The sequence below is a fragment of the Panthera leo genome, chromosome D2 (assembly GCF_018350215.1).
Source record: "Panthera leo isolate Ple1 chromosome D2, P.leo_Ple1_pat1.1, whole genome shotgun sequence".
In the NCBI taxonomy this organism is placed as follows: Eukaryota; Metazoa; Chordata; class Mammalia; order Carnivora; family Felidae; genus Panthera; species Panthera leo.
The window spans coordinates 70,516,415-70,627,678 of NC_056689.1; the positions used below are offsets into that span (position 1 = coordinate 70,516,415).

The following is a 111,264-nucleotide window of genomic DNA, read 5'->3' on the forward strand; positions in this document are numbered from 1 at the left end:
TGTTTTTTTTTTTTAATGAATAAATAACATGCTGGTAGCCTGATAAAATAATTCAAGATAAATCACTTTAAATGGCGTCAAAGATAGAAAGTTAAAAGAAAAACCAAAATACCGAAGTTCAAACCCATTTCTTTGCTCAAACCCACTGTTTTCAATCCTGAACACTTCACAGGCTAAAGGGAAGTAGTATGCGAGAAAGGGAGCCACAGTAAGAACTCACTTCAAAATGAAGGCCTAGTAAGCATATACAGATAAGACACACACACAAAATAATTCCCTGTTCAAAGAAACCAAAGCAGTGCTAACTATCAATGTAGCCTTTGATATGTACAATGAATAATGAACATCTAAAATAAATATTCCCCAGATCTCAGGTTTATTCAGGCCATTTTCCTTTTTTGGACACTCCACTCTTCTCTCCGTATATTCACTATAGTAAAAGACTCTCTAAATCCCTAAATCCTTACACCAGGAGCTTTTTGTGAGTTCGTATAAAGATGTGATATATGCACATTTTCATACATTACTTTGTTTCCTTCTAATCCACAAGAGAAACTGAAGATACAATAGAAACTGAAGGAAAAAAAGAAGATAAAGCATTCTCTTCAAAAGTTTTCCATAGTTTCTTGTATTTATGGGGGGGGGGCGGTAAGTAACAATAAGTCAGAACATGATTTATGACAGCTTTCTTCTAAAGTTGCTTCACCATTTAACTTTCCCAAATGGTGGCACAAGTGTTAATATTGGAATGTTTTATTTTTGTATGTAATAAATGTGTATATTCTTAAAAAGTGTGTAAACATAGGACACTCTAGATCTGATCACTGTTTGGCCTCCATTCATATATTTTGTGTCTTGGAAGGAAAAAACAAATATTGTAGTGTATGAATCTCTATCACATAAGCAGCCATAAAAATGTAGTTTTGTTGGCTACTCTAAGCAGTCTAGAGGAATATCAATAGTGTGTCTAGAAACAAAGGGGAAAATAATTCAGATTTGATTGCACTCACCCTCTTCTTTTATTTTGATATATTATTATTGGTAAAAATAACGAGACACATTATGGTAAGACTGACACTTGTTACAGCTATTTTAAAAATGTTTTTGAACTTCTATTTCCATGCTGAAAAGATTTTGTTTTTGGATGACAAGACAACTCGATACACAGAAAAAAATAAGACACTACATTGAATCCTTAGTAAAAATTAAGCATATGATCCTTTTAAACAATGTTGATATAAAAAAAATGTTAAAACATATTAACGGGACATTGCCACCGTAAGCCCAACTTTCAGAGCCATATAACTTCTGAAAGGCTTTTTCATCATCCCAAAGCTTACTTCTCTTAAGGGGAGAGAAAAGGATGCAAAAATCCAAAACAAGAGTGACACTTGTGGCAACATCTGCATGTCAGCCAAGGTGTCCTATCGTAGAGATGACCTGAATGTAATGAAGTGTGAAAAACCACACACAGAAATGATAATAGGTGACAAATTACAAGAGAAGGGAACAAAATTCAATGATGTAGAAGTACCGATACCATGGACTGGCGACACGTAAGTGTGTATTTTAAATAAATATTGTAAAAATCCAACAGGCTACACAAATTTGGCTCTAAATTTCCCTTGGTTACAGAGATGTAATTATTTTGTATTTTAAATAAATATACTGAAACACATCACATTTGGGGACTGTAAGATCACTCTACTGGAATACATAATTCTATCAATGGTCAAGCATGGTGCTCAAATGAAATGGTTAACAGAGCCATACGCTGGATTCTCCGGGGAACTGGTTCTTCATAAAAGCCTTACACATTTATCTTAACACCTGATGTCAGTAAAACTAAAGTATTTCAGCTTCAAAGAATTCATTATTCATCTCTCTGTTCTAATGAATAATCTATTTCACATTTTAAAATACAACTGAAGTCCGCAGAGATTTTCTAAGTGAGCGTGTTATTTAAAATCGGATTTTGTGCAACTGAAGACTAAAAAAACTCAACTATGAACTCAAACAATTTGAATCGGACGAAACGTACCTAGCACAGAGAAGGAAACCTGATGGAGGCATTCAATGGCTGATTATTGCTGGCGACCAAGAGCTGGCTTTCCTATTAGCGTCCATTAAAATGACAAGAAGTTAAGACTCACTGGCATCCCTGTGACACAACCAAATGGGATACTGGCAGGTCAAATATGATCTTTATCACTTTAGTTTTCTTCACGTTGGAGAAACAGCACATGACGGAATGATGAACACGTGTCCTTTCATGCAGAATTTTAAAAGCTGAATCATTTTTGACATTATATATTTTAAAAGGAAGAAATAAGGAGAAGGGGTTTTCAAAAGCCCTTGTAGTAATGTTCAGCACTTTGTATGACCATTAGCAATTTCGGGTGTTCTGATTCAGGGACAGGCTGTCACTATACAAAGACAAATTTCATCAAAGCTTTTGCTCTTACAGTATACACAGCAATGCATTCATATTGTAAAAGGATACTTTTTTATACAGATGAAGCAAAACAATTTTTTACTGACACACAAAGCAGGGAAAAGTTTCCAACAATAATGGGCAGTGGCACCTGCTCCTTATGTGGCTTTTGTCTGTTTAGTGAATGAGAGCTTTGCGTTAGGGTTTCTTCGTTCTCTGTTCGAGTTCATGCTGATGTTTAATAAGACGCTCAATTTCTGTTCCAAGTGTTTGTAGATTTTCCTTCACCAGTTAGAAAAAGGGGGAAAGAAAACAGAATTATTAGGTAGCGTAAGTATAAAGATTTAGTTTGTACTGTTTTTGCTTAAATTTTGAAACCAAAAGGGTGAGGATGAGTCTTAAATGCTCGGTGACACTGGCCAGGAGCACAGTGGTTTTCAGTAAAGGAGTCCTGTACATTTCAGAATCTGTCTTTTTACTGAAGCGACAGTAAATTTTGGTACACAAAATTATTACTAGATTTAAAATATTCTGTTTTAGGGACACCTGGGTGGTTCAGTCAGTTGAGCGTCTGAGTGATTTTGGCTCAGGTCATGATCCCAGGGTCATGGGACTGAGCCCCACATCAGGTTCTGTGCTGAACGTAGAGCCTGCCTAAGATTCTCTCTCTCTCCCTCTGTCCCCTGCTTGTGCACTCTCTAAAACTGAAAAATGATAATAATTAATTAAATAAAAACATTCTTTAAAATCCATTACTGACTATGGAGGCCCAAACACAGCACAAACAGAACAGTCAGGTCAGGTAATAGCTGCAAAAAGTAGAGCTAGAATGTACATTAGAAAAGACACACCTCAATCTTAAAGCCTCGGTGATCAATCATAACTGACTATAATAGAGGTCAGAGGCGGCCCACTGCAAAATAAACAACTGTCTGTCCAATAGTGACGCTGATGTTTTGCTCTTTCTTTTTCATTAAGAAAAATACAGAAATTTGATCTCTGGGTCAAATGGCTACCTTGCATTACAGAACCGGTCATTTACACGCCAGCTCACGCAATGAAAGAGGCCCCATTATGCCATGCTTGCTGGTTGGTAAGTAAATGAAAAATATAAATACCTTCAATGTAATGTTTTTTAGTAATGTATCCTCTAAAACAGCCTGTAATTTTCTGTTGATCTCCAAAGAGAGTTCCAATGTTAATCCACTATCAGCTGGATGGGATGTATATAAAGATGCCATAATGCCTCCCCGTCTACTTAAATGGACTTTGTTAAAATCAGATGCCTCTGAAGAAAGTGTGCCTGATTCTTCCCGTAAAATGTAACTCTGAATTATTCTGTAAAATAAAATGACACTGTCAGTTATATACTTGCAGAATTAAAAACATTAGAATTTACAGGAGTTGGCTAATCATAAGCATAAAGATGATTAGCATAAAACAAATATCTATTAGGTTAAAAAGAAATATACTAGAAAATAAGGGAACTTTTCTCATTCAGTAGTTTCTTAATCCCATTTTTGTTCAACATGGTATTTATATTAACGATATACAAACACTGCTTTTCAATTTCTTTATTACTTTAATTAAAATACTTTTGAGTAATTTTTTTATTGCTCCATTCTTAGTTAGCATTTTCTATTTTCCTGTTATTAAGCTCAGAACTTTATCCTTTTTCTTTTTTTAAGTCATGGGCAAAATTTTCTCTAAGACTAAAATTATTTCAAAATTAAAATGAAAAAGGCATGGGTACAGACTTTTTATATATATAAAACCTCTTACTTAAAAGAATATGACATTTGTAAGAGGACTCTGGCACAGCACAGGCTCTGGAGTCAGTCAGAGCTGGGCCCAGACCTCCAGCTTTTGGTCACTTACTAGATGAGTGGTGACTCTGGAACATTTAGTAATTTGACCTGAGCACCACCAGTTAACGTATAGGTCACTCAGTTGTAAGAAATCAATGAAATTTCGTTAAGTCACAGGCACAAAATCTTGTACTTGGCAGGTGCCCAATAAATTACCCACTATATCCTACCTGACAGGAACAATAACCCACAACCCCATATTATCTCTTAGAGCCACAGTAATGAAAATTGAAAGTGAAGTAGAATATTCTTTTTAAATGCAAAGTTATTTTAGTATCTTAAAAAAAATCAACATCTCAGGCATCTGGGTGGCTAGGTAGGTTAAGCGTCCGACTCTCGGTTTCGGCTCAGGTCGTGATCTCACGGTTTTGTGGGTTCAAGCCCCGTGTCAGGCTCTGTATTGACAGTGCAGAGCCTGCTTGGGATTCTTTCTCGCTCTTCCTCTCTCTCTGCCCCTAGCCTGCTCACGTTGTCTCTGTCTCTCTCAAAATAAATAAACTTAAAAAAATTTTTAAAGAAAAATCAACATCCACTGAACTCTCTGTATCACCTTAACGACCTGTTTTTTCTTTTTTTTGTTTTACAGAAAAACTAGGTTTTTCTGTATTCCCAAAACCTAGAACATAGTTAAGTGATCAATATAAGACTGGGAAATTAACAAATATTTTTTGAAAGATGGGCTCTTGTTATAATTAGTTCTGAAAACAGTAACTTTACCATACAAATAACGGTATTTCAAACACAGACTGTGTTATCATAATAATACATACTTTGTTTTTTTCCTAATTTCTTCTACCAATTGTTTGATATGATCCTCCATAAATTCTATCTTTTCATTTTTCCGAGCATGTGCTTTCTGTAGCCTTACTATCCTCTCAATCAACATGGCCTTATCTACTTCTGGAAAGTTATCCACAGCTACTGATGACCCAGTATTTTCTGGAGATCGATCTTCTGCACTGCTTCGAGCATTGAGGGACCCTGAAGACAAAAAAAAATCAGTTTAGATGCTGTGCTTAGTCTAAAGTCATCTCTAATAGCACATATTATTTCCTCTAGTATTATTTTCAAATATTCACTCTAACACAGCCGGGCACAGAACACAAGTCCTACCTGGCCTGAGCTCTCGCTATTGAATACCTGGATGTCAGAAGTACCAAAGGGCCTATTATGTCTCTCAGCAACAGGATGAGGAAGTGGCAAGAGAGAAACAAGAAACTCAGAAAAAGTCACAATAACAAGCCTGAAGTGAAACGAGGAGCCAAAGGCAGACACAGAGAGAGAAGACAGAATATACCAGTGGGTTCAGCTCGGAAGCCAGTCTCCTTAGGTACAAATCCCACTCCTCCGCTTTGTAGCTCTGTGACTTTGGCCACGTCATTTAACTCTCTGTGCCTTGGTCATTTCATCTTAAAATGGGAATAATGTTATTATTTACTTCATAGGATTATCTTTATTTAAATGAGCTAATGTATGTGAAAGTGTTTGGAACAGTGCATATAATAAGCACTAAGTGTTAGCTATTATTTTTACCAACATCAGTTGAGAAAAATTTCTGATCCTTTTTATACCACAAACATGAGCCTTTTCAACTCCATTTTGTAGACTGAAGACAAGGAATAGATCTTATTCGAGGCTGCACACTAATAAGTGACAGACTGGGTTCTAAATACCTATGTGTAATTTCAAACCCATGTTCTTTCTACTACATGATTTTCCCATTACCGGAACAGCTGATTCTCCCTGTAAGGTACAACTCCTGAGAGGGAGTGTAGTGTAATGGCACGAAAGGACTCTAGAGGCTGAGAGTTCTGTCGCTATGAATTCGGAGCAAGTCATGGAACCATTCGGAATCTTAGTTTCCTCATCTCTAAAATGTGAATTATAACACTTACCTCACACGACTATTCTGCAGAGTCAATAATATGTTTGAAGTGCTTAGCACGGTTCCTGGCATTCCAAAATGACAAATATACTGATTTTTTTTTTTTTTTTTTTGCTAATCATCATTTCCACAATGGTATCAATCATAATTTTTGGCATATTTATCATGAGAAAAGCTAAAAAATTTTAAAATACACATATATAGAAGCACTTGGGTGGCTCAGTCCGTTAAGCATCTGACTTCGGCTCAGGTCATGATCTCACAATTTGCGAGTTCAAGCCCTGCGTCAGGCTCTGTGCTGACAGCTCGGAGCCTGGAGTCTGCTTCAGATTCTGTGTCTCCCTCTCTCTCTCTCTCTGCTCCTCCCCCACTCATACTCTGTCTCTCTTTCTTAAAAATAAATAAACGTTAAAAATTTTTTAAAAAATAAAATACACATATATAAAAAATCTGGTAATGATCATTTCATTAGTTTTCAGGTGTTAAAATATAAAAGGAAAAAAAGAGAGAGGGAGACGGAGAGGGAGAGGGAGAGGGAGAGGGAGAGGGAGAGGGAGAGGGAGAGGGAGAGGGAGAGGGAGAGGGTGAGGGAGAGGGAGAGGGAGAGGGTGAGGGAGAGGGAGAGGGGGAGGGAGAGGGAGAAGGAGGGAGAAGGAGGGAGAGGGAGGGGAGGGGAGGAGAGAGAGAGAGAGACAGACAGAATTATACCCAATCTCTCTATATGGATGGATACAAATCTAAATTGAAAAATGAGGAAATTGTTACACAGAATAAAGAAGCAGCAGGTAAAAAAAAAAAAAAATAAAGAAGCAGCAGGTAGGGAGACAGACAATCTAGAATCCCGTGGCAAACTTGAAACCCTGGACGGTGATGAGAATGTAAATATTTAACTGGAAATGCTACAACTTTTTATAACTCAAAATGAGAGAAAAAAAAAAAAAGCATATCAATACCTTTTAACACACCAAAGAAGCTACTTCTTTTTACAGTCAGTCACTAGGTAACATCTGAAGCCTGAGATTTTTACCTGATGAACTAGAACGACTCCCCATGCTGCTGACTTCTTTATCATAGTTTCCATTCTCAATCTGATCTAATTTTCTCCGTGCTATAGGAAAAAGAAATGGATTGCTTGTGACAATTCTCAGGACCATTTGCCCCCACTATCTCTGATCTTAATTGCTAAAATCACTTAGGCAAAAATGGCTTAAACATCAAGAGAAATTTCTTGAATACATACTTCAGACAGGAGAGCTATAGTAGTCATTCATATAAAATGATATGTAGAAATGTACAGGTCAAATACAAAATATATAGAGACAACACTATGATGATATCATTTAGGTACAGTGACCTAACTTTCAGAATCCTGACGAATTTAGATGATCTCTGTGATGCCAAAGATTTCCCTTCAATTTTATCTATAAAAACAAACTGAATCCTTAAGGCAAATACCTGAATATATTCATATTAAGTAAATGCTAAAACTCTTTTATCTTATTACTATATTTTACCATATTTTACCATATTTTACCACAAAGTAGTGAGGAATAGTAGAGATTAGGAATTCAGAATACATATCTTATTCATCTTTTATCCAAGCATATAGCATACACTCCAAATAACTGCATGAATTTTTAGATGAAAAGAAATCTGGGTTCTAGTCCTAGTTGTTGTGTTCGGGTAATTCATAACGTATCTGGGTCTCAGTCTCCTCTAAGATGAAGGGTTAGGGTTCAATGATCTCTAAGAGGTCTATGAGGGGAGGTACAGGTACCTAGATGCTAAACAAAACAACTCATAGCATGTATAGGGAGAGAATATGAGAATTTCCATTTATACTTGTATTTCGTCTGCTCTTTTAAAATTTACATTTGTAATGTAGAATAATACATGTTTAAAATTTATAAATAAGTATACATAAACTGGAGAACAAATGCTTAACTACTTTTTACTGATAGGAGCATGTGGTCAAAAAAGTTTAGACACTATTTCCCTAAGGTACATTCCCAACTGTCACATTTTGGGATTCTGCGAATAAGTGCCCTTTACATAGAGGATGTTATAGACTATTTGTGGAACTATAAGAGGTTTAGTGATTTGGTTTATGAACATTAATACATTAAAAAGAACACAGAGTTCTAATCAAAGTGGTAGAACCTGATCAAAGTAGATTTTTTTCTATAAATCCTTAATGACTAAAAGAAACAATATTAAGGTCTAAGTGGGTGAGAAATTGGTACCTTGCTGGAGTTGTTTGATAAGATCCTTGACACTGGAGGCATGCTTACGTCTCTGAGTGACTAATTCATCTTTTAGTTCTTCGACCTGGGTGCTCAGTGCTTTAACTTCTGTTTGTCTACAGGTGAGTTCCGCTTGCAGGGTCTGGACCTCCTCTCTCCGCAGTTCCTCCTCTTTCAACAATCTACTTTCCTAAATATTAAAAAGGATAAAACAAAACACACCAGTTTTAATACCTGTTTCCGTTATTGCTCACAATTCAAAATCCTGAAAATACAAGGTCCCTGATGGTAAATGATGGTAGATTCTTCCAGAATCGCTTCTTACCAGGCTCTGTTTCCTGAGCTCTCCAAATTCCTCATAGAGGAATGCAGGGGCATATTAACACATTTGCCATTTCATACATGCAAAAGAGCATATGCCCGATGTTCTCTGTATTTTGGACTAAAATCTCAAATTATTTTTATGAGTAACTTGAAGATACTTTCATAACACAGAAATATTAAACCATTTTTAAACTATAAACATATAGAAATTTGAAATAACTTTAAAAAACATACAGTAATTCCAGTTAGGAATGACAAAAACCATGGTTTTCTTTTTTTTTTTTTTTTTTTTTTTTTTTAATGTTTATTTATTTTTTGAGAGAGAGAGTCAGAGCGTGAACAGGGGAGGGCCAGAGACAGGGAGACACAGAACTGAAAGCAGGCTCCAGGCTCCGAGCTGTCAGCACAGAGCCCGACGCGGGGCTCGAACTCACAAACCATGAGAACGTGACCTGAGCCGAAGTCGGCCACCCAACCGACTGAGCCACCCAGGCGCCCCCAAAAAACCATGGTTTTCTTATTTTCAAAAGTGAAATACTTTTTCATAAGCATTTTAGGGAGACATTTTATTATAAATTAGGAAGGAAAAAGGACACTTTGAACAAGTTGGAAAGAAAAACTGTTACTTTGCACAGCATTTGAAATTGCCAGAAAGTCAATGCCAATACAAAAAAAGAGTTTAACTCAACTACCAGTGGGTTTATGCTAGTAGGAAAATTTAATTTGTGCTTCTTGCTATGTTGCTTTAAAAGTTAAACGTAGGGGACACCTGGGTGGCTCAGTCGGTTAAGTGTCCGACTTCGGCTCAGGTCGTTATCTCACGGTTCATGGGTTTGTGCCCCGTGTCAGGCTCTGTGCTGACAGCTCGGAGCCTGGAGCCTGCTTCCGATTCTGTGTCTCCCTCTCTCTCTGCCTCTCGCCTGCTCACACACTCTCTCTCTCTCAAAAATAAATAATAAACATAAAAAATTTAAAATAAATAAATAAATCAATAAATAAATAAAAGTTAAATGTAAATTTATACTTACCAAATTAGTATTTGTCTGTTTCATTTGTTCACATTGGCTTTGTAACTGACTTTCACTACAGGAAAGCTTATCCAATTGTGACTGCAAAGAATTGGACTCAGACTGGAGCTGTGCATTCTTACTAGTGAGCTTTTCTGTAAACAGCAGGAGCTCAGATTCTCTTTTCCTACTGCCTTCGATGTCTTTTTGTAGGTCATTAATCAAAGAATTGAGACTTTCCACTTCTTCCTTCAAATTTTCAATTTCTTGTTTACCTCTAAAAAACAAAGTTTATGTTTAGGGAAAAAAAAACTATTAAAATACGTTAAGTTAATGGTTTGGGAGTTTTCATCAAATAAAATGTTTTATGAAGGTACTTTTACGCATTCATCCAAGTTATTTGGATTTTTATGACTACCTGATATGTGCTAGGAACTAAGAGCTGGGAGTGTAAGTGAGCAAGACCGACACGGGCTTGCTTTCAAAGGGCTTTCATTCAAGTAAGGAAACTGTATGTGTGATAAAACATTTTTGATGAAAGCGCAGAGTGGGTTGCCTCACCTCGTATAAGTGATGTTTAAACGAATACTTAAAGTAAAGGTTAGCAAACTTTTCCTGCAAAAAGTCCAGACAGTAAACAATTTAAGCTTCTAGGGCACATGGCCCTGTGGCGACTGTTGTTCCCTGGTACCGTGGTGTGAAAGCAGCCTCGGACAGCCCATAACGGAATGAGAGCAGCTGTGTTCCAAAACAAAAAACTTATTTACAAAAAAAGGTAGCGGGCTGGATTTGGCTCTCGGGCCACAGTTTGCTAATTCCCGACCTAAAGAAAAAGTAGGAGTGACCCAGACATCAAAATACGTTCTTGGGTGAAATGAGCCATACACAGAGAAAGACAGATACCATGTTTTCACTCTTATGTGGATCCTGAGAAACTTAACAGAAGACCAAGGGGGAGGGGAAGGGAAAAAAAAAAAAAGAGGGAGGGAGCCAAACCATAAGAGACTCTTAAAAACTGAGAACTGAGGGTTGACCGGGGGGGGGGGGGGGGGGGGGGGGGGGGGGAGGGGAAAGTAGGCGATGGGCATTGAGGAGGGCACCTGTTGGGATGAGCACTGGGTGTTGTATGGAAACCAATTTGACAATACATTTCATATTAAAATATATATATATATGTTTTTGGTAGAAGAAACAGTATGTGCTAAATCTGGAGAGGGAACGACGGAATGACTTGTTTGTTGCTTCAACACTGATGGGGACAGCGACAGCATTATATCCCCAGCATTGAACACGGGAGACACTCAACATTTGTAAGCAATTGTGCTGAAAAAAGAGAAGGCACAGAGGGAGAAGCAAGGTGGCTACTGATCTTCCAAGCCATGCTAAGGCATCTGAGCTCACAGGGCAGTTTGAGCCAATGGGAAATCACTGAAAGCTTGTGAGATTTCCATTTTAAAAAGATTATGCTGGCCACAGTGTAGGAAATGGATTCAAAGGGAAACAAAACAAAAACAAACAAACAAAAAACCCCACCAAACTAAAAAAAGACAGTTTAGAAGTTGGGGCAGTTTTCCAGATGAAAGGACAATGATAGCAGTGGTGGGAACGAAAAAATACACGACTTGAAGGATACTCACTAACACTCTGTTTCTGGTTAGATGTGTGAGGGGAAGGAGACAAGAGCCAAGGAGGACCCCCAGGTTCCTGGGCTGGAAAGTCACGTGGGTGCTACACGCATCATTCACGTCAGGAACAGGAGAGGAGTGTATTTGTGGACAGGATAGATGAATCAGTTTGGGACACATGAAAGTTCGAGGCGTCTGTGATACTTGTGTGTCTGGAGCTGAACAAAAAGGGCTGAAGACAGTACCTGAAGGTCCTGCAGTACGGTATGGGAATGGTAAGGCTCACTCGGGGGTATGATAAAATAACAACAAAAGAGTTTTATGACAAAGAGAAGGCTGCCGAGGAAAGGAGAAAACGAGTGGCCACAAAGTGGGGAGGAACACCAGGAAAGCAGATATGAAATGAAGCCGAAGAACAGAGCATGTCAAGAAAGATAAGGGGCTTACTGGTCTTAATACTGAAAATTCAGGGCTCCTAAGTGGCTTAGTCAGTTAACTGTCAACTCTTGACTCCAGCTGGTCCCGATCTCGCAGTTCATGAAATCAAGCCCCGTGTTGGGCTCTGTGCTAGATGTGAAGCCTTGTTGAGATTCGCTTTCTCCCTCTCTGTACCTCCAGCACTCATACTCTCCTTCTCTCTCAAAATAAGTAAGTAAAATTTTAAAAATACTGAAAATTCAAGCAAGGCTTAGTCTGAGAAGCGTGTGCTAGATTTAAGGAGGCATTAGCAGTTTTTAATGGGAGGTTGGGGTAGAATCTAGAAGGACGTAGAGAGAAAAAGAACAAAGGAAGCAAGGGCGTGGAGGGTGCGTATAGATGATTCTACGAAGATGCTCAGTTGTGAACGACAGGAAAAGGGTAGGGGAGTCATAGGAATTTTAATGTTTTTAATATATAATATTTAAGTGCAGAAAGACAAAAAATTTAGAGAGGGGTAAGAAATAAAGGATAAGAGAAGCAGAAGAGCATGGGATCCACAGAAGTTGAGAGAAAAGCTCAATTCAGAGGGGAACAGGAACACTTCTTCCATAACAACAAAAGGAAAAGAAAGAAAGGTTGCAAAGGCTGGTGAGTTCACAGGACAGATAAGAACTTGTTAGCTCCCATTTCTTTTGTGAGGAAAATAAGAGGTAATTGCCCGCTAAGCGTAAATATCAAGGGAAGGGAGACCAGAAGTGTGAACAAAGCAGGAATAGATGCTTCCAGGTCAGGGAGAGGCTATGACTAGGGACATCATTATCATTTCCAGTTGAGGTTACTAACTAACCATGGATTTATCACAGCATCAACCCTGATGATGGTGAGAATTTTTAGCAACACTCAGCAGCAGATATGGGTAAGGTATGAAAAAGAAGGTATTTGGATTCAAGTTGAATCCACGCTCTGCCAGGTCATGTCACGAGTAGAGTCTAGCTAAAAGGTTTTACAAGAGGTCAAGGAATAAGGTCAGCTCCTGACTCTGCACTACACACACACAAAGATACAGGTATACGTATGTATCTACCTTTGAGAAGAAAAAGTAAGTAACATAACTTGAAAGTTAAAGAATGGATAAAGAAACTAAAAACCATTCTGTCTTATAAATTGCTATTTCCAATATTGAGGGTATATACACTTTGATTTTTAGAAGCCATAATAGGAACTTCAAAGATAATCCAAAAAAGTTCAAACAAAGACAGGAATTTAAAAGTTTTTCACTAGTCGAATTGTAAAATCATTCTTGTTTAATGCAGTAATGGCATTTAAGAACACAATCTTGAGACAGAAGAGCCTATTGATTAGCATAAAGAAAAGTTGTGAAGTTTATACCTTTGATGCTGCTCCTGTATCTGATCCGCAATTTTCACTCTGTCCAATAAATTCTGAATTTCAGCTTTCTGGCGATTAATAATTTCCTTATATTTTGATAACTCATCTTCTGTTCTTAATCGTTCATCTTCTAGACATTTCACCTATCAAAAATCATAACCAAGTTAGCGTACAAACAATATTTTCTTGTTCCTTAATTACTTCAAATAGTGATTACATATTAATAATCCAAGCTAAATTCTGGAGTGGAACTAATTAATGTGAAGAAAATACAATGGGATGTTGACAGTCCTAGGACTCAGTCTCAGATTTCTTATGATTTAGTCTCGGGAGTTTTAGCCTGTCACATTGTTTTTGCTGAATCTCCATTTCCTCACCTGAAAACCATATACCTTCCCTACTTACCTCAAAAAACTGGCATGGAGAACAAATGGAATGCACACGAAAGGCACTTTGAAAACTATTAAGTGATGGCAAATTCCAGGTTGTTACTTAAAAGCCTATTTCTAAATAAATAAATGGTATTCAATGATATTTCACATCCATATCAAAAGGGATACTATTCTTCCAAGAAGGACTATACGAGATTGTTAGAAATTAACACTGTACAAGACTATATGGGAGAAATATAAAGTCTATTATTTTTTGTCACTCACAGTTCTAAAGTCCAACTTTCTTTCCAATTAATTCGCTGACAAGACTGCCTTACATTAGAGGCCCGAGGAGAAGTTACAGAAACAGCAAATGTGCTGTAAAACAGCAATGTGTGGCAAATAGTTCAAAGGGACTAAAGTAGAAGACATTTTCATTTCAATAAGAGACTCACCTTCGTTGCTAGGAAATCGACATTCTACTCCTCTGAGTTCTTTCATTTTGAAACATTTCTATATAAATATCCTTTCTCCAACACTTGGAAAATCAGAATGAGTCCCAAATTAAAGATATTGAGCTTTCCTCTGAAATGACTAACGATTTAATTACCTTTGTTCTCAGTGTTCGTAGTTCATCCATGCCCTCCTTAAATGTCCTCTTTAGATCTTCCAGTTCTTTTATTTTGGCATGATGCATCTTTTAAAAAGTTTAAAAGAAACCACAAATCATTATGTACCAGACAAGATCTAAAAGTTACTGCGTGTTCCTTCGAAAAGGCCTTATTATTCTCTTATTACACTTACTATAACATTATTTATTATTTCTCTCCCTCTGTATTTATTACACAATCCACGGTATGAAAAGAACAAAGCCACTCACCTCTAGCTGGTCGGATTTTTCTTGCATCTGTTTTTCAAGTTCTCCTTTTGTGACTCTAAGCTTGGCATCCAGCTCATTTGATTTAATTTCTTCTGACTCCTAATGGAAAAGAAATGAAAAAAGTATGACTTAACTTTTAAAGTTTTATACTTTGGAACGTGACAGCTTTTGCCATTGTTTACTGATTGTGAAATGCATACCTTACATACTAAAAAGGACTGCACTGAAAGGTTTTTAAGATGTCAATTCTGCACGAACAAGAATAGCACTTAAGATACGTAACATAACACAGAGTAGGTTTTATGTTATACGTTTCCTGTACTCTTCATTCTTCTGACATTTTCTAATGTTTTTATTTGGTTAAAACTTCCCTAATAAGATCTCTATTTAAGCTGCAAGTACTTTAACACAGGAAATAGTCTGCAATTTATTTAACTGTCCTACCAAATCCATTCCACACTACAAACACTGGAGATACAAAACGAGTACTGATATTTGGTGCAATTTTGTTACTAATCTATTTGAAAAGTTAAGCATACCTGATACGTTTTTATCATATCCTGACAATTTTTCCTTATCTGATCTGCTTCTTCCTTTGCTTGAGTTAACTTTGTTGTTGTTTCTTTGAGTTTATCTTTGGTTTCCTGCATTGACAAAAGACAGTGTGAGACAAGAAAAAAATACATAGTGGTCTTTGCCTTGGTCTTTGACACAAAACTCCTAAAACCCTTGTAGTATCCTAAGTGATAAGAACACTAGGAGCATTTCTTGTTGCAATATTGTTTGTGTGTGTGTGTTTTTGGGCGTGGAGCCCAACGCAGGGCTTGAACTCACAACCCTGAAAGTAAGACCTGAGCTGAGATCAAGAGTCGGACATTTAACTGACTGAGCCACCCAGGCAACCCACTGCAATATTGCTCTTGGCCTCTGCTCCTGACATAGAGCTCTTGAAACCCCTGTAACTTCCTGAGTGACAGGAGTGTCTTTTGTTCTAATGAGACAACTCTAGGTGGGCTCCTGGATGAGAGCTGGTCACCAAAAAGACCATGTCATGATTAGAAGCCAGGAATTTTTAGCCCCCAAAGAAAGCCTGAAGATGGAGCTGACGATCCATCATGTCTACTTAACAAAGCCTCCATAAAATCCCAAAGTGTGGGGTTCAGAGAGCTTCCATGCTGGCAAGTACGACCACGCTGAGAGGGGGACGCCCGCCAACTCCATGGGGATGGAAGCTCCTGCGCCTGGGACCCTTCCAGACCCCACCCTACACAGCTCTTCATCGGGTTGTTCATCCGTGTCCTTTATCATACCCTTTATAATGCGGTAAACGTGTGTTTCTCTGAGTTCTTTAAGGAAAATTTCCAACCCAAGGAGGGGGTGGCTGCAACTTCTGATCCATAGCTGGTTGGTCATAAGCACGGGTGATAACATCTGAAGTATGTATGTGGCAGGGGGTGGGTGGGCATTCTTGTAAGACCGAACCCTTAACCTGTGGGATCCGATGCTCTACCTCCAGGGAGATGTGTCAGAGTCGAGTGAAACTGCAGGACACCTAGGTGGTATTCACAGAGAATTACTTGCAGGGAGGGAAAACCTCCACCCATCTGGTGGACCAGAAGTGTCAGAGGTCAAGTGTCTTGTGTAAAAGTAAAGGAGACTCACAGGGAAGAAAGACACAGTAGGGAGAACTGGGTTCTTCCCTACACTGGGGAAGGAAAACATTGTCCCTCACAGACAGCGACAAGGTTGAGCACAGTAACGTGATGAACGGTAAGAACAATGATCAGAGTAGAGAAAGTTCTTGTCTTGGCACTGCCACTGAGGGGTCACATATTTTCTAGAAATAACACTTTATGCTTTTGACAACAAATAAAGCGGCCTATGCAGTTAACTGATAGCCATAAAATAAAGTTAAATTTGACAGAGTTTTAAGTAAATCGCTACAAGTAACTAACATGATAAGCCAAGACGAACACAGCGTTAAACAGCTCTTTGCACACACACAAAAGACAGTTGTTTCACAGCCATGGTATCTATTCGAAACTGTCTTACACATCCATGCTGTGATTTGGTTTCTGTTCCTAACCACTCTCCTGAAATAGCAATTCTGAAGGTTTGGACGGACTACCCTTACCAAATCCAACTACTTTCTCTCATTTTTAATTCTTGACTTACCTGCTCCAGTTCTGACCCCTTCTGACTCTTTGGATAGCCTTCCTCTGTTTCTACTACAAGACAATATACTGTTTTTTCCCTCTTTGCTGTTGCCTTCTCTGTATCCTCAACTGGCTTCCTGCTTCCTGTGGCAATTTTTCAGATACAGCCCTGCTCTGCAGCTCATTTTCCAAAGTTCTCCTTCAGAGCACCCATCCAGTCCCATGGTCTGGGCTATCCTGTGGATTTGAGACGAGGGTTTAGGTATGACCTCCTGGTAGCTGCTAGTCAGAAGGGGGTAGATGCTGCTATTCTGCCTTCCCATAGACAGAATCCGGGGCATCATAGGGTATAACAATGTATACGCCGTACTGTAGCTTTCGTGTTCCCCCCTTTGAGTACACAGCTTCTGGACAACCCCCGGCTTAGTACTTGCCACATGTTTATTGTTCAAGTATATTTGCTAAATCAACAAGGAATCACTAATATAAACTTTCTGCTGTAGGTAGGCCGGTCTTGCTAAATATCAAATACTCATCTCCCATTTTTCCTTTTTTCTTGTTGTTCCTCCACTTTGAACGTCTTTGTCTTCGTCTTTTGAACCATCTAAATTGCACCTATCTTCACACACCGCTTCTCTCATGTCATTTTTTATTATAATCTCTCATACAATTAAGTACTTAGCTAGACACTTCCAGTTGCTGGTCTTCTAGTAAAAACTTGGTTTGGATTAAAACTCAGCATCACTTCGGGGCGCCTGGGTGGCTCAGTCGGTTAAGCGTCCGACTTCGGCTCAGGTCATGATCTCACGGTCCGTGAGTTCGAGCCCCGCATCGGGCTCTGTGCTGACCGCTCAGAGCCTGGAGCCTGCTTCGGATTCTGTGTCTCCCTCTCTCTCTGACCCTCCCCCGTTCATGCTCTGTCTCTCTCTGTCTCAAAAATAAATAAACATTAAAAAAAAATTAAAAAAAAAAACTCAGTATCACTTCTAAAATACAAATTATTTGGAGAATTTTTCAAACCTTGTTTTTTTTTTTTGATATCAGAGTATTAGCTTGAAGAGGGGAGGGGAGAGAAAAATCGTTCATATATTTTTTCCCACTTTCATATCAATAACTGAAATAGCTAGGCACACAGTAGGTACTCCACTCAAAAACCAGCAATTGAGAGATTCCTTAATGCTAAATCATTATTAAATAATCGAACAAAATAAGTTTGGTTAAGATATTATGTGTTCACTGCCATGTAAGGCACTGTTCTAAGATTTGGGGAAATATTACTGGAAGACAGTTAAAATATCTACTCTCATAAAGCTGGTATTCTAGTGATGATCATAAATAATACATAAAATACATAAGTAAAACGTTATATTAGATAGTGACAAGTGCTAGGGAGTAAAAATAAAGGGCACAAGCAAGTCTGAAGGGAGGTATGAATGTTGAGAGAGCCAGGGAAAGTGACACTGAGAGGTGACAGATGGGTAAAGACCTGAAAGAAGTGAGCACGAAGAGTCGCTAAAGGACTGGATATGGTGACTGAGAATTCAAGGACAATCCTCAGGTTTTGGGCCTGGGCAACTACAAGACTGAACTGCCATCTACTGAGAAGGGAAGCAATGGAGGGCGGGCACATTATCCACTGAGTTTTAGACATGTTCAGTTGAAGATGCCTGTGAGTCATCCCAGATGTCAGATGCCAAACAGCCACTGGACTATATGAATCTGGAATTCTGTGTCCAAGTTATAAATCTAGGAGTCACTAACTAGCATAGCTTTTAAAGTTTCATGTTTTTCAAGTCCACCAATCTTGTCTTCTATAGTATCTAATCTTGTTAATTCTGCCCACTGTATTTTTCACCTCAGACGTTACATCCATTTCACCTTTTATGTCTCTACTTTTAACATACTCATGCTTTTATTTACCTTCTTGAATATGTGGACTATATTTTTATAACAGCTGTTTTAACACCCTTACCTACTTCTTTCACCTAGGTCATTTCTGGCTTTGTTTCTACCAATTGATTTTTCTTTACTTCTCATTATAGGCTATATTTTCCTGCTTCTTTGCATGTCTGGTAATTTTTTATTGGATTCCAGACACTGTCAATTTTAAGTTTGTAGATCCTAGAGATTTCTGAATTCAAGTATTTTGGGCTTTCTTCTGGGACACGGTTATTTGAAACAATTTGATTTGAGGTTTTCTTTCAAAGCTTTGTAAGATGGGTCCATAACAGACTTTGAATTTGGGCTAATTAGTCCCCACTGCTAAAGCAACACCCTTCTGAGGACCACTGGATGCCCTGTATGTTAAGAGCGCTCTCTCTTGGTTGGGGGAAACGTGAGCCGCTCTTATGAGCCCTAGGAATTGTCACCCCTACTCCTTTCTGAGTACTCCACCTCTTTCTCATACACATATACTGATTAGTACTGAGCTGAATGAACTGAAGGGAACACAGTGCAAATCTCCAAATCTTTCTCTTCTCTGGTACTCTACCCTGTTTCCCATACTTCAAACTTTGTCTCCTCAATTCATGGAGACTTGCTGGGATCTGTCTGGGTTCTTCTTCTTTGCAGCAACCTGCAAATTCTCCATCTTGCTTGATTCCCTTCTCTCAGGGATCACTGTCCTGTGCTGCCTTTGTTGTCCCAAACCTAAAAACCTTCATTTCATATATTTTCTTTTTTTTTTTTTAAGTTTTTTAAGGTGGGAGGCTAAACTGAACCCTGTTACTCCATAATGCAACCAATTATAGTTATAGAAGAGTTATAGAACTGAACATATACTTCTACCATGTGAGGTAACAGTAAAGCTAATTAAAAGTGAGCACTAGTTTCTAATTAGTGGGCTTTATAAGTTAAACCATACAAGAATGAAGTTATCACTGACAACATGATAACTTTCAGAGAAGAGCACAGATCGTAAGTAGCAGAGTCTTGTTGAGGGAATAAATTATAAAATATACCAACCCTTAGTTGCACATTAGGTCTGCAGGATAGTACAATCTCTTGCATCTGGGGGTTTAGATGTTGTCCTCATATCCAAGAATCCACTCCTCAAGCTTTCTCTGAAGCAAAATTGTCTAGCAAGCACCCAGTACAGTCAAGCTACAGTCTACTGCCACATCTGTTGCTGGCCATATCTAGGCTCCAGTGAGATTATTTTATCCTGGGACTAAGTAGGTAAATAGGTAGCAACCAGGTAGGTGAACAATTATATGAGGTACACTGTGGGGAAAGTCCTTCACTACACTAAAAATAAAAGGCTTTTGTTTTTAGAAGCTAGGCGTTAAAAACACATTTCAATTTAACTTCCAAAGGAGTTTCAGAAAAGGAATAAGTGAAACTATTTCCATTGTCTGATCCAATTGATAATTCTACTGATGAAGGAGCTATCCGATCTAACTAAGACTTAGTTTCTGGTAATACCTCTGGAGGCCTGCTCAGCGGTTAATGATCACAGTGAATCCAGTAACATCCAGAACTTCAATATTAATACCTAGGACTGGGTGGGCAGAAACTAAAATTGGAAAGGGTGCCTGGAGAAAAACTTATGAGAGTTCTGGCTCTTGTTCACATTTTAAAAGGTGGCCTATACTGCCTAGACGGTCATTAAATCTTTGCATCCTTTGATCTAGAGACGCCACCTCACATCTCCTAGGTAAATACGTATAACAGGTAACCAGGATCCCATTCCAGACACTCTCTCAAAGCAATTACTGGGTCCTCCATGGCTTTTACAGCATCCATATTATTTCATACAGTGCTGTGCACAGAGGAAGGCCCAGTTAAACACCTGCTGGTTAATAAATGCCTTAAAAAAAAAACTGGTTAATTTCTAATTTCCACATACTAGGTCAATATGCTTATTTTCGTTTTCTAGCAATCCACACCACGTGACCTCATTATGTCAGCCTTAAACTATTTCTCTAACCTACTTACAAAGTATCTGGTTTCATCTCACCTCAAAGCTGCCATTAAGTATCTATTATTACCAATTTTTTAACACATATGGTCACAGAAGACCAAATGTTAGCCTTTCACTTTTCACACTCCAATGCTAGTATTCTAATAAGTTGCAGCATCCCATCCCTTAGGGCTAGAGATAATGAGGAGAAAAGTGCCACAGATATTAGATATGACCCACTATTATATTCAGATCTTGAAGCAATTTGGATAGTTTGGAAATCATTATCATGATGTAGGATTTGGAATTTTAATTCTTCATTCTGTAACTTAAAGTAAAGGGAAATTTTAAATGATTTACAGCCCTGCCTGTGTGAACTGCAAGGATTTCCGCTCCTAATTCCTTCTGGCAATTCCTTCTCTGCCTGTGTAGCTCGTCAACACTCCTGTGCGGATCAGCATTTAGCTCAGAACTTGAGGACAGCCGCCATTCTCTATTCTGTCACCACTGTCAACACTTCTCCCAACAGTTTTCTCTGATAATATTATATGCAAATATCCAAAGGTTATTAACAGTTCTACTTAGAATTATTTAGTGAGATAACCTATGATTATGGTTTTAAACAATATCATTAATCTTAGTTTTGAAAACTTGGCAATTGTTATAAATGATACTGCTCTTCAGTTTAAATCCTATTTTGAAGTTGTTCTTTTACTTCACATCTATCATCTTCAGATTTTTATTAACTCTTATACCAGTTCAGTTGGTGCTTAAAATCATGGCATCACATACCAGCCTTTAAGATCACTTATCATTATATTAATTTTTTTTAAATGATACTCATTAGGCAGAATACCAATGCAATTATATTCATAATAAACAGATATGGAAACATTCTTAAAATCTTTATTATACTCTTATTAAAATAAAAATTTATATTTATTTATTAAAAAATTTTATTAAATGTTTATTTTTGAGAGAGAGAGCATGCATGTGCGTGCACACACGTCGGGGAGGGGCAGAGAGAGAGAGAGAGAGAGAGACAGAGAGACAGAGAGACAGAGAGAGAGAGAGAGAGAGAAAGAGAGACAGAGAGAGAGAGACAGAGAGAGAGAGACAGAGATAGAGAGTGAGTCACACAGAATCTGAAGCAGGTTCCAGGCTCCCAGCTGTCAGCACAGAGCCCAACACAGGGCTCGAACTCACGAACTATGAGATCATGACCTGAGCCGAAGTCTGACACTTAACCAATTGAGCCACCCAGGTGCCTCTATTTTCTTTTATTTTTGAGAGAGCGAGTGGGAGTGCACAAGGGTGCATATAAGCTGGGGAGGGGAAGGGGACAGAGGGAGAGAGAGAGCATTAAGCAGGCTCCACACTTGGTGGCACACATGGGGCTCAATCCCACAACTCTGGGATTATGACCTGAGTTGAAGTCAAGAGTCAGACGTTCAACCGACTGAGTCACCCAGGCACCACATAAATAAGAATTTATATTTCTTGATTATAAGAATCTTAGCATCACTGATATTCCTTTTAAATTTTCAGAGTTTACTTTTAATTTTTATAAATAACCCACAGACTCCCCTCTTTCCCCTAAATTTCTGACAATGTTTAATATTAAATATAGATATCAAAAAATGCTTGAAGAACAAAATCAATTTTGGATTTATAAACAATGAATGACAAAGTTTAATATTTTTTAAATTTATGATAAAATTTAATAGTGTAATTTAATATGTAAATCATGCAAGGAAATATCTTTTCACAATTACCAAATATTTAGGCCCCACCTACTCCACAGAAGTCACTAAATTAAGCTTTATGCCTCATTAACTATTATTGCATTTGCTCTTAAAACTGGTTTGAATAATTTTTCCATTGCATTACAGTACCTACCTTGTGTGAATCCATTTCTGCTTTTAATTTGTTTTGTGCCCATTTTACTTTTATGACATGAGAGTTGATATCTTCTTTTAATTTGTCAATTTCTCTGGTGAGTCTAGTAGTTTCACTTTCCTAAAACAATATCACTAGGTCATATTTTTCACTTAAACAATCAACCAACTCTTTGTGTATCTTTTATGCCTCATCAAAATAATCAGTGCAATTAACACTGTATTTCAGGGGCTAGCATATTATAACCTACAAGCTGTAAACCTAATTTAAAGTTCAAATGATTAAGAGAGTAGCAAAACCCTACATCAAATTAATAGACGTAAGATGATTAACATTTACATTTTAACCAACTAGATACGTTGCAAGTACAAGCACACCTTCATGATTCTTCTCAACTGGCTGGCATTCAGGCAAAATACAAATTAAATATTTCCAGAATTCCTGAGAACAATGACAACATTTCTGAACTAAAAGTTAATTTATAAAAAAAAAATAACATTCATCAGCAAGAAATGATAATCCACTAGAAATAAGACCATGCCATGAGGCAGCTAGTTAACAGTAAGGACTCTAAAAAGCTCAGTAATTAAATCTTTTGGGGCAAGCATCTAAGAACATGTTTTTCTGCAAGAAAAATATAAATTCTATGATAAATAACTGTTACATTGAGATTCAGTCAAATTGTATACTTCTGGCTGAAAAATTGTTTACATCTTGATCACACTATGTATATATTTTACCAAAATAAAATGTTTTGAAGCAGGACTCTCATTTCTTCAACATATAGATATTAAAAGAGGACTTTAAAAAAATACCTGTCAAGAAAATGTTGTTTAATAAACATGTGTCAATCTCATTTTTTCCCAGCAAAGACTTTTTGCAGACAAGTAATGAGATATTAAAGTTACTAAAACATTCATGTTCTTAGAAGGCAAACTAACAAAACCACTTTATGTTTAATAGTGACTTAACCACATTAAGTTATGATTATTTGATTAAAGAAAAGCAAAAAGAATACATTTCAACTAAGGTACAACAGCACCACGTTATACCTTTGTCTCATACAGCTGGTGCAACCGTCCTTTCTCCTGAGAAAGCTGCTTAATTTTGTTAGTGTTTTTCTCAGATTCTTTATTTGCATCTCTGAGTTTTCTTTCAAGTATCTCTTTTTCCTTTCGAAGGTCTAAAGATTCCTTCTCGCCTCTTACATACTTCATTACCATTGCTTCTTTTTCCTGGCGTGCCTCTTCACATTTTTTGTTGGCCTTTGAAAAAATATCCAGCATTAATAAAACTTTTTTTGCAAAACAAAATCAAAATCAATCAAAATAAGTAATACCTGGGGCACCCGAGTGACTCAGTGGCTTAAGCATCCAACTTTGGCTCTGGTCATGATTTCACAGTTCATGAGCTAGAGCCCCACATCCGACTCTGCCCTGACAACAGATCAGATCCGCTGTCTCCCTTGCTCTCTGCCCATCCCCTCCTCTCTCCCTCCCTCTCAAGAACAATTATTAAAAAAATAATAGGGGTGCCTGGGTGGCTCAGTCAAACATCTGACTTTGGCTCAGGTCATGATCTCATGGTTCGTGATTTCAAGTCCCACGTAGGGCTCTCTGCTGTCAGCACAGAGCCTGCTTCAGATCCTCTGTCCCCCACTCTCTCTGCCCCTCCCCTGCTTATGCTCTGTCTCTCTCAAAATAAATAAACTTTAAAAATAATTTTAAATAACAAAAAAATAATAAAATAAAATTTTTCTACAGTATCACCAATGTATTTTTGGGTTTTTTTGCACAACATTCTCAGGCCTGTGTCATGAAATTTTTAAATGAAAGGAAAAATTCAGAATTACAGAAAAAAGATACAGCCAATAAATTACTATCACTACTGTTTGCCTTTACTCTTTCCTTTTCCTTTTCCTTTGGCTGACATAGTTACTGTTTCCCATTTACTCCTCCAGATCCACTCTTCCACTCTTTCCTATCCCACCCTGTGCTTTGGGAAGATGACTATCATGGACCGTATCAATAAGTTCCCTTGCCCTCATACTTCCAGTTGGATTCAGTCAACGGGAGGCATTAGGCAGATCAGAACTACAGGCAATGAGTGAGATCTGGCTCCTCCAGAGTCACCACAGGTTCGCGGAAGGCCACTGTCTGTGTCAGGTGTCCACACTATACAACTAACCCTTCTGAGCTGCATTACCTGCTCCCTCCCCTTATTCCTTTAGCCCAAAGAGTAACAGTGGCTCCTCTAGCATCTCAAGACCCCGCATTTTCCTTTGGGTCCCCTAAACCTTGTCCATACTTTTTTGTAAAGAGTCCTTTCATTACCTTCTCAAATCGGCAGTTTCTGTTTTCTGCCAGGACCCTGACTATATGGCTGACAATTCCTAAAATCTAAAAATCTTAGCTCCCTCGCTAACTGTAAGCTAATGAATGATCATCTGATTTCTTGTATATGAAAAACTTTTCTAAAGCGTTTCACTTAATAAAAAAATATCTAGGGGCACCGGGGTGGCTCAGTCGGTTAAGCGGCCGACTCCGGCTCAGGTTATGATCTCGCGGTCCGTGAGTTCGAGCCCCACGTCGGGCTCTGTGCTGACAACTCAGAGCCTGGAGCCTGTTTTGGATTCTGTGTCTCCCTCTCTCTGACCCTCCCCCATTCATGCTCTGTGTCTCTCTGTCTGAAAAATAAACGTTAAAAAAAAAAATACCTAATTGGATTGTGATATCTATATACTCTCAAAATTCTGTTAATATAAGCCAGTGCTCCATATCCTGAAGTTTCATGCAATGAAAACTTCTACAGATAGCCCTTCATTTAAGTAAATTTACACTCACAGCTTGCAAATATGATGGAACACATACTTATGTTATAAAAGATGAAACCTTAAACTTTAGGGCTTTTCATTGGCATCTAGTGGTAAATACCAACTGATACTATAACTGAATTGAAGAAGATATAATGTTAAAGAGAATATAGGTAAAGCTACCATGGTCTGATGAAAAGTACATGACAAAGAACGTTTCATGAAGTTCTGCTATAGCTGATAAGCACATCTAGTAGACACTCAGAATACTATACGAATACTTTTCAAAATTGTCCAATTGGCCGCCCCCCCCCCCGAAATAACCTGTTAATTTTCAGGAAAAATTAAGGGAAATATTGGAATAGGAATGTCAGAGATCCCTGAGGATTTCACGACGTAATTGTAGACAAGGATTGAGAAAACTGTGCTGGAACTGGTTAACGGAATTAGCTATATTTTTAGATAATTGAATAACTGTTCTTAGGAAAAGCAATTAATGATAATATCAACTTAAAAAGAAGTCTAGTTTCATAAGTTGATGTTCAGATAATGTATTAGCTTTTGGAAACACAAAGAACAAGTTGTGGCTTCTGTCCCAGAAAAGCTCATTATCTAGGTATGAATAACATATAAACAAAATGTTTACACATTATATAAACAACATATATACATATAACATGAACAAAAGCGCAAATGCCTAGTTGTATAAAATAGCATAACTTTTTTGAGGATATCAAGACATTTTGGAGGATTTAAATTTAGTATGTTGGTTGGACTGGGTGGGGGGAAGTAGTTATGAAACAGATTTAATTAGAGATTACATCTTCAAAGGAAGAAGGGCTTCTCTTATCATGCTAATGAGTTAAGATTTTATCCTACAGGCAATGGGAAGCCAAAGGGTTTATAAATCAAACCTTTTATTAAACGAATTAGTAAGATAACTGGTGGCAGGATGGTAGCTTCGCTGAAATTGAGAGATGGGAAGCAGAAAAACCAGAAAAAAAGACAATTAAAATAAAGTAGAATAGTATGAGGTTCTGGACTATGCGAGGGATGTCCTGTTTCTCGGTCATCCGTGGATCCGCTGCGAAGGAATAACGTGGGGTGCTGAGTGTTCACATTTCTAGGTCTCAACCCAGATGATGGCAGCACCTACTTCCCAGAACTGCTGGAAGTATTAAACAAGATCATACAGTAACTATTGCTTAAGCTTCTGCAAAAAGTCTGTCCATTTAGGGTACAGATAAAGGAAGAGGAGCCAGTAAGTCTTTGGATTTGACCAGTTTAAGATATTTATCACTGACTTGGATAAACACATAGAAAGCAGGAATAAGATATTCAATAGGATTCAATAGCCAGTTAAAATTAAGATAAAATGTAAGATGTTCTGGTCTCAAAATATGGTAGATAAACCATCCCCATCTAAAACACCAAAAATTTAGATGAAATACAACAAATATTCTTTTAATAAACAGTTGAGCTCACAACAAAGTATGAGAAACCCCCAGGGCCCAAGAAGCTAAGAGGAAGCAGGAATCCAGAATGGTATGCTAGGCCTGAACTCTTCATTGCCCTGTGGACATTTCCCAATCCAGGAATGGGGGTATAAAGGGAACATGCTGTAAGTCCTTGAGAATTTATAATATAAGCCTACCCTCCTGGAAGTTTGAGGTTCGTATTCATTCTACCTGCAGTCTGAGAAATGGAGAAACCTCAAGCTGGAAAATTAAACTGGGGAATGTACTGTGTGTGCGTGTGCATAAACAGGTGCACACTCATGCTGGGAATTTACTTCTAAATAAAATTTAACCAGGTTTGGTGACTCTACATGAAGGATAAAACAGTGTTCATTTTACTATTCTTTCATCTTTTCTACAGGCTTAAAAATTTTCAAAAAGTTGACAGGAAAAGGTAGGGGTAAAAAGGAATGAAGCAGATCTATAAATATTTAAATGAAATGAACTCCAAAATCTACACCATAATACCCACTTCGTAGGGTTGTTGTGAAGATTAAATAAGTTGTAAAGTGCTTTGAACGTGGCCTGGCCCATAGCTAAATCTCAATACACTAGCTAATGTTAATAACTTCACCTATAGTTTTCATCATTATAGAGAGAACAATTACATAGTAGTGAATGCAGCATGTTGCCAATTATTTTAAAAAGGGGGGATGGAAGGAAGGAGAATACACACATGCTTGTCTAGGCAATAAACATTTGGGGAAAATACACAGGAAACTGGCATCGATGGTTACCTCTGGGAAGGGGGAAAATGGGAGAAAATGTTTGGAAGAAGCCTCATTTTTTACTGTTTGAATTGTTATTGTATATATCCAACTACTATTTTGTTTTTATTTGAAAATATAATAAACTCTAAAGAATACATTTTTTAAAAAGCTTGGTGGTTCTAATTATCAGTTACATTTGAGTCTACTAAAACCAACAAACTCTTAAGGTCTCATCCTCTATATTTCTCTTCAATTAGTACAAAAAGTTTGAGAGCTGAGAGCATAGATTTTAAATCATCATATTGTAAAGAATCACAGAAATAAAGGTTGAGGATCAACTGTTTGCTAAAGTTCTTCCAGAAAGCTACCTATGATAGTAGCTTTAGGGCAGAAAGAACAGGCTCCATCTCACTGACAGTGTTAGCAGGCAGGTAACACTTTCTGATTCAATTCACCATAAGGACCAATTGTTAGGCATTATGCTAGGTTTTATGAATAGAGAAATGAAGATGACTAAGATCCTATACTTAAGAGTGCAGGCAATAATAACACAAAAACAATACTTAAAATGATCTCTTCTGAAATCCATATATACCAACTCAAAAATATTACCAAAATGAATTAAGTAGGAAACCTCCCAAAAAGATATACAGTAAGATTCCAATCAAGTAGGAGGAATCAGGGGGCGCCTGAGTGGCTTCGTCAGCTAAGCATCCGACTTTGGCTCACATCATGATCTCACAGTTTGTGAGTTCGAGCCCCACGTTGGGCTCTGTGCTGACAGCTCAGAGCCTGGAGCCTGTCTTCAGATTCTGTATCTCCCCCTCTCTCTATCCCTCCCCTGCTCACGCTGTCTCTCTCTCTCAAAAATAAATAAAACATAAAAAAAAAAAAAAAGTAGGAGGAATAAGTATATGAACACATACACATAAGCTTGTGTGACATACCTATGTATGTGATAAGATACATAACCAAAATATTAATAATTACTACAGAACAAGGAGTGGGATATAAAGGGATTGGGGGCAGGAAAAGAGAAGTACAAATGAAGGAGGACTTTCACTTTTTTTTCTATATACTTCCTTAATTTTAAAAATATTTTTGTAGTTAGCATGTATTTATGCATTGCTTTAGCATTTTTTAAAAAGATTAATTACCTATTCTTAAGATACCACTGATACTCAAAACAGTCTAACAAGTTAGTTTACAATAAACAAGAAAGAGTCACCAGAATATCAAGTTAATAATGATATTGATTTGAAAAATACCTGTTCCATTCGATGGGCCATCTCTTTATGTAACTGCTGAACTGCATTTTTAGCTGCAATGTCTTGAGCTACTAGTTTATCTTTGGAAGCTTTAACTTCTTTACTAAGTTCCTCTATTCTTGATTCTAACTGAAAAGAAAATTATTTCCAGTTATTTTCATAGCTATACCAAGTAGGCCACCAACACATTAAATAAATATAAACAATGAAAAGGAACACAGAGGAAGTAATGAATATACTTCAAACACAGAAATCAAAAGTAAATGTTAGCGATAATTCTAAATCTCATTAGAAGTAAGTAAGTATAAAGCTGACACAGATTCTGGTAAGATGTATATAGTAAGCTCCAGAACAATCACTAAGGAAATAAAAAAATATAGTGAAAATATGAAAGAAATTTAAATGTTACATATTTACTTAATGCATAAGAAAGCAGTAAGGGGGGAACGGGAACAAAATAGACATGATACATATAGGAAAAAAAAATGGCAGACAAATCCACTGTCAATAACAACATTAAGTGAGATTGTGTTAAATAATCACATCAAAAGGCAGAGATTATCACACTGGAATAAAAAAACAAGATCCAACAATATGCTATCTATAAGAGGGATTTTAAATTCAAAGATTCAGACTAAAAGAAAAGGATGTAAAAAGATACAGCTTGCAAACAACCATAAGAGGAGTGGCTATACTAAGATGCAAAATAAACTAAAAAAAAAAACAAACATTACCAGAGATAAAGAGGAATATTTCATGATGGTTAAATGGTCAATCTATAATAATTCTAAGTATATATGTACCTAATAACATAGCACCAAAATACATGAACCAAAAACTGACAGAAATGAAGAAGGCAATAGTTGGAAACTTCAATACTTCAATAATGGACAGAAGTACACAGAAGATTCTCAAGGAAATAGGAGACTTGAGCAAAATTATAGAACTGGATCTAACACATCTATACAACATTCCACCCAACCAGAGAAGAATACACATGCTCATCAAGTATGCATGGAACTTTCTCCAGGACTGAACATATGCCAGGTCATAAAACAAACCTCTATAAACGTAAAAGACTGAAATCATATAAAGCATGTTCTTCAACCAGAATGGAATGAAACTAGAGTCAATAACAGCCAAGTAATCTGAGAAAATCACAAATATGTAGAAATTAACACCTCAATAACTAATGGAAGAAATCATAAGGAAAATTAGAAAATACAAGGTGGTGAATGAAAATAAAGACACAACATACCAAAACTTAAGGGTTGTATCTAAAGCAGTCTTTAGAGGGAAGATTATAGCTATAAACACCCCTATTAATAAAAAAGAAAGATCTCAGGGCGCCTGGCTGGTTTAGTCAGTAAAGTGTGCAACTCTTGATCAAGGGGTTGTGTGTCTGAGCCCCACGCTGGGTGTAGAGATTACTTAAAAATAAAATCTTAAAAAAATAAAAGAGGCGCCTGGGTGGATCAGTCTGTTAAGCGTCTAACTCTTGATTTCAGCTCAGGTCATGGTCTCGCAGTTCGTGTGATCAAGCCCTGTATCAGGCTCTCCGCTGACAGCGCACAGCCTGTTTGGGATTCTCAGTCTTCCCCTCTCTCTGCCCCTCCCCTGCGTGCACACATGTTCTCTCTCTCAAAAATAAACGTTAAAATTAAATTAAATTAAATTAAATTAAAATAAAAAAGAAGATCCTAAATAATAATCTAAATTTCTATCTTAAGACACTGGAAAAAGAAAAGGAAACGAAACCTAAATAAAGCCAGCAATAGGAAAGAAATAAATATTAGAATGAAAATTAATGAAATAGAAAATAGAAAAACTGAAAATTCAACAAAATGGTTCTTTGAAAAGATTAACAAAATTGACAAACCTTTAGGGAGACTGACCAAAAAGAAGCTGGTGGGGGGCGGGGGTCTTCTCAAATGGAAATGAAAGAGGGGCACACAGATCTTACAGAAGTAACAGAAATAAAACAGTATGAATGAATACTATGGCCAATTTAACTTAGATGAAATAAATGGACAATTCTTAGAAAGCCACAAACTACCAAAACTGGCTTAAGAAAAAAAAAACAAAATCTGAAGAGACCTATAATAAGTAGAGACTGAATTAGTAAAAAAAAAAAAAAAAAAAAAAAAAAACTGCCCACTAAGAAATATCCAAGCCCAGGAGACTACACAGATAAATTCTACCAAACATTTAAGGAATACCAATTATTCACAAACTCTTCCCCAAAACAGAAGAAACACTTCCATTCTATAAGGAATGAGAAACACTCATTCTATAAGGTCAGTACTACTCTGACACCAAAACCAGAGAAATCACAAGAAAAAGGGCTATAAGACCAGTATCTCTTATCACTGTAGGTACCAAAATCCTCAGTCAATGGAAAATATACTACTAGCAAACCAATTCTGTAATATACAAAAAAAATTATACACTATGGCCCAGAGGGATTTATCCTAGTAATGCAAGGCTGGCATTATACACCCAGATATCAACTAATGTAATGTACCATATCAATAGAACAAAAACACATGATCACTTCAATAAATACACAAAAAGCATTTGATAAAATTCAATACTCGTTCATGACAAAAAAAACACTGAGCAAAATAAAAAACAACAACACAAAACACTAAACAAAGTAGGAATAAAAAGGTACTTCTTCAACCTGATAAAGAGCATCTGTTAAAAACCCACAGCTAGCTTTGTACTTAATGGTGAAAGGCTGAAAGCTTTCTCCCTAAGATCAGGAACAAGAGAAGGATATTCATTCTTGCTACTTCTATTCAATACCATATTAGAAGGTCTAGGCAGGGAGGGCAATTAGGTAAGAAATAAAAGCTACTCAGATTGGAAAGGATTAAGTAAAACTCTCTATTTGCAGATGACATGATCTTATATTCAAAAAATCCTAAGAAATTCACCAAAAAACCTTCTAGAATAATGAACTCGGCAGGTTACAGGACATAATATACAAAAATTAAATGCTTCTATACAGTTGTAATTAACAACCTGAAAATGAAATTAAGGAAATAATTTCATCTACAATAGCATCAGAAAGAATAAATACTCCAGGAACAAATTTAATGAAAGTACAAACTTACACTCCGAAAACTACAAAACACTGTTTAAAGAAATTAAAGATCTAAATAAATGGAAAGACATCCATGTAAGTAGAAGACCTACTATTGTTAAGATGGTAAAACACCCCAAATGAATCTACAGATCCAAGGCAATTTCTATCAGAAGCCCACTTGGCTTCACTGTAGAAATTGACGACATGAGAGTAAAATTCATATGGAAATGTTAAGGAATTAAAAACAGCCAAACAATCTTGAAAAAGAAGAACAGGGGTTCTTGGATGGGTCAGTTGTTAAATGTCCAACTCTTGATATCCATTCAGGTTGTGAACTTGCAGTCGTGGGATTGAGCCCCTGTCCAGCCGTGTGCTGACAGTGTGGAGTCTGCTTGGGATCTCTCTTTCTCTCTCTTTGCCCCTCCCCTGCTGGCACTCTCTCAAAATAAATAAATAAACTTTAAAGAAAGAAAGAAAAAGAACAAAGTTTAAGAACTCACATTTCTCCATTTTAAAATTTACTACAAAATAACAGTAACCAAGGTAGTGTTGGTACTACTGGAACAAAAGACAAAGAGATCAATGAAACAGAATTAAGGGTCGAGAAATAAACCCATATATCAAACAATCTTCAACAAAGATGCCAAAACTATTCAATGGAGGAAGAACAAAGAACAGTCTTTTCAAGGGATGATTCTGAGACGATGGAATAGCCACAAAGAATGAAGCTGAACCCTTACGTGATACTATGCACAAAAACTAACTCAAAATGAAAACCTTTATTAATTTTTTTTTTTACATTTATTTATTTTTGAGAGAGTGAGAGTGCAAGCTGGGGAGGGGCAGAGAGAGAAGGAGACACAGAATCTGAAGCAGGCTCCAGGCTCTGAGCAAGTGTTCAGCACGGAGCCCAATGCGGGGCTTCAACCCACGAACCGCGAGATCATAACTTGAGCTGAAGTCGGACACTTAATCGACTGAGCCACCCAGGTGCCCCAAAATGAATTAAAACTTAAATATAAAAGCCAAATTATAAAACCCTTAAAGGAAAACATAGGGGTAAATCTTCACGATCTTGGATTTGGCAATGGAATCTTGCATATGACACCAAATGCACACGCATACACAAAAAAAGATAAATTGGACATCATCAAATTTGAAAGCTTTTGTGTTTCAAGTATACTATCAAGAAAAGTGAAAAAAAGGGGCACCTGGCTGGTTCAGTCAGAGGAGCATATGACTCTCAATCTCAGAATTGTGAGTTTGGGTCCCACACTGGGTGTAGAGATTACTTAAAAAAATTAAGATCTTAAAAGAAAAAAAAAAAGCGAAAACACAATTCAAAGAATGGGAGAAAATATTTATAAGCCATATATCTGATATAGGTTTATTATTCAGAATATAAAAGAACTATTACAACTTGACAACTAAAAAAAATCTTTCTTAATGGGCAGAGAATTTAAATAGGTATTTCTCCAGAAATATACAAGATGTTCAACTTCCTTGGTCATTAAGGAAATGCAAATCAAAACCACAATGAGATACTGCTTCACACCTATTAGGATGGCTATAATTAAGAAGTCCAGGGGTGCCTGGGTGGCTCAATCAGTTAAGGGTCAGACTTTTGATTTTGTCTTAGGTCATGATCTCATGGTCATGAAATCCAGCCAAGTGTTGGGTTCTGTGCTGACAGCAGGAGCCTGCTTGGGATTCTCTCTCTGCCCCTTCCCTGGCTCATGCTCTTTCTCTCTCTCTCAAAATAAACAAACATTAAATAAACAAAAACAAAACAAAAAGTCCAGTAACAACAAGCATTGGCAAGAATGTGGAGAAAGTGAACTCTCATACACTGCAGGTAGGAATGCAAAATAGTGCAGCCACATTGGAAAACAGTCTGGCAGCTCCTCAAAAACTTAAATATAGAATTATCATATGACCCAACAATTCCACTCCCAAGTATACAGCCAAGGGAAATGAAAGCATATAACTGATCACATAAAAACTTGTACATGAATGTTCATAGCAGCATTATCTTAACATCCAAATAGTAGAAACAACTCAAATATCCATCAGCTGATAAAAGGACAAACAAAATGCTATATATCTATGCAATGGAATATTATTCAGCCATTAAGAGAAATGAAGAACTGATACATGCTACAACTTGGATGAAACCTTGAAAACATGCTGAAAGAAGTCAGACACAAAAGCCACATGTTACATCCCTCCATATATATGAAACTCGCAGAAGAGATAAACACATAGAAAGTAGGTTGTTGTTCCCTAGGGCTCGGGGAAAGAAGGGGTTCAGAGGGAAATAAAGAGTGACTACTAATGGGTATGGGGTTTCTTTGGGAGGTGATAAAATAGTTTACTGTAGTGGTAAAAGATGTACAACTAAAAACCATTAAACTGTACATCTGAAGTGGGTGAATTGTATGGTATGTAAACTATATCTCAAAAAAGCTGTTGAAAAAAATCCCTAAATGTTAGCTTATGGAACACGTGCACTAATTTTCCTTATGACAAAATTACCTAGAGTGACACTGTCCAATAGAATACAAGCCATAGTATAATTTATATTTTCTAGTAGACACATTTTTAAAAAGCAAAAACTGAAATATTAAACTTAATGTATCCAAAGTATTACCACTTTGACACATAATCAACATGGAAAGTTGAGAGATTTTACTTCTTTTTTATACTGAGTCTTCAAAATTAAGTGTCTGTTTTACCTTATAGCATTTCTTAATTTGGACTAGCTATCTTTCAAGTGCTCAGTGGCTATATGTGGCTAATAACAAGTTCATGAAATGAACAACTCTGGTCCTCTCCCATCTATTCAATCTGAAGTTTCTGGTCATAAGCAGTGACCTGCCTACCAACATGTGGCTTCAGCCCTTTATTAAGACTCCCTCGTACTTTAAAATTCTAAGTTTGGTTTACATGTGGTGTAGCTCTAAAGCATATAAAAATAATGATTAAATAAGTAAAATGTACAAATACAATCACTTTGTAATAATGCACTAAGTATACCAAAACATAAGCAAATGAAGCTTGGTTTAATTTTTTATTATTATGAATTGTTTACTATTATTTTCATTATATAGTTTTTGGTGAAGGATGAGACAAAAGGGAAGACTTTTAAGGCTAAAATGCTTCTAATCCTGTCCACGGGGGGGGGGGGGGGGGGGGGGGGGGAGAAAAAAGCAGCTCAGAAAGATAAAGAGCAGCTCAGCTTTGCTACTAGTCTGAATATTCAATTTGCTAATCCATGCATCAGAGATCATTAAAAAAAATTTTTAAAGGAAAGAAAAAGAGGAAAGACAAACTGGAGAAGCTAGCTAGCCAGATAAAATCTGAAGCAGGAGAGCCAATCTTCACAGTATAGTTCACAATAATACTGAGAATGGAATCATCTTAAACTATAAGCTTAAAAATATTCTAATGCCACATACTAACATTAAGGTATATATTACTTCCACCCTTAATTGGTAATAGTCTTTCTTACTACCAAATTGAATCCTTTTTTCCTCTGATCTCCATTATATATAGAATACACTCACATGTCTCGTAAGAATTTAAATTTACATAAGGGAAAAAAAATCAGGCTATAATTTCCACTTCATAAAAAAGAATGCTTTATATACCAATCAATCCTCTGCATTTAAAATACAATTTAGCTTAAAGAACTTCAATTTATACGCAAATTTTCAGGAATGTATTTACTTTATAAATTGAAGTATAGTCTTTAAAGATTTTTGTCTTTTTACCTGTTTAATTGTGTTCATATGCTGCTTCTCTGTTTCTGTTCTTTTTTTTAATTCTTCTCTTAAATTGTCTTTTTCTGAACAAATGTCTAAGATGAGCTCCTGATGCTTCTTATTTTCTTTAATTAACCTAAATATAAAAAGGGTGGTATAAGTAAAGCATAATTAAAACTGGAGATGTGAAATAGAATCTATCTGCAGATTACAGGTACTTATGATAAATACATCAACATTCCTAAGTAATCCTTTCATAATGATACATTACACTTAAAAAAAAAAATTCTCTAGAGGTCAGGCTATTACCTTCTTGCTAGAAATTTGTATATTTCAAATCAAGTGAAAATATAGTCCTATAAAGAAAACCAAATTCTTTTAAGTTTACTTCTTTGGGTACCTCAAATATGCACTTCATCCCTTCAGTATTTGAACTCCTCCAGATCAGTGGTTCATAATTGAGGGCAAAGCCCTTCCAGACATTTGCCTGGAGACATTTTTGGTCACCCCATCAGGGGTGGGGGGTTGCTACTGGATTATTTCGGGTGGAGATCAAGGATGCTGCTAAACATTTTATAATGCAGTACAGCCCCACCACCAACAGAGAATGATCTGTCCCCAGATGTCCACAATACTGAGGGTGAAAAATCTTGCTTTTTATTTTAAGAATATTTCAGTGATATTCTAGTAATAGTTACAGAAGAAGTTGAAATAAAATTAAAAATATATAAAATAGGGGAGCCTGGGTGGCTCAGTCGGTTAAGCGTCCGACTTTGGCTCAGGTCATGATCTGGCAGTGAGTTCCAGCCCCGCGTCAGGCTCTGTGCTGACAGCTCAGAGCCTGGAACCTGCCTCAGATTCCATGTCTCCCTCTCCCTCTCTGCCCCTCCCTCACTCACACTCTGTCTCTCTCTCCTTCAAAAATAAATAAACATTAAAATAATTTTTTTAATAAAAAAATTTTAAAAATAAAATAAAAAATATGTAAAACAAAATACAAAAGTTGAAGCAGAAATTTCATTGAGTCCCCTAGAAAAATATAAACAAAACCTTGCAAACTCAGAACTATAAAATAAGACCTCTAAGGAAGTTAAGAGCTAATATTTTAGATTTTTTCAAAGTTTTTTTTATTTTTTTATTTTTTTTTCAATATATGAAGTATTGTCAAATTGGTTTCCATACAACACCCAGTGCTCATCCCAAAAGGTGCCCTCCTCAATACCCATCACCCACCCTCCCCTCCCTCCCACTCTCAAAGTTTTTTTTAAAGTTTTAAGAGAGAGACCGTGAGCAGGGGAGGGGCAGAGAGAAGGAGAGAATCTCAAGCCCCCATAAGGGGTTCGAACTCACAAATCATGAGACCATGACTCGAGCTGAAATCAGGAGTCATACGTTTAACTGAGCCACTGAGGTGCCCCTAGAATAGCAACAGCTATTACTTAACATTGACTACTCAATTACTAAGTTAATTTTTAAGTGCATTATTTCATTTAATGTTCAGGATTATGAAATTATTAAGTCTGTGAAATTATTATGTCTTATGGAAAAAAACAAAAAAATAAAAACCTGAAGCCTAGCACTTGTTCCAGGTCATATAACTAGTATGTGGTTGAACTGAGATTTGGCTACAGGTCTAATTCCACAGCCCAAGCCTTTCTCCTACTTTGAAGTTTGCTCATTTACTCAACAAATGCTTACTGGGTACCTACTATGTACCTATACTATTTTTTTTTTTTTTAAGTTTATTTATTTACTTTGAGAGAGCAAGCAAGGGGGGCCGGTGGGGGGGGGGAGGGAGAGAGAATCCCAAGCAGGATCCACATTGTCAGCACAGAGCCCTATATGGGGGTTGAATGCACAAACCGTGAGATTGTGACCTGAGCTGAAACCAAGAGTCAGACACTTAACTGAGCCACCCAGGAGCCCCCCCTATACCGTTCTATGTGCTACAAGTATGTCAGCAAACTATCTCCACCCTCATGGTGTTTACATTCGAAGGGAGAAAATGAAAATAAACAACATATAATAAAATGTCAGGAAGTGATCCCGTCCTCTTAAGAAAAGTAAAGGAGGGCATGAGGGTAGAGAGCAACTCGAGCAGCGATTTTAGATAAGGCAGGGTAGGCCTCTCTGAAGAGCACGGGTATACAGTGAGGAAGCAAGTCACACAAATGTTTGGGAAGGAAAAGAATGTAGCATGCAAGTTTATCCAAGCCTTTTTAGCACAGTGGTTTAACTTAGATTATTTATTTGTTTAGGTACACATTCAAGTTGTTGCAGAAAACTACCTGCAACACAAGAATCCTGGCTATAGTTCACAAGTAAACAATTTACCGAGGCAGAAGTGAAGAGCAGCAAACCCTCCAATTGTCACATCCGATGCACAACTGTTCCTAAGAATTCTGGTTGGGACCTTGGACAATATACTGATGTTAGAAAATAGAGACAAGGATGTGTAAACAAAGACATTTGGAAATAGATTGATTCAGGAAAATTTAAACCAAAGGAACTGAAAAGTAATTTTCTTTATAGAATATTAAATGAAGGCGAAAGAAAAAAAAAAATAGTTGTTCTAGAGCTAAGCCGAGTTACAAAGCATTTTCTTTGGAATTTAAAATATCATGTGAGGGGTGCCTGGGTGGCTCAGTTGGTTAAGCGTCCGACTTCGGCTCAGGTCATGATCTCGTGGTTCATGAGTTCAAGACCCGCATCGGGCTGTGTGTGGACAGCTCAGAGCCCAGAGCCTGCTTCAAATTCTGTGTCTCCCTCTCTCTCTCTGCCCCGACCCCACTCACGCTCTGTCCCTCGCTCAAAACTAAATAAATGTTAAAAAAAATAAAATAAAATAATAAAATATTATGTGTATAACAAAAGATGAGCTTAGTTAAAAATAATATCTAGTATTTTTAAATGTCTTAACGTGTACAAACAATTCCATCAGATGTCATCCCCCTCACAGACATGAAAAATGTTTGGTTCAGAAAGGTTGATATGAACCACAAAACAGAGTTTGCAGGTGGAAGGGGGACTCTCCAACAGCAGGCCTCTGACCACAACTGTGCTTAGCCCAGTCTACCACGCGGCCACTATTCAGACAGGATGGGGCAAAAAGAATTTTCTACTGTATTCCTAATATTTTTAGATAAATTTAATACAACTAGTTCATTTCAGATAACCACATTAAAAAAATCTTCTGAAGCCAAAGTAACTAGGCTCAGATTTTAACTCTGGCATCTACTAGCATGTGACCTTGACTTAATCTCTCTGTGCTTCGGGTACCTCATCTGAAAAATGGGAATAATAGTTCATACAACAGAGAACTGTGATTCCATGAGTTAATATATGTAAGTGCCAGGCATATAATCAACAGCGTGTAAGTATTTGCTGTTATTATTATTTAATGTACAACACCTCACAATTTACAAGAGGGGCATTAAAGTGAAGAGTCCAGATCTGAGCAAAGTGGGAAGACACATCAGAGACAATCTCAAAAAAAGGATCTGAAATTGCACTACTAGGCATTGATCCAAGGGATACAGGTGTGCTGTTTTGAAGGGACACATGCACCCCCATGTTTATAACAGCACTATCAACAGCCAAAGTATGGAAAGAGCCCAAATGTCCATCGATGGATGAATGGATAAAGAAGATGTGGTATGTATATACAATGGAGTATTACTTGGCAATCAAAAAGAGTGAAATCTTGCCATTTGCAACTATGTGGATGGAAGTGGAGGGTATAATGCTAAGTGAAATTAGTCAGAGAAAGACAAAAATCGTATGACTTCACTCATATGAGGACTTTAAGAGACAAAACAGATGAACATAAGGGAAGGGAAACAAAAATAATATAAAAACAGGGAGGGGGACAAAACAGAAGAGACTCATAAATATGGAGAACAAACTGAGGGTTACCGGAGGGGTTGTGGGAGGGGGGATGGGCTAAATGGGTAAGGGGTTCTAAGGAATCTACTCCTGCAATCATTGTTGCATGATATGCTAACTAATCTGGATGTAAATTTTTTAAAATAAAAAATAAAATTAAAAAAATAAAAAGGGTCTGAAAGAACAGTACAAAAGGAAAATAAGGAAGTTACCCTAAAAATTAACAATGGTAAAAGCACTGAAGGTCTAAGCACAAAAGCATATAGTTTATTCATAACAGCAGCAGTCCAGTAAGGATATGAGAAGCAGCCATACCCAGGCACCCCAAGGGTAGTATTTTTAAGTTTATTTATTTTGAGAGAGAGAAACAGTACAAAAGGGCCAGAGAGAGAGAGAGAAAGAGAATCCCAAGCAGGCTCCGTGCTGTCAGCACAGAGCCTCACACAGGGCTTAATCTCTCGAACCATGACATCATGACCTGAGCCGAAATCAAGAGTTGAACACTTAACTGACTGGGCCACCCAGGCGCCCCAGTTTTAGGGTAGTATTAAGAAGAAACTTGAGTTTCGGGGTACCTGGGTGGCTCAGTTGGTTAAGTGTCCAACTTCAGCTCAGGTCATGATCTTGCAGTTCGTGAGCTCGAGCCCCACATCAGGCTCTGGGCTGACAGCTCAGAGCCTGGAGCCTGCTTCAAATTCTGTGTCTCCCTCTCTCTTTGCCCCTCCCCTGCTCCCACTCTGTCCCTCTCTGTCTCTCAAAAAATGAATAAACGTTAAAAAAAAAAAAAATTTTTTTTTTTTTTAAGAGAAGACTTGAGTCTCAAGAAGAATTTGTACACTCATGTTCACAGTACTATTATTCACAATAGCCAAAATGTGGAAGCAACCCAAATGTCCACTGACAGACGAATGGATAAGCAAAATATGGTATATACATAAAATATTCACCCATAAAAAGGAAGGCATTTCTGACAGATGCTACAATACGGATGACCCTTGAGGACACCCGCTAAGTGAAATAAGCCAACTGCAAACAGACAAATACTATGATTTCACTTTATATAAAGTATCACGGATAAATTTTAGAAACAGAACAGTGGTTGTCAGGGGCTGAGGGCAGGAGAATAGGGAGTTGTTGAATGGGTATGCTTTTCACATTTGGGTATGGGTTTCACATTTGAAAGATGAAAAAGCTATGGAGACTCGTTGCACAACAATAAACCTAACACTACTGAACTGTATGCTTAAAAATAGTTAAGATGGGGATGCCTGGGTGGCTCAGTCAGTTGAGCATCTGACTCTTGATTTCAGCTCAGGTCATGATCTCATGGTTTAGGAGATGGAGCCCCCGCGTTGGGTTCTGTGTTGACAGTGCAGAGCCTGCCTGCGATTCTTTCTCTCCCTCTTTTTCTCTGCTCCTCCCCCACTCGTGCACACTCCCTTTGTCTCTCAAAATAAACATTTAAAACAAATATTTAAGATGGGAAATCTTATGTGTATTTTGTCACAATCTAAAATAAAAATTGAAAATAGAAAAAAAGAAAGGCTTTGGATGGTTCAGAGATTCGAGTTCACTGGATAAACCAAAGAAGGGTAAGCTGGTTTGGGGAAGACTGATCCACTGAGGAAGAAAATCTAGAAGAGGGGCATCTGGGTGGCTCAGGTCATGATCTCATGAGTGTGGGATCAAGCCCCAGGGCAGAGCCTGCTTGGGATTCTCACTCTCCCTTTCTCTCTGCTCCTCCTCCCTCTCTTTCCCTCAACATAAATAAACTTTAAAAAAAAAAAAATCTAGAAGAGTAAACACTGGAAGCAAGAGATCATTAAAAGCCAGTTACCTATCTAGCAATATTTGGATTATATTTTTTTCTGTCACCCTCCTCTAGTATATAGACTGCTCCACTCCTTTCTTTACATATGTATCTCCCATTCCAAATTTTTTTTAAGTATCATTTTAAAAAAAGAGAATCGGTCTGTATTTTAGTGAAGGTTAAGAAGGTTTCCTTTCTTAAAGGTTATAAAAGACTGTCTAAACATTTGCATCACTTAAATAAAAAAATCTAGAATAAAAATACAGGACAATATTAAGATGAAATAAAATTAAACCATCATTAAAATAGAAATTAACTCTATCAATCCAAGAGAAGTCTAAAAATAACTATGTTCTTAATTACTGATAACTAACCAATTCTCTAAATTTTAATTTTTAAAACCAATGGATTTACGATGGGAATTTTAAGAAAATCTTTTTTAATTGCATGACTTTGTTTCCTTTTGAATTTCTCATAGTTTTAACAATATTATGCTCTACATTCTTTCAAAACTGAAAAACTTGTCTTTATAAATATTTCTAGATCTTTAATGAATTCACATTAATATTTATTCCTTTAGGCATATATTAACTAGACAAACTTGACGTTTGCTCAATTATTCAGCACATATTTGTTGATGAACTGCAACGTGCATGACTATTATGGAATTCCAAGATGATACTTTCCTTTAAAGAATTCAATCTTTAATCCTAACCGTTGGGGGGGGTTGGGGGGGGGCACGAAAATGTTAAAACCTTACTTCTTTATGGTGTGCTCCTGTTGTAAATACTTCTCCTGCACACATTTTTCAAACATAACTAATGCATGTTCTCCCTTATTCATTCCATTTGGAACTCGGTGTTCTTCTGCAAACTCTGTAGATAAAAGCTCAGATTCTATTTCTTCCAACAAATCCTCTGACGCCGAAACATTCTTTATTTTTGAAATAAGTTTCTTGGTGCAGTCTGTATCGTAAGGACTTTCTGAATAAGTCTTTTGATTTGCTGCTTCTGTAAATGTAGATGACCTCAATTCCGCCAATATCTGTGTCACTGTCTGCTCAGTTTCATTTGTTTTCGAAGCTTGCTCTGTAAAACCTCCACCAGGAAAATTAGCTAGTTGTTCAGAATTTTCTGGGCATATGTCTGTTTTAGCACAAGAATCCTCACCTCCACCATGATCCTGAATATAGTTTTCCTGGGCTTCAATCTGATTGTGTTCATTAGGCTGACATAAAGTTTTATCAAAGTTTAATGATGGCAGCGTAGACTCATTTTCTAAGCTGCTGCTGTCATCACCAGACAACAAGTTGCAGGAGTCTTCCTTTAATTCAAATGTTTTCCCGATATTTTTATCAGAGGAAATGGAGGCTATGTGCTCTGCCTCTGACATGCTGACTGGCACCACTTCACTCTGCACTGCTTCAAATCTGTTCCTGGTCTTCGTTTTACATCTAAAAAAGCGAAAACATCAAAATTGTAAAAAATTTAAAAAGTTTTGTAAACCATGACCTCATATGTATTTGCATATACTCCATGATACGAAATAATTAAGGCCACAAATTTACCAGTAATAACTCTTTGAAAGGGGGGAAAAAAAACCCACAACAAGTAAGATAGGCAATCCAAGTGTGCCACAACCAGGAGGGTGCTACAAATCTTACTCTCCTTTCCTCCTTTAATTCAGTCACACAACTTCACTTCAGGTGCAGTTTGCATTCCTTAATCACCTCTATGAGATGTTGGGTATAAAATATACAAGTTTAAATTGTTAGAATTCAACTGAATTGTTTAGAATTCCTTCAGTTCCATGAGAGGCAAAAGACACTCTCAAGAATCTATCAGAAAATATTGAAGGAATATTTCACTAGAAGAGAAAAATTATAAAACAACTCACACTAACGATGATAACAATTTACTGACAAGGAAAACTCTATCTATAGCCCAGGCTCCTAAAGCTGGATATTAAAGATCCCTGGTGGGAATTTGTTTTTCATCCAGGCAAAAATCCAGGAAGTACCATGGTGATTTTCAAACATTCTCATCAAGAATAAACAATGCTCAATGCAACTCAAATGGAGCCCATATGCACTGCCTGGGTCATAAAAGAAACGAATTCAACAACTAGAATACATTTTTATGCTGTTTATGAGGGTTACTATTTTAGCTATTTTCTGAAAATTAGTCAACTTCAAAAATTATCCTACGACAGATAAATATAAAATATTTTAGCAATCTTGATGAAAAAGAACCATCAACTTCTTTTTGTCACACATCAACAAAGCATGTATAGAGTAGATGAGCTACCAGTGTCATATAAGGTTGGATAAAAAAGGGGACAGATCATAGTTTTGACACAAACTAGGAAAGAAAGAATTCCAGATGGAAGGTGTATTTATGGAAAACAAAAATATAAAATTTTTGAATAACAGAAAGATATATATTCATGTTGGTCTGTGATGGAAGCATTGGTCAGGGATTCTGAAAAATGATAAGAGACTGTCAGGTGGAACCTGGGAATGATATGCAGGAATAAATTTTATGACACCATAAATCATGATGGACTTATATACTTGATTATACTATAGTTTCTAGCACACAGTAGATTCTCGAGTATTGCATTAAAGTACAGAAGTGATCTAATAAAACTAGTACTGTATTTGAGGAACATTCTTCTAGGAGTGTAGAAAATGGGGAAGAATAATTCTAAGAAAAGAGGACCAGTTTGTTAAGTACCCTGTTTTTTTAGTTTAGACTGCCCTTTGAGGCATCAACTATCACAGACACTGGCCTTAATCCTACACATTACCTATCTGTATAACATATTTCCAAAGCACCAAATAGAAATTATCATTTTCTTGCTGCATATATATTATAACGAAGACAAAGCCCACACTTGTATTAAAGGCTTGGTTTACACAATACAAATTAATGCAGTAAGTTATAAAGGCCTCATAAGCATGCTGTATTCTAAAACCTAAGACAAAATAATTCTCACACAGGGGCATTAACCACCTGTATAGTTCTCCCTAAAGTAAGTCACTGTGAGATATAACTTGTGAATGTGTTGCTGCTGAATTTGAAGTATTAATTTAGAAATCAATCTAAAAACTAATGAAGTGGTTTTAATCATCATAACCAATGTTACAGCAACTGAAGGTGAACTCAGAGCTGACCAAAATAACAGGTAACAGATAAAGAATCTACTTAAATGAGTTAAGTAACACAAAGGCATTGTGACTCTCCAGCACAGAGCAAGTAAGAAGTTTTATCATTAGAGAACGTGTGCCATGCTTTGTCAAGAGAAAAGCACTAAGCAAATACTGAGTATCCTTTTATCCAGCTTTCATATTCTCCTGGGTTCAGTCTTCACCCTTTTTTCCCTCCTAGAATTCATCCACTTTGAAAATTTGAACCAACAACTCCTAGCAGATATATCCACATTAGTTACTTTCAGTCCAGTATTCTTGAGTTACAGATAATGAATTCCTGTTTGCCTTCACTCTATCTCTGTACCGGTATTAAAATCTCCCTCTGAATGTAGGCATTTCAAATGGATATTCCACCACAGCCTCAAACTGAAAACGGTTTAAAAATCTCCAATCAAAATTGTAGCTCCTATAATTGAGCACTCCCAGCTAATCCTTTCGATTTGTCAATGGTATCATTTTTCTTAGTCATGACTCCTTCCCTTCCTTTGCTCTCATATTCTTTTACCAACTTCATGTCTCCTCCAATTATACCTTCCTTTCTGCTGCCACTGTCCCCTACCTGCAACCCAATTCAGGTGTAATCACTTCATACCTTAACACTTGAAATGTTGATTTCTCAGTCTTACTCCATTCCTATTGTCTTCCCTGCAACTCCAAGTAAAAAAATAAAGAGCTTAATAAAAAGTGCAAGTGACTTGAGACCGCACTAGGTCAAGTATCACCCAATCCAGAAAAGGGGTTGAAGCATGTACTACAATAGCTCTGCCAAAAGGGAACAGGAGCTGCCCTGTGAAGGGAGCCGGCCCTCGATGGCAGAAGGGACCAGGGAGCTACAACACTGACCCTAGAAGATCCACACATATCATAACCTCCACAGAGACGACCACCAAATGCAACCAGATGAACCAGATTAAGACCAGGGATATCTCTTTCCTCTTTGGAGGTTCCTATAATAAGAATTCTGCCTCCACTGGCTGGTCTTCGGCCAACTACAAGAGGGCTAGCTAGAGAAAAAAAAGGGGGAACATATTTTAGAGTCAAATTACCTCTTCTTTAATTCAAGCAGCTGGAAACTTAACACCTTTATCCTTTCTTCAGGTAGAATAAGGAGTTTGTAATGTTTTTTGTGGCTTGTTTTGTTTCTTAAGTAATTGAAACCTATCTTAATTTCTGGAATAAGTTTTCTCTGATAATGAAAAGTGGCAGAAAGATACAACATCAAACCCATACAAGGGACTGTACTTCAGAGGGAAGTAAAAAGGATGGGGGTGTTTTACAGAGGATGATTACGGACCTGAGAATAAAAACTAAAACCATGTTTATACCTCAGAATGTGATTCCTCCTCAGTAAACCAGTCACACTACTTGTCCAATCTTATCTCTCAACACATTCCTAAAATCCTAGGACCTCACTATAATCTACCACCCTGACCAGACTACTCAAGATTCCTTCAACCTACACATTAACATTTCCATGGCTTTGCCACGGAAAATGTCCTTCCTTTCAGTCTGTTCGGAGTCTAACTACATTTAAAGGACCAATTCTAAATCCACATCTTCCTCCAATTTTCTCTCATTGTAAGGACAGAAATAATCTCTCGTGTAAATGCAAACACGCTGCATTTGTATATATTCACCAAGCACACAGTCCCTGCCTTCCTAATGACATTTCTGGACAGTCTTTAGCTTTTTAAATGAGCTTTGTACTTTCAAGGAGGAACCTCACTCTGAAGTGAATCAAACTTCTTAAATCCCAAGCAATATAATAAGGGTAATAATGAATAATCTAACATACACTCTTTACTATATTTACATTTATTCTTGCAAATGTTAAATGTTGTTCAGTTCTCAATGAGGGTGGGACCCACTGAGTTTATACAATGATCTGAGACTTGTAATATTATACGAACAGCGCAGAATATTGTCTCACTCTCAATATTTATCTAAGTGAAAAAAAATAAGTCTGTTTTTATGATTACCTCAGCTTAGACTGTTTTACATATTACCCTTCCATAAATTAAAGGAAGCTTAGTTTAACCTCAAAAGACAAGTACTTTCTATATTGTTGCTCACCATATGCCCCTGACCTTTCACATAAATTGACATCTGGTAACCACTTAGTTTGCAAACTTAGTTTTCGGATGCTCAAATGAATACTACTTGCACAACAAAAGGAGAGATGTTGAGAAAAATCTATGTGTATATATGTAATAAAGCCATCAACCAAAGATTAAGTAACTGTACAAGATTATGTACAATGAGCTTGATTATGTCCACAATGAACCAGATAACTGGGGGGGAGAGGGACCAGTCAGCTGAGTCCTCTTGCGGGCCTCCAGTTGGCAACACAGATGTAGGCCAGTGTGGTTGCCGTCCAAGTTTTTTCTTTGGGGATAGGGGAATTGTCATTGAAATTACTGAGGATCCAATAGCCTAAGAGCAGTTAGACAACAGGTTTACAAAATTGTTTTAATTAAGAAGTGCTCGTACAAATCTAATCTACACTCACAGATAAAGATACAGTGATTACAATTACAGTATCTATTCCTTTTTTTGAGTTCAAAATAACACAGGTTATCTGACTTTTTAGCAACTCTTACTCATTAGGGGAAAATGCTGTATTTAAACCTTAGCAGTCACAAAATTCCTCAGTTGAAGCTTCCCCTGCCCAGAGTTGGTTCTGTTTCTGACACAGTACTACAGGACCAATTCACACTTCAATATTGTTTCAGGAGTGAGAATTGGTTTCGCTCTTACTGGAGCTCATCAGCTGTAGGCAACTGGTCAAGAAACATTTTTTATTTGCCTTAAAGCCAACCATTATCTACCTTTGTTTTATTGATTTATTAACACTTATTCATTTTTGACAGACGGAGTGCAAGTGAGGGAGGGCCAGAGAGAGAGGGAGACACAGAATCTGAAGCAGGCCCCAGGCTCTGAGCTGACAGCACAGAGCCTGACGCGGGGCTCAAACTCATGAACTGTGAGATCATGACCTGAGCTGAAGTCAGATGCCCAACTGACTGAGCCACCCAGGTGTCCCTGTTTTATTTTTTTAATGAAAAAAAACCTCTCATTTCTACAAAATTACTTCCATATAAGAGCCTTACAAATAAAATAAAAACACTGTCTTTAAGAACTTTTAGTACTAGTACTTGTTTTCTTAGTAATTAGCAATATAAACAATAAAAAAAAACTTAAGCCTACTCAATATAACGCAAAAACAAATGAATCCAATCCACATATATTTGGTAATAGGTTATCAAACAAGCCTCATACAAAAGTACCAAGTCACAAATACATTTCCAAACTATTAATTCATTCACCAGGTACGTACCGACTGAGCATGCATTATGTGCACATACTGTTCTGTGTTGAGTACGTGGCAGTGAAGAAAACATCCATCCCTTAGGGAATTTACATTTTGGTATAGTGGACCAATATATATAAAAGCTCCGTGTTAAATCTTTTACTCTTTTTGTTTATAGCATTTTAATATGAACATCTGTCAGTGTTCCCTCAGAAGCTATAGAAGATATGCATAAGTGTTTTAAATTCAACAGAAAAATCTGGCTCAGTTCAGCATAAATATTTACAACAAACTACACAGTTTTAAATTACAAACTATACCATTTGAGTCTCAAGTAATACTAGCTGTATATTTCTTAGATAACATCCACTAAGACAAGCAAGTTGAGTCTGTGAGAGCACTCCTATTCTTAAATATAATGGTTTACTGTCCTTTGAAGGCAAAGTACATTGAAAGGTTTTTCACATATTTCCTAAATACACATTGAAAGCACCATGAACAAAATAACTTATATGACCAGTTCTAAGAAGGTTCTGATAAGTCAATTAAAATCAGAAGCAATAAATAACATCAAAGATGCATCCATAGTCCAACATAATCTGATCACAATCCTCAAGTAACCCAAGTAACTGGTTTTTGATGGATGTTACCTTTAAAATACAAACACTTTCCTGGATAAAGTTTTTAAACACAGAATAAACTAACAGGACAGAAAGGAACGTGTGTAAAAAACATGAAAACCTTTTTTCACATGATGAAAATATCAGACACTGAAGTTCACAGAAGGCAAATCAAATTCTACTTTTAAAAGATTAAAAACAAAAAAAGATTAGAAACTAAGATATTTCAAAAAACTCTAGATAAGTTCTATCAAAAAGGAGAAATATTTTGTACAGTAGTCACATTCTTTTAATTTTTTTTTAATGTTTATTTTTGAATGAGAGAGAGACAGAGTGCAAGCAGGGGATGGGGCAGAGACAGAGAGGGAGACACAGAATCTGAGGCAGGCTCCAGGGTCTGAACTGGCAGCACAGAGCCAGACACGGGGCTTGAACTCACGAACTGCGAGATCATGACCTGAGCTTAAGTCAGACACGTAAACTGAACCACCCAGGCACCCCCAGTACTCACATTCTAGTTAAACTTGTAAGTAAAAATTTAACTTTAATAAAGGAAACTTCGAGTTTCCTTTATGTGAAACATAGCACAATATTTTTAAAGTTGCCTTAAGTCTACAGCTTGAAGAGTATGAAGCCAAGGTCAGTATCCTTGTGGGGTTTGTTTAGCTTTGCACCCAAGACTCAGGGCAGAGCAAATTTTAGGGTTATGTGCATTATATCACAAAAGAAAACATTAGGACAGACTCAGGGCAATAGATGCAGCAAGAGTCCCCCCCAAATAATACCAAACCCTGTGACAGGATAACAGGAGAAAGAGAAATTATGATCCATCAAGATTCCAGGAAAAAGAGGTTAAGTAACCATATAATCTATCACGTTATTCGGGGTGCCTGGGTGGCTCAGTCGGTTAAGCGTCCGACTTCGGCTCAGGTCATGATCTCACAGTCCGTGAGTTTGAGCCCCAAGTCGGGCTCTGTGCTGACAACTCAGAGCCTGGAGCCTGTTTCAGATTCTGTGTCTCCCTCTCTCTCTGACCCTCCCCCATTCATGCTTTGTCTCTGTCTCAAAAATAAAATAAATAAACGTTAAAAAAAATTTAAAAAAAATCTATCACGTTATTAAGTCATATGTTATATTATCAGTTTAGTATCTTAGACCCATACAATTTTATGTAACTCTAATAATAAATTTTAAAGCAGAAAGTTTTTAATATAGAAATCTTAGTTTGAAGCTATCTGTAGAGAGCTATTTAAACTTTACTGAGTCTCAGAAAGGCTAAAAAGTTTTCAGCTAATTTTTTCCAAATCTGAAAATTAAAAGAAGGGTGGGGGGAAGAAAAATGACTGACCTATATAGTTCCTTCTTCAAAAAAGACGACTAATAAAGTTAAAAGTAAGTGGTAAGTCTGCCTTATATTAAGTCGTTCTGGTTAATGTTTAAATTTTGAAACCACCTTTGGCCTGGGCTCAGTTAACATGGTATGATATAGTTCACTAAAAAAATTATTCATTAATACTAACTACATAATCATCCCTATAGTAGATTACCAATTCATGTGCCCTAATGACAAATATACTCACAATCCAATCAGTATTTTCCTTTGCCAGGTTTAATTGATACTTTGTATCTATTGCCCCTCCATCCCAATATTATTCCTTTTGTTTACTTTTTAGCCTAAATATTTTTTTAAATGTTTATTTATTTACTTTTGACAGAGACAACAATCTGGGGGAGAGACAGAGAGAGACGGAAACACAGAATCCAAAGCAAGCTCCAGCTCTGAGCTGTCAGCACAGATCTCGGGGCAAGACTCGAATTCACAAACCGTGAGATTGTGACCTGAGCAGATGCTTAACCGACTGAGCCACGCAGGCACCTCAGCCCAAATAGATTTTTAAAATCTCAGTAGGTAATAAATAAGTTCAAAGAAGTCTGAAATCATGAGATTACAAATGATTTCAAAATCAAATTATCAATGCTCCTAGTGCTGCCCTGAAATGAATACTAAATGTGACATTGCAATATCCTAACCCCAATGAATGTTGTTGAGAAATGCAAAATTTAGCTTTATTATTTAAAGCTAGAGATAAGGGATAAAAGAAAAATCCAAGTTTTACTGAAAGAAAAAAAAAAAACAAAACTTGAGACCAAGGATTCTTCCTTTAACATGAACCTGTTAGAAGATTTTGGAAAACTAAAGCAGATTAGTCATTCTTCAAAGGGAAAGATGATTTTTCTAAATCTCTAAATAAGGCCGCTTCCACCTATTATCTCTTCGTAAAGACTGAATATACAGTACAGTTACCTTTACTTTGAGAGGTCAGCACGTAGCTGTAAAAAGTGTCCTAAGCAACTGCCATCAGGAATGCTGTCATCGAATAGCACTAAAGGCCCAGTCTTGCATTTATGGGTGAAGGACCTAAAAGGTTAAGAGTAGCTACTGGGCTACACTACTCCCTTCATGTTAGTGGTTAAAACTCTGAAACACCAATGACATTCTCTGAACCTCCACTGTTTAAAGTAATCTCGAGGTTTATATGCTGGTATTCTGAATTTGACAAGGTTTCAAAAATTAATAATATCAACAGAAACATAATCCATGCATTTCCAGGGAAAAACAAGAATATAGGCACAAGCCAGGCATTTCCAGGTAGATTCTTCAGTATTTATATGTTGGCCTATTACACTGTAAAAAGGAGTTTTAATTCTTTGTAAGATTTGTGAATTACTCAGTAATTTCACTGAATTTAAAATAAAAAGACTAAAAAGGAAAGAAAAAAAAAACGAGGCCAATCATCACCCTTTTCTATTTCTGTAATGATGAACAAAGAGTTGAAAAGCAGGTGTACAGAGAATAGTATACTTTATTAACAAGGAGATAGTTCAGTTTCACTATCAATGTCTCTTGAACCTTAATTTTTCCCACAAGATCAACTCCGGCTAATACGAAGGTGTAGCCTGTCGTTGGTAAGGCTACACCCACAATTAGCATACCTATACACTTGGTCTTTTTTTAATGATTACCAGCACAGCTCTTGAAATACTGTTGCACCGATTTGCTGCATACTTTTCTTACAAAAACTTCCAGCCTATCATTTTGAAAGAAGTAAAAACACTAGGCATCAAGGGAACATCAAACACACACACACACGGAGAAAACTGTCAAATGCCTTGGTACCGTATGCCATTATTTTTACTAAACTAATTCCCACAGGTAACAAGACTAACAAGTGAAAGGGGCAGATTCTAATCCTGATGCTCCGACTCCAAACCCAGGTCTCTTTAAACAAAACCAAGATGTGAATGTTAGCTACAGCTGTTAAATTGCTACAGCTAAGCATTAATTACACCTGCGCTGTCCCCTAGGCTTGGTACTAAGGAAACATGTAGAAGAGCCTTTCCCGTGTTACAAGTTTGATAAACACAAATCTGAAATATCCTTACCAGCCAAGGTTTAGCAAACGCCTTGGATGTCCTTGGAAGAAAGGCAACATAAAAACCAAGAACAGTATCTTTCACATCCAAAATCCCCCGAAATCTTAAGTTACTTAAAATCATAGTAACGGAAGTGTTTACAAGACGGTAAAAAGTCGCCGCAACAGTAAACATAAAACAGTCAACTTGGAGACGAAAAGAGAAACAGGCGATTGAGTCTATGAAAAATCGTCAGGCAGGTGGGGCTTAGCTGCAGTTCGCCCTGGGAGACCAGGCAATCGGCCCAAATTCGACTGCTCTCCAGGCACCACTCAGGAGGCACGGCCCCAGGACCCCCACCGGTCTCTGGGCCGCCGTCTCTCCAAGTCGGCCCGGGACCCAGGGAAGAAGGCAGGGAGAGGAAGGGACTCCTAACTCTGTCCCCCTAGCGCTCGCCTGCCTCCACTGTCCCCGAGAGGCCAGGCGGACGGCCGACCCGGGCCCCGCAGAGCCGCGAGGGAGGTGGGCAGTCCCGCCGCGCCGCCACCACGACTCCCGGTCCGCTTCGGGGACCCGTCAAGCACTCACCCCACTTCTCCGAGCCTCAGGCCGCACCCCTACCGAGGCCGCTGAAGCTCCGGCTCAGGACCTAATTTCTCCATAGTGGGGACCGGCAGACCATGAGGTGCGAGGAGACAGAGAAAAGGGACAACACCGACGCCGCGCTCCCTCCTTCTCGGTTTCCTCAAGCCCCCGCGGAGCTGACACATCAACAAAGATGGCGGCGACGCTGAAGCCGGCCCCACTACAGCTGAGGGGGCGGGGCTGTCTAGAGGAGCCAATCAGGGAGGCGCGGGCGGTGTGACGCGACGCACCTCGGGGCCAGTGTAACCTGTCTGCAGTGGGCGGGGCCAGGGCAGCACCGCCTCCTGCACTTGAAGCGCTGAGACCGGCGCTCAGACTCTGGGCACCTACGCCCCAACTGACTTGGCTAGCCAGCGATCCTGCTAGTCCTGTCCTGTGTCTCGCGCCACTTCTGACCCAAGCCTGCTCTTTCTTTCTGTGGGACGCGCTCATTGGATATAAGCTCACCTCACCTTTCGACCCTTCTCATATTAGTCAGGGACATAAAGCAATAAAAGAGAATTCGAAATTGTGACTTCCCAGCTCTGATGCGCAAACCTTGCACCTGACATAGGAGGAATCAGCAGGAGCAGCCTACCTGCCCGACGACGATTCATCCGTGGGAGAGATTCTGGGGGTTTCCATAACACCGCGTTCGTGTGTACAGGGTGGCACTCATTGCCATTGTTTAATAATAAACTGTTGGTGCGTTCGTCTCTGGCACCAGGCTGTGACCGCCTTGAGTGCAAGAAGTGTCCTATCCGGCCTGCCAGGTGTCCTTATATGCAGCGTGGGGAATGACATGTGGGAGGTGCTCAAATATTAGCAACAAAAAGTGTATTGGGGGGAAAAGTGTATTGAATACAGTTGCTTAAACAGGTCCAGGTAAGTAAGGTGAATAGTTTGTGGAGGTTTTGCAAACCTATACTGTCCAGTGAAGTGATGTTCTTTGGTTTAGGACTCCTTATTCACAATTTATGAGTGAAAATAGTTAATTGTGACAAGTTGTCGATGTTAGAGTTTGTAAAGCAAAGCTTGTTCCTGTTCTGTTAAGCTTCTTTGATACTAACTGCTGGGGGTGGAAATCACTAAAAAATTCAACATTGTGTAACTCTGTTCCTCTTTCCTTTTCAACAGGAAATAGCACCTCCTTCCTTAAATGAAAATAGTGCACTGAAACACACTGCAGTTAAAAGTGTTTTAACGGTGAAGAAATGATTTAACTTTAAAATAGTCAACCAAACATTCCTAGTGAGATATATTATTTCAAGAGAAAATAAAAATTTAGGCCTTTTTCACAACTCATATTGTCAATAATAACATTCCTATCATTATTTCTGAAATATACATATTAATAGTAAGCATTAAAGTAATTACATTTCTTGAAACCAAGATTTTGAGTATTGGAGAAAGGAAATGCAATACATAGTCAAAGAAATTAAGTAAAAATTATGCAAACCTAAATTTGAATTTGGTAATATCAGTATGAACTCATGGTATTTTTTTTTCATTAAACGTCTGTCCACTGAAAAGGCCTGAAACAACGATCAACACAATGCACACTCTTATTCTCCATCATTGGTAAATATAATTTCCCACCAAGAGTCACCTGGGCTCCTCTTGGATATCAAGGACTGTTTCTAAGTCGGGGCAGGAAAAGTACAATAAAGTCTAAGACATGTTGGTTGTATCAGAAAGCAAAGAAGAAAGTGAAGATAATAGGAGTTGTGTCAAAGACTCGGGGACGGGGTAAGGCATTCAAAGGTATGCATGCTGGTCAAAGGACAATTAAGCATTCAAAAATGGTAACAGCAACTGATTGATACATCTACTATGTCCAAAATTAATGTGTGTTGATTTTTTAAAACATCATTTGGTCACCTTTGGAAGATGCCAAAGAATCATCACATTCTGAAAACTGATAAAAGAATCAAGCATCCTAACTTTCCTGTTACAAACTGAATCTCAAATAGTGTGGGAAAGTTCTTCACAGAATAACAGATAATAAATGCAGAAGATAGATTTTTTCCATTTTTCTAGGCCTGATGAAATAATGGACCTAGTTAACGATCATCAATGAGTCTAAAATCATTAGAAGAAAAGCCAGTGGAAAACTTTACAGTAGATGGATGGGGCTGACAACACTTGAACCTGATACGTCAATTTTAGTATTTCTCAAAGAGACACAACTAGATAATGAAGTGTCTTCTGATGTGATGCAATAGAGGAACACAATACCACCTGTGAAGTATTCTTACCAGAGGAGATGTGCTCAAAATTGAATCTAAGAAAAACTCCCATTACTTCATTTTTTGTTTGTTTGTTTTTACATTTATTTATTTTTGAGAGACAGAGTGAGACAGAGTGTGAGCTGGGGAGGGGCAGAGAGAGAAGGAGACACAGAATCCAAAGCAGGCTCCAGGCTCTGAGCAAGTGTTTAGCACAGAGCCAGACACAGGGCTTGAACCCACAAACTGTGAGATCATGACTTGAGCTGAAGTCAGACGCTCAGCTGATGGAGCCACCCAGATGCCCCTGCCATAACTCCAATATATAAATTGCAAGAAAATCATTAAAAGGAAATCTCTTTTGGGGTGCCTCGGTGGCTCAGTTGGTTAGGCGTCCAACTCTTCGGCTCTGTTCATGCATGGTCTCATGGTTCATGAGTTCCAGCCCTGTGTCGGGCTCTGCGTTGATAGCATGGAACCTGCTTAGGAGTCTATCTCCCTCTCTCTGCCCTTCCCTCATTTGCTATTTCTCTGTCAAAACAAGTTAGAAAAAATAAACTAAATTTAAAAAAAAGGAAATCTTTTTAAAGTATAGTACTGAATACAAATAGAGGATCTTGTTTGGAACCTGATTTGAACATAATTATTAAAAATCATGTGAGACGCTGGAAATTTTAAATACAAATTTTATGATATTAAGAAATTATTAGTGGGCCACCTGGGTGGCTCAGTAGATTAAGCGCCTGATTCTCGCTTTCAGCTTGAGTCATGATCCCTCAATATGTGGGATTGAGTCCCACATTGGTCTCTGTGCTGAGAGTCCTTAAAGAGGGGAAGCATAACTCCTCTTTCTTAGGTGTAGATGGTGTATAATGACTTCCTTCCAAAGTGTACAATATGCAAAGAGAGGGAAAACAAAAGTTAACTTTAGAGTACAGAAACCTGAGGAACACCACCAGTCGGGGGGTATGTCGCAAGCATGTTATAAAGGTATGTATGAATTGTGTCTTTCCACAATGTCAGTTTTATTCCATCATAAAGCAAGATTAATGTAACCGTAAAGCAGATTCAGGATTCTAAACTCAATGAGGTCTCTATGCGTTTAATTTGGCTTCCTACACATCACACCATGTACTATATAAAGTCATGCAACATACGAGATACGATAAGGATAAGAAGTTAATGAACAAAACAAAGTCAGTGTGCGAGCACACAGTTAAGATGAAGACTTGGTAGGTTCTGGGCCAGCTCTAGGCACCTACTGCTTAATATGTTCAAAAAGTTGAGGGTCTCTATTATGTTTAGAGATCACTCAGGCAGAGCCCTCGGCAGCAGGCGGTCAGATGAGGAAAGGTCAACACCCAGAGAATCTGGCAGTTTGCTGCAGAAATCCTCCCTTTTAAGAGAAGTTTAATCAATCTTGGGCCTTTGCAGGTTTCTTTTAGTGCTAGTGATTATCAGCTCCTGATTCTTCCAGGCCTTACAGATTATTACCCTTCAGTACTTCCAGTCTATACTGGTTTTGGTGATACCTGGTGTTAGCTGCAGTACCCTTGGCTGCTTTCCTGATTACATCACAATTTGACCTGAGGGACGCGATCTTGCACTCTACAGGTGGAAAGCATCAACTGTCATGAATCACATCCAAGGATGTGCACTTGGTATGATGCAATATGAATGGCACTTTCCCTCTGTAGCCTTCTTTCCAAAAACCTATTAACTCCAGTCTTATCATGAGAGAACCATGAAACTGACAGTGGGGGAATCTTACAAGATGCCTAACAAGTACTCACTCCTGGAAACTATCAAGGTCATCAAAACAGGGGAAGTCGGAAAAACTGCCATAACCTAGAAGAGCCTAAGGTGATATGACAGCGAAATGTAAAAATGTGGTATCCTGAATGGAATTCTGGCTCAGAAAAAGGACAGTAGGTAAAAACTGAGGAAATCTAAATAAACCCTGGACTTTAGTAACAATGTATCAATGTTGGTTCCTTAATTGTAGCTAATGTGTCCTACTAAGGGGAAACCGGGTGTGGTTAATGTGAGAAACTACTAGCTTCTCAACTTATTCTGTAAATCTAAAACTGTTCTAAAAAAAAAATCCATTATGGGGCACCTGGGTGGCTCAGTCGGTTAAGGGACCAACTTCGGCACAGGTCATGATCTCATGGTTCCTGAGTTCCAACCCTATCTCTCTGCTCCTCCCCCATTAGCGCGCAGTCTCTCAAAAATAACAAATTAAAAAAAAATCCATTATAAAGGAAAAAAAGATACAAGTCAGGATTTGCTTCCAAACAACAGGAGTGTGTGAGGGGTACAGATGCAGACAAGATCCACCGTGAATTGGCAATGTTCAAACTTGGTGATCACTACAGGGGGGTACCAGGTTTCTTCTCAATTTTTTTGAAAGGCCCCTAGTCCGCCCCCCCCTCCCCCAAAGTTTTCTAAGTATTTAAGTAGCACCAACACATAACCAGGTGCACTTGGGGGAAGAAAAAAGTGACCACCTGTATTTAGTTTCCAAGACCAGGCAGAGGTAGCAGATTAATTTGAAAAACCTTGCAAGACTTTAAGTGGTTAATGCGACCCAAGGGACCTTTAGGGAGTCCGTTTGCGTCTTTGCGCTCAAAATTCGCCGTCCGCGTTCGCAGGGCCACATTTCTAGAAGCAGCCGGAATAGCTACGGCGTCTCCGCAGAAGAACTTCGTGAGCACGCGGCACCGGAGCACAATGACGTGGCCGGGAGACCAGAGCTCTGCTGCCCCAGCGCACGGAGGGCGCGCGGGGGCGTCGCGGAGCGCACGTGCGCGCGGACTGCGCAGGCGCCGCTCTGGCGCCGGGCCGGACTTCGGAGATGAGGTGAGTGCCGGAAGCGCACCTGGACGGCGGGGTTCCCGGGCACCGGCGGCCGCCACCACGGCCGGGCTTCAGAGACGGGTCGGGGTCGGCGGCCCTTTTGCCTCCTACCAGGTCAGGGTTCCCAGGCGCGTGGCGGAGCGAAAAGGGACTGCGTGAGGCCTTCGGGGCTTCAGTCGTTGGGGACCGGACGTTGGGCGCTGGACGTTAGGGTCGGGCGTTGAGGTCGGGCGTTGAGCGGGCACAAGGGGCCTGGAAGTGGAGAGAGGATGGAAGGGTGTTGGGGCCCTCGGAGCCTTGGCTGGGAAGGGCAGGTTTAGGGTTGGAGGTTGTGGTGGGGGAGGGGCGAGAGCCGTAAGACTTGAGCCCCCGGGCAAAGTGGCGGGGGTGGGGGGGGGGTGGGGGGCTCTGCCGTAAGTTTAGAAAATAGTACTTCCGGGCGTGATCCTCCAAAATGTGAACGTTCCCTGGGATCCCATTCGAGGAGCTGTTTTCTCTGGTCGCCAAAAGAAACTAGTTTGTGGATTCAGTCACTGCTTTCGTTTAGCTTCGAAGCTGCCTGTGCAAACGACACTTAACGCTGCCTAGACTTTCCCCCTACTTCCTGCCTTCTGTAGGGAACGTAGATGCGCCATGGCTTTAGCGGGATACGGGCGAGCCAGCCCTGGTTCCTTTGGCGAGGGTTTGTAGCGTGTCTGCTGGGCGCCAATCACAGTTAGCACTTGAGTCCTTGCTATGAATACGCTGGCTTGGTTGGCCTCTGGAGTGTGAGAAGGTGCTTCTAGTTTCCTTATTGAGCTCTAAGGGTATTGAATGCGAAGCGGCACGATCTAGGAATCAGACCTGGATTTTCATCTCCGCTGTGCAAGGGTGCTCGCTCTGGCGCGCGGGGGTGTGGGGAGGGGATGGTTGGCAAGTTAGTTCACCCGCCCAGGTCCCCCTCGCTCAGCTGGAGGAATAAGGACGTAGGAATACTTTAAACCTCAGATTACTTAAGTGGGCAAAGTAGTTACTCATGAGTAGAAAAAGTTCTTGGTGGGAGTGGGATGGAAGTAAAGTCGAGATCATAGCTGCCTTTTACGCACTTTGTGAGCACCGGCCACGGTGCTAAGTCTTACATTCTCAAACTTAATCTTCATGGGTAAGTGTTATGAGGAAGTGAGTAAGGTTGGCCGCGTTTTGCAGAAACTGAATCCTAATGGGGTTGAGATAGCATAGCTGAAAGAGGAAGATGAGCCTTTGCTCAGATTTGGGTCTGACCCGCTTAAATTTAAAACTTGTGTTCTGCTGAACCATTGGGTTTCACAGCTTTAAAACTGAGTGTTTCCTTTGAGTAGCCATTCTCTCTGAACGCGTGGGGAAAGCAAAAGCAAACATCAGAGAAGAAAAAATCACAGCTCAGTATCTGTCGCAAGTACTTTTGGTATTAAAGGACAATGCACAGCGGTAAAAATTCACTTTAGCCTCTAGGCTGTAGTGTTCTGGGAAGGAAGGAGAAGGCTTACTGTCACTGGTTGCAGATGTATGCTGGGATGCTCCTGGCCACATGGAAGAGGGGGGAGCGGGATCCCAAGGGAGTAAAAGAAAAGGCTTGCCCTCAGGGAGCTTCTTGTTTTATTGATGTCAAATCATGAAGCCCAGAACAAAATTTACAGTACAAAGCTAAGGCCTTATTTTTGCCTGTAGAACTCTCAGTAGTCACTTCCATTCCATTGCTCTTTTATTACATCAGTGATTAACATAAATTTGGGGACCCTCCTAATTAACGTCTTGTGTTAGGTTAAGGAAATACATAACTAATTCCTATGGATTTGGGAATGGTTATAAATTCTTACCACCAGTAGCATGTAAAAAATAGTACATTGTATATAGGGGAAACTGCTTGTTTTACACCTGGGTAAGATTAGCCTATGAGGTCTCATGACCCTTGTAACAGTGTCTGATACCTCTCTGTACCTGTATACCGGAAGTCTGTAGCCCGAGGTTGGGAAGCATGGCATTATGGAATAGTGTCTGCCCACTCCAGATTCGAGCATGCCCAGTGATTGACACAGGATGAAGCCAAGTAGGGATAATTGCAGGTTTTTTACAAGTGTTTTTTAATGTCAAAATACATGTGTTAGAATTGATAGAACTGTAGGGGCACCTGGGTGTCTCAGTTGGTTCGGCGTCTGGCTCTTGATTTCAGCGCAGGTCATGATCTCACAGTTCGTGGGATCGAGCACAGAGTCTGCTTGGGATTCGGTTTCTCCCTCTCTCTCTGCACCTACCCCACTTGTGTGCACACATGCACTTTCTTTCTCTCTCAAAATAAATTAAAAAAGAAAAAGAATCGATAGGATTGTAAATCAAAAAAGGCATTTTTAATACGATAATAAACACTTTTTAAAAAAATTAAATTCTACAAGATTTTAGGTAATTGCAGGTTTTACATGCACTCACAGAATTCCAGGCTGCCGCTCCAAAAGCTAGAGCATGAGTGGAAGTGGTTAGTGTTCAAAGTAAGGGGGAGTATGATTCTGCCTCCCTGCTGTTGGCTCACGTCTGCAGTCCTGTGCTCTGTTAGAAGAAGCCTGTCTATATGAAGGTTTCTGGTGAACTAGAGAAAGTCCAGACTTGTGAGGACTCCGGAAGGTGCTACATCAGCTGGTGAAGGACCTGGAGGAAAGTTGACCTGGTGGGACATCTCAGATATTTGAAAGGTAGTGATTACAGGGCAGCAACAGAATTGGGGGGGGGGGGGGGAGGAGTGAATTATCTTATAAAAAAGAATGCAGTACAGTTGGCTGTCCAAAATTAAAGGAAGTTAAAAGCCTCTAGTTATAGAACAGGTCTTCACCACTATTTGCTCTGGGCGTTGGAATGAAAATTCCTGAATAGGGTGAGGCAAGTGAGGTGTCTTTCTAACCTACATATTTCACCTTTTTATTTGCTGCTTACACTTGTACATTGGGTCTAAGACTGATTCTGTTGTTCCTGAAGTCAAATTTGTTGGCTAATTTTTGGAGTTTGTAAGAGTGGATGTAAGACTTGAGGTTTTGCTATTAAATTTCAGAAAACCTCATAACATGATGTAATTCTCTGTTTAAGACTGCCAAATATAATTTCAGATAATGAATTTCATTTTTCCTGTCGAGATTGTCATGAAAATAGTGCAGCAGTGTCTTTTAAGTAGTTTTCTATCAAAAGATTCAAATATCTGGGGCACCTGGGTGGCTCAGTCGGTTAAGGGGCCGACTTCGGCTCAGGTCATGATCTCACAGTCCATGAGTTCAAGCCCCGCGTTGGGCTCTGTGCTGAGAGCTCAGAGCCTGGAGCCTGTTTCAGATTCTGTGTCTCCCTCTCTCTGACTCTCCCCCGTTCATGCTCTGTCTCTCTCTCTCTCAAAAATAAATAAACGTTAAAAAAAAAAATTAAAAAAGATTCAAATATCTTTTGAATACTTCACTGTACAAAAACACCATGGTGGGTGCTATGGGAAATCAGGGGGTTTTTGTTAATGGTTTTAAGAAGACATGGTTCCTGCACTCAAGCTACTTAAAATAACCTAGAAGACGGACGTAATTGTCTATAGCTAACTGTAATACAGGGTGGAAAGTGACTGTGGATTGATTGTCAGCCTTACTAAATGACAAAGTTAGGAAAGGCTATTTTGGGAGTTACATGTTGTGTATTGAGGGTCCCACTGGTGTCTTGAGAAGAGGACTATACCCTACTTTTGTGGTTTAAATATTACTTGATCCTTTACTTGGTTTAGAATTAACTACACTTTAGGAGAAATAGGCTCAATTTAAATGTCATAGTAATATTTTAATTTTTAAGGATATTTTAATCTTTAAATTTTTTTTGATGTTTATTTTTGAGAGAGAGCATGAGTGGGGGAAGGGCAGAGAAAGAGGGAGACAGAGTCTGAAGCAGGCTTCAGGCTCTGAGCTATCAGCACAGAGCCTGATACAGGGCTTGAGCTGTAACTCACCAGCCGAGCCATGAGATCATGACCTGAGCTGAAGTCGGACGGTTAATCAACTGAGCCTCCGAGATGCCCCAGAGATGTTTCAATCTTTTTTTTTTTTTTTTTTATTTTTTTAACGTTTTATTTATTTTTGAGACAGAGACAGAGCATGAACAGGGGAGGGTCAGCGAGAGGGAGACACAGAATCTGAAGCAGGCTCCAGGCTCTGAGCTGTCAGCACAGAGCCCGACGCGGGGCTCGAACTCACAGACCGTGAGATCATGACCTGAGCCGAAGTCGGCCGCTTAACTGACTGAGCCACCCAGGCGCCCCGAGATGTTTTAATCTTTAAAATGCTTTTTTCTATAAAAGTAATTCTTATAATTTGGAAAATTATATATAGTGAAAAAGATTCCTTTGTCAACCTACTTTACACAACACTCATTGTTTTAAAATTTAATGTATTTCATTGATCATGCTTACATGCAGGGGTTATTTTTTTTTCCAGTCATTATATTGAATATACAGTGTTTCTGATTTTTCATTTGCTGTTCTAACACATTTCACAATATTTTTAAAACTAGGACCCTAAATGGTAACGTTAATATTCTATTTAGTAATGGCATCACAGTTAACTTTTTTCTCCAGTATTTTTCATCATTTTAAATAGGATTTTTGTTATTTAGGATTACTTTAATGGGATGATTTCTAGAAGTAGAGTTGCCAGATGAGTGACTAGGAATGTTTTTAAAAAAACATCTATATCTCAGGGTGCCTGGGTAGCTCGAGTGTCCGACTTCGGCTCAGGTCATGATCTCACGGTTCAGGAGTTCGAACCCCACGTCAGGCTCTGTACTGATAGCTCAGAGCCTGGAGCCTGCTTTGGATTCTGTGTCTCCCTCTCTCTCTGCCCCCCTTCCCCCCACCATGTTCTGTCTCTGTCTCAAAAATAAACATTAAAAAAGTTTAAGAATACATTGATATCTTAAGAATGTATACTTAGAGACATACATATACATATGTGTATGTATGTATGTATATTCAAATTGTCTCCCAGTAAGAACATATTACTTTATATTCCCTGCAGTAATGAGTGTCCTTTTTAATCACACTCATGCTGGGTAGAAAATAAGTTACTTAATTTCAATTTTTGTTTTTTATTACAAATGAGGTTGAATGTTTTTACCCCTATGTTTATCAACCAGTCTTCATCTTTTATGCATTCTGTTCATAACTTTTGCTCACATATTTTATTGGTATCTATCAATTGTGCTGCAAATAACAGAAAACTCATGGGTTTATTTGATGCCATAGCAAGTCTATGCATAGATCAGAGCTGACGAACTGACTCCAGGTTACCGCCAGAGACCCCAGGTGCTCTGCCTTTCCAGTTCTACGAACCTTAGAGTGTGTGTTCTTCCTTTTGCTTATTTAAGCTTCCTGATTGCGTTATAGGAAGAAAGGGGTGAAGGATCCTGCTAGCCAAACCTGTCCATGTTCATCAAGAAAGGACAGAGCTTTCTGGGAAGTTCTCCTCAGGAGGATTGATTATGGCCAGTGTTGTCTCTAGTGCCAGCTGACAAATCGAAGGTAGAAGATGGCCTTTTTGGGTCAATCACAGTGTCTGCTACAGTATCCGAATGTTTTTACTATTTATCCCATTTTTAAAAATTTTGGTGTTGAATTTTTCACCTATGTGTTAATCTTTATTTCCTGGCCTCTTTGCTATTTCTTGGAAGTTTTTGTTTTATAGAGTCATGTTTGCTATCATTTTCTTCGTGATATTTTACCACTTTTAAACAAACAAAAAACCCCAGAACGCTTCATCTTCTAATGTAGTTGTTGTAGGCTGATTCCCTGGGAAATAAAACCTGAGATGGAGGTTTGTGTACTGTGATGAGCGAACATGGCATTAGTGTTTCTGGAGTTTGTTGGGGTGGCCTTTCTAGTCCAGTATATGCCCAGTATTGGAAAAATGAATGCTTTTGGTTGTATTCATCGTGGTATTTAAAATATCACCACTTGCTTTCTGTATCTTGACAACTGTCTAAGGCACTCCTGACATTTAAAAAAAATTTTTTTTAATGTTTATTTTTTTCTGAGACAGAGCATGAGTAGAGGAGGGGCAGAGAGAGAGGGAGACACAGAATCTGAAGCAGGGTCCAGGCTCTGAGCTGTTAGCACAGAGCCCAACGTGGGGCTCGAACTCACAAACCGTGAGATCATGACCTGAGCCGAAGTCAGTTGCTCAACCGACTGAGCCACCCAGGCACCCCAGCACTCCCGATATTTTTGAAGTTGAGGTCTATTTTTATCGGCTATTAATATTAGTATTCCACCTTTTTTTTTTGGTTGTTTGCATAGCATGTGTTTTAGTTCTGTTATTTACAACATTGCTATATAATTTTGTTTTATCTCTGCTGCTTATGCATAACATTTAGCTGGATCTTTTTCTCCCTAAGTCTTTTTCTCTTTTAATTGAGACTCAATCACTGATACTTGGATTTGGTTCTGTCACATTTGACGTTTTCCACTGACCATGCTTGAATTTTTTTTTTTTTCTGTTAGACTGAGATTTTTTCTTCAGTAATTTTATTTTTTTCTTCAGTAATTTTAAATTCATGTATTGTTTTTGTTCTTCTAGTAGTTACCCTAATATGTTAATGCATTTTTTTAATAAGTTTATCCTTTTATTTTGAGAGAGCACATGTGGGAAGGGCAGAGAAAGAGAATCCCAAGCAGGCTTTGCACTGTCAGCATGGAACCCGATATGGGGATCGAACTCTGGAACCGTGAGATTATGACCTGAGCCGAAACCAGCAGTTGGACACTTACCTGACTACGTCACCCACACACCCTGGGAAATGCACATTCTTTAAATTTCTTGTACAGAGTGTGTGGCATTACTCCGTATTCCTACCCTCACCCAGTTTCCCCTGGAAGTTACTTCTCTTTTGTAACTCAGTGTCCACGGTATTTCTTACCGCGTCCAACTTTCTTCAGTGTAGGTGTGCTTTCCCTGGCAGCTGCAGGATCTCTCACTGTGACTGCCTATCTGCAGGCCTTGTGTTAGGGATCTTTCCAGGATCTGGTCCTCAGAGAGTTCCCCACCTTTGAGTGTGCCTGTGTGTTTCTTTTTATTTCATTATTTTTTTCTCTATCGTCATGGATTAGGCTAGGCCTAATTTAAAGCAGGAAATGAAATAGGCATTTTAGGACACCAGGAGGAGGACTTTTCTGCTATTTCTTTATCTTCTATTTAAAACAATGTTAAGCAACATTTAGATGATACTCATACCAGTTTAATTTTTTGTGGCTTTTTTTTTTGAGCAGTTTTGGAACGATAGGCAGTTTTGCCTGCAGTCAATAGACAAGCGGTGGTAACTCACTACACAAAGAAAAGTTGTTTGTCCACTTTTATTACTTCCCTTGGGCAGGACACTTAGTGTTCTTTAAGAGTAAGAGAAAAACAACAAGCCAGCATAAGGTCTGGATGGAGGTTTTTCAGAGGCACGTTGCAACAATATGCTACCTTCTTTTCAGAGAAGGATGCACACAGATAATCCTGAAAAACAGTAGATACAAGTTACAGTTTATGGAAGCGCAGCTGGAGATGATCAAAGCAGAGGCCTTGGGAAGAAAAACAGATCGCATGGAGGTCAGCTGAAGCAAACTGAAGGATGGCTGGGAAGAAAGGAGCTAACCTGGGGGATGAGAGAGGTGGGGACGGAGGGGGGTGGCCATTGGGGAGCTGGGCTCAGCAGATACAAGGTCATACCATCTAAATAGGAGCCAGTAGAGAGATTCTAGAAAGGTAGGCAATGACCCGATGAAAACAATGCCCTTTATTGTATTTCACCTTTAAGTTGCATGCACTGAGTTGGAAATATTTCTTTTAAAATGTGAAAGTTCTATCGTTTCAAAAGCTTTTTAAAGTAAGAAACGGTGTCGAACTCTGAGATTATTCTTGATGTCTCTTGAGTTGTTAGTTTTTTGTCTGTGGTTGAATTGTGTGAAACTTGGGAGTTTGTACTTATCGATAGAGAATCGAATTGTTTTTTTTCTTTTGCCTTTAGGCCAGGCTGTGATATCACAGTTACCTCTGCTTTGGAATCATTCAGGAGCATTACCTGTTACATAAAAAGAAATCACCTGGGCCTACAATGCTTCTACTTTTGTAATTAAAAATTTCCTTGTAAATATGCTTCTTCCCGTAGACTTCTGTGAACGTTGCATCGCCGCGTAGTATGATGTCCAGAAATCATTTGGAGGCATCTACTTATAAAATGACAGAGCCATTTAATTTTGAGAAAAATGAAAACAAGCTTCCACCATGTGATTCTTTAAGAAGTCCTGGAGGACATGCTAACCACCCTAACTTCCGGTTGAAAAGTCCAGAGAATGGAAATAAAAAGAACAATTTTTTGCTTTGTGAGCAAACCAAACAGTATTTGGCTAGTCAGGAAGACAATTCAGTGTCTTCAAACTCTAATAGCCTCAGCGGAGAGGTGACTGGATCCAAAGGAGACAGGAAAACGTTGCCTACAGGTAAGTGGAAACTACAGGTTTGATACTTCTCGATTCTGGTGGTTTCTTTGGCTTATCACAAGTATGTAATTACACACCCATGGGCTATTAACAGAATAACGAAATGGCCACCTTATAGTATTTGCATTTAAATATGAATCTAGAAGGAAAAACCAGGTGTCAAGTAGCTGCCTTTGACTAGATTCATCACAAAAAGGCTTCCTGAGGAGAGAATGTCTATCTCCAGAGGAGCCCCTCCCACCCCCACAACTGAAGGACTAGGAGTGGAGAAAGGAAATACTGTACTCTGGCTTTTTATGGGAACTCTACAGATTGACCATATTTAAAAAATACTATGCAAATTGGATGCATACAAAAGCTCACAAAAATGTAGCTAATACATTAAATTGTTTCATGAGGTGGTTTTGGGGTTTTTTTTTTTCCCCCCTTTAGTCCTCAGTCCTAAAAACCTGGTTTTTAAGGAGGCTGGGCCCTGGATGAATGTGTATCAGATACGATCTTTTAATGTTGTGGTGATGTAGTTCTGGCACGGGGTTTTCCGAGAGGTCAAAACTATTTTCTGAATCTCAGAAATCATTTGCTGCCTTTGTTGTGCCAACTTCACGCTGGTGCAAAAGCAAAGATGAGTAAACCAGTGGTGCTTGTTAGCCCCACGTAGGGACACCAGCCTGGGTTAGTGCTCACCGAGTTTTTCATCGCTATGCACTTGTAGTTAAGACAGACAAAGGTGGAAATGCCAGTTTTACTAAAGTACGTCCTTGACAAAGCAGTAAGAGTTATTACGAAATCTTGAACCTTGCGTACAGGTATTTGTAGTAACAAAATGGGAATTATCCCCAGCTTCTGCTTCATAACGAAGTATGAAGAGCGTGTGTGTGATTGAGTTCTGAGCTGTATGGAAACTTTTTTCTTTGAACATCATTTCTACTTGAAAAGAATGACAGTGACAAACTTTGGTTATTCAGATCTAGAGATGTGGCAGTCTCAAAAATGAACAAAGTGAGCCTGTCTCCTCAAGGAATACACCTGACAGTATTTTGTTGCTAATGATAAAATTCGAGCTTTTATGCAAAAATGAGAATTTCAGGAAGCTTGTATCTGCCACTCTGTGTGACATCTTCTCAATACTTAAAAATAAAGACTGTCCTCGTGAGATGCAGAGGGATGTTAACTAACACACGTGAATTTTTCCACTATTGTAAAATGAAATCGTCCACATTTGGAAGATCTGCGTAACTCAGAGTTTCTCAGTCTTTTCCAAATGACCAGTGTGTGATGTTGCGAAGTCACGTATGGGTTAAACATGTATGAATGAATGTGCGTTCATGAATCAAAGTGCAAACGTATAAATCCACTCAAGGTACAAGATGAATCAGTGGATTTCGGTGTCACATTATGAAAAAGTTTTAGATTCCACCTTGCAGCTACTCCTTAAACTACCTACCCCTTGAGTTTTGGCATGATATTAAAGGAAAATATCCGTAATTATCTGAGAAGGCCGTTAAATACTTCTCCTTTTTGTAACCATGTGTCTGTGAGAGGCCAGGTTTCCTTTAGATGCTTCAATCAAAGCAACATATCACAGTGGATTGAATGCAAAAGCAGATGTGAGTCTATCATTAAACCAAACATTAAAGAGAGGTGCAAAAATGTAAAACAGTGCTACTCATAATTTTTTTTTTTGCTTTAGAAAATGTATTTGCTTTAAAAATAAAAACAACCATGTCTACATGTAATAATTTATGTTTAAATGTTTTTAATTTTAAAAGTTTAAAATTTCTAATTATAATTTCTTTTTTTTTAACATTTTTTTTAAATTAAGTTAGCTTTAATTTTAAATTAAGTAAGCCCCGGTGTGGGGCTTCAGCTCACAACCCTGAGATCAAGAGTCACATGCTTTATTGATTGAACCAGCCAGGCACCCCTTAATTTCTAGTATTAGTGAATATCGACAGACATGAGCCATATAAACAAAATCTCTTTGAGGTTCTCAGTAATTTCTAAGTGTGTAAATGAGTTTGGTGTTCAAAAATGTCTGAGAACTGCTGCCTTAGTGAATTGAGAAAAGTTCACAGTAAGAAGATTGGTATTTAAGGAAGTTTCAGGCAAATCCTTTATCATTAGGAAAAAGTAGGATTGTTTAGTGTACCTTTAAGGCTATTATGGTATAATTTTATTATTTGAATATCTAATTATGGTATTGTACATTTCTAGGAACAAAGTAATATTTGGCTTTTATGTTTTCCCTCTCTAGGAAACTCAGTGTCACCATTAAATGTTGCAAACAATTCACCACCCAAAGAAGTAAGTAGTAGTGTGATGTGTCAGGACTTTTTTTTTTTTTTTTCTGTTTTGTGGTTTTGTTTGGGTAAAAGATTCTAAACATACTTTGTATTGTGTTAATGAAGAATTATTCAATTTTCAGATATTAGTCAAGGTCGAGCTTCCATTTCTTTAACCTAGTACCTGTTTTTTTTTTTAATTATAATTTTTTTAATGTTTATTTTTGAGAGAGAGAGAGAGAGACAGGGTACAAGCAGGGGAGGAGCCGAGAGAAAGGGAGACACAGAATCCAAAGCAGGCTCCAGGCTCTGAGCTGTCAGCACAGAGCCCGACGCGGAGCTCTAACTCAACAAACAGTGAGATCATCACCCAAGCCAAAGCCGGACGCTCAACCCACTGAGCCACCCAGGCGCCCCTAACCTAGTACCTTTTAAAAACAATTCTTTCTTTTTAGGTAATTGTAGATTACCATGCAATTGTAAATGCAACTCAGCAGTTGACGTGCAGAAATAATACAGATCCTGTGTAGCTGTTTCCCCGTTTTTCCCTGTGGTAACTTGCTAACTTGCTGCAGAACTTTGTATAATATGACAACCAGGAGATTGACAGTGATAGAGTCAGGATACAGAACATTTCCATCATTCCCTTGCATGCTTTTTTTATGGTCCTATCCATTTCGCTCTTGCCCTTACCACTTCCTTAATCCACGGAAGCCACTAAATCTAATCCACATCCACAGTTTTGTCATTTCAAGGATGTTGTATAAATGGAGTCCTACAGTATGTAACCTCTTGGGATTGGGTATTTTCACTTAGCATAATTCTCTGGAGATTCATCTAGGCTGTTGTATCCATAATTCTGTTTTTATTGCTGAGTAGTAGTCCATGGTTTAACATTCACATGTTGAAGTACATCTGTATTGTTTCCAGTTTTTGACTCTTCCAGCTAAAACTGTTCTAAATATTCACATGCAAGGTTTATGTGAACATAAGCTTTTTGTTTTTGTTTATTTTTGCTCTGGGACAAAGGCCCAGGAGTATAATTTCTGGATCATACAGTATCACATATTTAAGAAACTACTAAAGTGTTTTCTAGCATAGCTATACCATTGTATGTTTGCACTGAGAAAATCTGCATCCAGCATCACCACCAGAATTTGGCGGTGGTTGTATTTTTATCGCCCCCATTCTCATAGGTATGTGGTGATATTTCATCGTGATTTTGTGCTCCCCCTAATGGCTAATGATAAACACCTTTTCACGTACGTATTTGCCATGTGTATATCCTTTTTGGTGAAATGTTTATTCATACCTTTTGTTCATTTTCTAATATGGATTGTTTATTTTTTTAACTGCTGAGTTTTGAAAGATCTTTATATATCCCAGATTCTAGTCTTTTGTCAAACTTGTGATTCACACATGTTCTCTCCCAGTCTGTAGCTTGTCTTTTCATGCTCTTACTAGGGTGTTTCGCAGAGCAGAAGTTTTTAATTTTAATGATGTCCTGATCTATTTTTCCTTTTATGGATTATGCTTTTGGTGTCCAGTCTAGAAACTCTTGCTACTTGGGCTTCAGGAAAAAAAAATTTTTTTTTCCCAAAAAGTTTTATAGTTTTACATTTAGATTTGTGGTCCATTTTGAGTTAAAGTTGTGAGACTTAGGTCAAGGTTGATTTTTTTTTTTTAATGTCTAATTTCTCTAGCCCTATTTGTTAAAGATGATGTATTTCCTCCACTGAATTGCTTTTGTACTTTTATCAAAAGTTAATTGGGCATATTTGTGTGGGTCTATTCTGGATTTTCTCTTGTTTTCCATTGACCTATCTATATATTCCTCCCACAATACCATACATTACTGGAGCTATGTAGTAAGTCTTGAAGTTGGGTACTGTGATTCCTCCCACTTTTTTTTTTTTTTTTTAAATGTTTATTTATTTTGAGAGAGATCGACAGAGCACGAGCGGGGGAGGCGCAGAGAGAGGAGGAAACAGAATCTGAAACAGGCTCCAGGCTCTGAGCTGTCTGCACAGACACTTAACCGACTGAGCCACTCAGGCGTCCCCCCGCCCCACGCTTTTTTTTTTTTTCATGATTGTTTTAGCTTGTATGTAGCTCATATGCCTTCCAATATACATTCTAGGATAATCTTGTCCATATCTGCAAAAAGTCTTGCTGAGATTTTGATAGGAATTGTATTAAACCTGTATATCAACTTAAGGATTATGGGTATCTTTGTTGTGTTGAATCTTCCAGTCCATGAATATAATCTCTCTCTTCATTTTTACTTAGGTCTTTGATTTCTTTCATTTCGTAGTTTTCAGCTTATAAGTTCTGTGCACATGTTATTATATTTACACCTAGGTGGTTTTTTTTAGTGATTGTAAATGCTATTATATTTTTTATTTCCATGTGTTGTCATGTTCGTGGCTAATATATATAAATATGGTTTTGCATGTTTCTCTTGCATCCTGTGACTTTGCTGAAGTCACTTTAGGGATTTTTTTTTTTTTTTTTTTAGACATACCTTGGTATTTTCTATATAGGCAATTTTATCTTCTGCAAAGAGGAACAGTTTTATTTCTTTTCAATATATGTGCTTTATATTTCCTTTTTTTTTTTCTTTCTTTTTTTTTTTTCTTTATTGCACTGGCTGGAACTTCTAACCCTGTGTTGAATAAGAGTGGGGACAATGGATATCTTGCTTTATTTCCAAACTCAGTGGGAAAGCATTGAGTCTTTCACTATTAAGTGTAATGTTAGCTGTAGGCTTTTTGTAGATGAGCCTTATCAAGTTGATGAAATTTTCTATTTCTACTTTTTTTGATGGTTTTTATTGTGAATCAGTGTTGAGTTTTTATTTTTTTTTTAATGTTTATTTGTGAGACAGACAGACAGACATAGTGGATCCAAAGCAGGGCTTCGGAGGGAGACGGAGGATCTTACGTAGGCCCGAACTCAGGAGCCAGGAGATCATGACCTGAGCCAAAGTTGGACACTTAACTGACTGAGCCACCCAGGTGCCCTGGTGTGGAGTTTTTCTAAATGCTTTTTCTTCATTCATTGATAATTGATCCTTTAGACTGTTAATTTGGTGGATTTCGTTGATGTTTTAAAATATTCTTTGGGGCACCTGGGTGACTCAGTTAAACATCTGGCTCTTGATTTTGGCTCAGGTCACGATCTCATGATGGGTCATGATGTGGGTCATGAGATTGAGCCCCGCATTGGGCTGGGCACTGGGCATGGATCCTGCTTAAGACTGTGTCTCTCCCCCTCTGCCACTCCTCTGCGTGTGTGTGTGTGCTTGCGTGCTGTCTGTCTTCCTCTCAAAAAAAGAAATAAACGTAACCAGCCTTACATCTCTGGAATGAATTCCACTTTGTCATGGTGTATAATTATTTTTATATATTGCTGAATTACATCTGGTATCATTTTGAGAAGGATTTTTACATCTGTTTTTATGAGCAATGTTTGTAATTTTCTCTTTTTTACTGTCTTTGTATGGTTGGGGAGCAAAGGGAATATTAACTTTCTGAAAAAGAGGTTGTATAGGACTGGTGTTAATTTTTTAAACATTTGGTAGTATTTGCCAGTGAAAACCAGATAAGTATGAAGATTTATTTTTTAGGAGTTTTAAAATTATTTCAATTTATTTAATATTTATAAGACTATTCAAATTATGTCCTATTGTGGTGATTTGTGATTTGCGAGGAATTGGTCCATTTTGTCTACATCATGAGATATATATGTGTAGAGTTCAAAGTATTTCACTATCATATTTGTCTTCATGGTCTATAGTAAGATACACATTGTTTCATTCCTGATACTGATCATTTCTGTCTTGTTTAGTTTTCAAACAGTCTTGCGAGATCAATTTTATTGATCTTTTCAAAGAACCAGGTTTAGTTTCATTGATTTTTCTCCCAAGTTTTAATTTTTAATTTCATTGGTTTCTGTTTTTGGCTGTATTGTTTCCTTCTGTTTGCTTTGAGCATTATTTTTCTTAGTTTTTAGGTTCTTAAGATGGGAATTTAGATTATTGATTTAAGACTTTTCCTCTTTTCTAACGTGTGAACTTAGTGCTATAAATTTCCCTCTTGGCAATGCTTTAACTGTGTCCTACAAATTTTGATTTGTCATATTTTCTTTTTTTTCAGCATTTTTTATTTCCTTTGAGACTTCCTCTTTGACTAATGAGTTCTTTAGAAGTGTATTGTTTAATTTTCAAATATTGGCAGATTATTTGTTACTGCTACTTCAAATTTGAGCCCACTTTGGTTGAAAACCATCCTCTGTATGTCTTAAAATCTTTTAAGTTTGTTTTATGGCCCAGTATATGGTCTTAGTATACGTTCTGTTAGCATTTGAAAACAATGTCCCTTCTGCTGTGGTTGGGCAGAATGATCTGTAAATGTGTAACAGAATCTGTTGGTTGTTGGTGATCTTGAGTTCTTCTGTTTCTTACTGATCTTCTGTCTAGTTCTATTCCTTGTTGAGGGAGGGATGTTAAAGTTCTGATGATCTGTTTTCAGTTTAGTTTTGCTTCACAAATGCTTCTATTCTAGAAGTCTGTTGTACTTACTGTATTTTTGTTTAATATGTTCTTCCTCCTCTTTTGTCCAGCGTTCTTTCCTTTATCATTTCCTTTATGTTTAGAGAACTTCCTTTAGCCAGCCATTCTTATATAGGATAGGTCTGCTGGTGACAAATTCTTAGTTCTCTTTCACTCAAGAATGTCTTGATTTCTTCTTTTCTGCAGGATATTTTTCCTAGATAAGTTTCTCAGCTAATGGTTCTTTTCTTTCAGCACTTGAGAAATGTTGTGCTATTTCCTTCTGTTCTCCTGGTATCTGATGAGAAATCTATTCTCATCTGAATTATTTTTTCCCCATAAGTAAGATGTGCTTTCCCTCTCTCTGCTAAGCTTTTTTGTCTTTAGGTTGAAGAATTTGACTAAGATGTGCCTTTGTGTGGATTTTTTTGATTTGGCTTGGAATTTGCTCACCTTCTTGATTTTGTTGATTTTTATCTTTTGCCAAATTATATGACTTTGGGGCATTTTTTTTTTAATTTCAGAACTTCTTCAGTTCTAATTGTTTATTTTTGAGAGAGAGTTGGGGGGGCAGGCAGAGAGAGAGGGAGACAGAATCTGAAGCAGGTTCCAGGCTCTGAGCTGTCAGCACAGAGCCAGACCTGGGGCTCAAACCCACAAACTGTGATCATGACCTGAGCTGAAGTCAGATGCTTAACTGACTGAGCCACCCAGGCATCCCAGGACTTCTTCAGTTCTGCCTTCTTTCTCCTTCTGTGACTCTGAAGACATGAATGTTAAATATTTTGTCATAGTTCCATAGGTCTTTGAGACTCTGTTAATTTAGTTTTTTTTTTCATCACTAGGTTTTTTCTCTGATGTTCAGATTAGGCATTTTCTATTGTTCAGTCTTCAAGTTTACAGATTCTTTCCTCTGTCCCCTCCATTCTGCTAATTGCATTTAAAATATTTCTTCTTTTACTCTTCAGTTGTAGAACTTCCATTTGGTTCTTCTTTATATTTTCCATTTCTTTGCTGAGACTCTTTTCATTTGTTTCAAGTGTGCTCGTAATTGCTTATTACTTATGACTGCTATAAAATCTTTGTCAAATAGGGGTGCCTGGGTGGTTCAGTTGGTTAAGCATCTGACTTCGGCTCAGGTCATGATCTCGTAGTTTGTGAGTTTGAGCCCAGCATCGGGCTGTGTGCTGACAGCTCGGAGCCTGGAGCCTGCTTGGGATTCTGTGTCTCCCTCTCTCTCTGCCCCTCGCCTGCTGACTGTCTCTCTCTGTCTCTCAATAATAACTAAACGTTAAAAAAAATAAAAAAATCTTTGTCAAATAAACATCTCTGTCATCTTGATGTTGACATCTTTTTTTTTTTTTTCCCATTCAGTTGTGATTTTCCTGTTTTTTAGTATGGCAAGGTATTTTCTATTGAACCTGGCACATTGGGGCGTTATGTTAATGAAATGCCGTATCTTATTTAAACTTTGTTTTAGCTGGCTTCCTCTGACACAGAGGAAGGTGGGTGCTGCCAGGTGAGAGTAGATGTCCAGGTTCCCTACTCAACCTCTGACACTCAAGGGGATGCTCTTCCTTACTTCGGGTGAGGGTGGGAGTTCCTGACTCCTCGTGGGCCTCATGGGATACCTCCTCCATGGCTGGGAGTGATGAGTGCCTCTTGACTGACGTGGAAGTCAGGTAGAGTGGGGAGAGAGTAAGCGGGCCAGGGTGGGGAGTTGGAGGCGGTGGGAGAGTTTGGAGACCCTCGTCACTCTTGAGTGGTGGTGAGAAGTCCTCATTGTCCACAAGGCCTTCTCTTCCACTTCCCCAATAATGGTGGTGAGGGGGAGAACTCGTACCTGCCGGGTGGAAGTCCAGGTTCCCCATGTGGTCTTCATGGGGAGACCCCAGGGATGAAGTGCCAGCTCCCTACCCTAGAACAGGGCCACAGCTTTTTTCCGTGGTGTTTGTTTAGGGTAGAGCAGTTATTGATGAACGTTTTCTGTATTGCTGTGCTGCCTGTTTCCTGGTCATTTGGTTAAAGAGAGCAGACTTTTTGTTGGGGCTTTTATTGTTTGTACCATTTGGCGTTTCTGGGTTGCTGGCTTCTCCAGCACCCTGTCTGGGGTGTATGAGAGAAAAGGAAAACTCAAGAAACTCGTTGCCTTGTTCTCTGGGTCCCAAGTTTCCTAGCCTGTCTGCTGCTTTCTGTCAAAGTCAGCTTATGTTTATTTACATAAACGTCCAGGGTTTTTTAGTTGGACTTAATGGGAGGAATAGGGAAAAGTACATCTACCTTACTTTCTCAGAAGAGGAAATCCCAAATACAGTATTAAAAAAAAAAAAGTACTACCAAGTTTTAATATTGCTATTCTCTTCTCTTAATAGAAGCCTAGCAATAATGTGCCTCCTGCAAAGTCAAAAAAAATGCACAAGTTGGTTGGGAATTCCTTGTCCATAAATAATTCAGCACTCTTCAGATCCTTAGGACCTCCTTTTCGATCAACAACTTGCCATCGATGTGGCCTGTTTGGTAAGCATATTTCCCTCTGGTGTCTGGATTATTTTTTCACACATTTGAAAAAATATATATATTATTTTAGAGAGAGAGCAGGAGCAAGGGAGAGGGGTGGGGAGTGGGAGAGAGAGAGACAGAAAGAGGATGAATGAATCTTAAGCAGGCTCCACGCTAAGCACATTGCCTGGTGTGGGGCTCAATCTCATGTGCTCTAGATCTAAACTGATCACTTCATGACCTGGGCCGAAATCAAGAGTTGGACGCTCAACCGACTGAGCCACCTAGGTGCCCCTGAAAAATATTTTTATTATGGAAAGTTTAAAACTTATTAAATGTAAACAGTAGTGTGTGTGTGTGTGTGTGTGTGTGTGTGTGTGTGTGTACACACCGTATACGCATCTCACCTTCAGCAGCTATCAACATCTTAAAGTTCTTGTTTGTCCGTACCTTTGTGCTCTTGACGCTTCTTCGCCTGTTATTTTCTATAGTTTTGTTTGTGATAATATTGACATGCACAGACTCAGACCCTATCAAGATACAGAATATTTCTGTCTTCTTAGAACTTTCCCTCGTCATCCCTTCCAGTCTCTGTACTGCTAGAGGCAACCACAGTTGTTCTTGCACCATAAAGTAGTTTTCCAGCTTGTGAATTTCATATAAATGAAATCTTACAGTATTGACTCCTCTGTGTAAAGCTTTTTTTTTCATTTAGAATAATATTTTTCAGATTAATCTATGTTCTTTGTAATTTTTGTTAAGTAGTATTTGTATGATTATATCACTGGATTGCTTGTGTTTAGCTTTGGCTGTTATGAATAGAACGGTCTACATATTTTTGCACAAGTCCTTGTGTAAGCATAGGTTTTCATCTCTCTTGGGTACATACCTAGGAGTACAACTGCTAAGTCAAAGGGTAGGTATATGTTGAACTTTAGAGGAAACAGCCAGACCATTTTCCACAGTAGGTGTTTCATTTTATGTTCCTAGTGGTACTGAATTCTGGTTGCTCCACATCTTTGTTATTTGGTGTTGTCAGTCTTTTCAATATTGGCCCTTTTCCTGGGTGTATAGAGGTATCTCATTGTGGTTTTACCTTGCATTTCCCTCATGATCAGTGAGCAGTATTTCATGTGCTTACTGGCTATTTGCATAGTTAGCTCCTTTGTGTTTTTTTCTATCTCTTTTAGAGAAGAGGCATTCGAAGTCAGCCAGGTTTTATTGTTGTTTCATAATGTGCTTTGTCTTGGTTTTTTAGATGACATATTTTTTTTCTGCCTGTATACTAATAGGATTTAAAACATTTTTTTAAAGTTTATTTATTTTGAGAGAATGAGCATGAATGGGGGAGGGGAAGAGAGGGGGAGAGAGAATGCCAAGCAGGCTCCGTGCCGTCAGCACAGAGCCTGATGTGAGGCTTGAACTCATGAACCGTGAGATGATGACCCGAGCCAAAATCGAGAGTCAGATGCTTAACCGACTGCACCATCCAGGTGCCCCACTAATAGGATTTTTTAATACTTTATCTAAAAAACTTCCTGGGTTTTTCTGGGTGTGATTCTCTTGATTAGTTTTTGGTTTGTATTTTTTTAATGGCACAAGATAATAAGCCACATCAGTCTGTTTGCACAAGTATGTTCTTATGGCCACACATTTTCTGTTTCCTTTGATTGCTTTTTTAAAAACATGTATTCTGGGCTCTACTTTAGGAAGGTTAGTTATCTGCCTCTCATATTCATCTTTGCATTCCTATTTGCAATTTGAGAGGGATTTGAAAGTTTAATCTTAACACCTAATCATAAACAGCATAATCCTTTTCAAGTAATCTTTAAAAGAATTTTTAAAAAATAAAAGAGAGATAGAGTGCGAGTGGGGGACGGGCAAAGAGAAAGAGTCAGAAGCAGGCTCCAGGCTCCGAGCTGTTAGCACAGAGCCCGACACAGGGCTCAAATTCACGAACTGGGAGATCATGACCTGAGCCGAGGTCAGACACCTAACCGGCTGAGCCACCCGGGTGCCCCTCAGGTGATCTTGATGTGATTAATGGAATGTGTTTGATATGTCTGGTCTTTGAAAATGTCTTGCTCCCAGCAACAAATACTTGGAATAAACACTGGCGATGTGGTGGTGGGGTGTGTTCTGTAGGGTCGCTGAGGTGCTCACAGTGTAAGCAGACGTACTACTGCTCCACAGCATGCCAGAGAAGGGACTGGTCAGCACACAGCATCGTGTGCAAACCCGTTCAGTACAAGTAAGCGCGATTTTCTTATTCATTAAAAGTAAGGTGGTTTTTTTGTTTTGATAGTGTAACGATCAAATGAGGTAAGCAGGCAATAACTAGGTAGAAGTTACTTTTTATTGAAGTATAACATAAACATAAAAGCAAATCTGAAATGAACAGCTCTACAGACTTAGGACTGAGTTTTCATGAATATAATTTTATTAGATGGTACATATTCAGTTAGAACTTAAAGTGAGTTTGTGTTTGTAATGATGAAAGCTTTAGAATGCCTTACTTTTATGTAATCCTGTATTCTTTCCTGAATTTTGATGAGGTAGAGCTCTCACAGTGTCTCTCGAATTGTGATTTTAAAATACAAAAATCCTACTGGCATGGTATTTACCAGTTTGCAAAGCAGTTTCCATCTATGACCTCATTTGATCCTCGAAACTGTTGAGGTCGTGTGAGGATTATCTCCATTTTGCAGATAGGGAAGCTGGGACTTGGAGATCGTGGCTGTATATATCCCTTTTAATTAGGTGGCTTTGAAAGAGGCGGCAAGCCCAGTACAGGGTAAACCATTTCATAGCCAGCCTTGGACTGTTTTGCTTTGTTACTACTGTGATTCTCTCTGGAAGAAGCTGTTTTTCCCTTTCTGGATTCTATTGATTGAGCATTTAACATCGTTGTGGCCCCTACTCTTAATTGGCTCTGTACTAGAAGTATTATAATCAGCTGCTTTATTTCAGTTTCTACAAACGTGAAGATAGTAAATCACCTTTTGAAACTAAGAACATGGAAGTGAAAAATGAGGTATGATAAACCTTTTGCCTTTAGAGTAAACTTTGAATGACTTTTATTGAATTAAGAGGACTTAAGCTAAATAAAATACTTACCCCTGATTTCTACATTTCACCAGTGTTTATTTCTAAGTGATCTCCACTCACAGTGAGGCACCAAGGGGCTTGAACCCATGACCCTGAGATCAAGAGTCATGTGTTCTATTGGCTGAGCTTGCCAGGTGCCCTGCACCAGTGTTTATTTAAAAACAATTTCTTGTTGAATAGATCTGTACATCTTAACGATCAATTGGGTGACTGTTGGGGGTCTTTGAGCATTGTGTGTGCCCGGCTCTTTTCCCCAAAGGACTTGAGAAATGCTGTGTCTCAGTGTAACTTCATTCAACTCTTGAGAGAGCCCCTTCTCCTGTAGTCCCTGCAGGCACATGTTCTCTGGCTTTGTGTAACAGCATCCTAATACAGGGCTCTGTGACCAAAGGAGCATTTTTTCTGTAATACTACTCTTCCATTTAGATAACTCTATGGGCTAAATCATTCATAATCTGAAAAATACTAACAGTGTCCAGCTCATGTCAACAGATAATTTTTAGCCTTCTCTAGCTGGTCCTAGCTTCTACTTAAAAAAAAAAAAAAAAAAAAAAAAAAAAAAAATCTGACTTCCTCAAATAATCATTGCTATAAAATGTTAGCAAGTACAAACTTAAAACGCTAAGCCCCTCTTTTTATTTCATAAACACAACATTATCATCACCATTATGGCCTGATTCTTAAGTGATCCCAGTGCTTTGTACACTGCCTGTAGACAGTGGGTTTTATTGGCTCTTGAAAGTACACGCTATTTCTCTACTTTCTTGTTGAAGCCTAAGAGGCTATTTTTGCCTCAATTCCAGCAAGTAGTGGTCACGGTATCACTGAAACATGTGTTTATGTAAATAACTCACTTTTTTTTTCTTGTTTTTTTTTTTTTGTTTGTTTGTTTTTTAACCCAGGGTCACTACCCTCTTGGACTTACTAAAGAAGTAGCCACTTGTGCTGATAAAATAATGTTTTCTGATTTGAGAAGTCTACAACTCAGGAAAACCATGGAGATAAAGGTATTTGTTTAATTTATATAGACAGACATCCAAAGAACTATAGCTTTTTGTTCCTTGTTTCCTATTTTCTGTTTGAGTTTATAAGATAGCTACAAAATATAACCGATGAAATTGGTAAGGATTGCAAAAACTGTAATACCTTTTTAAAAACTTATTATAAAACTTTAAGAAATTCATATTTGCTTGTGTTCTCAGTGAGCTACTGCACCTTTTCTGTCTTTGAAAGGGTACAGTTACTGAATTCAAGCACCCGAGTGAATTTTATGTGCAGTTATATTCTTCAGAAGTTTTGGAATACATGAACCAACTTTCCGCGTGCTTAAAGGAAACCTATGCAAATGCGGTGCATGAAGGGGATTATATTCCTGTTAAGGGGGAAGTTTGTGTTGCCAAGTACACTGTTGACCAGGTAACCTGTGACGAAATGAATGATTTAAGATGATGTTTTAATTTACTTTGCTCATACAAACTCGACACCAGAGCTTTTAATAATGCATTTGATGGCTTGACAAGAGGCTCTGGTCACACTCCTCTTTCTCTTCCTCGGTCAGTATTGCGGGTGTGTCGGGTGACCTCCTTCCTGCCCTTGCCCCCTCCAGCTCTGTTTACAGGCTTCTCAGTCGCCAGTTACAGACTGGCAGACTGTGAGTCCTGGATGGTGTTTATTTCTGCGGCGGAGGCATTAGTGTGTCTTAGGGTCTTGTGGGCTAGAATAACCCGGGAAGAGTTGTGCCTATTAAAGTCTCCTAAAAAGACAAATTTAGGGGTTTCTTAGCCAGATTCCTAGAAAATTAACCTACCAAGTGCCTCAGCAGACCAGTAGCCTTTCCTTTGTGCGTTCTGTAGATTGGCTGAGGGTTTTCAGGCGTAAGGTTATGAAACGCTGTTCTGAAGCAGGGCGCCATTCTGTTACACTTTCAGACCTGGAACAGAGTAGTAATACGAGATGTTGATATGCTGCAGAAGAAGGCACAAGTCTTATATATTGATTATGGAAATGAAGAAATAATTCCGGTAAACAGAATTCACCAACTCAATAGAAACATCGACTTATTTCCTCCATGTGTGAGTCTTTTTCACTTTCTAAACTCCTAAGTGTCTCAAAGGAGCTCTTTTTAATATTTTGATGGGCACCGTATTTGCTTGTTCTATACTGTGATTGTTATTGTTATTATGAAAAAACACCTTCTGGTATATTTTTCATCTTTTACCAAGTAGATAAACAATCATTGGCTTTCTTGGCTCCATTTAATAGGCCTTATTTACTTAAGTACTTAGATGAGAAACTTCGCATTTTTAGGGACATCTATCTTATCCATCAGCTCTTTTAAAATGATTTTTTTTTTTTTTTTTTTTTTTTTTTTTTTTGAGCACAAGCAGAGGAGGGGCAGAGGGCAGGGAGAGAGAGAATCTTTAGCAGGCTTCACGCCCAACACAGCCCCATCGTGGGGGCTCGATCTCATCACTGAGATCATGACCTGAGCCAAAATCAAGAGTTGGACACTTAACCAGCTGAGAGCCACTCCAGGGGCCCCTAAAATGATCATTTCTGTAATTATTACATTGTGTGGAAGCAGCCTGAATTTATATGTATGTGAGGGATAATTATTATCCTTTCATGAATTTTTGAGCTTCAAGAAGTCCCAAAAGGAAAAGCACTGTGGGTTAGAGTACCACAAGAGACAAATAATTATAAAGTTGTTTATTTGGTTAGTTTTTGAAGATTTCCAGTAAATTTTCAGCATGAATTATATTCACATTATTAATTAGAAAAAGTCATTTTCAAATAGTAACTTTTTTTTTTTTAGTAACTTACATAAAATCTTTCAGGCCATAAAGTGCTTTGTGGCCAGTGTTACCCCAGCAGAGGGGAATTGGAGCAATGAATGTATCAAAACTATTAAATCACTGTTAATGGAGCAGTACTGCTCTATAAAGATTGTCGACATCTTAAAAGAAGAGGTAGTTACCTTTGCTGTGGATGTTATGCTGCCAAGTTCAGGTAAGATCTAAGTCTTCTTTTTTAGATGGAGCACTTAATATGTTATTTAGTCTTTACTTGTTGCACAGAGAAGAAATAAAAACACGAAGTGAGGCCAAGTAGTAAGCTCCACTCGGAAGTCATTCGGGTTGTGATAAAAAGATGGCTTTGGCCCTGCTCTTGGGGTTGGCAGTTTGTCAAAGACCTGGAGCACGTTCCTAGAAATGGGTGGGCCAAAAAGCTACATCTATACTTAGTTTGGGGATAACACTGTTACCCTTTTGATATAGCCATTATGATCTCTATTCATGATTTCTACTCATTTATTGGGAAAAAGTCAAGAATTTCTTTATGAATTTGTCCATGCTTGTGTCAGGAGTGCTTTTTCCTTGAACAACCTTCGCAGAACTGCATTGGTTTAGTATCGAGACTTTGAATGCCTAGTGTTTAAGTGGAATACTAAATGGAAACACCTTGGAATCCTGTCCTTCTGTGCTGGCTTTCTGTGTGTTTGAAAAGTGACTTCTCAAGTTATTACTCTTCTACTTTTAGAGATCCGGCGTCACTTGGTGACTTGGTAGAAAATTGACTTAATCCTGTTGTGAAATTAAGTATAAAATCTATTTTCTTTCTTTGCTGTGTATGTTAACAGCTTGGGCTTCTGGATGTTATTTTATGGAACTTGAAGTTCATATCACACTGGCTACCCTTGTTTTGGCTATACTTTATGTCTGAGAAAAAGTAGTCCTATTTTAACAGCAAATTTATTTTTTCTCCTAAATGGTGGCCATACTAAGCATACCAGTGAGGTGGTAACTAAATCTTTCATGTTATCCAGAATTTTGAAGTGAAATACTTTCATTAGATTTTCTGCCAAGTGATGATGAGGATTTTGCCTCAATTTTTAAGGCTGAGCATTGGAAACTGTATTTTGCACTTAGAAATGGAGCTGGTAAGGAATATACCAGTGTATTAATAGCTATAATCTCTAGATCATTAGATCATCTCTAGATGATTGTGACTCGTGTATGTATGCCTTTCTTCTAATACTTGCTGTAATATCTCAATGGAGGTACATTTTCTTAATCATTTTTAGGAAAACTCTTAGACGATGTGCTCATAGAAATGGGATATGGCTTGAAACCCAAAGGACAAAATTGTAAGAAACAGAGTGCAGATCCAGGTGAGTATACAGATTAATATTGAACAGTATAGTGACTCTGGGTACTGAAAAGTGTCTTCTCTACTGAACAAAAAAGGGCAGAGCTGTTGCAGTGTCAGATTTAATGGAAGTGATAACCATTCTTTGAACTTTATATAAAAAAGGTGATGCTTTTTCATTCAGTGGTACATCCTGTCTAGTTTCAGTTTACCCTGCCTGTTTTCCTTCCCTGTCTTCCAGATCAATCTTTGACATGATGGTTATCAGAAATTTTTAAAGTACTAGGGGCACTTGGGTGGCTCAGTCGGTTAAGTGTCCAACTTCGGCTCAGGTTATGATCTCACAGTTCGTGGGTTTGAGCCCCACGTCAGACTCTGTGCTGTCAGCCAGGAGCCTGGAGCATGCTTCATATTCTGTGTCTGTCTGTCTGTCTGTCTCTCTCTGCCCCTTCCCTGCACGCTTGCGCGCTCTCTCTCTCCCTCTCTCTCTCTCCCTCCTTCCCCCTCTCTCTCTCCCTCCTTCCCCCTCTCTCTCTCCCTCCCTCTCCCTCCCTCCCCCTCTCTCCCTCCCCCCCTCACTCTGTCTCAAAAATAAACATTAAAACAATTCTAGAAATTTTGAAGTACTAAATATGACACTTTGAGTTGAAGGGTTTTAGCTAAAATTTCCTTAGTTTAATTTTTCCTCCTTATTTGGTTATTCTAGAAATAATAAATAGGGATATAACATTCTGTTCTGGTAAGATGTTGTTTCTTAAGTTTTTACTACTTGTTTAATTATGTGTGTGGCTTTTCATTTAGTATAACAAGAGAACCAAGAAGATTTGCTATCAGCATTTTATTTTCTCATTGCTTAGTTTTATGTATTGTTTATTGCAATGTTTTCGCCTTCACTTTGTTCCTTTACAAATTACTTTGGATGTGGACATACTTCATTGTCTCTTGCTCATTCACCCAGAGGTGATTGCCAGTTAATGGTGCTGTGATTGGATGCATCCTTTCATATACACAAATCGACTTATCTTTAAATCTCCCTTATCCCTGCCTCCTGTCCTTTGCCAAGTCTTTATTGATGGTTCTTTCTAAATATTGTTTGTATATGACTTTTTTTTTTAATCTTTTTTTCTTTTTTTCTAGTTCAGGAATCCTTACTATTTGTGGATAATTGCAACAACCTTGTGACTTTATCTTTTGTCTCCTGCCTGTATTCTTACAGTATTGCCCATATGATATCCCCAAAACACAAGTGTTGGTGTGCCAGCTCTGCTGAAAAGTTTTCAGTAATTCTTTGCCATCTGGAGGAGAAAACCAAACACTTATTGGTCTAATGATTGAAACCATAAGTGTTGGCGGTATTTTAGGGGGAGTATAGAGTGAGGAAAAAATAGGGAGATTGATCTGGGGCCTGCAACATCAAGTGAGAAACCACGATGGGATGGGTGGATAGAGGATGGGGAAGAAATTGCCAGAGCAATAGGAGGGTGAAGGCTTCTAGGAGGGAGTCATCAGTAATAACGGCAAGTGTTGCACGGGTATCCAGGGGAAGGAACAAACATCTTCTGGGCAGTATTTGCTTCACTGAGGAACTGTGGAGGTACCATCATGGAGGGTGTTCTGTGATTAGTACAGACACCTAGAGAAGAGATTATAAAATGGTGTGATAGAGGATATGCACACAAATGCCGTGGGAGCACCTAGGAAGGACCCCTAACCCAGATTCGGAGGGAAGCCTTTTCAACGTGACGGCACACTGAGCAGGAAATAATCAGGTTGCTGGGGGATTGGGAGTGTGTCCTGGGAAAGAAGAGTGGCATGTGTTAAGGCCTGGAGGTGTTGGAAGGAGCCTGATTGGGCCTGAAAAACTGCAAAAATTAGATTAATGAAACCAAAATGCCTTGTTTTTCTGTTTTCTGTTAAGGTGATGTTGAAGATGTTGGAAAAATGACAGCTGAAAACAAAGTTGTTGTAGACAGAAGTGATCTGATCCCCAAAGTGTTAACTGTGAATGTAGGCGATGAGTTCTGTGGTGTGGTTGCCCACATTCAGACTCCAGAAGACTTCTTTTGTCAACAGCTACAAAGTGGACGTAAGCAAATTTTCTTGATTGTCCTATCAATATAACCCACTTCAAGAGACTCAACATGCGAAAATGAAGATAATGTGTAGGTTTGTATTTCTTTTGTTTAAGATGTGATCTATATCTACAGATAAGCTTGCTGAACTTCAGGCGTCCCTTAGTGAGTACTGTGGTCAAGTGCCTCCACGCTCAGATTTTTATCCAACCATTGGTGATATCTGTTGTGCACAGTTCTCAGGTGAGGAAAGAGTATTCCTGAATTTTTTTTTACTTACAATGAAGTAAAAAAAAACCAAAAACCCCAAACAATCTTCATTTTGCACTGTTTGGCTGCATTCAGAGTTTGAGTATTAAAGTGCACCAGTCAGTTTTAAATACATCCAATTAAATGGACTCAAAGTGTGTGACGTAAGGGAGGAAGGCCTGTTGCAGTGGGTGGGGGGGAGGGGGGTGGTTGGTAAAGAAAGTTTTTATTGTTTTATCAGCCCTTTAGTTTTGGGGACTGGTGCAGATAATTGTATTTACATCCGTACATGAATGGTGCAATCTCCCGGGATCACGTCTTTACCGGTTTTAGTGGGAGTAGCAGGAGGCCTAGAAGCATGGAGCTGTCACGGCACAGCTGTATTAAGTGGGTTCGGTTCGTCTCTGCCGGAGGGGAGATCCTAGCAGCCTTCCCGTAAACTGGTTGCTTGGTTGGTGGAGTCTGGTTGACTCCTACTGCCAGGTGTTGTAAAGTTAGCCCCGCTTGATGCTTAGCAAATTGTTCCTGCATTGATCAAGGCATCGTTGTGATTTCACACACAAGACTCTGTCCTGCGAGTTAACTGTCTATGGGGCAGAGGTTGTAAGTGGTGGCAGCCCATGGAGTGAGTGAGGGGTCTAAGGCCTGCAGAAAGATGAGATTTTAGGGGTTTAAGGCTTCCAATAGGCAGAAGTAGCACTGTTGACTCAACATACGTTGTTCCGTAAAGCTTGATACTGTATTAAAGCCTACAGATGGCCATCTCCGGATTTGGGAGGGAAAGTTTGTATTTATATGTGTACTGGAAAATGATTTGAGACTGAGTCTCTCCTTTTTTCAGAGGATGATCAGTGGTACCGGGCCTCCGTTTTAGCTTATGCTTCTGAGCAGTCTGTACTGGTCGGATATGTAGATTATGGAAACTTCGAAATCCTTAGTTTGACGAGACTTTGTCCCATAACTCCAAAGTTGTTGGAATTGCCAATGCAAGCTATAAAGTGTGTGCTGGCAGGTATGAAATTTTTATGGTCCCCATATTCTTAAAATAGCAAAACCCCTAAGAGCATTAGAAATGAAGTTAAACCAATGAGCAGATAAAAGAATGTGTTAAGATATAACTTCTCTTAATGAAAAAATAATCCTTAATAGAACATTTAGGAAATACACAGGGCTACCTTGCTATCTCTAATAAAATAAAATTTAACGTATCTATTATAATATTGAGTATTTTTGGTATTTATAGAGTCTGCATTATTGATATCATAGAAGTGGATTCATGACATAAAGTAGGGCAAAACCTGCTTATAGAAACAGTAAGAACATTGTGCTTAGAAATTACTGTATGTAGAGGCGCCTGGGTGGCTCAGTCATTTTAAGTGTCTGACTCTTGAGTTCAGCCTGGGTCATGATCTCACAGTCCTGAGATTGAGCCCTGTGTTGGGCTCCGTGCTGAGCCTAGAGCCTGCTTAAGATTCTCTTTCCCTCTCCCTCTGCCCCTCCCGTGGTCATGTGGGTGCTCGCCCTCTCTCAAAATAAATAAACATTAAGAAAAATTTGACTGTAAATATAATTTATCCCATCAAGAGCCGGGGCTTCTTTCCATGTTAATAAATTGGCTTCTTTATTCAAATGTACTGTAATTGAACTAGTATACGATTATCAGAAGGATATTTCCAAGTTCATGCTACGAGCAGTGTTCTTTTAACTGCATTTTGCAACCTATCCAGGAGCATTTCCTTGGCATAGGTTGCAAATGTAGTTATGTTACAAGACACCTCCGTAGGTGAAATGGAGGCATTGGAGGTATGTTTCTTTTTGTATGATATATATTATGATTGTTTTCCAGAAAGGGTAGAAATAATTTACACACCTACCAGAAATATAGCGGGGAGCCCATTACTTCACAAATTGGTACACCAAGTAGACACTTCTGTATTTCATGCTGATAAGTTAAAATGAAATCATTTCAATTACTTTATTACCAGTGAGGCTGAACATTTTTTCTTAAGTTACTTGCTCTTATTTTATGAAAAGACTGGGCATAACTCTGGGTTGTTAATTTGTAAGTGCCTTTGGAGTGAGTGATACAGATGTTTTTGTGTCGTTCTAAGGGACCGTATTTCTTCCTGCATTGTTTTCTACTTTTGTTTATGACTTTCTTAACTTATTGAGATATAATTTACATACCATAAAATTCTTGGTCTTAGGTACACAATTCAGTGATTTTTTAGTAAATTTATCGAGTTGTGTAGCCATCACCATAATCCACTCGTAGAAATTTCCATCACCCTGATGAGGTTTCTTGTGCCCATTGATAGTTAATCCTACCTCCCCAGGCGACCACTAGTCTAATTTCTGTCTTAGAGATTTGCTTTTCTGGACATTTCATATCAGTGGAATTATGTTTTGTTTACGTAGAAGTATAGCCATTTTCTCTTTGTAATTTTGCCTTCATTTTCATGGTTAGAAAATCCTTTTGCTCAGGTGGGACTTTCTGGGTCTGGTGTTTGTCAGATTCCTTAAGTTTAACTTTATGGAAACTGGGAGCTAAATTTCTAAATGCCTGTTATAAGAAATATTTTAACATTCCTTTAAAAATTATTTGTTAGGAGTAAAGCCATCATTAGGAATTTGGACTCCAGAAGCTATTAGTCTGATGAAAAAAATTGTACAGAACAAAATGATCACGGTGAAAGTGGCAGACAAGGTGGAAAATAGTTCCCTGGTGGAGCTTCTAGATAAATCTGTGACACCTCACATCAGTGTTACCCAAGTTCTCATAGATGCCGGCTTTGCTGTGGGGGAGACAGGGGTGCTGACGGATAAACCCAGCATCGTGAAAGAAGCCAGTGGTAAGTAAAATGTCTCCTTCATAATGCCCATGCTGCAGTTCAGACGGTTGTGTGTATATGTGGATTCTCATACTTTCAAAAAGAGTTGATGTTGGGGCGCCTGGGTGGCTCAGTCGGTTGAGCGTCCGACTTCGGCTCAGGTCACGATCTCGCGGTCCGTGAGTTCGAGCCCCGCGTCGGGCTCTGGGCTGATGGCTCAGAGCCTGGACCCTGCTTCTGATTCTGTGTCTCCCTCTCTCTCTGCCCCTCCGCCGTTCATGCTCTGTCTCTCTCTGTCTCAAAAATAAATAAACGTTAAAAAAAAAAATTAAAAAAGTTGATGTTAAGTGTCTTTTTGTCTTTATTATTATTATTACTAATGTTTGTTTAGTTTTGAGAGGGAGAGAAACAAGACAGAGTACAAGCAGGGGAGGGGCAGAGAGAGAGGGAGACACAGAATCTGAAGCAGGCTCCAGGCTCTGAGCTGTCAGCACAACGCCTGACGCAGGGCTCGAACTCGTGAACCCTGAGATCATGACCTAAGCTGAAGTTGGACGCTTAACCAACTGAGCCACCCAAGTGCCCTTTGTCTTTTTAAGATCCAGGCATTCATTTATATACATACAAGTGTGTTTGAGAGCTGAAAAAAAAATTTATGGGTCACTAGCTGCTGAAGGATCAGACATGAATTTAAAATTCAGTGAGGTAGTTATGGCTAGTTGTAATACTGATTGTTTCCTTTAAAGTCACTAAGAAAGTCACTGGAAGTTCCGTTCTTCTTCAAATGCAGATACCTCACTGACCCCACCTCCCATACCCACTTTGACCATTTGTTTTGCAAAATGTTCATTTATTTTCACAGTTCCCTTAGGTGTAGAAGCAAAACTAAATCCACTGGAGTGGACATGGGTTGAACTTACTGTTGACCAAACAGTAGATGTTGTGGTCTGCATGATATATAGTCCTGGAGAATTTTACTGCCATGTGCTTAAAGAGGATGGTAAGTTGACTCTTCTCATTGATTTCTTTGTACAAATACGTTGATGTAGATAATAACTGGAGATGAGTTTAATGAATAATAAAATTACTGTCTTTACAAGAAGGGCCAAGTGGGTAGGTATTTCTGCTTCCAGGAAAGATTTGGTTATAGTTGCCTTTTATTCCATTTTAAGCTATTATTTCTATTTTCGAAAGCTCTCTTTATATTTAAACCAGGTTAGATGTCAAAGAATGTCTTCTAAATTTGTTTTTGAAAATTAAATTTAACGGTTGATTATGTTAAAGCATAGCACGCATATATACAAGTGCATAAATAGTACTGCATGACACATTGTCAGAAAGTCAAAACCCTGAATAATCAACATTTAGGTCAGGAAATAAAGCATTACCAGAATCCAGAAGTTTCCTTCGTTTCTCCTCTGATTACTACCCTTTTCTCTCTTTAAAAGGTAAATACTGGGGCACCTGGGTGGCTCAGTCGGTTGAGCATCCGACTTGGTTCAGGTCATGATCTCACAGTTCGTGGGTTCAAGCCTCGCATCAGGCTCTGTGCCGACAGCTCAGAGCCTGGAGCCTGCTTCAGATTCTGTGTCCCCCTCTCTCTCTGCCCCACCCCTGCTGTGGTCTGTCTCTCTCTCTCTCTCTCTTTCAAAAATGAATAAACAAAGTAAATACTGTCCTGCCTTTTAATAGCATAGATTAGCTTTTCCTGGTTTTGAACTTTATATAAGGAATCCTACAATGTGTGCTCTTGTATTCCTTGCTTTTTTTTTTTTCCACGTTGTTTGTGAGATCAGTTCTTCATTTCCATGTGTGGCAGTAGCTTGTGTCTTGTTACCCCAGTGTGTTCCACCATGTGAATGTACTGTGGATTTATTTCTTTTTAAGGTTGGACACGGGGGTTGTTTCTACTTCTGATCTGTTTAACGATACTGGTGTGAACGTTTCCGTACAAATTTAGTGCACGTGTGTATGCGTTTCTTTTCAATATACTCCCAGGAGTGAAATCAGTGGCCCTATCCTAACGGGCATGTGTATTTTCAGCTTTGATCAATGAAGGCCAGAAAGTTTCCGAAGTGATGATGATGACGCTTGTTAGTTTGAGAGTTTTAGTTGCTCCACATCCTTACACTTGTTTTCCCTTCTGTTTCTTTTGAGCTATTCTGGTAAGCAGCGTTAGTTGCAGCTTTTCTAAATCTTGGTTTTCCTCTCTACCAAGTGAGGACATGACACTAGGTGCCTAAGCTCGTCTGGCTCCCAATTTGTGAGATCTGTTATCCTTCCCTTCAGAATTACCTGGTAGGTAGGTCACTATTTCGTATAGCATAAGACGTTAACATGTTAAAGTTACTTTTTATAGGTGATCATACAAGCCTATGGTACAAAATTCAAAAGTTACAAAAAGAGTGTAGAGTGGGACGTTTCCCAGTCCCCCCTGAGTTTTCTGAATATCTTTTCAGAAGTAGTCTATGCATATGCTTGTGTGAACGTATATGTCTCTGTTTGTGTAGGCATACGCGGTAAATGCTGTGATGTCTGCACTTTGCTTTTGTCCCCGCATGGTCCTTTCTTCATTCTTTTTGTCTTCTAAATTAAACTTCTAATAGTGGAATAATTTTAGATTTACAGAAAAGTGGCGGAGATGGTGCAGAGTTCCCGTACGCCTCTCAGCTAGCTTCCTCCATAGTTAACGTCTCACAGAATTGTGGTACGTTTGTTACAACTGAGAGAACAACATGGGCACCTAGTCATGAACTGAGATGGGGACATGTCCTTTTTCTTTCTACTCCCACTAATGGCCTTTTTCTGTTCCAGGGTCTAGTCCGGGATGCCGCATTGCTGTTTTTGTTTCCCTTTTCATGGTTACGTGGTGTTTCACTATGTGGGTTTATCCGACCTCTTATTATTGAAACATTCCTGTGTTCTCTGGCTTTATTCTGTGAGTGTGTTGTCCGGGCAAATTCCTGTGTAGCTATTAAGTTAAAGGATGCATGTGCTCGTGCTTTGGAGTACGCTGAAGGGGGCCAGCCAAGCTAATTCCCACAGACACGTACACACGCCTTTCCCACACCATTTTCAGTAGTGTTTCTTAAACTTTGTAAAACTGAAAGGTGACAGCTCTGACTTGTTATAGTTTAGTTTCCGTATCTGTGAAGGGGCCTTTGCCACATGCGTAAAAGGCAGCTGCTTTCCCTTAAGTTGTTGTGTAGTGTCGGGACCCCTTGACTCAGCATTTAAAGCTCTCCGTGGTGTGTACTTTCCCAGCACAGTGCTGGTATGTTCTTCATGGTTCGCTTTCCACTTCCCTGCTTCGCCAAACTGCTCCCGCCAGATGAATTTTGGTTGCTTAATTTTGTACTTTGCCTCAGGGCCATTTCTGGTTCTTCGGGAATACCCTCTCCTTCTCTGTCCTATTTCTTTATAAAAGCAGCACACAGAGCTCACCTCTCTGCGTTTCCCTAGCAGATGTCTGTGCCATACACTCAGTCATTCATTATATGTCCTCCTCCAGGACATATAAGCTTGTGTGTCACTTTGTGTACAGGCTTGTACACTCTGTCCTTAGCCCTGTGCACAAGTTCGTGCTCTGGTGTGCTGGTAACCATGCCATAGTTGGGAATTACCAAGAGCTTTAACTAATTACGACTTACTTTCCCAGTTAATTTTTTTAATGAGAAAAAGAGAAAAGCATCTGGTATACTTAATAGTTGTTTGGGAATGTACCTGAGGTGTTATGATCTAAACATTTCCAACTTAAAAGGAAAAATCTGTGTTCTGCATGCTTTTTTAAATATTAAATGCTGTATGTGTATTGCATTTTCAGCTTTAAAGAAACTCAATGATTTGAATAAGTCGTTAGCAGAATATTGCCAGCAGAAGGTGCCCAATGATTTTAAAGCAGAAATAGGGCAACTGTGTTGTGCTCCTTTTGCAGGTAAGTTACAGTTGGTACAGTCTTGACTTTGATAGAAAGTTTTGTTTCCTGATGTTGAGCCCATATTTTGATGTGTATTTTCTTCCCCATGTTTAAGCAAGTATTTCTCACAATCAAGACTAAATGAATGCAGAAAGTGTCATGTCTAATATTCTGTTTGTAACAAGGAACCTCCAAATGGAACTTCCTTACCTCCATTTGTTAAATTTCATTAAATGCTTTTCTTTCCACAATCTCTGATATTAAAGTAAGTTAGATAATGGTTCACTGCAGGTTCATTGTTTCTTCTGGTCACCTGTGTATATACTTAGTTTGGAAGTATATTTTATGAGACTCCTTAATTTCTTAAAAAAATTTTTTTTAATGTTTATTCATTTCTGAACAACAGAGAGCACAAGCAGGGGTGGGGCGGAGAGAGAGGGGGACACAGAATCTGAGGCAGGCTCCAGGCTCTGAGCCGTCAGCACAGAGCCCAATGCGGGGCTCAGACTCATGAACCGCGAGATCATGACCTCAGCCGAAGTCAGACGCTTAACCGACTGAGCCACCCAGGCGCCCCACCCCTTAATTTCATCGTATGAGTTTTTCGACTATTTTTATATGATTTTACTAATAACAAGTAAAACAGTTTGTCATTAGTTATGAGAGTATTATAAAACTTCCAGATTGACAGATAACGTTTAAGGTTATTAAGTCTTATCTTCACTTTCACGCTCTGTTTATTGGATAGGTGATGAGTGAAATCTTAAATTTATATTAGATTAGTGTTAAAGTGTGCTGTAAAAATTTGGATGTGTTCTAAAAACAAATTTTGATAACTCTCCTGGGGATTTCTGAATGAAAACTAGAGGCATCATCTGGAGAAGGAGAGCAGATTTATTAGCTACTTTACGCAGAGGATTTTTCTTTGGAGATAAAAATTTCAAATGTTAATAGAAAGGAAATAATGTTCTGTGTTACAAACTTTGTGTTAAATATAGGTGATGGTAATTGGTATCGTGCGTTAGTCAAGGAAATCTTGCCAGCTGGAAATGTTAAAGTCCATTTTGTGGATTATGGGAACATGGAAGAAGTTACTGCAGATGAACTCCAAATGATCCCATCAAAATTTTTAAAACTTCCGTGTCAAGGGATACGGTGCTGGTTAGCAGGTATGGTGCAGAATAAGCTTTCAAAGCTGTCTTCTAATACTTAGGGTAGATGTACTTTTAAGTATTAACATCTGTAATTTTAACATGTGAGCTAGAAGATCTTGCTTCATATTATAAAATTTAGAAACGTACTTTTGAAGATACCGGCCAGAGTGTTGAGTGTAGATGCTAAAAGGAAGGAAACAGGTGCTTTTCTGGGCTTGAGATGGGAATGAAAACTGATATGTCCTCTTGAAGACATTTTGCAGGATTTCTTAGGAGCTTCAAATAGTCCTGCCTTTTGTCTGAGCATTTTTACTTGTAATAATTTATCCCAAAGAAATGATCTTGGAGTCTCACAAAGTTCACCTACAAGGACGTTCCGTATACTGCTGTTAATAGCAGCAAAACAACGCAGGCAGCTAGGCAGGGGATGGATTCAGTGATGACCTGTAGGGTTGAAAACCTCAGCACCTGCTTCAGATGGTGCCGTGAGGGGCCAGTGGGTGCTGAGGACAAAGGCTCCCCGGCCTGCACAGGCGGATTTAAGTGTTTGCCCTTGCTGCCCGGGCATTAATGTGTAGCAGATAACGAAGAGTACAGGTTATAAGAGATGCAGGATAGTATTGTCGTTAAGAGGACAGGCTCTGGAACCAACTCTGCTCCCTACTAGCTGTGCGAGAATTTAAGCAAATTAATTAAACTCTCTGGTGCTTCTGTTTCCTCACTTGGAAAATAACAGTACCTTCCTCAAGGAGTCATTAAGAATAAAAGACATAGGGGCACCTGGGTGGCTCAGTCAGTTAAGCATCTGACTCTTGATTTCAACTCAGGTCATGATCTCACAGTTCATGTGCTTGAGCCACGTGTCAGGCTCCGTGCTGACAGTGCAAAGCCTGCTTGGGATTCTCTCCCCATCTCTGCTCCTCCCCTGCTCATGCTGGTACCCACACTGTCTCTCAAAAATAAACATAAAAAAAAAAGAATAAAAGACATAAAAAATATAAAGCACTAAACACTACCTGGCATCATATCCACAGTAGCTACTATTATTGCAAAGGTTTCTTTATAAAAGAAATCGGTATTATGTGTATGTGGGTCATTCCATACACACATGAAAATTATGGAAGGTTGGATACCAAAATGTTAATAGTGCTCATGTCTAGAAGCACAGATGCTTTTTATTTTTCCTTTTGCGTGTTTTCTTTCTGCTTACTACTTACTATGTTTCAGATTATTCTTAATACCACGTTTCATGTCCGTGCTTCTTCAAGTGTGGCCCCTAGACCAGCAGCATCAACTTGAGAGAACTTACTCAAATTACAGATTCTCTGTCCCCAACCAAGACCTGCTGCTAAATTGGAAAATCTAGGATGGGCCCCTGAAATCTGTTTTAACGAGCCCTCTAGAGAGTTGAGATGCACACTCAAGTTTGAGGATCACCATTGTAAAAATAAGGGTATCAACCACAATTATCAGAAAAATAATTTTTGGTTAAGTACTTTAAAATAACATTTTGAAATTAACCACTAGAACACTGCCCGCAGAAGTGAAGGTGTGTGGTTGACGTCTCCTACCAGCAGAATTGGTGTAACTCATCATTGTGTATGTAACAGAACACGATGGTGGCTTCTAGAATAATCCCATTTTTGCCTGTTGGAAAAATGCCAGGTAAAGATACTTTAGTGGGGAAAGTAAAGAAAGTTTCTGAGTGACCCAAAACCCTAGCGGTATGTTTACACCTGCCAGTATCTGTAACTCGGGCATGGGGGATGTAGAGATGTAATTGAACGTTGAAAAAAGATACCAAAATGGCTGACCCGAATGGAGTACTTAACAAGGACCCAGTCCCAGACACCATTGAAGCGAAAATGCAGCTTGGGCATGGAATCCTATTTAATGCCGTTCTTCTTTGCCAGATATAGAGCCGAAAAACAGACACTGGACTAAAGAAGCCATCACAAGATTTCAGATGTGTGTTGCAGGGATAAAACTCCAAGCCCGAGTGGTTGAAATCACTGGACAGGGAGTGGGAATTGAGCTCACCGATGTCTCCACTTCTTACCCCAGAATAATCAGTGATGTTCTGATTGAAGAACATCTGGTCTTAAAAAGTAGTTCGCCATGTAAAGGCTTGAGAAGTAATAGGCCTGTTAATAAACATGATCTTCAAATTGATGCCCTGGGGCTTCAAGGTAACATTTTTAAACCTTTGATTTGTTATTTAATGTATCCTTTGCTCTTACAGGTTATGAAAGTTTTTCTATCCAAATGATGCAGTTTTTCTGTAGAAATACATGCTTTGTGGAAATAGGTTAATAATAGGTTATGAAAATATTTATTGAAACATGGTTTTATGCAACACCATGCTCATTTTTAGTGTAGTCACTTATCAGGTAATCTTGCACCATATAATTATGTGTCCCCTAAAGTTTCAACCAGTTTTAAGAATTACATTATAGGGATGTCTGGGTGGCTCAGTTGTTTAAGCATCTGACTTGAACTCAGGTCACGATAGCGTGGTTCACAAGTTCGGGCCCCGTGTCGGGCTCTGTGCTGAGAGCTCAGAGCCTGGAGCCTACTTCAGATTCTGTCTCCTCCTCTCTCTGCACCCCCCCCCCCCCAGCCACACACACTCTCTTCCTTTCTCAAAAATAAATATGAAAAAAAATAATTACATTATATGTACTACAGAAGTAACACTGGAGTGCAGTAGGTCAGTAGATTGGACTCTTTTGTAATACAAAATCCCTCAAATTGAATAGATTGTTTTGTGAAAATACGGATTTTCATGTTAGGAATTTGTGAATGTCGATAATCAGCAGTTGATGAATAAATTGAATGAATATGTAACTGGGAGAGAATACCAAGTTTAGTCTATTTTATGCAAGATCTGTTTTCTGTGTTTTCAGCCATGTCTTCAGCTGAGCAGTGGAGGACAATAGAATTGCCAGTTAATAAAACTGTGCAAGCAACCGTATTAGAAATCGTAAACCCACACTTGTTTTATGCTCTACCAAATGAGATGCCAGGTAAGAAACCAAATTTTGAGACCTATTGATACGCATCTTTTTAACTGTATAATGAAAACACTTCTCTGGAGAATTCCTTAAGAAGTAAGAGGGAGAGGGGAGGCTGGTGATTTTTGTCTTATTCAATGTTTTAAGGAAGAATTGACCGTCCTAACACTTAAGGCACATGTAGTTACTCAAACACAAATGTGAACATGAAGGGAATGCCCTGCATTTAGCACCTGTCCAACCTTCAGGTTTTTATAAGGAAATCGTGTCTCTTAAAGAAATTGTGGTTTACACAATGGAATACTACGTGGCAATGAGAAAGAATGAAATATGGCCTTTTGTTAGCAATGTGGATGGAACTGGAGAGTGTTATACTAAGTGAAATAAGTCCTAGAAAGACAGATACCGTATGTTTTCACTCTTATGTGGATCCTGAGAAACTTAACAGAAGACCAAGGGGGAGGGGAAGGGAAAAAAAAAAAAAGGTTTAGAGAGCGAGGGAGCCAAAACATAAGAGACTCTTAAAAACTGAGAACAAACTGAGGGTTGATGGGGTGTGGGAGGGAGGGGAGGGTGGGTGATGGGTACTGAGGAGGCCACCTGTTGGGATGAGCACTGGGTGTTGTATGGAAACCAATTTGATAACAAATTTCATATTAAAAAATCGTGTCCTTAATTGCTATATAATTTTTTGCTTAAAAACAGATATCTAGGGGCAGCTGGGTGGCTCACTTGGTTAAGCATCTGACTTCAGTTCAGGTCCTGATCTCATGGTTCGTGAGTTCGAGCTCCGCGGCGTCGGGCTCTGTGCTGACAGAGCCTGGAGCCTGCTTCAGATTCTCTGTCTCTCTCTCTTTCTCTCTCTCTCTCTCTCTCTGCCCCTCCCCCACTGACATTCTGTCTTTCCCTCTCTCTCTCCCTCCCTCTCTCTCTCTCTCTCTCAAAAATAAACAAACATTAAAAAACATGGGGGGCCTGGGTGGCTCAGTCGGTTAAGCATTTGACTCTTGGGTTTGGCTCAGGTCATAATCTCACGGTTTGTGAGTTTGAGCCCTGCGTTGGGCTTTGTGTTGACAGTCAGAGCCTGGAGCCTGCTTCAGATTCTGTGTCTCACTCTGTCTCTGCCCTTCCCCCCTCGTACTCTGTCTTTCTCTCTCTCAAAAAAAAAAAAAAAAAATACTATCTAATTTGAATTGTATTTACAAAGCTAACATGTTAAGAAAATTTGGTATGTTGAAAGTGTACTTTGTAATCCGTGTTACTACAATTTAGAGACTTAGAAAAATGTTTTACACTGGTCCTAATCCTGAAAAAAAGTAACGTATAAATGTTTTCTTCTTTGTTTCATGGAAGTATATATTAAGGAATCTCTTTCAACATATTTGAGTTTATCCTTGTAGTGTCAGAAAGAGAGTTAGTGCAAGTTGGTGCAGATTTAAAACAATTTGCAGGTACTTGAAGGCTGGAAAAGTGAATCTTTGTTTCAGATTGTCAAACGAGGATGTGAGGGCGATCTGGCTCGACATCTGTCACCCCATTGATCGCCAGGGTCGATTGGGCTGATCCGGCTGGCTAGGCGGGGGTCCCTTTCCTCCCTCACCGCTCCATGTGCGTCCCTCCCGAAGCTGCGCGCTCGGTCGAAGAGGACGACCTTCCCCGATAGGGGAGGACCGTTCTTGGGTCAAGGGTATACGAGTAGCTGCGCTCCCCTGCTAGAACCTCCAAACAAGCTCTCAAGGTCCAAATTGTCAGACGACAAATTGTGGTGATACCAACAAGGGCTCTTAAATCTATGTCCAGCATTACAAATAATCATCTTTAATCTGTGTAGGTGGAAAGTAGGGTTATTGAATCCTGATGAATTGGAAGAACTGTGTTTTATTAACTAGAACACACTTAACTGAAAATTACATGGGAAAATTGTGAAAGTGGGACTCAATGAGTTTCTGTAGAGTATGGCCATGCTGGTGTGGAACTGAGCGCTCTGGAGGCTTCCCTCGTCCTCCCGCCCAGCACTGCAGCCCGCCTGTACCCGGGGCCGCCGTGGTTTCGTGGATTCTTCACATGTAAATGTAAACAGGGTCTTTAAAGTGATTCGATTTAACATTCTTTTTGTATACTGTCTAAACAGCACCGAAAATTTCCTCACAGGAAATTGCTTTTTTGTGTTTCAGAAAATCAGGAAAGACTGTGTGTGTTGACAGCTGAATTGGTAGAATATTGCAGTGCTCAGAATAGTCGATTGTCTTACCGACCGAAAATTGGAGATGTGTGCTGTGCCAGATACACAAGTAAGGGTCTTTGAGGTAAAATATTAAAGGGAAATATTTTGTTCTCTTTTACATGAAGTTTTGTGTGTTTTGTTATTGAAGTGCACATTTCATTTTAGAGAAATTAAGAAAGGCAGGGTTGTTTGTTAATTCGTATGTTCTGTTCCATAACCATAAATTATATTTAGGTAAGGATATAGGTAGGTATCTACCAGTACTTACAGATAATCAGTTTTACATAATAATATCATATTTATATGTGGAGGAGTTGCAAGTTTATAGAACTTTCTGAATGTGCTAAAAAAAAAATAAATGCGTTGAAAAGTCGACTTGTTGAATCAGGGACACTTTAACCATTGTCCTGTTGTTTTAATATTTCATGTTAACAGATTTCTTTTAGGAATAAAAATAACACTTGGAGTGAATATTCTTGGGCAGAAATTTTGGGAATTCCTGAGTCAAAAGATGTCAGTTGTTTTGTACGTCCCAGAAGCATATTGCTCTCTGGGTATCTTAAAGAAATGTCCATATGTGCCAAAAGTTTGTGAGTGCCGATTCATCATCTCCTTGTCAGCAATGAATTTAAAGTGTTTTTGCTCTATTGCCCACATAGTGTTCATTTTTAAATTTAAATTTACAGTTAACCATATTACGTTTAGTTTTGTTTCCTTTTGTATGACAACTGGATCTACATTCTCCTTCCTTTTCTTCTGATAGAAATCTATCGTAATTTTTGGTTAGATAAGTATTCTTTATTACTTTATTAGAACTTTACATAAACACTGTTCACAGCTGTGTAGTAAACCATGATGTAATGAGATACATGGTTACATATCTCTTTTGCAGTCTTTGTTGTTGTTGTTACCAGTGTTCTGTATCCTTTCGCTGATTATCTCCAGTTGTCTGCATTGGTATAAATTCTCTTAGTGAACATTTGTGTACTTTATCAATAAGCTTTTATCATATTGTCAGTTCTTGTGGCCTTTGCGCCTCCTATCTAGACTGCTTGTCCTTCACGGCTGAGCAATCACCCTGGAATTTTTCCTTCATCATCATGCTGGTGATGGATTCCCTTTTGTTTCATGGATTTGTCTCTTACCTGACCTTGTTGGCCAAATTTCTCCCTCCCTCATCTCACCTTGTTTTCTGAATTCCTTACGTTTGGTTTACCCTAATATTTGGGTATATATCCCATCCTTCAGAAGCTGAGAAAAGATACACGTAAGGTGAATTTTCTCTTATCTCCCCATGTTCTCCCATGTTTGAAAAAGGCTTTACCCCAACAAGTAATTGCCTAGATCTAAAACTCTAGATTGGAAATAATCTTTCCCTTAAATTTTTGAAGGCATTGCTTTTTTTCTTTTTTTTAAGAGTTTTTTTTATTTTTTATTTTTAAGTAATCTCTACACCCAACATGGGGTTCAAACTTACAACCCCAAGATCGAGAGTTACACGTTCTTTTTTTTTTTTTTAATTTTTTTTTTAATGTTTATTTATTTTTGAGACAGAGACAGAGCATGAACGGGGGAGGGTCAGAGAGAGAGGGAGACACAGAATCTGAAGCAGGCTCCAGGCTCTGAGCTGTCAGCACAGAGCCCAACGTGGGGTTTGAACTCACAGACTGTGAGATCATGACCTGAGCCAAAGTCGGAGGCCACCCAGGTGCCCCTAAAGGGTATACTTTTTTTTTTAGTGTTTTTATTTCTTTATTTTTGAGAGAGAGACAGAGTGTGAGTGAGGGAAGGGCAGAGAGAGAGAGAGAGAGAGAGAGAGAGAGAGAGACAGGCAGGAGGTCCACTTCCTTTCCCCAGGCCTGATGTTCAGCTTCATCCTTACTACTGCCTTTGAATGGCTTGATTGTCCAGGCTTGGGGGTTTGAGATGCAAATGAAGAGGCTTCTTTGCTTCCCCACGGCCAGGCCAGCTTTGCTTGAGCACTGCTACCTCATTTCCATTCAGGCATCTGCTTTCCAGCTTCCGGTGTTGTCTTCTCTCTTGTTCTCTATCCTTGTGGTTTTGTGCTTTTTCCTTTTTAATCATGCAGTTGTCTTTTTAGTAGACTCTGGAAGGAGTGGAGGTGATGCTTGTGTTTCATGTGGACTGTAATCAAAAATTTTCAGTGATGTAAATGTAACTGAATAACCATCTGGAGGGAGGGAGAGAGTCATTGAATGTACCTTCTTACCTAAGGTTGCATTATATTTTCAGATGATGACTTCTGGTACCGTGCCATTGTTCTGGGGACATCAGATGCTAATGTGAAAGTGCTCTATGTAGACTATGGAAACATTGAAACTCTGCCTTTTTCCAGAGTGCAGCCAATTTCCACCAGCCACCTGGAGCTTCCTTTCCAAATTATTAAATGTTCACTTGAAGGTAGGCAGTTAAGTCACTTTCCGGTTGAGATGTCTGTGTGGTTTTCCCTTTGTTTTATAGCCCTAGGTCTGAGTCAAATGGGCATTTCAATAACTGCCCAGATTTCTAAACATCAAGCAGAGTTTACCAAAAAAGTTTCGTATCTTCTATTCTTTATTTCATTCTCACAAAAATTATATTGCTAGCCCATTGTTGTTCAGTTATTGTGTTCGGCCCCGGGTTGCACAGCTAGAAGTGGCAGTGCCTGGGAGAACTGGGCCTTCTGACCCTTATCTGAGGGCCTCTCTGCTCTGTCATGGCTCTTAGAGACAAGAGACATTCAGATGACACCATTCGGGCTAATTCACTGTGCACTGTATCTGCACTGATATTCAGTTCCTTCCTTTGGTGTTTGAGTAAAGTGAACAAAAATGCTAATGTAGCTTTTTACTTTCACTCCTCATTTTGTTACCCAGCGGTCCCAGCAGATAATAGCTCACTCATTGGCTCCTAGTCTGCTTTGGTTTTGACTCAGGGAGAGAGTTGGAAAATTACCTTTATTATTGTTTGCCTTTCCCATTAGGACATATGTCCCTGGCAGTAACTGTTTTCTGTTTTGTGCCCTCCAGACTCAGATTAGTGCTCGATAAACAATAGGGATCAATGAATATTTATCGAGTGATTTTTTTTTTTTAATGCAACAGCAATAGTACATCAAAGCATACCTAAACTCAGCTGGAGTGAGGCTTTTGCTTATTTTCTTTATTATTACTTTTTATTTACTTACCTTGAGAGAGAGAGAGAGACAGCACAAGTGGGGGAGGGACAGAGAGGGAGAGACAGAATCCAAGAAGGCTCCACATGGCCAGCATGGATCCCAAGGCGGGTCTTGAACTCATGAACTGCAAGATCATGACCTGAGCTGATAGGAAGAGTTGGACACTTGACCAATTTAGCCACTCAGACATCCCTTTGCTTATTATCTTTAGATGATGTATGTAAATTTTTTTTTTTTAAGGCACTTGATTAATATTCAGTTTTTTCCCCAGGGCTAATAGAATTGAATAGAAACTACTTGCAATTAGTGATAGAACTACTAAAAAATTTCATGCTGAATCAGAGTGTAATGCTTTCTGTAAAAGGAATTACCAACAATGTCCATATGGTGTCGGTTGAGAAATGCTGTGAAAATGGTACTGTCAGTATAGCTGATAAGCTGGTGACTTACGGCCTGGCAAAAAACATCACATCTAAAAAGCAAAGTGCTTTAAATACAGGTATCTGTTTTCAAGTTTAATTAATGACAGATGTAAGTGTAATTAAGAAGCAACGTAATCAGTGTAGGTGACCTGGTCTTTCCTTACTCTGCGTGGTCACATTCCCTTCCTCCTCCCTGTCCTTTGTAAATCCAGTGGCACGGGGACCTACTGGGTAGAAGCAGGCCTCCCGGTCCAGATTTTCCTTAGCTTAGGCTCAGCAGCATTGCTGATACATTGATGCTGAGAGCTTTAGAAATGTCTGGCATTCAGAATTACTTCCAACTTACTTTCGACCCTGACCAAAGTGAGAAGAGTTTGCACTTTTGAGATTGGATCTTCTGGATATCTCACAAGAGGATTACTTGATAGGCCTGCCCTCGGCTGAAGAGCTATCCCATATATGATAGGCAAAAGACCTAAAATCCTAGAGATGAGGGCATTAATTTGGTGAAAACTAGGACACAGTAGTAGAAAATATTAAAGCCCAAATGAGAAGTAATTGATTAGGTCCTTGATAGTGAGAAGCCATGCTTAAGGGGCAGAGCTGTGTAAATTCAGTGTTTTTCAGTGTTTCGTCAGTGTTTTTGTTATATATGGTGTGTGTTATCTGATGGCTTTTTGTATTTGCTTCTAGAAAAGACATGTAGGATGAATTGCTGTTGCACAGAGTTACGGAAACAGGTGGGTAGAGTTTATTTGAAGTGAAATTATACTTCTTACATTTTTAGAAATGAAGTAATACTATTTCTTTATCACCCATAGGTTGAAAAACATGAACAGATTCTTCTCTTCCTCTTAAACAATCCAACCAATCAAAATAAATTTATTGAAATGAAAAAATTGTTGAGAAGTTAAGTAAGTTAAATTTGATGTTTTCACCACTTCCGTCACCACCAACGGGACGTCTCAAGGCATGTCAGGGTAGAACTCATGGCATGAACCACGTCATGAGGCTGTTCTTTATTTTGCGACCTAATGATTTGAGGTCTGGTTGTAATGTGTTTGTTGCCTTGCCGAGTTTTATTTGCTGATCTGAGGTTGGCCGTTAATGGGACTGAGTCCAGGGGTGTTCACGTCGTAACCACTCACTGTTGTTCAGTTCCGAATGCTTACATTATTGATGGCGCGGAGGGACTTGTAAAAATTGTTGTGAGGTAAAGCTTTACCTCAGATTCTTTGTGTCTTAGGGGTGAAATGAACTCTCACTTGGGCATGTTGCGGTAAAAATGTTCAGCATTTTTTGTGAAGAGGTTTTAAAGGGCCAAGAATGGAAAATGGGCTTCACTGATAGTGTATTTCATTTCAAAACAAAGCCTACTCTCTGGTGGTGATTCTAGTGTGTAACAATGATAATTGGTGAGTTTGGAACAACAGTTTCCCCACATTGATTGATTGATTGATTGATTGATTTTTATTATTATTTTTTTTTTTTTTTGGTCTGGGATGCTTTGTTCGAAGGTAGCCCTCAGAAGTACCTTGTGATCAGAGGTCAGTTAGAATTTCTGATGAAAATGAAATTGTCTTTCCTACTAATTCCAGCCAAAAGCAAAGGGTCTCTGACTCAGTGCACTCTTGTCGGCTACAGCACAGCCTGGGTCAGACCTTTTTGCAAGTAGCCCACGGGATGGTACCTCTGAGCGCCTGGTGATTGTCCGTGAGTTCACGTGTTCTCTCCTTCTCCGTGTGGGAAGGTCCATTATTTTGTTTCTGCTCCTAAGAAAGTACAGCTGAATTCTGAGTGGAGTGTCATCGCTGCTAGAGCAATAGTTTTGTCTCCTGATTGATTTTCTTTACAAGTTTTGGGTTATTTCTAATAAATGCTCCTCTGCCATTGCAGTTACAGCCTTCAGTCCTTTCTGATGCACTCGCTTTCAGTATTGACTACTGTCTTGTGTGCTTGAGTCTAAGATCTTAAGTTAAAAAAAAAATGTAAAGTCAAATCTTAAATTTCCTGATAATTTTGTAGGGTAACGGACATGCAGTGACATGGACTTGTGGAATTTAGTCCTAGCACCAAATCATCTCATTTTTACCTGTGTAATAGGCTTTTTTTGTAAGGATATTGAGGGTGCTAACCCGCACGAGATGAAAGTTCTATTTTCTCTTGTTTCTACATTGAAGACATTGTTTAAAAAAAAAAAAACAAAAACAAGATGTGATTTAAAGACTAGTAGTTGAACTAGCTTTTCCTTTACTGTGGAATAAATACGTATTTTTATCTACATTTTGAATATAGTATAATGCCTTATGTATTATTTAAAAAGCACTTGAACATCTAGTCGCATACGTAATCATTACAGTAGTCCTGGAAAGAGAGTAAGACCCCACTTTATAGATGAGGCCAAGGCTCAAAGAGGTTAAATGGCTGCACTGGATACACACAAAACCAGGTCTTAGGCTCAAAGCTGAACCCTCTCTGCTGCTCCTTGCTGCTTACTGTCTGCTGTGCTGCAGTGTCCTTAGATTTAGTCAGTTTTGAAGGACGTGAGACTGAGGAGTTATATTAGAAGAAATTACAGGATACCCCGGGTGGCTCAGTTGATTAAGTGTCTGATTATAGGTTTCGGCTCAGGTCATGATTTCCCGGTTCGTGAGTTCAAGCCCTGCGTCGGGCTCTGTGCTGACAGCACGGAGCCTGCTTGTGATTCTCTCTCCCTCTCCTTCCCTCCCTCTCTCCCTCCCTCTCTCCCTCCCTCCCTCCCTCCCTCTCTCTCTCTCTCTCTCTATCTCTATCTCTATCTCTGTCCTTCCCATGCACGTGTTCTCTCTGTCTCTCAAAATGAATGGATAAACCGAAACAAAAAAAGAAAAAATTACATACATGATTGCTTAAGCATACTTCATTGTGGTGGAAGTATAGTTGAATATTCACTCTTTTTTTTTTTTAATTTTTTTTAACGTTTATTTATTTTTGAGACAGAGAGCATGAACGGGGGAGGGTCAGAGAGAGGGAGACACAGAATCTGAAACAGGCTCCAGGCTCTAAGCTGTCAGCACAGAGCCCGACGCGGGGCTCGAACTCACGGACTGTGAGATCATGACCTGAGCCGAAGCCGGCCGCTCAACTGACTGAGCCACCCAGGTGCCCCGAATATTCACTCTTTTAAAATGTTTTTCCTAGATACAGAGAAAATGTGTTTAAAATTGAAGTGTTTAGTCTTTATTGGAGAAATTTTTAAATAACTGTAAAATCGCCCAACTAGGAATGCCGTGGCGATAGGAACCGAAGACTGTCCTCTGTGGCTCAGACGTGATAAATAAGTGCTTCAGCACACAAGTCACTGTAACATTCTGTATCGGAAGGGGAGTGCACACAGCTGTGTTTCGCTTTGGTCCAGGGCGGTCCAAACCACGGCAGCTCGTGCACAATGCTGTGGCGGTGCATTTCTGCAACAGATCCGACTTGAATGTACACTTTGGTTTGCTTGCACTTTAGAAATTAAGCAGAGTGATTGAGTCTCTAATAAGGCATATTGAGAGTTGATTTTTCTCTTTCAGAAGCAGTCTGTCCTGGAGATACACGCTTACCAGAAAGGAAACAACGAAGGCTAGACTTAGAGGCAGCACGGCACCCCGCGTGTTCATCGCGAATGTTGTCTTCTGTGCCTCCGTTTCTGTTTGCTTTGCCGCTCTTCTGTTGGGTTGGGGAGTTGTGTTTTTTTCCCTCTAAGTTCTTCCTCCCAAATAAGTCTGGCGTGGAAGTTTCATACCACATTCATGGGGATATCGGGAAGAGATACATAGGGATTTTCTACTGTGAATACAAATTTTTAGGACTTAAAGGTAACAGTGAAGAAAATATGGCTTCATATTACTAGCACATAAATCTAGTTGATAGATGCATGAGTTTCTTTGGATTTTTCTGTATGTTTGAAATACTTGGTAATAAAACATGCCTTGCTCTGTCGTCATCTGCCTCTTCCACTTAATAAATGTTCCTTGGCTTGTTGTTGCTTCGGTCCTGGCTCTTCTTTTCCTGTCCACTCTTGAGATCGTGAGCTGCTGTCTCCATCCCAACTCGGATCTCTTTTCCTGTGGCCTTTTGGGCTCAGAGTCTATCCTCAGGCTCTCAACCGCTCCTCAGCTGCGGAAGGGACTTTCTCTTTCTGCTTCTACAGAACATCCATACCCTTCCAAATCTGCAGCCATCTAGACTTCGTTGTAGGTAGAATTTACATTTTCTGAAATACAAATGCAGTTAAGTTAAAAATTAGAGTATGCATTTTTCTTGAAGCACATAAAGGAATCTTAGTTGCTCCTAAAACATGTGCAGAATTATGGGCCAGCTGACTTTCCTGCCAGCCTGTAAGTTTCTGTTGGGAAATTTTCTATGATTTAGTAATTTAGTATCAGACTCCTGTCCAAGAAGAGGTTACCAACTCAAAGAATGTTTTTTGGGTTTTTTGGGTTTTGGGTTTTTGGTTTTTGTTTTTTTTGTTTTTTTTTTGCTTTTACTGGTAATGTATGTCAGCCAGATTAAATGGAATTTTTCTTCATGTAACAAGTTCAAATATTGATGTGCCTTTTTTTTAAAGTTTATTCTGAGAGGGAGAGGGGGAGAGAGAACCCCAAGCAGGCTCTGCTTTGTGAGTGCAGAGCCCAGTGTGGGGCTCGAACTCACAAACGACAAGATCATGACCTGGGCTGAAGTCAGATGCTTAAACAACTGAGCCCTTGTGCTTTTCTTAGATAAAAATATATGCTGCTTTGCTCAAAATCCTTTCACTTTTCAGCCTTGTGCTCTTATGGTCACTATTTTGCTAAGTTCTTTTTCTGATTTGTACATGTTTGGAGCCTTGGATGCTTAGTTCCTTCTCAGTCAATTCTAGCCACAGAATACACATAAAAATTATGGAATCACAAAGTTGACCTTTTCATTGTGGAAAAGTAGAGAAGCAAGTCAGAACATTAAAAAGGTCTGAAAGTTTCAGATTCTGTGGTTTTACATGGTGCTGGAAATTTGAATACAAAGAGTAAATGGAGTTTAATATGAGGATTCAGCTATTAGTCTCTTTTGGGGAACAAGACAGTCTATGGAAGTAGTTTCACAATTGGAGATCTGGATTCATTTTACATGATACTATACTGGACCTACTTTATTTTTTTTTTAATTTTATTTATATCCAAGCTAGTTAACATGTAGCATAGTAATGGTTTCAGGAGAATTTAGTGGTTCATCATTTACATATAACACCCAGTGCACGTCCCAACAAGTGCCCTCCTTTATGCCCATCCCCCCACCGAGCACCCCTCCAGCACCCCTCAGTTCTCTGTACTTGAGTCTCTTATGCCTTGCCTCCCTTTGTTTTTCTTATTTTTCCTTCCATTTCCCTGTGTCATCTGTTTCTTAAATTCCACATGAGTGAAATCAGATATTTATCTTTCTCTGACTTATTTTGCTTAGCATTATACACTCTAGTTCCATCCACGTTGTTGCAAATGGCAGGATTGCATTCTTTTTGATCAGCGAGCAATATTCCTGTGTGTGTGTGTGTGTGTGTGTGTGTGTGTGTGTGTGTGTGTGTGTGTGTGTAATCTATATACCACATCTTCTTTATCCATTCATCAGTCTATGGACATTTGGGCTCTTGCCATAATTTGGCTATCGCTGATAGTGCTGTGTAAACATTGGAGTGAATTTGCCCCTTTGAATCAGCATTCTTGTATCCTTTGGATAAATTCCTAGTGCAATTGCTGGGTCTAGCAATAGCTAGCAATAGCAATAGCTCTATCTTTAATGGACCTACTTTAACATTATTAATTCACATTCAAGTATATACTGACCTCCATTTACATTCCTGAGATTGAAATAAATGCTGTGTTGTTTATTCATCAGCACCATGTGTGGTCTATCACATCTGGTGTTCAGTTTCCCTCAAAATATGTACTTCAGTTAGATAAGCACAAAATTGCTGAAACCATGTAACCAAACAAATTATTCCTTGGCAGAGGACATGTAAATATTGTGAGGAAAGTGTGTCTGTGGAGGTATATTTGATACGCCTTTTCTTTTGGTAGAATTCTTTTGTTGGGGCAACTAGAAATGTAAAAGTCTCAAAACTGAGTGAAGGTGATTACTTTTCTGAACTTGAGCTCTCTTACTAGATAGTAAATGCTCCAGAAAACCAATAGGTGAGGATCCTTATCTGTAGGGCCCCAAATAGCCAGATTCCAGGAGAGGAATTAAGTAAATGTGAGGCTTAATGCTGGGAGGCTGCTAGCCCGGAGCAGTAGACCCTTAGTGTAACCAGTGGGCTCACCACTGACACAACTACTGCCCGGACTTGGTAAATTGAGCCCTTTGGGGGGTGGCCAGAGAGGAACGCCTGGGCTATTCACCAGCTGCCGGTGGACCTGTAGCTGGCCATGTGCCCAAGCAGTGTGTACTCATTAAGCACACAGGATTCTCAAGGATGGTTTTTGCTTTGTTTTTCCAGATAAAAGGAATTGGAGGGGAGCCTGTGGTTCCACACAGTTAAGAGTTGTAGGTTGATTTTGCTTGCTGGATTAAAGTGAAGTTCAGTTACAAGTAAGACTACTGCCCACCTGCACAGGCTGGGAGCGGTAGAGGCTCACCCAGAGAACGGACACATTTTTCTGCAGCCCTGAATGTTCGTTGGTCAAGTTCCTGCTTAGACACTGCAGTCCATCTTCCCTGGGAAGATTCTCTAACCTTGGCAATAGCTTTCAGATAACCCAGAATTGGTTTCATTGAAGGCTTTAGCTGCCCAGCCTTGGCCATTTTCCTGTGCTTCTCTTTTTACCTTGAGACTCTGAGGTGATGCCATTTTTGAAACCTTGTAGTGATAGGAAGCCTTCCAGGAAGTGAGACAGACCGTGGGGCTAATTCTAAGAAGCCCATCCCTAAGGGTGTGCCCAGATTCCTCTCGAAATGCATTCAGTGAACACATAAGGCATTCGTGTGTGAAACGGGAGATACAAAATTTGGAAGTCCTGGCAGTTTGAAGGAGGAGAGTGCTTACGCAGTCTTGGGTGTGGGTCGCATGACTGACGTTACCCAGGCCCTTGCCTTTGGAGACATAATGTGTTTCCTTGATTGAGCCAGAAAGCATCACGTTTCCCAGAAACAAATCCAGTAGCCTTGTGTGTAATTCTCACTGTCTTAATGGAGTTGGGTTGTATGTTTTAAACCTTAGAGCCATTGGTGTCTACCCCAAGCCCAAGGGTCTCCAGCTTTGAGATGCAGTATTTCTGTTCCTCATGTCCTGCCAACACTACTTTGTTCTCTCTTCTTGCCCTCCGCGCCATGGTTTTGTTGCCTGTGGAGCACTGCAGAATCAGGCCCTTTATTTCTTCTGGGATGATTTCTTGGCCATTGAATACGCACTGTTTCCTGATCTTGCACTTCTCGAGAGGGTTTTGGGAAGTCCATGTTGGTGGCTCTGTAACCTATTTTCCTTTGGGGCTTTTCATACGTGTTTCACCTTGCTTTCATCATTCGGGGGTCCAAATAATGGGAGCGGGTGCAAAAAACTGGGGGCTTCCCCAGATCTGAGAACGGTTGTACTCCTGAACCTTTCATTTCATAGGCCAGAAAACTGAGCAGTCAAAAATGAAGCATCTTTTCTCTGTCACAAGTCCAGTAGGTAGGGGAGCTGAATGGGGAATCCCAGAGTTCCCTCATTTCCAAAGCAGTGGTCATTCCACACTGGGTGTCTCCCACTCTGTGTCACTGGTCCCCTGTTGTCTCTGCGTGAAATGCACAGTCGCCTCCATGCCTTGTGTGTTCACCACCGAGACCTGCTGTAGGGGCAATTCACATTTTCAAGGGGCACTTACTGTGTAGAGTTAGCAAGCATTGGGGCTGCAACGATGAGCAAGGCAAGTCCTTGGAAACAAGGGGCTCACAGACTCTTTGGGATGATGGTCCTTCAAAGTGACTTGAAATTTTCCACAGATGTTCATAAAGGAGGAGTTGCCCAGCTTTTTGTGTAAAAAACCTCCAGCCCTGCTAGTCTCCCACTCACCACTCTCCGTAGCCTGGGCCACTTGCATTTGCCTCCCTCCCCCCGCCACCATGCACATCTGATAGATCTGATAGGCATCTGGGACAGACTGACTTATACTTTGATGTGAAGGAGTTTGAAAGAACTTGTATCTCCACCAGTATTTATAGTTGTAGCCTTTTACTTCTTGATCGTGGAATGAACATGTGAACTCCCCCCACCGACCCCCCCCCCCCCCCCGCAGTTAAAGCCGCCAAACTGTCAGGAACATCCAGAATTGAAATTTGACTTCTCACAACGTAAACTGATTAGCCAAAGGTGTGCTGGTAGATGCCAGCTTAGCAACGAATCTCACCAAGTCGGGGAGAGGGCCGTCAGCTGTTAAATTTCCACTTTTGCCAGGACGTGGTCTGCCCTTCTCAAACCTCTGTTCTGTCTGGAGAGACACAGGCCACTCACCACAGGTGGCTACTGGACACTTAAAATGTGGCCAGACCAAATTGAGATGTGCTATAAATGTGTAAGACACAATTTTGAAGACAGCATAAAATATCTCTATTTTACATTGATTACACAAGATATTTGGGATCTACTGGGCTAATACTAAGCTCACCTGTTTCTTTCCACTTTTTAAATGTGGTAACTGGAACGTTTAAAATGACCTATTTGGCTTGCATTACATGTTTTTGAGACAATTCCCCTCCCCAACCCTCCTTCCGCCAAGCATTTAGACCTGCGGCCAGTTTCCCCTGCATAGGTGCTCCTGCATGGCTTATCCTGCTCTGGTGTGGCTCCGTTTTAATGTAAAACAGGCAACCCAAAACAGGTGCTCAATAAATGTTATTGGAAGGAGTTAAGTGAAAAACGGGTCCTTCTTTTCCCCACTTCTGTGAAGTTTGCAACATTTACTGACCATGGGTCCCTTTCACTAGAAGCTACAGATTTTGAGAGGGTTGGAAACCAACTGAGAACCAAAGGGCAATGCTTTAAAAAATTTGTTAAAAAGGAAAAGCGTTAAAAAAAAGGTATTAGTCTATCAGACTGACATTTACAAGAATAATGGGAAGAGGGGCATGGAAAAGAGGAAACAGGTTGATCTTCCTGGAGGTCAGTTTGACAATACACATCAAAAGCCTTAACCTGCCTATACCCAAGAGTCTAGAAATTTGCCTTCTTGCAGTTTACTCCAAGGAAGTGATTGGGCAAAAGCACAAATATCTGATTTCATGATTAACAGTTAATGTTTACAACAGCAGGTTAACTACATTGGAATATTAAGTAGTGGCTAAAAACATGTTCAAGAAGAGAAATAGAAAAGCTGGGTATGTCACAGTATGTAGGGACCGAACTAAAAAGAATGTAAATTTTTATGTAAGTGGAAGGATGCTGAAAGAACGTAACACCATAACGTTAACAGTGATTATCTCTGGATGGTGGGACAGGTGTTTTTCTGCAAGGTCCTTACTGGCATTTTCTTATTTTGCAACGAGCACACGTTGTGCAATGACACTTTATTGATGCCTTATGAAAACTATAGATGATACAGTAATAGTCAACATCTAT

General features: G+C 39.0%; 2 protein-coding genes and 1 long non-coding RNA gene across 6 annotated transcripts; 2 read left to right on the plus strand and 1 right to left on the minus strand.

Moving 5' to 3' along the window:
- Positions 1-636: 636 nt before the first annotated feature.
- On the minus strand, positions 637-52,608 carry CCDC186 (coiled-coil domain containing 186). Of its 2 annotated transcripts, none has more exons than XM_042907434.1 (16): positions 52,403-52,608; positions 42,020-42,712; positions 35,574-35,700; positions 28,710-28,838; positions 23,455-23,667; positions 22,403-22,522; positions 14,986-15,090; positions 14,447-14,545; positions 14,177-14,263; positions 13,196-13,338; positions 9,783-10,038; positions 8,431-8,620; positions 7,215-7,295; positions 5,073-5,283; positions 3,553-3,772; positions 637-2,716 (listed from the first exon to the last, which is right to left on the minus strand). In XM_042907434.1, the coding sequence occupies exons 2-16, from the start codon at positions 42,649-42,651 to the stop codon at positions 2,633-2,635; spliced, it is 2,697 nt and encodes an 898-aa protein (XP_042763368.1). In that variant the 5' UTR covers positions 42,652-42,712; positions 52,403-52,608; the 3' UTR covers positions 637-2,632. The 2 variants fall into 2 exon arrangements, with proteins under 2 accessions (XP_042763368.1, XP_042763369.1); XM_042907435.1 differs by lacking the exon at positions 52,403-52,608 and adding an exon at positions 45,063-45,284.
- A 142-nt stretch (positions 52,609-52,750) lies between these two features.
- LOC122202287 lies at positions 52,751-53,732 on the plus strand. Its single transcript, XR_006194577.1, has 2 exons — positions 52,751-53,323; positions 53,576-53,732. It is a non-coding gene; the product is annotated as an uncharacterized LOC122202287 (long non-coding RNA).
- A 3,652-nt stretch (positions 53,733-57,384) lies between these two features.
- Positions 57,385-105,683, plus strand: TDRD1 (tudor domain containing 1). Of its 3 annotated transcripts, none has more exons than XM_042908594.1 (26): positions 57,385-57,528; positions 65,695-66,025; positions 68,280-68,329; positions 75,232-75,376; positions 77,504-77,609; positions 78,329-78,392; positions 79,369-79,473; positions 79,700-79,882; positions 80,395-80,538; positions 81,304-81,475; positions 82,551-82,637; positions 84,534-84,701; positions 84,823-84,930; positions 85,778-85,948; positions 87,546-87,788; positions 88,630-88,767; positions 91,591-91,701; positions 92,682-92,852; positions 94,751-95,026; positions 95,744-95,863; positions 98,026-98,142; positions 100,329-100,496; positions 101,525-101,752; positions 102,369-102,415; positions 102,497-102,589; positions 105,233-105,683. In XM_042908594.1, the coding sequence occupies exons 1-25, from the start codon at positions 57,400-57,402 to the stop codon at positions 102,587-102,589; spliced, it is 3,675 nt and encodes a 1,224-aa protein (XP_042764528.1). In that variant the 5' UTR covers positions 57,385-57,399; the 3' UTR covers positions 105,233-105,683. The 3 variants fall into 3 exon arrangements, with proteins under 3 accessions (XP_042764528.1, XP_042764530.1, XP_042764529.1); XM_042908596.1 differs by lacking the exon at positions 57,385-57,528 and adding an exon at positions 60,002-60,227; XM_042908595.1 differs by lacking the exon at positions 57,385-57,528 and adding an exon at positions 65,227-65,291.
- Positions 105,684-111,264: the final 5,581 nt, after the last annotated feature.

Coding starts and splice junctions, on each gene's coding strand:
- CCDC186 (XM_042907434.1), bottom strand. CDS start 42,651: ATGTCAGAGGCAGAGCACATAGCCTCCATTTCCTCTGATAAAAATATC. Junction 23,668..28,709: donor TGGCCCATCGAATGGAACAG/GTATTTTTCAAA, acceptor ATTTTTTCAAAG/GCCAACAAAAAATGTGAAGA. Junction 15,091..22,402: donor CAGAAATGGATTCACACAAG/GTAGGTACTGTA, acceptor TTGTCAATGCAG/GAAACCAAAGATAAACTCAA.
- TDRD1 (XM_042908594.1), top strand. CDS start 57,400: ATGACGTGGCCGGGAGACCAGAGCTCTGCTGCCCCAGCGCACGGAGGG. Junction 84,931..85,777: donor CTGTTGTGCACAGTTCTCAG/GTGAGGAAAGAG, acceptor TCCTTTTTTCAG/AGGATGATCAGTGGTACCGG. Junction 88,768..91,590: donor CCATGTGCTTAAAGAGGATG/GTAAGTTGACTC, acceptor TTGCATTTTCAG/CTTTAAAGAAACTCAATGAT.